This window comes from Aptenodytes patagonicus, chromosome 12, assembly GCF_965638725.1.
Source record: "Aptenodytes patagonicus chromosome 12, bAptPat1.pri.cur, whole genome shotgun sequence".
NCBI lineage: Eukaryota > Metazoa > Chordata > Aves > Sphenisciformes > Spheniscidae > Aptenodytes > Aptenodytes patagonicus.
The window spans coordinates 4,617,108-4,761,286 of NC_134960.1; the positions used below are offsets into that span (position 1 = coordinate 4,617,108).

The 144,179-nt window shown below is 41.7% G+C and overlaps 1 protein-coding gene across 2 annotated transcripts; it reads right to left on the reverse strand.

The window, feature by feature from the left end:
• Nucleotides 1-35,989: 35,989 nt before the first annotated feature.
• TRPC7 (transient receptor potential cation channel subfamily C member 7) lies at nucleotides 35,990-108,229 on the reverse strand. 2 transcript variants are annotated; one of them, XM_076349831.1, is made up of 12 exons: nucleotides 107,459-108,229; nucleotides 84,675-84,857; nucleotides 68,143-68,307; nucleotides 61,986-62,202; nucleotides 56,282-56,515; nucleotides 54,088-54,352; nucleotides 47,562-47,757; nucleotides 44,475-44,696; nucleotides 41,510-41,590; nucleotides 38,290-38,343; nucleotides 36,876-36,951; nucleotides 35,990-36,132 (listed from the first exon to the last, which is right to left on the reverse strand). In XM_076349831.1, exons 1-12 carry the CDS (start codon nucleotides 108,209-108,211, stop codon nucleotides 35,990-35,992), a joined length of 2,589 nt encoding a protein of 862 aa, XP_076205946.1. In that variant the 5' UTR covers nucleotides 108,212-108,229. The 2 variants fall into 2 exon arrangements, with proteins under 2 accessions (XP_076205946.1, XP_076205947.1); XM_076349832.1 differs by lacking the exon at nucleotides 38,290-38,343.
• Nucleotides 108,230-144,179: the final 35,950 nt, after the last annotated feature.

Genomic DNA, 144,179 nt, shown 5'->3' on the forward strand with positions numbered 1-144,179 from the left:
AGGGACCTCAAGGATTGTGTTTCCTCAACAATAAACTCCCAAGCAGCGTTTGACAGTTGAAATCGCGTGGCTGCTGTAGATGAGTGGAAAGCAGATTCACAGCAATTCCTCATGATGTCACCAATTCACAGGAACAGGGAAGTGCGTTGAGTGACCGGTATTTGTATCTGACTTTCCCCTTGCAGCAGCTGAGAGGTTTAATAGACCATTAACTGTGCGTGGTGTCAGTGGCAGGCACGGCAGAACTGGCCCCTCCGATGGAGGAGGTTGGACCCCGGGTCTGCCCGGCTCCTTCCCGAGGGCTGTACCTGCCTCTCCAGCAGCATCCCAGCCCCTACGCGTGCCTTCAGGCCTCCCCCGCAGCTGGTCTGACTCCCAGCAGATGACAGGCAGAGCGGGTATCTCCTTCAGTACTCGTAAGACATGAAACAGCCCTTACTCCAGCTGAGCCCACTGCTGGCTGCAGCCTTTGGTGTCAGGGCAGAGGGAGGGGAGCTCGTAAATTCATTCGGATGTGCTGCTAATTTTCACGCCAAGAGCGTGTATCATTTCCTAATCCTTCGCCTGAATGGCATATTTCCATGACTTGTTAATGGAGCTAATTCCAGAAGAATGTAAAGAGGTCTCGGACTGAGTGAGCTATCATAATTCACTGGGATGAGACTCAGCAACGTACATGGAGGCAAAGAAAACTGAAGTAAATCCTCTTTCTCTCAGTTACAGGTATCTTCTCTTGAGTCTGGAATTTTCTTAACGAGAAGAAGCTGCAAGAGATACTCCCTCCCTCTCAGCATTGCTGCTGAGTAAGAAATAAACTTTGGCAAAACTGTTATTTAAATGAAGGAACCATTTTATGCGTGCAGCTCCAGAGGTCATGTGGGAGCTGTCGTGCTTTTCTTACCTTAATTTCAGTGTTGTTATTTGGATTGTGGTTAACGTACTTAACTCCAAGCAAGTTACTGTTATCTATTTACCGTATATTCTTGCTAAATTCCTTATCTTCAACTTCTTAAGAAACTAAGGGCTTCCTTACTGCAAAGCTCTTACCAAAGACACTCCTGAGGAGTCAGTTCAGGTAACACACTCTTGATTTTTTGCTTTGGTGTTTTTACAGCCAAATACGTTCCCCCACATGCCTGCTGGCACAAGAGTCCATGTGAGCTCTCCCTGACCAGTGTGAAACATGGACCCTCCAGGATCTCCCATCGCTCCTGTCCCCTCCCAGCCCCTGCTTCAGGTAAACTATGTGCAGTGTTGAACAGAGCCTTCGTCTAACCTTCGTCTAACCCTTTTTAGAAACATTTCTCATAAGGCTGATGAGATGTTAGCCTGGATCATGCTGGCTTTGTTTACCATCTCTAACACCCCCCTGGCCTACGGTTCATTTGGAGAGTGGCCACTTTGGCAGGTTGTACCTGGAGGTATGCAGCCCTCCAGGTATGGCAGAGATGCGATTTATCAAGGACACTTGGACAAACAGAAAAAAATACTTCTGTGCACAGCTGTTTCATCCCTGCTGCAAAGTCAGGACAAGTAACCCCCCGGCTATGGATTAGGCTATATTTCTTCAGCTCCTTTGGAAATACCCACAGGTACGGTGGGATCCTTGAGTACAATAATTATCTGCCTCCCTTGATGTAATAAGAAAGTTGCTTTGTATTGTGCCTTTCTTCCTTGCGAAGGTGTCAGCGCCGTCCCTCCCGCCCCTGTACTGTTCAAAGATGCATTTTTACCTTCAGGCAGAAAGCTTGTTAAACATAAAGGTCCCTATACTGCAGTCTCTATCACTGGTCCACCCTCACCACGCTAGTTTGTATACACCAAGAGCCGGAGAAACATCTCAGTTATCTGAATTTTGATCCCTCCTCGAGGGCATCTCTTCTCCTCTTCAGCCCTCTCGTCCCATATACCCACCTGTGCCCCTTGCTGAAAGCCCAGCAGCCCTGCGGTGCCTGCAGCTTGGCTCCTCCAGCAGGAACAGCAGAGCTAAGCAGCAACCAAAGCATTTTTTATTTACCCCTGGGCCCTCCTCATTTTGCTAATCTGTTCGTTGAATTAGTAACTGATAAATTGAGGCCATTTCCTTTCTTCCCTTTCCACCTGCATCCTTCCTTTCCCTTAAGGGCTGCGTCATTGTTCCTGCATCACCAGTCACAGAAATTGCTCTGCTCCTACTGCTGGTCTCTGCGATCGGTTTTTCTGCATTTCTGAAGCGGAGTTTTGAGAGGGATTACCTAAATCTGGAGAAACACCACCATGAATCAGACCCATTAGCTCCCTGATGTTTTATTCTTTTGTTCAACTTCTCTTTCAATATATTTGGTGGGAAGTGACATGGTGAGACAGATCCAAAAAAGTCAATATCGAAACTTCCCCAGCTAAAAAAGCCCTGGTGCAGCCCATGAATTACATACGCACTAGGAAACAGGCTCCCTTCTGCCCCTCTGCTCCTTGCTGCTGGCAATTTTAAGTCTGCCAGGAGTGAAAGCAAGGCAGGAACTTGTCCCTGGCCCTGTTACAAAAGTCTCAATACAAAAATTCATGGTTTTGTCCTGGGTGGGCTCCAAGCACGTGGCAATCGGCAGGAACTGCTGGCAGCAGGTGGATGGCAGCTCTCGGGCTTTGGAGAGCTACATTACATGTTGCTTTGTTTTTGAACTTCAGGAAAGCAAGAGAACAGCCGCCCAACTTCTGCTTTTGCAGTGAAAATGATCAGAAGCTCCTGGCAGCAGTGCCAGGATGTTTCTAAATTGACTCTTCCTCCCTCTGCCTTTTAAATCTTATGAGAAAGAAATTGCTCTAATATGTTTGTGACTTAACATAAGGTGGCTATAGAGATATGAAAGGTCTTTGCCAGGCTTAGTCCATTTACAGCTTGTGAGCAAATAATTTAATTAGTGGGAAACATTTATACTAATTCCACGCAAAGACTGTTAGCTAGGATCTTATTCCAGGCTCTGTGGCAGCCCTGGAGAGCCCAGCTTGGGCTGATATGGGATGAAGGGCCATGGTGGGCGATGGGTCAGATCCTTCCTCAGATACATTCACTCCTGCTCCCTAATCTGGTGTTTGGTATGTCTGACATAGCTCCGGATTTCAAAGGTCAAGGTGAAAAGTGATTTTTATCAGTCTTTATGGCAACATCTGCACTGCTTTACAGGAATGACCTGAAAGGCTGGGCTAATGGCCAAATTGCACGTTTTGGCTTGTCCAAGGATGACCGAAGTCGGTCGAGGGGTGGCCCTGACTGGAGTGCAGGGGGGCTCTGCGGTTTGGGCTGGCCTCCTTGGCTCCAGCCAGCCAGTCTGGTTTCACAGGGGCCACTTGCATGCGACTCACCCGGCGCCACGGGAGCTCGGGTCATGCTGGGCTGCCGGGGGGGCGGTGGGCGCTTGGTGCCCTGGGACCCCCCCATCTCCCAGCCTCACCTGATCCCCTCCTGCCTCTTGGCCGTGTCCGAGGCAGGACGCAGAGGGGATGTGGTAGGAAGGACCTGAAAGCAGCAAAGCAGCTCTTCCGTAGCCCATTTCAGGTAGTGATTTTTCTTTCCTCTATAAAGGACCCAAACACCCCAGAAGTTTTAGGAAAAATAGAGCTGATCGCAGTATTCACATGCCTCTTTGGTAAACTGAGAAAAATGGGAAAAAACCCCAGCTCTTGGGGGTTTTTTGTTTTTCAATCTCTGTATCTGGCTTTATTTATACAATCCATCAAGAGGTATCTCACCAACAACATTATTTAAGCTGAAATAGGAGACTCATTATTAGTCTTGAAAATTCATAGGATAAACAGATTTTGACATTTAATTTGTTGTAGACAGTGGAAGAATAAATTGCTGAGCAAACACTGGGCAGAAAATATTTAAACAAAGGAGAAATCAATATTCTTTGTATGGGATCTAATACCAGGACCATATATTTTGCATGTTCTCTTTATTTTTCTATTGGGTAAAATGAAGCGTGCAGTTTGTATTGTTTGCTTAGGGAATAATTTAAACATAGCTAAGGATGGAGTATCTGTCAAACAACTCTTCAGTCGGTAAACAGTATAAGATATATTTTTATTAAACATACCCCAACTCTTTTCCTTTGCATTCCCGCTGCTGAGAACAGTAGGCACATGAATTATCTTCAGCAGAAGGCACCGGGCTTAGCTGTGCAGAAAGGAATGGCTGCTTTGTTTCAGAGCTACGCATGCGTCTAAATGATTTGCACTGTGAGAAAAGAGATGAGGGGTAGAGCTAAAGCAGCTGGGCTCCAGAAAAAATAATGAATGTCAAATAAGTGAATGCCTGAGGTACCATCCTCCAAAAGAGAGCAGAAGTGGGATTGGGCTGGTGGATAATAGGTTTTCCATTAGTGTCCCCAGGCCCACCGTTCCACTGAGCTGGTGTTGGCAGACCAACGATGTTGGTACAAAAAGGGCTAACGCGTCTCCTTGAGAGATGTGCCGTGCACCGCTATCTGCTGAAAGCCAGGAATGGTTTCATTCATTCAGAATTCATTCAATTCAGCAGATGCCATGCAAGACAAGGTATTCCCCAAGGGGGCACATGTGGAAGAAACTCGGGAAAAACAGCTGGGTCTGGTATAAAAGGGCAGTTTTGGGCTGTTGGGACTTCACCCTCTGCATCTGACAGTGCTCAGAGCTGCCTGTCCCCAGCCCTGCCTTCACCTGCCCTGGCCTCCAGCACTAGTTGTTATTGTGCCAGAAAACACCCTGGCCCCAGTAGCTGTGATAGAGCAAACACTGTGGTTATGATTTTAAAAATCTCTTCTTTAAAATCTACTAACTGCTGAGAAATTCTGTTTAAAGAAGTAGGTAAGCTTGGTAGAGGTGAACATACTGCTTCTGATTTTTTTTTTTTTTTTATTTTAATAGCTTCTGTTAGAAAACCACACTCATATGAGTGTAATTCAAGTGAACACATGGTATAGACCATGGAGAAGTTTTGCCTGTCTTTCCCTGTTTTCTCTCCCTTCCCTCCATTTATTTGTCTGCAGCTCTCACCTACTTCTGACCTTAGTGATGAGATCCTAGGGTGAGCTGGGGCTTCTAGCTACTGCTACCACGCAAATAGTGAGTGAGAAGACATAGTCAAAAGATATTTACACATACAGCATAGCTATTTTGATTATTCTAATGATGCATGTGGAACTCTCAAGTTTGGGTACCAACTAATTAATTACGCTCTTCATTTGGTCTAATGGGAACCGTGGTACAAACAAGGGAGATGAGGCTGGGACTGAGCAGCCCTTGCTGGGAACCAAATATGGAACAGCAGATGCTAGAGAATTTGCTGAGAGATTGGATTCGATTAACTCTTCTGCGTTGTGAGTGCTACAAATTTGGGAGCTGGGTGGGCCAGACTGAAGAATAGAGGTGGCAGATGGGACGAGGGGAAGATGATTAATAGAAATATAAGCAAGCAGCTTTGTATTAGCTCCTGCTGCGTGTTTTGAAATGTGCGGACTGAAGATGGAAGCAGCAGGAGGTGGCGCAGATGGGAAGAGGACTGAGAGCGGTGCGAGCTAAAAGCTGAGACGACAATCTCGGGATGTGAAAGTCCTCAGCCCCTTCGCTGTCAGGTCTGGTGGGAGGCAGGTCTGTCTCAAAGGCATTAGCCTGAGGGCGCAAGTCAGAGCAAAGCTGCCTTCTCATTTTGTGTGTTTCGGTCTGGAAGGGGTATTGCAAATGGAGCCTAAGTAGATGCTAACGAGAGTTGAGGAAGAGTTGGCAGTGATGTGCTCTGAAAAGTGTTTGGGTTTAGTTTCTTAAACAGTGGAGGAAGCAGAAGGGGTGTTGCGAGGATCATCTTTGGTCTTGGGGCCAATCTGCCTCTCTGCGGTTGCATGTCACGTGTTGGCCTTCAGAAGCGCTTGACTGTCCACTTTGCTTACAAAGTTGGGAAGTGAAGCAGCAAAGGAAATAGTGGGGGGGAAAAAAAAAAGAGAGAAAAGGAAAAAAAGGGATAAACAGGAATGCAGTCCCCAACTCCCTGGAGCAGGCTGAGAAAGAGGGACAGGAAAAGAGGAGCTGCAGCAGAAAAGCGTTAAATAGGCACTCAGACAGGCATAATGATAGAGACAAACTTTTAAATCAGTAAGAAACTGTGAGGACAAGCCTGTTCAATAAAAAGCTGATGATGGGGAACCACAGGGATACTATGCGCTAAATGACACCACTTACCACTCTGCTTGTTATCACTCATTATACTGCGTTATGCTGTAGATCCTATTATATGCTTCTTAATGCAAATCTGGCCCCTGCTGTGTCAGGCACAACACACAAAAAGAGGAAAAAAATCATTCCTTGCCCCAAAGAATTCATGATAGAGACTAAGCAGTATTTCTATGAAAAATTGCATCATCAGTTCTGTGTTGGAGGCTGTGGAAGATAGTGACAGGTGGACAGCGTGTTTCTTGGGAGTTCACAGTTTTGTAAAAAAGGTAATTATATAGAGAGAGTAGAAATGACTGTTGGCTGAGTAGATTACAAAGAGAACCTTGGGAGGTATAGTGGTTTCAATCTGTTGAGGGGGAATGATTCATTTTAGTTGTATAGAATGGCTGGAGATTTCATTTGATCTTAGATTTTAGTAGGCTACAAATCTTCACCCATTCTAACTCAAAAAAGCCAAAACCTACGTGGTTTGGTGGTATTCGTGGCTTTCATTTGAAACTCAACAAGCCTTGGCAACTGCTTTTGCTTTGACATGCTGGCTTCTTCTGATGCAGAACCCAAAAATTCAGCAGATGATAAATGCCAGAGAAGAGGAGGATTCAGGTAAAGTCTTGTGACCCAAAATGATCTCTTTTTAAACAGCTCTGGGAAGTCTGTATAACATAACGGCAGCCTGAGATTAAGGGAGGAGCAGAAGCCAGCAAGAAGCAATGGCAGGGAGGAGGCTGCGGTCAACCGAGCCCAGCCCAGGGGTATCCACTGGTGGCACTTGTGGATTCCTCTAAATAGGGAACCAGGAAGGACCCATTTAATGTAACAGGGTAAACAGCCAGTGTCCCTGGTCTCAGCAAAGAATTTCAGCAAAGAATAGAGAATGTACAAGAACCTAGCCACAGAGAGGTTAACTGAATTTGGGATAAATAAGAAGCATTTGTAGCCCTCGGTAGGAGGAAGTTTGAACACATGGAGTTGGTTTTAAGCAAAAATTGTTTGGTTTGGCTGGCAGGGAGCATCATTTGCTAGTTGTCAATAGGGAGGTATTTGATGACAGCAGGCAAGTGAATTCTCCGTGAAGGAATGATTGCTACCAGGAGCTGGCTCATAGCTACAGAAGGATTCATCCCAAGCCTGAGGTGCCCTTAACTACCCCAAACAACTCTGTAAAGCACAAAATTATCCTGAGACCCAAGAGAGAGGAAGCTTCTTCTAAATTCATCTACTGTGGTAAGTGGGGTTTAACCACTCTTTGCAAGAATGGCAGGATAAGATATGAAGCTCAACAAATTTCAGGGTATAAATGTATGCTAAAATACATGTTGGAGTCAAGCACTGAATGGGTGTGAAAACAGTGGAAACATTTCAGAGTAAAGGACTTCGACTGAAAATCCATGCCAGCCCCCCAGGGCCTGGTCCAAAGAAAATACCCACCCAGGAGACAGAGGCTGAGGCCAGACTAAAACCCAGCGCTTGGTTCAGTCACAAGGAAATTGCTCTGTCTCAGTTTCCTCAACTTAGTCAGGGTTAATTTGCTTTATTTTGAAGAATGGGCCTTATTCTATAGAACTTGCCATATTCCATTTATTTCCATAAAGTCCCCATCAGCTGGAGAAGTTTCTTCCTTTGTTTCATTGCATTTGACAATGGAAGAGAATTCTCCTCTCTCAACTGGCAGATTAACCATTATAGTTAGTGAAAAATACTGTCCAGCAGGGTTAAGTCATTCCACTTAGATAGCTTTGACTTTTCTATGCCAATTATGAATTTTCATGAATTTCAAAATATGTTTTATGCTGATAAAGCTTCTTAAAGCGTTTCCTCTAAAGCTGTATTGAAGAAAGTGGCGCTTACATAAGTCCTTTGGAATACCTAATGTGCTTTGGCTTTTGCTATAAATATTTGCCAGTTCATTACTTTCGCTAAACTTCACAAGTGGGCAGGTATTGATTATTTTACCAGTTACAATAGAAAAATCTTGGACACTTGCATACAGTCTGAATAAGCCTGCAAAGCAATCTGCTGCTTTCACTCTGGCCAAGTGGACAATTATTTTCCTAGATTTCCTACCTTGAGTTTTCATATTTTTCTGCTTTTACGTTGGAAATTAATTTGCTGCCTGTAAAAGGCACTTGACTGACAGGATTGACCCAGAAAACTCTCTCCCCCCAAGTCCAGAAAGGTTTTTCACACCGGGGAAGAACTTGAAAAAATGTGAGATTTGGGGGGTAACGTGGCTCCTGGCAGCTGGGTGAGGATCGAGCTGCCCCACAGCAAATCCCTCCTTGGCGGGACAGACCAGATTTAATGGCTCCATCTGCATGATAGAGAAACTTCTTGCAAAATTTGCCCAAATTGTCCTTGTTTAATTTCGTCTCTGACTCCTCACTTAAAACGCCTGCAGCCTCAGGGTGACGAAACGCTGGTCGAGCCTCTGCAGTGGACTCAGCGTTGCTTTGGGGTGTTTGTCCACACAGTTACCTACAACTTAAATATTCTGACTGCTAATTGATTCCCTGCTACTGTCTCTAACAGGCCCAATAAAGCAACCGAAGAGCTGTCAGTCTGGCATGTTTTAGGCACCTTGGAGCAAATGTAGCATGCCCAGCTGCTAATGAAGCTGCTGTCAGCTGAAGGACATCGTGCGTGCTGCACTGGTGACATGCCATCAGCTCTGGGGCAATTTTGTTTGCTGCTTTGCTTTTCCCTGTCATTTTTTACACATAAATAATTTCCAGGGTCTCATGTTCTGTTATAAAAGTATATAAAGTCATCTTTCTCTGACAAAAAAAAAAAAGACCCAACACGATGCATGGTCTTCTCACCTCCTCCATGGTTCAGGAGGTTCAAAGTTAATCCTGAAGTTTCAGAGTGGAATATTTCCCTTATTTCTGAATATCAGAAGTGAGTTTGCTAATTAGGGAAAAACCAAGGTCTATCGCTATGGGGACTATTTTAAGAAATCAGAAAAGTGTCTTCCTTCTATGAAAAATGACACTTAATGATAAAATAATGTGTAATAGCAGCAGAGGTTATTTGCTGCTGGTGTTGCAAAAGTCTGGAGCTTCAAAGGACTAGAAAAGCTTGATCTGCATTTTCAGCTTCATAAGGGAAAAAGGGGAAAAAGAGGAAAAAGTAAAACGTGATTCATTACTTAAAATAAGAGAGTGGGTAGGAAGTGAGGGAAGATGACTCTCCTACCTTCAAATGGAAATATGTCCAATGACCCATCTGGAACGTCTGAAAGAGCAGGCAGAGACGATGCTGCTGAGTTGCAGCTTTTTGCACTGATTTCCACCACACCACCTTCGCTCCTCTCTGAAATTACCTCCGTGTTGCTGAGCTCAGTTGAGTTTGGGAACTGGCTTAGGCTGAACCAGGAGAAATTAATTTTAGTGGGGAGCAGGAGGACTTGATGTGAATGCTTGTGGCACTGACGATTCACATCCTGGATGTTTTGCACTGATTTCTCAGGGGACACAAGCCCTGGGGATCTGACTTTGATTATCTGAATCAGGCAGCTCCAGATTACCTTAATGTTGTGCTGACTTCATCTGGGCCACTCGTGCCGGCAGGGTGCATTAACCACGCAGCCGAGCGTGGCCGAAGGCAGCCGAGATCGGATCAGATCCAGGTGCTTGGTGAAACCCTGGGAAATTGCCTAGTCTGGTATGAAACTGTGCCAGAGGAGACTGGAACGGCAGCATTTGCTCATGATGGATGAGCCCTAATTTATTTCAGCTGTAAGAGGTTTTGGAGACAAGGTTACCCTATAAATAATGTTTAAATTGTAATTTTGTTAAATACCCTTCTCCTGTAGGAAAAAATAAATTGCCGCCTTCTTTCATTATTCCAGGTAATCAGTAATACATCCTCAGGTCCAATACTGTCATTTCTTTTATACAATATATCTGTATTTTTGTATCAGGCATGTATGTCTCTATGTATGGGTGTGTATGTGTTTGTGTGTGTGTGTATGTAGGTTTATCAGGAGGAAGATAATCCATGGAGTGATGCCTGATCCAGCTAAGATCTTCGCAGGTCCGTCAGAGCCAAGGCCAGCCGTCACAGCTGTACCCGCTCCAAGGTGACACATGGCACCATCCCTGTTGTGTGTGTGGCATCTTCGGGAACGTGTCATCACAGCATTTGCTTCTGAGAGGATTTCCTCTGGCTCATAAGAAATGAAGAGATGCTCTCTTCCTGATAAGCGACGGACAAAAAGTGACTGAAATCAGACATCAGAGACACCAGCTTGGAGAGGGAAGGGGACAGCCCTGGATGTGTGTCCCTGCTTCCAGGGCAAGGTGGCAGCTCAGCCACCTTGCTAGTGGAAGTAACAGTGTCAGTGTGGCGTTAGCAGCACGTGAGGCTGCGTGCTCCGTGTTTGATGTGGCACACGAAGCGAGTGAATTCCAGTCTGAACCTCTTCCTAGAAAGCCTCAAATGTGGTTTTGGTCTGATATTAAGCAGAAGAAACATGGACAGATGGATTCCCATCCTGACTCCCTGATTTATTCTGATTCTCTTCACTGGAGGCACAGGGCAAATTAAACGTAGGGGCCATTGCTGACAGATACTGTGGCATGTGCAGCGCAGGGACTGCTATTTCCCAGAACTGCCTGTCATTTGTATTCTCTTTGTGCCGTTGATGTATATGGCTTCATTACTAAGTGGCTGACCTTTACCGAGCAGCTTGTCAGAAGCAGAGGTTTCAGCTTGACGGTTGCTGGCTCTTAAATGTTACCTGGTGACTGGCTGGGAGACAGGCAAGCTGCAAACGCAGCCCTTGGAAATCCTCCTCCTTATTCTGGGGGCAGAGTGGCTACAAACTTCTCTGTTGATGCTTGAGAAGGATAAATGGTGGCTGTTTCTTTTGAATGTGCAATTATTGATGCACTGGCTGGCTGTTAGGTTTCCCCAGCAAATGGATGGGACGTTTTTGGGGTTTGTTTTAAAGGTTTAATTCTTTTAATAGAAATTTGGCACTTGATGCCATCATATTGATTTTGAGAACAGCCCATCATGACAAACCTGCATGTATTTTAAAATAATTATTCTACTAAAGACCCTTGCTCTCCTTCTGTAACCTCATTACTCAGATGTAATTCATGAACAGCAAACAAAACAATATCTGCTATTGTGTGACAGTAGAAATTTAGCAAGTGAGCCTGTCTCAGTCCATAGGGATGTGTCAGCCAGCAAAAGGCTGACTGATGTCTCAGATCTAGGCTACTTCTCTTAAAAAAGGAGAAATATTAACCTTGAATCAGGAGACAAGGAGTTTGTCATTTAAAAGAAACTTAGAACAAAAAATAAAAGAGGTATTTGTTTAAGTCTGCCTTCAACAGATTAGTAGACAGGTTAGAAAGTTTTCTACCTATGAGCAGATTTGCTGGAGCACGATGCGAGCTTGCAGCAGCCCTACCAAAAGCAGCATCACCTGTTTTACGAGTGGGCACGTTGCAAACACGGTCTGGAAAAACTGTTCTGAGGGGTATCATTTGGAGGTGTTTTGGCCAGGATGACTACCTGGGGTAACGTGGTGCAGGTTTAGCGATGAATCACAAAGCAACTCGGCTCGTTTGCTGGGTTCATCCCAGAGGTGGCTGCAAGGAACAGACGAGCCCCTGCTGCCCGGGGCGGGTTGGCCCTGTTACCAGCGCTCACCCCAGCACCTCCCCAGGACTGGGCTGTGCCAAGCTTTGAGGTAAGTCTCCAGGGGCCATCTCCCCTGGGGGATTTTGGCAGCTGCAGCACATGGTGCCTTGCAGCGAAGCGAGTCTATCTGCTTTCCCAAGCTCAGGGCTGTGTCTCCTCTTGGATCAGATGCAGTCAATGAATACTGTTTCCCCCATCCCCTCAGAGACAGAGACGTTGAAGGGCTGGATGGATATCTCCTGATGATCACGAGGAACTTGCTCAGTGCCTCTCCTGGAAGCCTTCCCACTGCTAGGAGGACACAAAGGCACAGGTAACGTGACATGGCAAAGGTCAACAATGCTGCATGGTGATGGTAAAAATCCCCTCCCAAACAATCTAAAAACCTTCATAGGGAAACCAAGGAATTACTGATACTAAGAGAAGATGCTTGCAAAGATGAAACAAGTGAGTTGTCCTGCCCCCAGGGAGTCAGAGAAACTTCAGGTTGGGTCATATTTGATTTTTGTCCATTGAGGAAGTCTGAGATGGACCCTGCCATAGAGATTGGGGAAGGACTTCCATAAGTCCCAGCGATGTGCCTGCACACAGGGCTGGGGGGTCAAGCTCCCTGCTTCACTGCAGTTGTCTGATGGGAAGACGAACGTGATGGGTGGGAAGTTACCTTAACTGCCAGTTCATTTGGCTTAAAAGTGCATTCCTGCCTCTCTGGAGTGCTGCTGCAGACGAATCAGTCTCGCTGAGGAGCAAAGTACGGAAGTTTTGGTTCAGCAGGTCCCATTATTGCCAGGTTAGAAGCCTGGAAAATCATGGGATGCAGAAGCAGACTGGCTTAACCTTAACTACAGATGTGCTGCCATAATTACGGGTGCCGTTTACGTGCAGAGCCAAGTCTTGTGTGACTTTTTTTCTTGTCTGGAATTAATGAAAGAATCCAGCAGCCCTGTTGACCGAGCGAATCAGCAGTCAGTTAACTGCATCCTGTCGGCAGAAGGTGATTTTAATACTAGGCTAGTGGTCTCTCACTAATTAAAATAAACATTTATTATTTGGTTTTGGGATTCTTTCCAAGAAGGAAAATACAGTTCGGAAAGGCTTTCAGAGCTGATTGCCTTCCACAGCCTGGTCTGTGTTTGAGACCGACATGAGGAGGAGGGGGAAGGAAGTGAAGGATGAGGAGAAACAAAAGGTGTTGAAAAGCTCAGATGAGTCTCAAAGCTGGAAGAGAAACAAATCAATGTCAGGAATTAGAGAAAGAACAAGCAGGGAGAGAACAGAAAAGGGAGCTGAACAAAACCGAAGACAACAGACAAATCATGATTGATTGGGAGGGAGGGTGCCAAAAGACAGCTGAGTGACTGGTGGGGGTAACAGCATAGATATGAACCCGGGGAAGTGGGTCTGGAGACATTGTCACTGGGATCTCTAAGGGTAGGCTGGAGAAGCATTTGCCAGGAGTGACGTTGGTGTGGTTGTTGCTCTTTGGGGTGGAGATGGGGGAGATGACCCCTCGTGGTCTCCTCCAGCTCTGGTTGTGGTCAGGCATCCCATGGTCCCCACTGTCTGCCTGCATCCCGCAGCAGCGTTCACCCCAGAAGGACCGCAGGTAGAGACTTTATAGGTAAGATCTCCTCCCGGCTCTCTTGCCAGTCAACACAGGAGGTAGCCAGCTGAGGTACAGGCTTGGAGACTTCTGCCTGGCCAGCAAACTGGCCAACAGCATGTACATACTAAGCACATGCGCAGAGCCCAGGGCCAGCCGCAGCACGTGCTGCTCTTGTCCCACTGTGTTTGTCTGGCAGCAGATATCGGGTAAACACATCTTTCCTCTGGGAACTGGGAGGAACTCCTCAGTACCTCCATGGAGAATACAGTTAACAGTAAAACAGCTGTCCATAAAACATCTGTGTGCGGGGGACATCAGGGGAGTGCTCTGACCCCAAACCCACAGCCCTCGGGGGCTTCCCTTGCCAAGCAGAAGAGCTTTTGTGGTGGTTGTTTGTCCTGCAGGGACCTTGTGTCTTCTCCCATGGCTGCAGGAGAGGCAAGCCTGCAGTTAGCCATAGTTTCTGCTCTCTGTTTAGTTCCCATCAGGATAAAGAGTGGCTGCTTTATTATGGGAGGCATCAGGCAGATCTGAGGGCAGAGGGAGGAAGATGTAATAACTTTTCACACCATCTCTATAGAGTGAAAAATAAAAAGCAACTTAGTAAAATCACAGCTTTTCTTACTGCTTGATGCTACACCTACAGAAATCAGAGGAGAATCTACCATTCAAACCAGATTAGGTGCTGATATAATCATTTTTTATTTTATATTGTCCAATAACCTGTCAAGTGTCATCAAGACTGGACCATATTCAGGCAGTGCAAGGTCTGTAGGTAGAGATAAAATCTTCTTTTTCAGATGATCTGGTATTACTGGAAAATTAGGAGGGCTTTTCAGCACCCAAGTGCTTGTGAATAGGAACAGCACCCTTCAAAACTAAATAGGAGTTGAGAACAGTTGTTAAGAGCTTAACTGGATGCATGTCCCTTAGCCCATGATGGGAGGAAAAGTAGCAGGTATAGTACTCGTGAGCAGTTAGAGAGACAACCTCTCTTCGTTGAAGTCCCCATGCCTCCTGTGTTTTTCTGGATGTGTCTCAGACTCCTGCAACCTTTGTGCCTGCTGCTGGCTGGGAGGGCCAGTCAAGGAGTGGGGCATGATCCTTGACCTCCTCTGAACCTCGGCTGCCACCGGGCAGCTGGGCTAACCCAGAGCAGGATATTTCAGTTCATCAGACAGGCACAGGACCGTGCATTGTACGACCTAGTGGGTGCAGGCGGTGGCTGCCATCCTGAGGCAGTGTGGGCAGCTGCCTCCTCCCTTGGAGGTGGGCAGAAGATGCGCTGGGAGAGCGTGGGGCTCGGCACGCTCAGGTGGTTGGATGGCTGGAGGTCCTGAAACCGGGTGCAGATTTGGGTTTGGGACCCGCAGCCCCGAAATGGCAGGATATTTCACGCCTTCCATCTTCCACCTGCTCATTCTTGTTCCTGTAACCCCTGGGACCTTTGTGCCCAGGGAATCCTGTGTTGTGAATGCATCCATGTCACAACTGAATGAGTTTCCGTAATTTTCCACTGCTGCAGAAAAACCCTCAGGGATCCCTTGGGATTCCCAGGTGAGTATGAACGCAGGGAGAGCCTGAGCTGTGTGGTCCACGTGCCATTTGATAAATGCTTAGATAAATTCCTTAATACTATTTAACTCCCATGGGGTTTCTACTCTTTGGTGTTGAAGCTAATGGCCAACAGTAGTAAAGATTGACCATGATATGTTCAAATGTGAAATTAAAGGTGTGACATTGCTTGTGTGCTGCAAACTGGTGACTATTCTCATATTAGAGCATTTGCTGTTGATGGGGGAATGTTTTCCTCCTTCCTGTAACTATTTCACACTATAGGGAAATCAAAATCTGCTTTTGAAACAGCTACAGACACTGCTCGTTTTTAATAGGGCATTTATGGAAAGATGCTCAGCACATCCTATGTGGTTCTGCTCTCATTGAGCAGTCAGCACCATGCAGGATGAAGCTCTGTGTTGGCATCAGTTACCGAGGAAACTGCCTCTATAGAAATGGAGCATCTGTTTCTATTAGCAACAGCAGCTTCTGCATTTAAGTTCCTTATTATTGAATTGTCTTTGTTTGTGGGCTTTTGCAAGTTTGGGGGCTGCACAGTGAGAAAGGAGTTGCCACAGGAGAGCAGGTTACTATCAGTGGGACAGACGGTGGGGGAGGCAGGAGAGGGGAGAGCACAATTCCTACGTTCACCCGTGTCAGAGCTGGGCATTGTCTCTGAAGTCTCACGCACACCCCCTATAAAACACGGTGGTTTGAAAGCCAGAGATGTGCCTGGAGATCTGCAACGAGCAGAAGTAAGCGTGGCTAAGCGCTGTGCCCCACTGCCTCCAGGAAAGGCCAGGGCCCTTCTGTATGTCCAGAATGCTTCTCCCAGCCAGCAAGGACAGACGGATGCTTTGGATAGCAAAGGAGTGAGGTAACATGGGAAAGCTCTTGTGGGGCAGTTCTCTCAGAAACAACAGGATGCTGCCCATATGTTCCTGTAGCTATTCCCGGTAGGTACACGGAGACGGAAATGATTTCTGCCGCGATGAGTAAGGCAGTGCGTGAAGAGCCGTTGTCTTTACCTTTCACTGTCAAAAGTGCTGGGCTCAAAGTCTGCAGGCGAGTTGCAGTGGAATTGAAGCCAAGCCGCTCATTCACTCTGGTGGGCTGGGGGGTGAAGCGCTGCATCTGCTCTGCGTTCCCGGGTATCCGCACGTCTGCCGCCTTCCATCCATAGCAGGGAAATACACACTAAGGAGAGGCTGCATGTGGGAGGGTGAAATGCTGCAAAGCAAGAGCAATTTCACTGAAGAGCTGCTCTGTGCTTTTGTCCACAATGCAAACAGACCAGCAAAAGGGAAAGGCACAGCTGTCACTGGAGAGCAGCCACAAAGCAGTTGTGAAAGATTTTTCCTATTTACATGGAGGAATTTTGTTGCCTGTCTCAAGGAGACTTTTACATTTCCTTTGGAAAATAGGCGGCAATCGCCAGGAGAAATGGTGTGTGAAAAGACTAGGGTGGGAATCACCAGTGAGATGAACATCCGAAGTGAGCCACAGACTATATGAGCATGTTTAATTAAAGATGTGAACGTTTTGCTCTGCTGCGAAAAAGCTTGTGTCTATAAAGTATCAGTGTTTTCTCTTTAAAGAAAAGGAACCTATGTAGCTCAGAGGGTGCATGAGGTGAAAATAGTGAGGTTCGTCTCAGGTTCTGACTTTTCCTTGCATACAAGCATTACTCTTGCGAAGCAGAACTATCATTTTCTGCAACAGAAAAACTAAATTCTTCTGACTCAAAAAGTTGTGCTGGAATGACTAAAACTAATCAGGCAGGATTGTTTGGTAGCTTATAGCAAGTCTTAAAAGCTGAGCCAAGCTTATAGCAATTCGGCTAAGTAGATTAACGTGTATGAATCTTCAAAGCTGTCAATGCCTTGTAGGCACTTTTGGACACTTCTGGCGCATCCTTCTAGAGCTGATATTGCTTGCTCACCACCAGAGTCACTGAGCCTGCAAACTTTTCTTTTCTTCTTGTGTTTTTGTATTTCGGTTTGTTTTCCTGAGAAGGAGGAAAGGAAACACATTTGCGTATTGCCATGGTTGCAAAATCTGGCATTCCAACGGCAAATCGACTCCCTTTGTATGTTATTGGGTCAGCTGTGATGAAGTGAGGGGCAAAGAATGTGTCTGAGCCCTTCAGCTTTTGAATGTTCAATAAGACAAACATTTAAAGGGCATAGCCAGGAGGCCTCCTTGCTGAACTGGCTGCAGAAACCATCTCCACTTGATGCTTGCTACAACTTCTCAGCTGATGATAACCGCTGTCATAGCCAAAGCTGTCAAAACTACATAAGGGCTACTATTTCTGCACGAAATCAGCTGGCTTATTTTAACAACCTTCATTGGTACAATTAGTGACTGATACCTGGTGAGCTGGGCTAGCACGGAGGGCAGGGGAGGCGGGCTGGTGGTGTCTGCATCTCCAGGTGACAGCAAACAGCCATGGCTGCCATGGGAGGAGGGGGTGCAAATAACTTCTTAAATTTCTCCAAGCAAGTCTCCTGTGGAGAAGTCTGATGAAACGTGGGTGCTTTTAAGGTGTTTGAGCCACCATTTAAAAATGGCACGCTACTGCAATTCCTAAAGAGAGCGGTACGTGATGCTGTTTGGGAAGTAGATGGCAGTTGACTCCTGTGGGTTTCCTGGTGCTGGTGAGTGTCTCATATTTGCTCAGCAGGCAGCTTAGGGAATAGTTTCTGGTAGGGTTGCTGAAAGATCTTACTTTTGCATGATGTTACAAAGCAGTTGAGAAAAATAGGAAATGCTGCTGAGACTGCTCATTGCGCTTTTCACACACTCTTGCCTTGCTGTTGCTGTTCAAAACTGAGTATTTGCTGGTTTTCTCTTCCAGTGCTAATATTATGCCTTAGTGCTGCCATGTACATGATTTTTACCAACAGCCCCTCCAACGGATGTCGTTGATGCTCTGCCCAATACAGCAGATGGTAGCTAGGAAAATACACTCCTGTGGGCCGCTGCTCCAGAAAAATACATCGCGGGGCTGTACGAGTCCCCAAGGTCAGTAGTGGAGGGGCTGCCCTCTGTGCTGGCTGTCTTCAATGTTCAATGAGGTTGGAAGAAGATGGATCAGGCTGGGAGTATGACTGGGAACATTCCTCCCAGGTGTCCATCTCTAATCACCCTCGCCTTCTGCAGTGAGAAGGCACTATTGTTGAAACCTACCTTCCTGGAAATGAGCTTTTCCTGAGCAGCCTAATGCTCTGCCTCCTAGGTGAATTATGATAAATGTGTCTATAACTATTTACCTAATGGCAAGTGCCTTCACAAATGATTTTGCTAGCGCTTAATGGGAAAAAAGTAACATCTGAAGTTCTAGTAATGGAAATATAACGCAATATGATAGCATGATAGCAACACTAACAAGACTGATCTGAGTGGACTAGTGTCTCAAGATCTCAGGTGTAGGTGGGTAGTTAGGACAGATAGGAGCTTACCGTGCAAGGAGCTGCTCTAAAGAGTGTGAACTGGCAAGGGGCACAGGGAGAAGGAAGATCGTAGGGACATAGTAAAAAAGAGGAGAATGCAGGGCACCAGCAGATAAGGACCCTTTTTTAGAAGCATGGTCAGTCCAGGGGTCATGAACACAGTCAGAAAGGAACTACAAGTGGGTATTAGTTTTCACTGGACAATTTTTCTTTATTACTTTTTTGTTGGTTTTTTTTGTGTGTGTGGTTTTGGGTTTTTTTTAGTGACAGGTGCTTTGAATAAGACATCCTGTTTTTTCTTTGTCTTTTTATTCTGCAATGACGTGAGAATTGCAGAGTAGTTATTTCTGAATAAAGACAGTTTCAGTCTAGAATATAGAGTCCTTAGAGGGGAGTTATATGGAGAAGGTACAGGAGAAATAGGTATTCAGCATCACTGTTGCAAAGCAAAGCCCTTTGCAGGTAAGGCAGGAGGCTTATCCTTTGCAGGATGAATTCAGAGGCATGGTGGAAGGTGCAGAGGTGACTTTAACCAGGCAATAAGGACACTTGGCCTCCGGCTGAGAGTACTTTTGTTTATAAACTCAGCATCCACTTCCCAGGAAAATATTTTTGATGTTGACTTCAGACATCCTCTCTTCGAGAACGGCCCAGCCTCCTGGCTTGTCCAAGAGACAATAGAAGGAAAACAGGCACAATAGGTGCATGTGCTAAACACTTTAATGAGCACTTCCACACCATTCTCCTGTATTTCCCCACATCCCCATGAGTCAATAAGCACCTCATGCAGCTTTCTAGATAGCGCGTAATAAACTGGTACAGCTGTGGACTAGCCCAAACACTCATTCACTGAATAACTGGTAGAAATGTGAACTTACTTTGTTCCGTGTATATTGTCTCAGTATAATATTCCTAGTAATTTTTTTGCCTGTGTAAACTTTCTATAATGAGATTATGCTTAAAATATTTTAGATACAGTTATACAAGTTTGTGCAAAAGGCACTATGACAAATTTTGCACGTGCACAAATACACAGTTGATTTATCTGCACCTGCAAACAGAAAAAGGCCCTTGAATTTGTTGCCCTGTGGCTCTGGAGGATGTGTATCTCTCAGTTGTCTCCGGTTCATTTTGAATAGCGAGTTAATGACAGTCAGTACGCAAATCGCCAGTGATTATGCTTCGGTTTCCATTGTCACCCAACATAATGTCGTCCTCCAGTAGCACTTTGTGATGTTGCTCTGTGATGCACAGAGCATTCAGTAACAAGCGCTGTAAGTTCTGCATCAGAAATTCAGCATTTATAGTAGTTACTTGGGACAATTTTATCTCCTGGAGACAGGGCTTTTAAATGATGACCGATACTTTGCATTGTATCTGGGAGTCTTTCACCTCCACCTCTCCCTCAGATATTTGGTCCAGATAGACTTACATTATTCCCAAACCACCCAGTCTTTGTCTTCCAATTCACGCAAGAGAAATTTTTATTATTTATGTAAAAGGCAAATTATCAGGCTTCAGAAAATTTATTTGTTTTTTAATATTGTTTACACACACTGAGGAACCAGTAACAGGACCTGGAGCAAGAGGTGTGGATCGCAAAGCCCTGCAAAGAGAAAAGGGATGTGAGTAGAGAAGACTTAAGTCCCATTCTTTTAGATGTTGATAAATAAGAAATGTGCTCTTTTAGGATGAATTTCTACCTCCGTGTCCAATGATGTACATCAGCTGAGGCCAGCTATTTCAGTAAAGTTGGTCTGGCATCAGCTTAGGAACTGTTCTGATCATTTCTGCCCCTCTGCTGACTCTCTGATAGTTTATCGACAGCTTTGCAATTATCTGAGCCTGGGAAAAGCTCATATTTCAATATATAAGAATCAGATTTCACCTAATATTTTCCATTGTGCTTTAGGTTATACTAAATGCCCATTATCTTTGCATGCTTTGGAAGTGAGCGACTTCAAATATAATTTAGTGTGAGAATTCAGAAATAGAGATTGTTGGGAATTTTTCAACAGAATAGCTTTGCAGAAGAAAAATGCCATTTTCTTAAGGTGGGAGTGCACCACTAGAAGCAACATTTCTACTGGGCAAGGTGATTGCTCAGGGTGTGGGAGACTGGGATACATTTTTCACGCTGCCTTTTCCTCCCTCCAGTGAACACCGTAACACTGCTTTTGCTAATCTGGGCTTAGTTTCTCGCTCAGCTGAACCTGTTAGAACAATTTTCTTATTGGAGCAGGGACTTGATCCTGAACCTCTCAGTCTGTGTCCATGCTATTAAAATCAGCAATGCTTCCCAGCTCTGGGCACCCCACCTCAGCAATGTCCTGTCTCCTCCCCTCCGGGTATTGGTTTTCTTGCAAAGGCCGTGAGGCGGGAGCTGTGACAGCATTATTCTGATCTCGGTGTGTGCTGTGACGTATCTGGTGCACTTCTAAGCCATGTCCCACAGCCTGCTGGCCCGGCCCTGCCGCTCGTGACACAGGAGCCTTCTTTTCATTTCTGTTTAGGAAAAAGGAAAAACATTTTTAGGAAGTTCTTCACTTCATCCCTCTGCCAAACCAGACTTTTCTGAGTGTTTTTGATGGCCAGAAGACTTTGGCAGAATGGGACTGTTCCCCATTGCCATTTATAGCTTTAATCATAGTTTTCCCTGTTGTTTGTATGATAAACTCCAAACTGTAGCTTGGTTGGCAGCTCAGTATCTCTTTAAATCACTACTGGTTTCTCCTGTGTCATTAATATTTTATTTATGTTGTATTACATTTCGCATCAGTCTCCATGCCAACAGTTCATGCCAGGAGCAATGTCTGACAGAATAATTATTTCCTCAGAGATATGAGCACTTTATTTTTGGATAGTGTCATTAAGTCAGACTCGTTTTGTCCTTTGTTTTGCAGTGTCAGAGAGCCAAGGCTGGACGTGTTCCTCCTCTGCCCCATGCCTGCACCAGCGTCCAACAAGGACACCTCTTCACGTAGCAAGAGTTGAGGACTGACACTCACTTAAGCCGGCATCAAGTGTCATCTATGACTGACACCAAACCCGTAAGGAAAGGCAGAGCCTTTCGCTAGACCAGATGATGATTCTGGGGAAACAAAAGGTTTTGAGTAGAAAGTCCCTTCCTCAGGACACTTACAAACTCTTGCTTGTGGAGTTGCACCATCCTGGCTACACCACCGTTACTGCTCTCATTCCCGTGTAAGTGCAATCCATGTAATGATTTTATTGTTTCCCTGTTTATATTGTTTACCTGAACTGTAGGTTCCTATCTGCTTCTGCTACTGTCAAGCAAATCCCTCTGATGCTGGACTGGAGAAGAAGCCACTGAGAGGGAAGACAGAAGTCAGCTTAGCTCCCTCTTAACCACACACAGGATGGTCACAATTCTGATTTATGCTGCAGATTTGCTGGGATCCATGTAAAGTGCCTTTTAGGAGATTTATTTGATGTCTGCTGCTGAATGTCCGTTTGTTCTTGGAAGTTGTCTTTCTTCCCTTTTATCCTGCAGTGCTAATAGTCAGCTCTCAGCACATGAAGTCCTGCGGAGTACAAACAGCAAAATGATTTCTGCAAGGAATATACTAACACTGTGCTCGTTGCGCTCCTGTGTTTTCCAGAAAAAGGTGTGATAACTCACTGCTGAGGGGCACACGGCTGGGGTAGGGTGAGCTGATGGGTTCTGGCCCGTGGCTGAGCTGCACTGGGATTTGCTGACTTGGCATTCCTCTGCGCACATCTCCTACCAGCCTCACTGCTCCAGCTGTTTTCTGAACATGTGTTACACGTCAGCATGATTGAGGGTCACATTTGTTCTTTCAGCATTTAATAGACGTCCAATAAAGAGCAAGGAATGGTACTCGATCCCACGGGTCCTGCAAGAGGGGACAACGCTGCTGGGACTGCATGACTTCCATCCTGCCCTCTCTGGGATGCCCACACCAGCACCAGAGAAATGCAAAGACCAGTAAAAAACAAGTGAAAAGGTGAGTAGAAATAAAGAAGAAAAGTAAACTATTCAGGTTTAAATAAGAGAAGAATAAGCAGGAGGGCACAGCCAAAAAGGGATGGAGTGTCAAGGGAAAGAGCAGAAAAAAAGCAGGAGTGTGTTTCTCTGTGTTTAACAAAAAATGGATACAAGGGACCCCTAAAGGATTGTTATTTGAAATGCAAAGTCTGGACAAAATAATGTATCAATGAGGATAATCTAATGCCACACAGGAAAGATGTGGCACTCAAAATACTTTAGACTCCTGGGGCCTGATAAATTCAAGTTTTCTCCCACCATATTCTTAAAATTCTAAGTCTGTAAGTCTGTAAGACTCAGGGAATGGTATTAATCACAGGTGTAGCCAAAGACAGAGATCCAGGAATCACAACTGCCTTCATAAGCCTTGGCACCAGAGGGGATTAAAGAAAAATGAGTTTACTGGAGGTACTGTGGAGTTAGCACATATCATCCCAAGAAGCAATTTGTCAGTATACAACACCTCTGTGCAAGCAAAGGGGAAGGAAAAGAAAGACCTAGGCAACAACCTCGACTTATATACATGGCTGCATTGATTTTCCATGCCAATTAATGCCAGCTAAGAATACATCCCTGGAGACCGCACAGTGAGCACTATAGGCAAAATTTCCTCGCTTGAGATTACAGATGCCTTTGCGGACTCATGGTATCAGCCTTCCTTATTTGCTTCTGTTTCTTTTATTAAAAATCCACAGTGGGAAAGAAGCTGGTGCGTCTTCCTGACGCTTGCAGCGTAGTTGAGGGAATATCCGTCTGTTTCAGCAAGCCAAATCTATCCTCTATCTTGTTACTTTTTTGTTTTGTTCTTTGCGAAATATAATGGGTGGCCTTGCTTATTTTTCCCAACTAGCAATTCCTTTACAGATCAAATTGCAAGCAGCCCTGTAACTTTCTGACATGGCAGGATTGTGAAAGACCTGCAGAAGTGTCATGCAGTCTCTGCTGTGAAATCTGACAATTTAAGAGGTTCCATCCTGGTCCTGACAATGATGATTTTTGTTACCTTTTTAAAATGCACTTCTTTTTCTGCTCTGGCAGGTATTGGAGAAATAAATGAAATCTGCAATGCTTTGTGCAGATGGGAGGGCATTAGATGATTCACTGGTTTTCAGAGTGCTAACAGACATCCTTTACACATCTTGTGTTGGTTTAATGGGTAGTTTGCAGCTGTGGGATCATTGCTATATTTTGTAGTTTTGTTCTATTATTAGCTATTAAAGGAACATGAGACCACAGATAGCGTTGTATTAAACTACCAGTTCCTGTATTTATTGGCACCACCTGGGGATTAAAACAGATGCTGTCACTCTGCAGAGTTATATTCAAAGCAGGGGAGATATAATGAATACGTAAGAAAAGCACCCTCGCTTCGTCCCATTGTACAGTAATTACAGATGGAAACGTTTTCTAAACAGGCAGCGTTGGCTCGGGGGAAACGAGCAGCACGGAGGCTTTGCCCCACATGGTAGGAACTGACGGGGGAAAGCAAAGCCAGTCCCCGAAGCCTTCAGTGGTTCAGAGATGGGAAACGCTCCACAGTCACGATGGCTTCTTCCAAGGAGAAAGCCACTGCAGGAGGGTCCAGCAGTTCCCTCCGGGGCATGTAAATACCCTGTGGTTACGCTCTGGGCATGTAAATACCCTGTGGTTAACAAGACAGCTGCTTATTCACAGTGACCAGAACCATGTTTATAACAAAAACTCTTTCAGTGACCTTTTGTGATAATTTCAGCTCATTCTGTCATGGCTGCTGGGTGTGTTGCTGTCCCTCCAGAGGTTGATTGGGACCTTTTCACCCAAGGGGACCTCTGCACCCAAGGGAAAACACATTTATCTTGAAAATAGCACGGTAATCTGTCCTTTGGAGGAAAATTGGAAGAAATCATTGGAGCTAGGATGATGTACGAAATCTGTGGCAGAGCCACTAGCTCACATTCCTTGCATGTGTGGGCAAAAGGGACACAGTAAATAATGCAGCAAATGCACAGTAAGTCATTTACGTACCGTGAGGCTTGGCTGAGATACAGAAGAACTAAATTTACAGTGCCTCTCCCTTTTTGCATTGCAGGAGGCCTGCAGCCTCTCAGACCTATGTGGGTGGCATCCTGAGCCTGTCCCCTGTCTGATCATCTTTCCTGACTGGGGTAAGGCAGCCACACAAGACCAGCACAACCCTTCTCAGTGCTCCACCTAACAGGCTTTGAGCTCAGCTGAATCAGGGCCAGCTTTCGCTGAAATATCTGGGTTGCATCCATCAGTGGCAACATTTTCAACGTCAAGTGATGTCTTCCAGCCACCTCAGGTCCTGAGCTGCTAGTGCAGGGTCTCAGAGACTGCCCTCGAATGCTAACGAATGCCGTCCCCTTTCTCCTCCTGCTATTGCCAGGCATGGCTCCAGCCGCAGCAAGTGGTACACCGAAAGGCAACACTTCCAGAAAAGGTCAGAGTGAGTCATTTGAACATTAATTGGCATTCATGTTAAGCACAGTTCTGTTATCTGGCTGCAGCCCAGTGCAGGTTGACATGTGCTGGTGGTGTGTAAGCGGCTACTCTCAGTTGGTGGGTTTATGGTGAGTCATCTCTGGAGCCAGGTGGCTTTTATGGTGTTGCTGTTCAAAGTCTGATGATGAGAGCATGTTGTGCTTAATGATAAATGTTGTCTTCCTCCTTCAAAAAACGTGGGAACTGCTAAGGGAAACCTGAAGCTGGAGGCTAGTGAGAGAAAGACAAGACGTGTCCAGGAGCTGGACCCCTGCAGCCCTCGTGTTCTCGTGGAGCCCTTGTAATAATTATGAATAAAGCACTGTTCTTCCAAATCAGTTTCTAAAATAAACCATCCAGATGGCTGTAAGCGAAGACCTAGTCATCAAGCTGAGTAATGCTTATTTTGAGTACATTAACCAAGAAATGTATACAATTGTGCTGAATTATGCACAATGCAACTCAAACAGATGCACGTGTGGAAGCAGGAATATCACAAGTGTCAGACAGCAATGGTTTGCACTGACATTCTGGTCCTTTTCTATGGGACAGTCCTGAGAGCTATTTAAGGGTGTCTAATGTGATGTGTAAAGAGGAAAAATGTTTTTTCTCTTCAACAGCTTTATAGGTACTGGAATCACTCAAAAATATATAACAGGAGATACTCAGTGCTAAGTGAAGATTAATGTTCTATCTTTTTGAGAGAAGGTGGAGAGGACAGAGAGATTTTCTTATAGTCTGTGAGAACAAGGTTATTTGGCTTTTCAGGCAATACTGGGGTTCTTTCCCCTCCTTTCCCCCAGGATGTCTGATTCAAACTTGGAGAAAATGAAATCTGAAAAGCCACACTATCAGAGGAAGGCAAACCCCAGGTGCTCTGCTAGGGCTGCCGATGCCCATAGTGTAGTAGAGTAAAATATAAATTCACAGAGATGTTTTCCAGCCCGCTCTGCCCAACCTAACCCGCTCGTTTAGCACTCGTACTGAAGTGCCTGGCAAGCGCAGAGAGGTGCGCTTGATTGCTTTTAATGGGCACGCTCAGTGGGATGGCTTTCAGCGGCATTTACTGCCTGAGCGGCAAGGCATCGTCACAAGATCTGTCCAGCTGAGGAACGGTCTTGTTGGCTACCGCCACTGCTTTATGTTTCCTGAGCTCACTCCTCAAACCTCGAGCAAAAAGCTTTCCGCAGGGAACCCCCCCTCCACAGTGCGCAGCGTTATGGAGGCTGCTGCAAAGTGCCCCCGCAGCGCCAGCACAGACGGGAGGGCTGTGCCTCCGCGCTGCCCCGCTGTGTGTCTTGCACCGGGCCCACCTGCACATCGCAGAAGCTTCAACTGAGAAAAATATCACCTGAAATTCAGTTTGTCCACTACACGCCAATTTACATAACTAAACTTTGTGCTAAAGTACAGCCTGAGTAATAACAATTGCTTTATTTATTTTTTTTCCTGAATGCAATTTTTATTAGCTGTGAAATCAAGCCCTCTCCCTAGCTGGAAGTATGTGGGCAACCTTCATGTATAGGAAGATTACAATGATAGAGCAGAAAAATAAAACCATTAGAAGCTCTTGAGGAATAAATTCAAACCCTCATTAATCTCTGTGGGCTGCATCTCAAATCTGAATTTTTATAGAACGTGGGTGGTATTTTCAAAGCGAGTTGCTGGAATTGGTTGGCTTAGAGGGTTGACTTAGATGATAACAATATGTTTCTGAACCGCAGTCCTCTGCCTGAACAAGATGCAGGCTGTGGTTTATGCTGTGTACGTTCCCTGATACAGAGTTGTGCCCGTGGCGTGGGGGTGGCTCCAGGTCCCTGCAGTTCTAGTGCTGGAGAGCAGAAGGGCTGTGGGGAGCGTGTGAAGCAGTGGGACTGACACACACAGAGCTGTTGATAGACTAGTTTGTTTTTTTCCTGATGTTCACTAATTCAGTTACAGCATGCATTTTATACGTCTTTGCTTTATTCTATTTTTCAAGAAACAGTTGAACTTCTTTATTAAAAACTCAGCTTTTTTACTGTGAAACCCCAATTAAAATTGAAGAGTGTGGTGGATGTGTCATCCCAATAATTCTGTATCCCTCCTGTCTTTCACCCAGCCCTCAGAGGAGTCCCTTATTACTGACAGTGCGTCTTGGCATCACTGCAGACCTAAATGTCAGGAATGAGGTTACGCTGGCTTTGGCACAGGAGAGGTGCGCTTGGCTCTTGAGCTTTTGCCTGTCTCTTAATTGCATCTGGGGGCATCAAATTCGTTGGTTTAAGCTGTCATAACGCAAAGATTTCTGACTCACCACTGCAAGAAGAATAACAAGAAATAAACTACTGTACTTCTGGAAGTTTAGGTTAGGACTGAAGTGCTATCTTTCATCAAGGACAGACTTTGTGCCTAGAAAGAGTAAAGGCTAGATTCCAGCTCCAAGAAGGATGCATGCTGAAGGGATTCCCTATTAGAATTTGAAAAGAGCTGTCACTCACTTTGCTATCACAAGTGTTTTGGTACCTCAGCTCTGGGAATTTTCCACATTTTGTTAATAATACTACTAAAATTTGAAGGATGGATGAAGAAAACCCTGCTTATTATGTGAGACGATAGCAGAAACATGATTTTGTTTTCAAGTTTAAAGCAGCTTGGTTTTGACTTAGGTAGGTACGGATTGGAGGAGAACCTAAACTTCATATTTTTTAAATAAGTATAAATAGCTGAATCTCCACTTTGGGGAAGCAGCAGGTGGCGGTTTGGCCACAGTAGGTCCTAAACACAAAATTCAGCTGAAGGGAAAATTTTGCTTATGGAGCTTTTTAATCTTTATTTTGTGCAGGTGTGAATGAGTGCGAGATACTGAAAAATGTGGTCCCCTGGGAGCAAGGTAGACATTTACCAAAAAAAAGTAAGACAGTACCAAGAAGAAAACCTATCTGAGTGCATCAGAGTCAGCTGAAGAAATATTTGTCTTTCCTTCTAACAAGAAAGCAGCAGTTCAACATTTCTTTGGTTTAATAATACAGTTTAATAAGAGCCAGATTCTTGTGGCTTTATGCGTTGTTAAAGCATGTAGGCAGCTTGCTATAATGAGCTGAAGAAAAACCCTGCAGAAAGAGGATTATATTTTTTTTTTTTCCTCCTGTAGCTTTGGTTTTACTTTAGAGCATCACAGAGGCAGAGCTGCGGATTACTTGTTCATGAGCACAGCCTGCCGGCTCCGACCGCAACCAGCAGCGACAGGCACGAGTCCTCCTCCCTCCTCCGTCATCCACATGAGTTTGTGTTTGAGTTTGGGAATGCTTTGGTTTGTGTTTTCCCCTTGGGAATGGACATGCCCACTGAAATCCCTATGAGATACCCATGGCCTTTACTCCATAGCATGAAGAATATATAGGGAAACACCTTGCAGCTCTCTGCAGGGACAAGAGGTTTGAACTTTTACAGATAAAAGCCAGAAAAAACCCCTTCTGAAACAATGGAAAATAGTTCCTCTCCTCTCAGACCACCAGGCTACTTGGGGGTATTAGGGGTTGTGGGGCTATTGCAGGCTGTGGCATCAATTGACATTACCAGGCACAATTATTCCTTTTACCTTATGATGCTTTCCCTGGGCTGTACCCAGCATCTAGGTTCAGGGCTGGCTTTTAGCAGACTCTGTAGGTATGTCTATGCCATGTTTAAACCCCTGAGTTAGCTCTGAGATAGCTAGTATGTCTGCACAGCTTGGGGGAAAGGTGTTCAGAGACAGCAGTTCGTGCTGTGCGGTTGTAACTCCAGTCGAGGAAGGGCTATTATTTTAACTTAAGCCTGCTGACACCCATCTGTAACACTTTTTCCTCTCATTTCATTGTACTTTTAGTTGCACCTTTCCCTCCTCATCATTATCACCTTAGGAAGGCTGCAGAACACGAACCCCACAAATCTTTTCCTAAAGGTTAAAAAAAAAAAAAAAAAAAGAAAGGTAAAACCCGGAGCGCATGGGCTGTAATTTATGCAAAAGGGCGATCAGGCCCAGCCAGGTGATGTACACTGCAGTCTCCGTGCTACAGCTCAGCTGCCGTGGGTGCAAATCTCCTGCCCTCGTTCCCCTGGCTCTTCTGCCTGCAGACGCCTGCTCCCACGCTCTTCTGCTCTGAAGGCAAAACCTGCTGGAGGTTTGTGGTTCAGGTCTGTAACATCACCTCCTCCATCCTCCCCTTTAGGAAAGCGGTAGCTGGTTGTCTCCAGGACCCCATTCCTCTCTGCAGCTTGTGTGCCTGTGATGGGCTACCTCTGCCGTCATGCACCCGCACTGGATTTCCCATGACGATACCGCAGCAGAAATGGTGACTGTGGAGCATCATGAAAAATGTGTCCTGGTGTAATGGCTAGGTGGTAGCAGGGATAAGTCAGGTGTTATTAGGTACACAACACATAGTTGAGTGTTTAATAAGCACAGAAGTCTCCCTCAAGTTGTGTCTTCTTACTCTGCAGTGGATATTGCTTCTGATGAGGTATCTGTTATTCGCTCACTGTCGTACTTTAATCTCAATGACATTGCTTTGCAGAAATCAGATAATGCCAGAAAGCTGCAAGCTGGAGTAACTACTCCTAGATGTGCTTAGTGACTGCCCCTCAAACAAAATTGGTGACCTCTCTTTAGCTAAAGGCTTGCCTAAGTGTTACTTTGACAGGCTTCAGGTTTGATGGCCCTAAGAGCTGTGACACGGATATGGTGTCACTGTGGACTTCAGGGGAAAGACCACCAAAACAAAAGCCACTGAGCTGTGAGCTCACTTGGCTGGCTGCAAAAGCAGAGCTGGGAAGATGAGTGTGGTCTTCTGAGTAGCTTGCTGAAGGACTGTCTGTCTGTCTGTCCTGGCTGGTTGCAAGTATGACTGATAAAATCAGTCAGTGTTGTTTCTAAATGCATGTGCACAACAACCTTCTCTAAAGGCTGAATGCACTTTTGTTATTTGTGTTTGGGAATCATCTTGCAAATTTGGCCCAAAGCACATTTTTGTACAGAAAACACTTTTGCATGAAATCAGCTTTTTAAGTTGGTGGAAGCTCTCATTTTCAAATGAAAACCTTGGAGTGAGTTATCACAATCCCTGTTCCACAATCCTTGCAATCAGAAGTGATGCTGGGTACCAGTACGACGAGACTGGGAGACCTGGTCCGAGGGGAGAGTACGGCTGCAGTGCACGATGCTGTCAGCTGCTGGGGTACAGGTAGAGTTTTCCTTTTGGGATTTGCTTGCTTATTTTCAAAAGCAACTTGCTATAGAGTCTGTGTGCCACCTATTTGGATGTACAAGAGAACAACCTTCATCCTAAGGAGGATCTCAGCCATCAGTCTCCTGCTTCCTCAACGCCCGTGCACGCTGTGACACTTAAAGCTGTGCCCACCACAGGGGTAGAAAGAGCCCAGAGTCGGGACCAGCGACTCCAGCACAGAAATTCATCTCGGCACCAGATCCCCCTGCACTCCTGCTGTGTAAGCCCTAATTAAACCCTTGGAGCAGAATAATTAATCATTAGTAAGGGAATTAAATATTAGTCTGTATTATAGTAAACATTAGTTATATATTAACAAGCTCGTTAGCTATTCATTAACCTTTTAAGCCCTTCCAAATCCCTTTTATCACACGGCAGGTTTGTGTTAAATATCTGTCTCAAATTACCTTAAGCAAGTGTCCTTTTGCTTGCTATTAAAGGCATTACAAATTCCAGAACAAGTTTAGTTGGTTTGCCCCTTTGGTTATTATCTCCCTTTCTATTTGGCTTTATTTAAATTCAACTATAGTGAAGACTTATCTCATTATTGATATGGAGCCATTAAAACCCCCCAGAGATTGAGGGAATCACTTCCCAAAATGATATATGGTAACTGAGGCAATGATTTTTTTTTTTCCCCCATTGTTTGCTCTTGTGCTGCTTGCACCAGGCATTGGCAGATCTTACCCCGGAGTACATGTCCTACAAAGATGGAGGACAGAGAGCAAGAAAGGGTGAAGCTAATGGGCATATATAGCCCCAAATAAGATTCAGAGCCACAGATCCATTTTTGGTCCCTGACTTCCAGCTCATTAAGGCAAATCCCTGAATTTCTCTGTGCCTCCCTTCCCTCACTGGAGGCTAGGGCAATTTCTCCTGCTCCCTCTCTATCCTTTTTTGCTAAAAATGTAAGTAAGTAAGTTCTTTAAGGCTGCAGTTTGTGCAGGCTGGTGTCCAGCAGCAGGTCTCCCACCCATAGGGTTTACAGCCCCGTCACTGGCAAGGTAAAACGATGGGCATGAACCAAGTGGGTGAAGAAGGGAGCAATGGGACCTGCTGACATTAGCATCTCTAACTCCATAGTGGTGAGAGTTTTCTGGCCAAAGCAAGGGCAGAGCTGCTTTTAGGGATCAGGCTGGGTCACAAGGAAAGTATATATGATGTCTGGATAGAGGAAACATCTATCCTCCCCATCTGAAAGCCATCTTGCAGGACAGTCCTGGTAGCCTTGGCTATGAAGCCACGGCTTTCATTTCCCTGCCTGTTGGTTAGTGAGGGAGGCAAATGCAGACCAAATTAGGAATGAAAGATCTGTTTGCCAGGTTCCTGCTTGGGGCATGAGAGGCAGCAGAGGTGCCCTGTGTCACGGTGCTGCCCACAATGCAGGACTGATGCTTCCTCCTCCCTCCCCACCTGCAGCTCAGGGCTGCAGCACGGACCTGGCCATGGACCAGAGCTCCGCTGTCAGCTGGTGATGCATTTGAAACCCTGTCCACCCTGCTCGGGTCTCCTGCGTTTGTGGTGATGGACGGTGTCCTGGCTTGTCCTTGCTGAGTGATCCCTAATCTCTTACATCTTTTAATTAGGGCAATTTCTTTTGTCCTGCTGGAAATGCTTTTCTCATGTAGATTAATTAAAAATAAAGCCAACTCTGACAAGTTAATGTGCTGTGAGCTCTGGTCAGGATGCAGGCAGCTTTCTAAGCCATTATTGATGACACTGTTCTTGCTTCTTATTTACTTCTAAACCGTGTTTTGTGGGAACTGGGGACAGCAGTTATTCTCTGTAAAGTTACAGGCAGAATTAGTCCAGCTGTGAGGGCAAAGCTGTGTATGAAACATCACCTGAAGCCCTGTGGGCTTCAAAGCCCATCCCATGCTGCTGAAAGCAGTAGCATGATGCCAGATGCCCTTGGGCAGCTCCTTTGTTTCAGGATTTGCACCTCTGGTCAGCAGGGGTTCCTGGCTTAAAACCTTGCAGTTCAGCTATTTAAAGGCATGTTAATGGTTTCTGCTGTTTGCTCCCTTTCTGTTGGAGGCAGCTGACTGGTTTGGTCTTTGCAAAGCGTGAAACAGTTGTCTGAAGACTTGGGCGGTCAACAAATCAATATTGTCTAGTTAATGGCTTTGTTCTGATCTTCCTCAGGGTGTCTATTTAAGTTCTAGTTTGACTGGCCTGCAGGATTTGCAGAATTAAGACGATCTCTTGGAGAGTGTTCACCCTTGTGTGGATGACTTCATCTTTCTCTAACATATTTCCCATAAAAAGTCATAATTTTGTATCTACAAAGAGTTGGGGCAAAGTTCCATTCCTTCGCAGTATGAATTTGTCCAAGGAATATTAAATCCTGTATTTCAAAGCCAAAAGTAAGAGCTGTTACAGATGGGATCAAATCTAACCCAGCAGGTGGGTTGATGTGACACTGGCCTGCCATGGGGTCCCACCGGTGTTGGGAGGGGACCTGCACATTTCAGGTCTAATCCGATCTGGGACCCACCTACGTTGATTTTTCCTCTTCAAACTCTCCAAGTTCTCTCAGGGATCTTTTAGTAAGGTTTCTTAATTTTAATTTCTTATAAACAGAGCTTGGAGAATAAACCATGAACTTAATATTGTTTCTGCTGATAGCACATTAATACATAGTGTGCAGCTTCCTTGGGTGTGTTCCTGGGACCAGATGAGAAAAGCACTCTGATGAAGTGGGGTTTTGCTTGTCATGAATATTTATATAAGAAGTCTCAGTGCCTTGACAGTTCCGCGAATGTAAATGCAAAAGGGAAGGAGCAGATTTTTTTTAACAGTGGTTTTTTTTATACATATTTTAATCTACTTTCAAAGTCCTAGAAAATATTATGCTCCTTTATAGCGAATTCCTGAATGCAGAGCAGCATGCTAACTAGCTGTGGCAGGGCTGCACTGCTTCACTTATACAGCTGCTATAAGGACAGCAGGCAGTAGCTGATGGGGCACGGTTGTACCTCCGCCTAGGCCCACGTAGCTCAGCAAAGCTGTTCTCAGTACGGTGTTACTTGTGCTGACCAGAACATGCATTGCCTGCAATATTCAGCCGTACGAGAACATTCCTGTTGGCATTGCTGGACTTTAAGACAGGTGTTTTGTTGAGTTGCATTTAAATGTACAAAATGTAAGTGCATCATAATGTTTCCACTTAACTTTCTCGTGCGACTTGGCATGCGATATCATCAGAAACGGAAACTATGGTGGTTATTGTATGTTCTACCTAGAATAATTCTGCTTAAATTCCTAGGGGATGCTAAAACACTGAATGGGAAGGGTAAAGCAATGCTTTGATCAGGAGCCAGATGTAGAGCTGTAATGAAATTAATTTTTAAGACAGTGCTGTGGCAACAGGGCAGATTTTCCAAAACTCAAAAAGGTTTTACACAGTGGCTGGAAATGGGGGGGGGGGGAAGCAGTATCACCATGAAAGATATTCCTTCTTCTTATGGGGAAAAATGAATATTTGCAGTCAGCAACATTTTCTGGTTTAAGTAGCGGAAGACAGCCCCAAATGATGAATTATCATTCTTGCAAATATTATTACTTGCAGTGTCTGTCTTCTTACGCTGGCATCTGATACTCTCTGCTGCACGTTGACATTTAGGTGTTTCATCATGACACTACATTGCAAGAGCTGTCATGCAAAAGCAACAGATTTCCCACATTTGCAAACAACGGCTATGGGAAACGCTACCCTGTGCTGGAGCGCTGTAAAGTACCACTTACCCAGGTGGGGTAATCCAGGGGCAAACACCGTTTCAGTTGTCTTGCCAGCTAAAGCCTGTAAACTTCAATGTTACCCATTTGACTTTTGGTTGCACACTCAGTACCAGCACTATGCTTGTCTGAAGCCAGCCGAGCTGAATTTCTTAGAAGGCAATTTTACAAGCACATTAATAGGGATACAATAATTCCAAATTAAGCACCACAAACAAGGAGTCATTTTTGCAGACTATAGTTGGTCACAGAACCTTTAATTTCTTAGTTTTATTCCTTTTAAACATATTGTAGTTTAAGTTTTGCTTTTTGACTCTTTGGGGCTTCAGAATTCCTATGGCAAAATTGCTTTATATAATGATTTCGTTGTTCACACATCGCAGAAAAGCAAAAAAATGTCCATGTATTGGATAGTCAAAAGATCAGGCAAATATTTCACTCAATGTACAACAAAATATTATGAGGTAATTTTATTTTTTTCCCATTTTTAGGTAAAAATATTACAGTATACAAGATAATCTTATTAAAGGTAAAAATACAGTATTTTGCTTTTTCTCTAAACAGATCTACGTACAGTACACTTTTTTATTTTGTTTTCTTTTTTTTTTTTTTTTTACAAATATAACTATTATTCTATTAGGCTATCTGTGTTCTCATCTGGCACTTAAGAACTGATCACAGGTCACCTTCTGGTTCTGCTTGTTTTGTCTTAGCTGATACCTAAATGTAATGTTCATCTTATAGATGTCTCTTGTAAACAAACAGTTCAGTTCAGTGGTTCCCAAGTAGTAAGGTGTGCTTTGAGTAGTTGAAGTCATGTAGCTAAACGTAAAAACCCAAGCAATCCCAGTTTGCAGTTGTGTTGCGCAGACTCCTCACTTTCCAGTCGTAAAAGTGCAATCCAAGTACTTGTATTACTGCAGCCTTTGAAACAGTTTTAATCCCTTCCTCATCCTCTGTAAGAGCCAAACACATAAACCAATAATTTCTACAATGATTTTTCCTTTTTTTGTCAGAATGTTCTTAGCGGAATTGAAGCCTTTTTGTATTGATTTAAAGGTTTGAAACTACTGGGCTATGTTCTTCATGATTTATCTTGCCCTATGGCTTGCTGTTTGACCTCTGGAATCCGAAAGCTGAGCTCAGTTGCATCACTGTCGCTGGATTAATGTTGTTCCTTGAACTGAACACATTAGCACAATACATGTTATTTCTGGGTATTCCTGGGAAGTGAGTTTCACACCATTATGAATATTTCAGTACACTGCTGTTGAAGCTGGGATCATCTAAGGATAAAAGAGAGTCTAGGTGTGTACAAAGAGATCATATCCATTAGTGGACTAGCTAATATAGCTGGAAAAGGCAGGGAGGAGTTTTTGGCCAGGAATCCCTTTATCAGGTTGCGGCAGAGGAGTGAAAGGAGGCTTTACCCAACAAGCTTGGTCCATTTTTTTCCAACGCTGTCATCCAGTCTAAAAAGCAGATGACCTCTACCTGCCATACTTTACCTCGGTGATTTCAGCAGATTTCTCATTTGCTTTCCATTAACCACAGTGCTGTTCAAAGTTATCGTCATGGATGCCCATGTAAACATAAAAGGAGAGTACACATCCAAGGATAGGAATTTTTAAAATTTTTCAAGGAATATGCTTGGCACATTTTTTCTTCAGACTTCACCCAATTCTGATTAGTACAGTCTCAGTTGGTATAAATGAGCACAGTTGCATTGTCTTCACTAGAGTCAGATGGGTGAAGATCGGGCATTTTTGCCTTTAACTAGATGTGCCTTCCCTATGGTGCATCGATTTCTGATGTCAAAGGGCATATATTTTTACCAGTAAGTCACTTTTGTATCATAAAAGATTTAACTGGTAACTCATCAAGCACAGGAGTAATGCAAAGTGCTCCTACCAATACTTGCTAATGAGCAAAAGTTGAGTGTGCAGTACCCATCTTTTGCATGGTTTTTGCCCTCCTAAGATGCTGGTTGAGACTGAGTAATGTTTAGAAAACCAGTTGCCTTTCTCTGTGTTCACCATCAAATGTCCTTATTTAAGTTCTTCCCAAATTTGTCGCTCAGCTGCTGTATTAGTCTTGCCAGCTCGCCAGTAGCCTGTGACTTTTCCTCTAGGAGTTCATAGCGGAGACTAGAAATATCTTGCTTAATCTCTTTAAGTTCTCCTAAAAGGAGGAAAATGTTCTTGTTAGCAATATTGAACCAAATAAGTAATCCCTATGGTTTTTAAGACCTGAGAAAGCATTAACTTCAGTGTGCTTGGTCATGAATGCGTATGGAGCTCCATACGATGTCCCTGCATTTATGTATTTAATACTTGACTTACACGAAATAACCTGTACTTGTGGTAGTGGTACTGACAGCAATAGCAAGTATGTGTGGCAAGTTCATCTTTTTTCTCAAGTCTATTCTCTCTCCCCATGTTGCTCTCCAGCTACATAGGGCATTTGCAGGAGGGTAGCAGTTAAGAGGTGTTAGAAGAAGGTTCTTTACCGTCTGCATACAAATCCTACATGACACCGTGGCCATAAATATCCTTATCCAGTTCAAAACAAGTCCTTGGGGCAGGCATGGGCAGTACAGTCAGAAATTCCTTTACTTAGACCCCAAGACAAGGTTAGGTGTTGGCAATATCGTGGGTGTTGTAAAGCAAGGAGAGGTAGAGCTATGGGGCAGAGCAGGACTATGTAAAGGCAGAGCCTATGATATGTCTTCTGCTAAGGAAAATTAAGGACCCAGGATTTCAAGAGCATAAAGGTGGCTCAGAGTCACCACTGCTCACCTCAGTGCGAGCATGAGCGTGCTCTCTCTACAGAGGATGTTATCTAAGCTCAACCCTCTTACTGGCCATATCAATAGCAATAACATTACATGCTCTAATCTGTGTCAACTATAAAAATCCACTTGCCTTCATTGACCTCATCATTTTCTCGGTCAACCTGAGCCTTCAGTACATATCGCTTAATCAGACGTTTCATTATTTTCTGAAAAGAGAACAGAAACGCTTATTTTAACATGAGCTTATCCACGTTGCCTTAATTCTAGACTTATTATGAGCAATTCAAACACCTGATTTCACTATGGATAAAACCTGACTTCAGAGGATGCAAAAAGAATTTTTTAAATTGATTTCCCATTTATTTTATACTTTATATTATGAGCTTTGTACTACAATAGTTGATTGACAGCCATTCCATAATGAGGCCACATACGAGGCACTTCAGGGTATTTAGTGGGATGCACATGAACGTAGAGTATGTCCCACAGACAGGAATAAAACACAGATGATCCAATAGCAAGCTCAGAAATGGGATCCAGAGCCTTCCTTTGGCATGTTGCTGCTTAACGTATCAATAAAAAATACTTTCCAGGAGAAATAAGTAAGTGGTTAATTAATGATGTTGGCAAACTCACTCGTGATGATGAACTAAATATCTGACCCCAGGTTAATAGAAAGTCTCGGTTTGCTTTGGAATTGGGGTTTTAGGAGAGAAATAAATTTAGTGAAGGATAGAGAAAAGAAAGTTTGAACAGAAGTGGTGAACTTGGCTTAAGTGAGAGAATTTTCTTAGGGAAATGGCAGATTTTAAGGGACATGTACAGGGAAAAAATAGAGCCATGTAGACTTATAAAATGGGAGATGATTGTTAGTAAGGAACAGCATACATAGAAATAGTAGGAGATGATTATGGATACAAGCTTGCAATGTGATATTGTTCCAAAAATGCATAAGTTAGTTACATTTATCTAGAAGGAAAGTAACTTTGGCAGTCTTGGGCTACACATTGGGTTACAGCTGAAGGCCTGCCTCATTGCCAGTTCTTCACTACAGAGAAGATACTCATCAATGGGGAAAAAAAATCTCAACTCTGATTGATAAACATAAGAAGGATTGCTCTATCAGAGACAACGATGTAGGTGCATCCTCTGCAAAGAGAGGAGAGCTCATTGAGCATCCAAGAAGAGAGCCACAAATGTCTTTCATTGACAAAATGGCCACTGTTAAGGGAAAAGCCTCTCCCGGCATGGGCTCACCTATTCACAGAGCAGTCACACGTCTCTGCTTTGAACATCACTGAAAAAGGCTGCAAAGCGTGTGAAGTATGAATTAAGACATCAGTACACCTGCTCTTTTTTCTTAGTAGCCAAATATGGATTATAGCAGTGCAAAAGGCATGTGAACATCAAAGAAGGATCCAGTCATTTGTATATGTCATGCAGTCATGGAATATGGGATGTCTAAGATTGTCCTTGTATCAAAGAGGCATCTGGCTAACCGGGTGAGTCATTAAGGCAACAGAGATGAGGCACAGCGCACGTACGGTGTGTTGAAGATGGCCAAGGTAGTAGAATCCAGAGGGAGGTAGGGTTGTCACCTGAGAAAACATAAATGAAGTAATGTTTGGGGAAAGTAGGGAAATCCTGGACCCAAAAAGAAATTATTTTCTCAGAACAGACGACAGAGGAAATTTAGACTAAAACAAGGAATCGGCACACAGTGAATGCTCTTATTACCTGGAAAAAATATAACACAACATCTGTCTACTTCAGTTTCCATACAGCTTGTATTTTTGATGGCTACTACTCAAGTGCTATCCTATATTAACCATTACGTGCGATAGAAGTCACAAGCTTAAGGCTGCCTAGTCTATCAAATACATGTTGTAGTCAGATTTGTCCGCAGAAACTAAACATTAGAAATGTGACCACTTTTTAACAAGAGTCTACTTGGTCACTTAGTAGATATTTCTGCCAGTAGCTTTAGGAAAATAATTCATTTTTGTGTCAATATTGCACTGTGGCTTCTAAGTCTTGCTTCTCCCCTTCTCCCCAGCACTGCTCCTTTTAGCTACAATGAGTGAAACAGCCTCTTGGCAGAATAACCCTGGTTACTGCAGGGGAACGCCGAACAAAACTTCCAGACAGCCTCTTGGTAATGAATGCTAAACTGGAAACAATTCAAATATGTCTGATTTCTATAAAGTACTGTTCCCCCATTCTCTAAAAGTTAATTGAAGTTCTTCAGGTCTTAGAGATCTTTTATACTATGCAACACTCAACTACTGAGTGTTGGTCTTAAGATGGTCTTAAGAGAATAGGCTCTAGGAACAGGTCAGCCATTTGTAAAGTATAACTCTGCACTGAATTCAATCTTTTTTATGTATTTATTGGCACAACCTTCAAGCTCTGCATTTGCCATCAGCTACCTGAACACCTTCTATACCTTCTAGTACAGAGGGAAACGAGAAGAAAAGGACAGATTTGTGGCCAAGGCACTGCAACAGGACTCATGAGATTTGGGGCTCAGTTTCTGGTTCATCCATAGGCCTTCTGGGTCTAATAAGCCCTGCTGGACCTCAGTTCCCTGTCTTTAATGTGGAGGCCATGATGTCTTCCCACTTCACTATTTATAGTGTTTTATTCTGGACTTATATGTGCTGTTGAAGATCACGTTGTTACAGACCTTAATACTGCTATTTAATTCACAGATTTCTTCTTGGTGCTGTGTTTGCGGACACTGCAGACGTCATTTGGCATGAGCGTGGGAGGTCCCAGGGCAACACTAATGGGAGGAAATGCTTTGCACCCTCACGCCCCTGGTCCAAATCGGTCACAAGTCAACAGTGATCAGAGGGGACAACTACTCACTGGGGCATCAGATCTCAAACCTGGTGCTTTCAAATTTATCAAGTTATCAGTTAGGCAGCAGAAGAGCTCGAGAGTGAAGTGAGCAAAGGAATTTGCTCATTTCTCACCTCTTTGCTATTTTGTCTCTCCAAATAGTAAAGAAATGTACTTCTGAGCCTTTTAAAGTGCAAACTATTCCTTTTATTGTTTTCCTGACAAATCCCTTCCTGAGTTTTGTACATGAAGACATTGATGATAGCATGACAGGCTGCAGTGCTGAAAGTGGGAAAAACTTGTGAGCTTAGCACAGCATTTTAGCAGTGCTCCATCTTAAAGTCTCAGCTCAAGAGGGTTTGATAAAGGCATCATTTTGCCTGGACTAGTTTATTCCTGGATCACGGCAGCTGTGTGTTGACTTGTTCTTCCTACTTTTCAAATTATTGCATGTTTAGGTTCCGTATATTTTTGTTATCCCTCAAGAGCACTGTCTGTAAGTACATACCCTCCAAGTACACAGACTGCAGATATGTCACTTGATAAATACCACTGAAGAAAACAGTTCAGCAAGAAGCTGCTGCTTCAAAGGTTTTCCCAGTTGTAGAAGGAAACTTGCTGGCCAGATTATCGAACTATTTGTTCTTCTTTATATTTAGATAATCAAGACTATTACAGTCTCCTTATATTATTCGAGCAATTTCTTCCTGCAGCAAATGAAACTTTCTGAGATCATTTGAAGACAAACCTAGTAGGAGCATTATTAAAGCAAAATAACAGGTAGTTATCTTTTTCTACCTACTTTTCACAGCTGCCTTTGGCTTTTTCAACCTTGGAAATATTTGGTCTACTTTACCACAAACATTAGGTGGTCTCATTTAGAAATAATAGCTACAGGAAGAGAACATGTCCAGCAGAGGCTGACACATTTTTCCATTACCTGTGGGTTTGAACGAATGGGAAAATATCAGAAATGCTGAAATGCCATTTTGAGCGGGACACAATCATCTCTTCCCTTTGCCTTTGATGGTATCAAGCCAACTAACTCCAGATGCCAGAGTGAATGTATCCCATTTCTAACTTAGATTTTCAGACACACCTTCTATCCTGGCACAAAAGCCTGGAAAACTTTTAAAACCAGTAAAAAATTTATTACTGGCCCTGCTGTACAGCCTAGGAGCCCATTGTGCTGGATGCTGTACCAACACAAGACAAACCAATTCTAGAATTGCCATTGCGCATTTTATCCAATTTAACTATTACTTTCCTCAACTGTCTTTAGTGTCAGTTCCTTCAGACATATCACTTGCCATCAGATTCCTTTTCACTTTACGTTAAAAAATAAGGAAAAAATCCTGCGGGGCACATTTTGCGTATTGTGTTACCCTACTACACGTTTGCACAAGAAATAATACATCTGCTGGCATGAACACTCCAGCTGAGACAGACAGTCACGTTAGTTCCTGCGATGGCTGGGGTACCCCGTGCCGCTACTGCAGCCACACGTATTTTTGAACCGTACCACATTGCAGGTTTAGCTTGGTAGGACAAGTCACTGCCAGAGAAAGCACATGCAAATGTTAATGCAAAGGCTGGAAAGATGACTCTATGTCATGACACATGAAATGTTGTCAATGCAAGACTGGAGGATTAAAGCTTGAATGATATTTCTTGTATTAAATTAAATACCCTTGAGTGGAATTAATTAGCATCACAAACGCTAACACCATGTGTATTTCCATGGGTGATAGGCTGCGTTTGTCTCCGAAGTGCCCCAGCCCGGTCCCGTGCCCGTGCTAAGCCACAGCCTGGCACATCACAGGATGGCATCGACTGGAAGAAAGCAGACATGACCCTTGCAGGTAAGAGCTGTTGACTGACAGATCTCTTCCCTGGCTCCTGCTTTCGTGCCGTGATTACCTGATATCTTGTGGGCTTGTTATAAGCATTCTTCCCAGAAAAAATTTCTGTATTTCGAGTGCTAGAGTGAAAACGAACTTTCTGAAATTATAAAAGATCATGATATAATTAAATCAGTGATAGCTTCTCATACCCATACAGTCCCAAACTAAATAGAGCTTTATAAAAACAGTAGGAAATGGTTCAATGTATGAGTAGAATAAAAGTCAGCACATTCAGGTCTAAAAAAGTAAACTTTTGAAACATGGAAAAGGGTCAAAACCCACAAATTACTGAAAAAAGTTGGATCTTAAATTGTCTAGACAAAAATGGTATTCTCACACAGGTTTTAGACAAGGTGTTAAGAGGCACAAAATATATTAATTTTAATTAGATTGGTGATTATCAATTTAGAACACAATTCAAGAAAGGAAGAAAAATATTTACTTGTGTTTAAAGAGAACAAATCAATGTGGTATGAAAACAAATTCTGAAACAGAATTGATTTTATTCAGTCCTTTTAAAACAGTAGTACCATTTGCTACTTCTTTAGCTCAACAAAAATATACATTTTTTTTTAGATAGAGCAGTATTTTTTATCAGCAGACATCATAGCTACTAATTTTGTACTCTAGAAGCTTTGAAGGAGACTTTTCTGAAGACTACTCAAAATATTTGTAAGATTTGACTGTTTTCCAGCTCTGAAATTTTTGGTCCAAGTTCTAATGAAAAAGAAATCACTTATTCAAAGGAATTAATTCATATCATAGACCCAGAGGAGCCAATACATATCACAGACCCCTGCACCTATATGCAAGTGTATGTACAGGGAAGGCCCTGGGTAAGGGTTTTTCTTCCCTGACTGGACCAGAGATCCTGAGAAATAGGTGATTTTTTTTTCATTATTTTTTTTTTTTTTTAAATCAGGATGCTGATAATGATTGGAGTAAAAGTCTGAAGTAATCATGTAATTTTTTTTTTTTATTTCTCACTCATCAGGTGTGCCATGGTCTTACAGAGGCTGTTTTGAAGATTATCTGTGAACAAAATTAACAGGCAAGCAAGAAATGACGGATACTCTTAATTGGTTATGCCAAAGCCATGGAAACCATGAATTTTGCATAAGTTCCATGAAAAAGGGCAAGCCAGACACTTTCACTCATGTGGCTTGGGGAAGGAGATGCTTAGAGAAAATTTTATTACTTTGGTTTATGCTTTGAAGCAGAAATTAAATTTCAAACAAAGCGAGCTTCATGTGGTTAGATTCAAATAACGTGGTAAAAATATTATCTTTTTTAATCATTATTTGATCTTTGTTAAAGGACAAACATTTCTTTCATTTCAAGACTCCACTGTTCTAGTGAGTCTTTCAGTAATCAATAGTAGTGTTAAATGAATTTATAGAGTAAAATGCCCCCAAATGCTTGTCTATCTTGGCAATGCTCACCATGTTGGGTAGATTAATTGATAACATGGAGGAGACCCCATGGATATACTTCTCCCTCCAATTTAGACTCTGGCAGAGACTGAATGAACATCAGACCTGAGCAGCTCTCTTAAATTCATGGGAGCATGATCTCCTCCAAGGCCGTGGGCTTTGCCTGGAGCCGGACAGCTCACCATGAGTTGTTGTATTGCTCAGCTGTTTGCTCCTTCAAGGAGAGCCAAGAGGTCCAGACAAAGCCCAAAAGCAGGCTGCACGTTACAAAGGCAAAGTCTGCAAAGCCTCCTCCAACTTTCCTTCCCTTCTCCTCGGTGGCTCTTAGTACACCTCTTCCCTTCCACCAGCTTAAAACTGGGGGGTAGGCTGCCCACACCTCAGCTGCCCTAGAAAGGCTGGCCAAGCCTGCCAAGGAGCCACATCAGCCTCCCACGTGCAGTGACTGTAAGAAATAATAGACAACACATTTCAGAGGGCTTTTCTTTTCCCCCAGGAACGGGTTCCCAGTGTTGTTCTCTTGTTTCAAACCCAGCTTGAGATGAGAAAAATTAAATGAAGTCCAGGACACTTTTAAGCAAAGCTGCCTCCTCGCATCTTTGAATCCACTGAATTTAATGACAGCAGCCAAGCAGCTGTGGTTGAGTTCCTGTGAATGTTTTGGGCATTTTCTTCTCCAGTGTAAAGCAGGTGGACTTGCCCTGTGAGTGGGATTGTGTTTGTTATAAAGGTATGTGCTGGGAATGCTTCATCCCAGTGACGCTCTGCACAGTGTTGCAGATAATAATGTCCACGGGCAACATGAGTTTCTCTATTTTTTCTGGCATTTTCCCATGGGGGAGCAAAGCTAATTCTGTTGGGAAGGGTCTGGATGCTAACCATGTTCTTGCACCTCTCTTGCTTTGTCATGTGGACACTCACTAGTGCTGAGAAAAGCGTGTTGCTGCGTAGCCAGTATTTCTAAAGCAAATTTCTATTTCAAATGGCTAAAGGGGTGGTGGCTGAGGCAAGATCTACCCACTAGTGGCTACACATCACTAAGCATATGTAAGGCTGTTAATTATACCTTTAGGTATTTAGGAGGTGTTATTAAGCCCTGCTTGGAAACTTGTTCCCAAACCTGGAATGGCAGAAAATGTTGTAATGGCAGTAAAATTAATTAATCGCTTAAAGGAAGGTGGATGTTTTGAAGAGGCATAAAGGCCTGCTGGGTAGATGAGGAGCCAGACAAGCTGGGATCCTATCTGTGCCTCTGCTTCTGCCCTTGGTCTTTGACCTTGCTGATATGGCCTTGGGAAACTCCCTTGTAAAAGTGCCTGCTTTTATAAAAGTTGCTCTTTTCCCCGTGTCCTGACAGTGCCTAGTACAATGAGGCCACAAGTCTGGGAGGACCCTCTAGGTGCAATGTAATACAACTCATACGCAATGATGAGGCTGAGTAAGAGGCTGTGCTGTCCCTGATCACCGGTGTACCATGCAACCCCCTCCAGAAGGTCCCTGGCATGAATCTTTTCTACAAAGAATGTAAAAAGTGAAGATACAACATACCCGTTGTTTGGAATTCAGCATCCCCATCTCAAGATCATTTTCACAGTTTTTGGCCTTAGATTTGCAGAGTTTTATGAGGCACATTTTTATTCTCAGTATGAGATAATAAAATGATTTAGGGCTTGGCACTAGATTAAAAGGAGCAGGTAAAGTCCTTCCTTCGTCAAAGTAGGATAGCCAGAGCTTGGCACGTGCAAACTTCCACTCCACATCTGCATCCTCCTTGGGAAGGGAAGAGGAAAAAAAAACCAACACCCGAATGCATAATTAGTAAATAGGAAGGCATTTACCTATGACAAGGACAAACATACATGTAGGGTTTAACTAGGATCAGATTTCTATTTGCCAAACCAAGACCCCTGCACACCACGTGTCTTTGTAGGCTTCTCTGTGGTGACCTCAAAATAAGGAAAATTTGAACAAAGCAGTAGATAAACAGAGAGTATAAGTCCTCCAAATACTAGACTATTTCCTATTTCCTTGGATGTCAAAGGGGTTGCCTTTCAGTAACAATCTGGTGCTTGTGCTATGCTGATAAATGAATGTGTCAGAACATATAGAGAGTCATGGAAAGCAGAAGAAATTTTTATGTGCACAACAACAACAAAGACACTCTCTGATTAACTGCAGTGCTATCTAACTGCCAGCTAACTGTTATCACTGCATTTGCCAGGAATCCCCCATAGAAGAGGGTGGGTTGCCAATTTCTTCTATTATTAGATGATTTCCTCATTGATCTTGTTTGCATTCACCATCACGTATCCCTAGATCAATACACCTTAATTCTCTTACTATTCACCTGCCACTGATGAAGGTGGAGAAAAAGTCCATCACTCAGTGCCTATGAATCTCCTTTATGAACTATCAAGGTGGGCCATGATCACTTCCAAGGACAAGGGCAAGGTTAGCGCATACTTTATAGATCTGCTTGGCATTTATATAGGACGACGGTCAGGGCCATGTATCAGGACCATTTATCAGGCAAAAGAAAGGATGAGATGCGGCTGCTCTACAGCTGTTTTCATTGTGGTTTATATGGAGGCCAGCAGCATCAATAGAAGTGTGGGTCTGCCAACACCCCATACTCATGAACATCTGTGTTCTGCTGAAATTAATAACCTCTGATTACCCCATACCTCTGAAACCCTGTCAAAACCTGGCATAACACAACTGAGATTAATTCTGTCACAGTTACAGCAATATGTCTTTGCCAATGGAGCGGCATTCGCTTCTGCCGTTTGGCCTTCTCATTGCTTGGGGTTGCACCTCACAGAAGCCTTAAGCTGAATTACAGTGGAAATCACTTTTGAACTCCTTCTAATGATTTTCTGTTAAGCAGCTAAGGAGCTACTGGAGGAAGTAGCTTGGGTTTCTGGCTGGCAAAAGGATTTTTTCTTTCCATAAATGCAAAGTTGGCAGGAAGCACTAATACTTGAGGCATAAACAGAATAAAAACAGAAGTAGCTGAAGAGAGATGTTCAATGGAAAGCATGAGAATATGGTCTTGTCACTCCAGCTAACAATAAAACATGTCCACACTGACCATAATGGAATTTAATTCCTAAGTAATGACCATCCTCTGCTGTTGTAGACATTGCTGTCATCAGATAAGCACATTGGCAAAAGGGACTTTCTCTGCAGTCAGTAGCATGACTCTGTCTTTAATCTCCCTGTGACTGAGGATTGAAAGGAACTAGTATGAGATTTACTAGTTTATCCCAGTCCTCCAGTAGGAGGATCTGGGTCAAATAGCTTACACTTCTTTTGCTTGCTGATAGTTACTAGTCTTTAACAAAGTTTTGAAAATTTCCATACAATCAAGAAGGATGATAAAGCATTTTTCCAGGAAAATGGTCATCACAAAGTTTAGACTAGAAAGTTAATATAGGTCACCGATTCAGGTATTTTTAGATATTTTTCTTTGGAAAGTTTCAAGAGCATCTCTACCTACTGCAATAAACTAGAAAATGGAGTAAGAGGCTGAGACCCCTTCAGAAGTAAATCTTGTTTCAGTAGAAGAGGATTCAGGAAGATGCTTGATATTAAGTGATTAGAAACCTTTGGGGAAATGACTGCCTTTTGCATGCAGGAAAGCTTCTGGGGCAGAGAACATATGTAAGGTCTCTCTGACATTTAAACTTAGTTACAGCAAGCACAAGATAGAGTTATATTTGCACTGCAGTACATGGATGAATCAGACATTACAGTGAGAAAATATTTTCAGCTCTGGCCTTTTGCAGTGTCAGGTTCTGAGGGGAGATTGGAACAAATAATTAATACAAACCCAACTACAGAAACTTGACATTTAACAAATCAGAAGAAAGAGGTGGCTCAGCATTAACATTATCCAAATTTTTTTTTTCTGCCTTTATTTACATTAGCAGGGAGTTGTTTATGTCCAAAGCATTTAGCAAATCCAGTCTGCTAATAGCAATACTACTGAACAAGGTTGGGTAAACCCTGCAAACACCTTTCTGCAGAAACCTATTCATATTCCTTGAGGGCTGTGTTCATATCCTTCAAAAGCTGCTTTTTGTGAATGTTCACGCAGTTATGTTTTGCAGACATAGACACTCCTCAAAAAAATCTATATCAAGCTTGTATACCTGGTATTTGGAAAATATGGTATTTTTAAATATGCATACATGAGTTTCAGACCTAGATGGGCTTGGGCTTTTACGCAGTAAAGAACAGGGCAAAAAGCCAGGTGAAATATTACTCCATCTATCATAAGCAAACAACGCAGCTAAGGTAACACATGTGGATAAATTATCATAACCAACATAGTAAAAAATATCACAAACTGCTTTCATTAAATACATGTACAGGAAATTAGGTTTACTCACAGACAGTCACTAAAAACAAGGAAGTTGAAGTCCTAGAAATTATTAATTGTTAATTATTAATTCAATCCTAATTTGGGGAGGACAGACACAGCCTTAACTCTTACACAGCTTAAGGTCTGTGTTTCAACAGCACTCTAATCTTGCATATGGAATAAGCTACAGCTTCCTTGTCTTTTTTTAACATTTTCATTATCAGTCATAACTAAGTACATTGAGTTTGTAATCTAATTTCTTATCTTACCTCAATTTCCTGATAGGAGTTGTTGATCATGGCTATTAGCATATTAAGCAGCACCACCACCATAGTCACGTTATATACTCCATAGAGTACATATCCAATATTCTCAATGAATTTATGATCGTACTTCAGCACCACAGATATCACTTCAGATAAGCCAAATATTGACCAGAATAAGGTTTTAAAACTTTCTTCTACCCTAAAAATAAAGCAAACAATCACTTTATAGAGTTGACACCAGGTTAGCCAGGCCAAATGTTAACAATAAAAGTGGCAATCCACCAATATAAATATGATGCCTTGGCCCAGTCATTGTAAACCATTATCCGTCACCCAGGGATGTGCTAAATCATATTTCCTGATTTGATAGAGAAATATGATTTCTGATTGATAGTATAAAGTTACAGTGTCCCCTTATTTGCTCCATCTGTTCTTCGCAGGTGTTTTATTTGTCTCTTGGATTTTATGTCCCTGTTAAGGACTTCTTCACGGGCAACTTGCAGTTTGAAACTTTTTGTGTAGGGCTTTTTACTTCTTCTCACTCAGCCTTTTCTCATCCAGAGAAGACAGGCAGAGATTATCTGGGAAAGGGAAGAAGGAACCTCGTTTGACCTCCTTATATGCAGTTTCCAGGGCAGAAGAGAAGCATTACTTTTTACCCTGGAGGAGTGACTAAAAAGTTCTGATTAGTGGCATTAATATAATGAGCACACAGTGCAAATATAGTCAGCTCATAGTCTGATTTTCTTCCCATCCTGCTTTGGGACTGCAAACAAGTCAGACGCCCAAGCATTTGTAGCAAAAATGTGAAATTAAGGATTGGTGGAAGATGTTGCAGAGAGGCATTGTGATTTGATTATTACCCTTGCTTGAAAGTAGAAAGGAACCAGAGGAAAATAAAAAGATTGAAAGATAAGAAAAAAAGAGGGGCATAAGCCAATGACAAAGATAAGTGGGGCTGGAAAGGATGCAGCTGGACTGACAGGTCAAAAGGAGAATCTGATTTAGAGCAGTCAAAGCCATAACAGGCAGAAGGGGAGCAGCCACAGCTGAAAAGGAAGGAAGGAAGGAGCAGGAGGGATGCTGGTACATTTTGGAAGCTGTTTGCTTAATTTTTAATTTAGAAGCAATTTTGCCTTCACTGAACAATCCTTAGCATGTTAACCGTTAATTACCTCCTCTCTCCCCCTGCCTTCCAGGAGGTAAGCGCCTTCTAAGAAAACAATGCCATTGACAAATTATTTTGACGAAATGTTTTTTACTAGGGTGGCAGCCTAATCCTGCTAAATCTGTTTATAAAAACAGATTATAGACACAAACTATGACATATCCTAAGGGAACAACAAGCTTCACATCAACTCCAGTATCAATTACACCATGCATAAAAGCAAGACAAATTAATTTCAACCCTTTGAAGGGCTAGTGCAGAGCATTGGGCAGTTCTTTTCTGCCAAAGCAAACTGGTATTTATCTCCCATCATAACTTATGGTATTCCATATTCCATTTACAAGTAGCAGTAAGACTGCAGTAAATATTTAAGTATCATTCTCAGCCAGTATAACTGCATTGACTTGTGGGGAGTAACCTTGAGTGGTGTTTCAAATAGATGGTGCACAACTTCATTTAAAATGTGGCTCTGTCTTCAGTCTCCATGATACTCAAGAGTCACTGACATCGTGTTCACTCCCCCTTGACTGCTTTGCACGAGGCTGGGACACCATGCAAAGATACACTTGTGGGATGAGCTATGACTGTGCTGCAAACGAGTGCCATCACTTTTCCACTTGCTGGACATTTCCTCTCCTGTAACACTCTGCCCTTGTCTCCTGCCCTCATCTGCAGCAAAGGGCAGCTGGCATTAACGTGTCAGATATACCCTTCACTTTTATGGTAGCAAGCTGGCCAGTGCTTATTCTATAAATGTACTTTCCAATTAAAAAACACAGATAACACCAAAAATCTCTGGCTTTGAAACCCACCACCTAAGTCACTTATCAAACTAATAAAAACCATAACCCCCAGCCTTGATCGCAGCTGCACCCTACTATCAACCTTCCTTTTTTAATTTGGAAAGGTTCCCTTAGTTTTCCACCCTGCCGGCAGATTTTAATACAACGCGGCAACTCTGCTCCTCTTCCGCAGCTTAAGCATTAACCTTTGTTCTGGAGTGGTGCCAGATTCTCCCTGAAAAGTTAATTAAGGACTGCGAGAGGCCTTGACCGCCCTGAGTACTGCAGAGGAGGCAGGCAAGGGCCAGGGCGCCAGGCTCCAGTGCAAATGTCCGTAGTCCTTATCCCCAGTGTCAGGTAAGGGACCAGTGCCCACGGTGGTGGGACTGGGAAGGTGGTGTGAGAGGTGGACATAACCTGTAGCACTCCAAAACAGTGCTTGGCAATGCCCCCAGGTCTCCCTCTTGTAGTACTAGTCCATCCCTACCCTCCAAAAAGGCTGGATGGTTCTTTCCTTCTCCCTTTTAGATCACTGACAAATTGCACGAGATTTGGCACAGGTCACAGGGAACATCAGTTGGGGTTTTTTTTGAGAGCATCTCGCTAAAACATGAGACGAGGATGTTTGGAGCTAAGTTGTCAAAGATTCCAAGATACTGATGTGTCTCATCGTTGCCAGCTAAGCAATTTACCCCCCTTCCTGCAAGGTCAGCGGGTGCTTTGTCCTTCTCAAAGGCAGACAAATGAAGGAATGGAGGAAGTCAGGAGTCCTGCCCAGACTGACAGCTCCTGGCAGCAGGAAGATCTGGCAGTGGCAGATTGGCTGATGCTCCTTGTGGAGATGGGTACACTGCAATCTCTCTCTCCACTGTGGTAGAGCCAACTGTTGCAGTGGGGAGAGGGCAGAGAGATTTTTTTGTTTCAATACACACAGGCCTGTAAAAGTTTAACAAAGATTTTGCATCAAGGAAGAAAACAGACAATAGGCAATCATCTAGTTGCAGATTTTCCTCGCTTTTGTAAACAGCAGTGTGCTGTTGATCAAAATAAATCGCGGCAAGGTTATGATTTCTTGTCAATCTTGTGTCCTCCTCTTTAAGAAAGCTTAAGGCATCCTTTCAGACTTATTTTCTTAAATTGATTGGTTGAGATTTAACACTGTCAAAAAACCAATGCAGTCAATATAATCTACAAAAATATCACATTTTGACAAAGCAAAACGAGAAGAAAAAAGCCTTCAAGCCTCGAAGTAACATTGGCACTGAACAGTGAGTCACATTTCCCTTAGGAGACAGAAAACCTCGTGTTGTAGCCTTCAGCCTGATTTGTGATGCGGAAAGCAAGATGAATGCAATCAGTCTTGCCTCCATTTCGATTTTGTTTGCATAGCATGTTCTTAATTACAGGCTGTTTCAAGAGCTGTGTTCTGTACACAGCATACAATAAACAGATAAACATAGCTGGGGTCGATTGCAACCGTCGTGGAAATGGTCTACTTTTCAGCATTGAAGAACTTCAAAAAAATTTTGAAAGTATACCATGATTAGTTCAATAATCTCTGTATTTAACTGTGTGAAGTGAAGTCCACTGCATCTTTATTTACTTTGCATCCAGAACATTAAAATGGAAGAAATGACAGAAATTTTGCATGGTAACTCGGTTCAGAGGCCACTGGGGTGCTACGTGCTTGCTCTGTAGATGGCAACACAAGTGAAACGGAGCACATGATTTCAAAAGTGCAATAGCAAGGGAAGGTGAAAGCTAAGTTACACCAAATATTCACTGATAATTATCATTAGAACTAAGCAAACAATTCCCTCTGAATGTTATCTGGACAAATGTACACTCTTTTTTCTGCCTACGTACTGTCCTGGGAAGCTGTGTTTTTCTTAAATGTGTAATTCGAAGTTATTTCAGTGAGCAGCTGTTTGTCTAAGGTTTCTCACTGAGGCTATCCAGTGGGCTGTCAATTCAATGCCCTTTGAAACTGGCCACGGTCAATTAGCGCACAAATCCAATGGGTCTTTTTCTGTTATGACTAGCCAAGTGATCTCTGAGAATCAGGTCCCATAGTCGAATAGTCACATTTCTGAGTATAAAACTTGTTTTCTGTAAAATTTCACCCACCCTCATTAGAATTCACAAACACGCCTGCCAGGAAATGCACTCAGTGACGTCTCTGAAGTCACAGAATGGTTACGAGGACACCAAAGTAAGCGTTATTCTTCTTTGTCCCAGTAAATTTTCAGTGAATGAACGAACAGTTGAGTTCCTTATTCAGCTCTAATACTGACATCTTTCTTCTTTTCATGAATAAGTTAATGGCAGCAGGAGCCCGCCACCTTCAGCAAGGCCCACAGGCAGCTCACAAAAAATAGAGAAGGAAACGTTGCTAGAGCTGGTAGCTGCCCATCTGCCAGTTTAACCTTGTCATTAGCTTATTAAAATTGTTTGAGAATGTATACCTCAGGGTTTCTAGCTTGTTGAATGAGACATCTGAGGATTTTTGGGATGAATGTTAATCGACTCTCTTTGTTTCATATGATGAAAGGGCTCATTTTCACTGATCATCATTTGGCACTCCTGTGTGTTTAAATAACCAGAAGAAAGTAAGTCTATTTTAACTCTCTTCCAAATTCTTAAAAGGAAAATTTATGCTCATGGACAATTTGCTTCATAACAACATGAAGGCCCTCCAGGATAAGTAGTTACCAGCCTGAAGTTAAGGAGGAAGAGCACTGCCTTTTGACAAGACTCTCCCCAATCCAAACATCCCTCGGGCATTTAAGCAATCTTTACTCCAGGAAGCAGTCATCATTTTAGTCAATGTTTGCTCATTATTTCCATCAAAAGATAGTAACTACTGGAATATCCACTTAGGTAATGAGTGCTAATGAGAGAGTTGCTGCACAGCATTGCATCAGAGACTGGAATTTGTCAGTGATGTGCTCTAGCGACGTGCCTGGGAGATACCATAACTGAGGGTTACTGTGCCATCAGGCAATCAAGGATGGTATCGACTCAACTTCTCATTAAGTCTTGTGCTTCAAGGGCATCTCCTTCTCTTCAAATAAGAAGAAAGTCACATCCCACACATTCAATTTTCTTCTACCTTACTACTGAGCACAGATAAATGTAATTGCATCTGGCCTCATAAATCCTTCCATTAAAATGTATCCTGAGGTTACAGGAGAGGTCTGGAAGGCATATTTGGTTCAATTAGAGAAAGTAAACATTATGTTACAAGACACATGTTGTGCAAGAGGGTGGTGTGGTAAAACTGGCTCCTGTGCATTTGGAAAGAAACAGCCACTCGCAGGTCAGAAATGATGCTGAAAAGGTAATTTCTCCTACAGGAGCTATGAGCTGAGCCCCCAGCTCGCTGTGTGACACATTAGAGAAATGACACATCAAATGCCAGCTGCTGTCTGCTCTGCATCTGGTAAACGCCGTGGGGTCAGGCATTACAAGCGTGGTTGCCTGGAAGTCAGATCACAGCAAGGGGAAAACATTATGCCAAGCTTTCCTCTTCCTCACAGATGGGTGTGTGGGAAGGAAAGTCCCCAACATGTCCCTGAGGCAAGTCATGGTGGTTTTGTGAGACACAAAGCTGACTGCCACGGTTCTATGCTGGTGCCACATCGCTGTGCAAGGGAGGAGGCTTTCCTGTGGATGCATGGGACACATCCCTTAGACACAGCAGGGCACCAGGATGTCCCCTCCTCTGAAAGCTCCTTCAAGACCTCAGCTGTCCCCACCAGGGCTGGAGTTTGGGTTCCCGGGGTCCCAGAGAATAAAGGTTGCATTTTGTGCTACCTCCGAAGGGTTGTAGGCTTTCCCTTTTCAAAAGCAGCCTCAGTCTGAACCTCGTTCCAGAAGCATTTGCCAACCTCTTTCTCTTCCTGACATCCCTGACAAGGTGGAGACAGGGCCTCTGGCACAGCCACCTCCGCAGGGCTGTGTGGCCACCCAGCGAGCGCTGGCAGGTGAGCGTCACCCAGGCAGACCCACTGCCCTGCGTGGCCGGTAACCTGGCATGATGCTCTGTGCAGCATTCACATGGCCTCTGCTGAAAAGTACCCAGCCAGGATTTAATCACAGCCTAGGCATCCTGGTTTGTTTTGCTATTTTGAGCATCACAACTAGCAGCTGGCTCTGCAGATGTGCACCTAATAATCACAGCTGCGCTCAGGTGGTATCCTAAAACAGACCTCACATAAGCAAAATCCTCCCTTATTTTACACACATTTTGGCTTGCAGTTTTAAGAACAATAATCTTAGGTCTAACCTCTTCTCCACTGCTTCTCTGGGCTCATTAAACTGAACATCTCACAAAACATTTGCCTGGTCTGTTATTTTGATTTCCAGAAATAACCATTTCTGAACTACATGTCTCCCTACGTTCAGGCCTTGAGCTGGCTACCAGGGCTGGAGCCTGTGGTACAAGTTTCCCAGGCAAAATCTGGATGTTACTTCCCCACGCGGCTGGAGTAGAAACTATCTGAGCAGACCTTGCAGCAGCAATGGACCAGAATGGATTGAGCCCTGCAAGAGCAGGCGCTTTTCCATAGGTACTCACGTTGTAAACGCGGGGTTGTATTTTGCACCAAGGTAGTAAGAGTAAAGGTTGAACATTCCAATCATGAAGGCCAGGAACACCATGATGAAGATGACCATGAACTTGAAGATATCCTTCACAGTCCTCCCCAAAGAGATCTGCAGGGGGCCGAAGCTTTCGTTGGCTGGAAGAATGTAAGCAATGCGGGAGAAGCTGAGTACCACAGCTATTGCATACAGTCCTTCTGAAATGATCTGAGGATCCGAGGGAAGCCACTTGTTCCTGGCTAAAACAATACATGTACACTAGGTATTAGTAACAAAAAGTGTTAGATGGAAGTTATGATGATAAATGACCCATTTTCAAGACTGAATCTTGGTTTTGGCCAGGAGTTAAAGAAAAAAAAAAAAAAGGTTTGGAACAACTGGTCACTGAAGTCCTCAGCATGCTATACAAATATGGGTGAGAAGAATTAGTTGTATTTATCACATGGTAAAGATGAGAAATAAGCAAGTCACTGGGATTTACCAGAGTCACACAGCAAATAAATAGCATGGCTTTAAACAAATTTGGTATTTTCTGTTTCCTAGTTGAACATCAGCTGTGTTGCGCCTGTTCCATTATAAGCCCTTGAGATGGAGAACCAAAACCACAACACAGTGGAGTTTGGCTATAGATTTGGATACATGGCACTGTGTCGATATTTGGAAAGGAAGCATGAGGGAGACTGACATCTCTATCCCTACCATTAGATAAGAAAGTTAGGATTTGTTCGGATAAAGCAGATATAACCATCAAGTGTATCACCTTCATGTTATCTTTAAATTAAAACAAATTCTTGCAGTCTAGTCACTCTAACATTTTTACTTTAAAAAGCTTCTTGTTGATACCAGATATGCATCATTTATTTAATCTACTGAAAATTTGAACATTTATATTAACATAGCTTATAAGTGTCCTTGCATCAACTGAGCTTCTTGATGAAAAGATTGTGACTCAGAGCTAAAACATGTGACAACTTAAGGACACAGCAGTAAACTTAGGCATTATTTTCAGTAATCTGACCCAAAGGAAAAGCAGCAGATGGAGGAATTCACAGGATCTGGTTGTGACATTCTGTTCCAGACCCTTTGCACCTTTTTAGCATGAACTCACTTTAAATGAGTCAGCGCAAACCAGAGAGAGGAAAACCACAACATCACCTCAGAGGCCTCTTGCTTGCCTGGGCAGGGAGAGGGAAGCTTACTTTCAGAGGCGACGCACCAAGCCAGAGGCTGAGCTGGTGTGACCAGCTCATGGACCTGCCAGCGAGCCTGTGCCTGTGCACCCTGGTGTGGGCTCAGGGAACGTGTCTCTGGTGCCACATGGCGCACGTCTACAGTGGCTGAAGTCCGCTGCCTCAGATTTTCCTCCCCAGCCCAAGCACATTGCTAGAATAACTACCTTACAACCCTAGGGAGCAAATGGCCCTCCTTTGTGCCCAGCTCTCTAGCTCCTGCAGTCCCTCTGTGAGTAAAAATGCCCATGGATTTTGCTCAGGGTTACATCTAAAGCTTGCAGAAGCATGCAATGAATCCAGTCCCCACACTGGGGTGCAAACCTCTATTCCTTTGTGAATATCAAAGAAAAAACATTTCAGCCATCAAAAATAATGTTGTCAAGGCTCTGCTACTGCTTGCATTTCCAAATGTTAACATTTATAGATGATACAGGCTCTCAAAAAATAAAGTCTTTCTCTTGGAGGAGCAGCAGCTTATGGGTGTAATTGGTGTTTGTATTTCCATTATACAGGTGTTGGATGTAACAGAGGTGCAGAGTGCACCAGCAGTTAGAAATGCAACTCCAGATCCTGTGTTTGTTCACACATCTCCCCCTTCTCACATTTGGAAAACCAAGCAGGTTCATTCATCTGTAATTTAAATTATATTCTGCTCACTCCCAGTTCCTGACTGTTGCTCAAGCTATTTTGTCCGCATGTTATTGACCTGAATGTAGCCTTAGCACAAGACCAGAGACTGAATGAGGCTCAGATCTCAATTCCTTTCTGACTGTTTAGGAAGATGGCTGGAATGGGTAGATCTGAGAAGAATAATATGGTTTAATTAGAAAAAAACTACATAAATATCACAAAAAGAAAGCTGCTTTCAGCACTGCCACACATTAGCCTGAAAGAACAGGAAGCATTAGACAGCGAAGATAGCAAAAAGCATCTTACCATAAGTAAAGTAAGCAACTTCAGGGGGAAGGGTGACGTTATTGAGGTCATCATCTTGAACGTACTGGTCTACGTACTGTTGTGCTTCAGTCGCTTTGAGAAAAGCCATGAACCTGGCGGTGAATGATGCCACGAAGATGGACAGCATCCCAAAGTCCAGCAGGTTCCAGAGATGCACCACGTATTCGCGTGGCCCCTCTTCCCAGATCTCCTTGCACTCTGACCATATCATGCCTGCGGAAAGGCCAGAGCACGTTTAACCACCAAACACAGAAGGTGATTTTTGCATTCAGACAGACCCGTTTCCTGGCTAACAGTAGCTTCTAAGATCAAAATAAATAACTCTTCAATTAAACTGAATTTCTTGAGAATGGTTTGTGTCATCTTTCCTTAAAAATTATTAAAAACTTTAAGCTTATATGTCCTTTTGTGCATATGAGGTTGAAATTTCAAAATTTCACTATATGAGTCAACGGTAAAGTAGATTTCTGGTGATGTCAGACAAAGCACAGTTCAGAAATACTGAAGACATTAGAAAATTCTACTACTGATCTATTTGGAAAAAATGTAGATTTCCTCTCTTGTCCCCAAAATCTCCTTGCTAAACCTTGCCACTGCAGATGGTATCGCTTGCTCTGCTGATGTTTTCCTCCTTCCCTAAAACAGTGGGTGGGTCTGTTTTGAGAATGGAAACAGATCTTTGCGAGAGAAAATCTGATCCAGGAGTAAATACAGTATGATCAGAGAAAAAGTAAGACAGAAGCTCTGCCCTTGCAGTACTTTTCATAAAGTTTTATATATTAAATAACAATGAATTTCCATAAAGTCTGATCTATCACTTTGAAAACCCTGAGTTTAGCCTGAATTTAGGATCCTTCTGACAACAGACTTACAGATAAACCTAAATGCCAAGCCCTGAAAATTCAAACGTTTTGACATCCATGTTCTACTGGGGAGTGCTGGGGAGGACAGGTGAATTCAATGGGCAAACTGGAGCCAAGAGCTCAGGACAAATTCACCAACTTGCCCAACCTTCAATCACAGCAGGGCTCCAGGCCCAAAATCTTGCTTCTGAATAGCTAAAATATTGGAATATTTAACCCGCTGATAAATATTTCCTGCGCTCTACCCAATCCTGTTTCCATAGCAGCAGCAAAATTCACATTTAATCAAGCAGGAGCAGTGCCTGCCAATTTCCATGTGGCCTCCTGCAACCTTGTCCTTTTTGTGAACTCTTCTTCATCCTCTTTGCTGGAAGCTCTCGTGGTGTGGCATGTCAATGCTTTTGCTCAGCTACTTCAGAGACTCCTGGAAGCACATGGTGTCCCAAAAGGCGCAGTCGAAAGCTGGGTTATAGGGAAGGAAACAAGTCAGTGTGAATTTAGCCAGAGGCTGGAGCAATGAGGAACTGCCGCTGTCAGTCCTTGTGCACGGGGAAGGATTTGAGAGAAAAAGGAAAGCTAAGCTCTCGGTACCACTGGTGGCCAAGGCACAGCTAGCCTGTGACCTCCATAGCCCTGGAATCTCCAGGCAGGTCCTTGGAGCTGTACCCTGATGTAGGTTATGCCCCATGCAGATCTGTCTTGGGAGAGAGCCTGAGGTCTGCTGAATGCTTAGCAGAGCCAGAGGGAGGGCAGGAGAGGAGCCTCCCAGCTCTTCTCCTCGAGTCCGCAGGTGCTTGCCTGAGTAAAAGCAGGAACTTCATCCCAAGCCGTCATTCACCACGAGTAAGATTTAATAATAAATAGTCTAAGGGAGAAGGTGGAAGAATTGGTTTCTCAGGAACTGTCCAGGAGTGAGGATGAAATATTAAAGAAACATTTCTCACCAAAAAAAAAGTATCCCAGCAGTGATAGATAGGAGACATTAGCCCTACGCATTACGCATGTGTGTCGTATAAAGGTACTAAAGCACTTCAGGAAATATCACATGCATGGTAACGTTGCTGACCAGGGTACTTGTTCACTGACACCCAGAAATGTCTTTTCTGGTTTAAATATTAACTCTCCCATCCAAATTTATTTCTGATCTTCATCACTTAATATACCTAAGTCGCAGATTAATGAAGTAAGGAATGTCTAAAACTGAGTAGACTGACTAAAATTAGACTCATCCTGTGAAAATACCACACTATTGGCCTATAATTTACGTCATTTTTTTTTTGCCAACTGTGTGGCAATCATTTTTTATCCATACATATGGAAAAATATCTATTCAGGACAAGTAGAAAAGTTACAGTAATTATTCGGTCAGTACTGCTGGGTAATTGTATATACATTGTGAGGGAGTAATTCAAAGATTCTCCTCAAGTAAAAATAATGAGAAGAGAAAAAGCAGCTAAAATTCAGGGGATAGGACGTAAGATGGGATGTGAGAACAGAAATAAGGGAAGGCAACTAAGCAAAGGAGATTTGCCAGGATGTGATTGCATTTCAATATGGTGTTTCTGAGGCCCCCAATGGCTTTGGGAGAGGTTGTTTCCCTGAGTTTGATGTACAGAGAGGTGGGATATAAGCAGCTTCTGCAGATTTCTTGTGCCTGTTCTCCCACAGCAGGGATAATCAGAAATGTCACCTTGATGGGCATTTCTGGTTTCAGCAGGGAAAGGAGAGACAAGCTACAGGCACAGCCCATCTGGGAGAAAAATGGAAGTGTGCAAGAAGTGCTGTTCACCACCTGCGCACAAAAAGGAACAGTTTGTCAGATTTTTATATCCACTGGCCTGGTATATAAATCACGAGCAGCTGATGTTGGAGAGCCGCCTTTGAGCCTTCCTGGATCTGCCAAAGGCTGTTGGATTAAGAGAGAGAGTTGTGCTCGGATTGCGTCTACCCAGAGCTTAACTGCTACCCTGGCTGCTTTTGCAGTGGGGATTTTGTCTCCCTGAATGAAACCTCCCTGCTTCCAGTGCACACTTTTGTCCGTATTGCTCACGAGGAAAATCCCAGCCTTCCTCATCCGAAGGCAAGAGATGGGAAGACCCGGCCGCAGAGGGAGAAGTAGCCAAGGCATACAATGAGCCACAGGCACATGAGCTGAAATTGCCGTGCCCCATGTACGAAGGGGCAAGTTCTCCTTTCAGAGCATTGCGGAATTTCTCTGTGCTGACAGGTTTATCATCTGCAGCCCTTGGATGCTCGTTCATAACAAAAAGAAGTGAGACCAAAAAGGCGTTTCCCCACCTAAAATGCTATTGTTTATCTGGCTGTTCATGGGGATGTTAAATGGGCTTCCAACACTATCTGGCTGCTCCAGCGATGGTCTACAGCCATTTCAGAGGTGCAGGCTAGTGGAAAGTAAAGCCTCTGATATGGATTTTTGGAGCAGGATGAAGTGCTTGCCTGGCTGAAAGTCATTGCCGCTGCTCGGTTTACTCTATTACTCACCTGCATTACAAATAGTTGGGAGCAGGAGATGGCAATGGTATCTTTTTGCATAACTCCAGTCTGAAATTCTCCTGCTGGTAGTTTTCTCTTAAAATATATACACGTGGGTCAATTTTCATGTATCTAGCAAGATTAATTGCAGGGAGTGCTACTACAGGTTGTGCTCACTCATGGCCATACTATGCTATGCTGATGTAGCACATTATCCTCGAATAATGCTATTCTGAACATGCATCATAATTTTATGGTTGACAGCCAGATAACTCAGACAGCCAATTTTCTCCCCAAAAAAGAACCATGCTCAGGGACCTGTAAACTAATTTCTCAAAAATGGTCTGCTATGGTTGGAACAAGTAATGTGTCATCAGCATTCATCATTGCTGCCACAGAATGAAGGAGAAAAGAGAAAGAACAGAAACAGAAGGAAGGGATTTACAAGCTGAGAATAAATAAAATTACACTTTTTGATTGTACTATGAATCGAAATGTAGGTAGCACACCCACACTGTTGAGTCTGAAGACAGCAACTGCAGGTGTTGCCAAGTAGGATTAAATATAGCTATGTACATTTAGTACACAAGAGTTAGATTTATTATACTGCAACATATACTTATTGTCTACTTACATTTGCCTCTTCAGAAAAGCATGTCTTGGCAACTTTACCTGTGATATTTATCTATAGCGTTTACTGTTATTTAATTATATTTCTACTTACATATACATATTTATAATACCTATAAAATTTTTGTGCCAAAAGGCTGGGCAGTCCGCCACCTTTAGTGCTTTTACAGTCCTTAAAGTTCAGGGTCACATACGGGGCTCAGCAAGTGCCCAAGCCCCCGTGCCAGTTGGCTGCAGGCCTTGTGCACCAAACTTTCACCTTAGCATTGCTGAAACATTATTTGAAGCTTTATGTAGGCAGACAGCTAAAATGGCCAGAGAAGACTGTCAGAGCTGATGTAGGCAGTCATTAGAAAATCTCATTATATTCAGAAGTCTGTCCAATGAATCACCTTTCTTCTCCCAGAAAAGTGAAAACCTTTAAATGAAATGTTTTCTTCTTCATCTCTCAGGAACTCACCAGGCAGACAGAGACCTAGTGCCTATAAGAAAAGAACACCTAGTCTAAAATCTAATCATCTTCTCCAACTGCTTTAATACCATTTCAAAAATACATCTTACAGACTTACTCTATCCAGTCTGGCATCTATTCAGTATCTTCTAGCCTAATATCCTATATGGGATTTTGGTTATTGCGGGGACAGGGAACAAAGAAATGGTGGCCAGGAAGTTACCAGGTAGAGCAGCCCTATCCTATTTTTCAGGGGGGCTTAATGCCATCAGTACTTATGGAACAGTGGAATTATTTGCTGCAAGAAAAGAATCAAAATCATGGTGGTGAGTAAAACCAGACACAGAAGAGGTAGACAAAGATTCTGCAGAGTTGATAAGCTCAGTTTCCCAATAAATCCTTCTGAGCTTGTTTAGATAGTGGTTCAAGGTAGCTGACCTGCCAGGAATAAATTGTGCCTATAGGAAAAGTAATACATCTGAATTTTCCTAAAACTCCCTGGATGTTTAACTTGTGCACATGACATACTTTTGCACTTGGAGGGTTCATCCACATGAATCCCTACTTTATGATTGCTGGATAACTTAATTTCTTTTAAAAGATTTGAGTGCTGTGCTGTTCTCTCACCAGTAACAATTTCATACTATGGATATCACAAAATCCACCTCTTACTTACCTAGCAGTTTTCATCACTAGATCTCAGAGTGCATTACCAAAAAAATAAATAACAATATACCCATTTTGCAGATGAAGAAACTGAGGTTCAGTGACTTATAATAGGATCTCATGGCAGGGTAATAAAACACCCACGTCCCAATGGACACAATTCTTTCTGCTCACTTTAGATAGAACAATGTCCTGTAGTGAAGCTATAGGTTTCTACGACTATATTACCTTCTTTAAGATGCAATGATTAAACAACAGAGGCAAACAGACGACATCTATAGCATTCACCATGGAAAGTGGAAAATCAGGAAAGCGAGAATTTGCCAAGCATCACTCAATATTTTCAAAAGCAGTGACCAAGACCAAAGTCTTCTTTGATCCTGTTTTAATCAAAATACTGCCATCAACCTCTAATTTAGCCTCATGATGTTTTTCTTGTTTTTGAGGTTTGGGTTTTGTTGGGTTTTTTTTTGTTTGGTTTGGGTTTTTTTTTTTCCTTTGTCTTGTCACTGTCTATCATGCTATTTCTAGTCATGTTGAATTTCCCTGGAGGACTTGTAGACATTTTGGTTTTGCTTACCCAATACCCACTCCATGATCAGCAATTCTGTCCATGAGAACTGAGTTGTTTTGACTCTAAATATTTGTTTTGGATGATCCGTGATGGTCTCGTTGGGGAGATTTTTTACTCCTTCAAACCGATCTGAAGCATTCACTACTAACAGTCCAAGGAAGATTGTGAAAGAAACTGCATGTGCCACAAACTTCATGAAAGGACTTCGGAGGGTCCGTCCCAACTGCAATGAAACATACACAAGACATAAGATTTTTTTTCCCTCATCAACCTTCTAGAAGTTTTTTTCCTATAAAAGTTTGAACCATTTGCCCAAGGTGAAAAGGATTCAGAAATGAATTCTAGATCATGAACTAAAGGGGGTTTAGATTTGTTCAAGTTGTTCTTTGCTGTTACTAGACATTATGCATTGCAGTTCAAATTATGCCCTTTGCATAATTTTCTATGCATGGCAGTATCTTATATTGCTCCTTTATACCCACATAGAATGTCTAATTGTCCTGGCCACATGGTAAGCGGAAAATGAAGAGACAGGACATTTATATGAGAGACATGTTTGTGTGTATACGTGTTATATGAATGTACTCATGTGTGTCAATACAAATCCTAATGATGGGCCCACTTCTCATCCTTACATCATTGTTATATATTAGAACCTTTTATTAATGCTCAATTCTTGGTTCATTAATGATGTGTAGGAAATAGTCTTCTGTTTAAAGATCCTTTAGCAATGCTTTTAATATGTTTTGGTATGATAGTCTTCTCTCATAATTACTGCAAAAGCTGGAGATTCACTCCCCAGAACACAAGGATTTATTACAATACAATAAGCCATGAATCGGAGCAGCAGATCTGTTCACTAGAGTTAATTTTTGTCCCATTCTTCTTGAAAAGCTTTGTTTGCTAATTAATATAAATAACACTCTCTTCATTTTACATTTTCTGTGATCTAAGAAAACATCACCCCAGAAAGATGTCAGAGTAGAAACATTTTTGGGAGCGCAAGGACCAATGCCTGTGGTGTTGGACACAATAGACAGCAATGAAAGTGCCATCCTGCATGTGCCCTTTCCAAAACCCCCTCAAGGCAAATGGGATTTTTTCTGCAGTATATTACTCACAGATTAACTTCCTTTGATGACAAGATATCCTCAAAATTTTCTTAACATCTACTGACTTGATCATAAAACTTCATAAGAATTATGAAAAAGGAGTGAAAAAGGAAATTCCTTGTTTTCCCGCTTATCTCCAATAGCAGCTTTGTTCAAAGAAGCCCAGGTCTCTGGTTATTGCAGGGCAGGAAATATTTTAAAAGCAGGGTTCTTTAGGTCTAGTGGAAATTTAAAGGAAGACTTATGATTCTGGTTCTTATTTCTTTTTCTTCTCTGAAGTTTTAAAATAAATCTTTTATGAAGATGACAGAATAGAAAATCATATTGGAAAATTTGCATGTTTCTAAATACCAGAAAGACTTTCCGATAAAGAAAATGAAAAAATCTGCCCTATCCCCGAGCCCTTATTAACATGCATTTTTTTTTCTGAGGTCAATATGGATGTGTTTAAGCGGGTAGGTATTGCACTGAATCAAACTCCCAGTTTCCTTAATCTTGTCTAGGAATATTATGGCAGATGTAGGAGTAAATGAAGCGTGTTAAAAGCAATCCCAACACTTGTGATGCTGGTTCGCTCCTCTGCTGTAAACCTTGGTGTAGTGTTAGTTCTCAACAGCTTTTTATGGCTGGCATTGGGCAGAGTTCCATTTTGTAGCAGAATTTATATTTCCAGTACAGAGCTGATGGATTGATGGGATATGTTTGAACAATGCCCCATACAGTAATAATCTCAGATGTTTTCCTCATATGACCTGTCCGAGAGAGCTCAAAGAGCAAGAGCAAACAACTATGGGCATATGGGGCCTTACCAACAAAGTTTTAAGAAAGTACATTTGCAGTCTGTACAAGACTCATTTCTACCCTGAACTCACTAAAAGAGAAAAAGCACTTTCTATTGAATCATGAATTCTCTCCAAATAATTAGACGACTTCTGCTGTCTATAGAAACTTAAAAAAGAGAGACCTGAGATTAAAGTAGCACAGCCTTGGTTATCAGAGAAATAATTCCATGTATTACAGAACCAAATGAATTCTCTGGGTAATTTCACTTAGTTCTCTACTGATTTAACAAAAGTCTGCATTTAGTCAGTGTTACATCAGCATTTTATCCCCTTTCTTACTGTGGAAAGCTTACATTTTTTTTCTTGAGCTGATGCTTTTCATATCTTCTCAGAAACCTGATTTTTAGCTAAGAGCTACAGGAGGTGAAAGTGTTGACTAGAATATTCTGTAAAAAATTAATGAAGCGTCAATTCCTCCAGTCAGCCTAATGCTTTATGACAGTAAGATATATTTTTCAAGCAACATGATACAGTTAAACTCAAGGTGTGTAACTATTTGGATGTATCAATTTCTCAATTACTTTTTAAAATCAAAATATCATCTTTCTTCAAATTGAGATTGCAGGGAAGTACCTGGCTGTCACTGTTAAGACAAAAACACTGACAGTGTGTGAATATAAAGGTTCATTCTTAAGAGAATAGCTCATTTCATGACTTAGTATCCTATCCGTATTATAGGAAAATAACGAAGCATGCAGACATGTCAAAAAGAAAATATACAAAATGTGTTAGTGAAACAAAGTTTTCCAAATGCAAATTATCTCTACTCCAAGAGACAGGAACAAATAAAGATAGAAATATCATAAAGAAAAAAGCCATTACTATTTTCAGTACTATGCTCATAGCAGAAGCATGAAGAATATTGTTGTAGAAATTTTATGTAGCTTAACTGGGGAGGAAAATACCCAGAGTAAAAAGGTACAGGTACAGCTTTAGGTGGAGTGATCCGTTAAAGTACCAGTGCTTAAACGATGCTGAGTCTGTCCCAGCGGGATCTATGGTCCATAAATCCTCAGCATGGCTACATGAAAGCCAGAGAACAACCCAGGCAATGAGAGCTGTGTATAAATGATCTCTATTAGTGTTGTAATATCTGAATGTGCGCTTCAACCGACCAGAGAAGAAAGAAAATACTTCTTGAAGTTCTGCAGACAGTCCAAAGAGTCCCGCTTGCTCTTGTCATTACATTTTTGGGCAGCAGACTGTGCAATTTTTCCATTCTCTCTCTTATCTTCTCTTTTGATCTCCAGTGAAACAAGTTTTGGACACCAACATATAAAGCAACAGTTCATTTCAGAGTCACAGCCTCCATGAGACGGATGAGTCAACACAGATATTTCAGGATCGGATAGGCTTACACTTCGCGGGTCTTGTCAACAGTTTGTGCATCCAGAGGTGAATGAACAACCAACACAAAAATTGGTTTTAATAAAGACAGTTCTGTGCAACTGAATGCAAAAGAAGACTTAAGAGTTCAGTTGCAAACTCCAGTCAATACTATTTACTAAATTTTCAAGGGTGATATTTGGCATGGTATATTCTAACCCCACAGAGCTTTATTAAAGAAAATTTTCTGTTAGGGATTAAAGGCCTGAAAACATATTCCCTGCTAAGATACATGTGATCATATTACATAAGATTATAATTCCTCAGTGAAGGAATTATTCTGAGATAATAATTGCTCTATTACTGTATGTGAAACTGCAGAATTTGACCAATACATCTTAAGAATGTGATACACAATAATATTCGTCAGGACAGCTCCTATAAGCAGTATTCCACATTACAGAAATTTCCTTCATTTTTCTCACTGTCTTAGCCCAGAAATGAGTCCCTGACTCATGCCTGGTCATCCATGTGTCCTTTAAGTCAGGCCTGATTTGATTTAAGTCAAATATCTCAGCTGATTGTTACTATGGAAAAATTATTTCATTACTCAGTTGTGTAACATCAAAATTGTTTCCATGACTTAAAACCAAACAAAACACTTGTAAAATTGGCCAGGACAAAATTAGGCTGTTCAGAGCATCACATGCAAATCTTTTGTTAATATCACCATCCTTGCAGCAGATACGCTGCCTATGTAAAATTGTCTGCAATAACACTGTGAGAGGGTACAAGGCTCATGCATCAACCCTCAGCCCTTGAACTTAATAATGACCATTTTGGGTGAGGTACCAATTCATGGGGGGAAAATGCATTCATTATTCATTTATTTCTATCACAGGCCCCGACCAAAAATCAAGACTACATTGTTCTAATCAATGCAAAGCCATGCATTAAAAGACAGTTCCTGCCTGGAAGAACTTTCAATTTGATTTTCTGACAGAAGGTTCCGTATGGTTTTCCACAGTCTGAAGTGGTGTGAAAAGAAAGGGACGTTGAAAAATGAGAATGCACAAAAGGTTTAGTGTAATGAAATCACAGTCAATGAAAAGTTAAGTCCCCTTCCCTCCATTTTTTTAAATTTTAATACACCTACCTCAATAAATTAAAACCAAATAACTTTCTCAATCATTTCTTACTTCTGCTGTAAAACTGATTTATTTTGAATTTTTTGGCTCAGTTTTTTTTCCTTAGTTTTTATGCTTTTCATTTAAATTCTCCACTTATTTCTAGTCTAATTGTTCTCCCCACCTATTGCTGTATTCAAATGCAACCTCTGTAATTCTGAGAATACACCACAAATGTTGCCGTTGGCTGGTGTGCCAACTCCCAGCACATTCAACAGAGGCGAAGGAAATTAAACAGCTTCATAAATCCCCGCTGGACTGAGTTCTGACATAACAGAATTCCACACGTGAATTCCCTCTACGACCTAACCAAAACCACCCACCACACAGCCCAGCTTTCACATGCACTTCTCTGGGTGAAACTCTGGAGTCCCATCCAGTATTCATAAAAGCTGTGGGGTTTTGTGTTGGTACAAACCTTGAGAAAATGAAGTTACATTCTCAATTACTCTAAGAGAAAGTACTTTTCTTGGAATTTTTTTGGAGGACACCAAGCCTTAACATGTTTTATTATCTCAGATGTTCTGGAAGACTGTTTTCAAAAGGTTTGTCTGATTGCACCAACATAAATCTTTTCAAATTATAGTTTTTCCTCAATACCCATCCATGGATCTATAATTTCCTGGGCTTGACAAATTTAGAAAGGATTCCTCACTGGCTTTTAAAGGAAATGGGAGAAGGTGCTTTCAAGACTGAATAAACTGCCAGTGCCAGGGGTCACTTTATCAAATTTAAGTACCTCTGATAAGCCTCCTGCTGAAGACCTCTACCTTGTAATGGATGATGTTGTTGGCTATTACTCAATGTGAAATGATCTTCTTCCCTGCCACCCCTTTCTCCTGTGGCAAGAGTAGTGAAAAAGCTTTTTATCACTCAGCCACACACCTATTTAACCCCACTTGCCTGAGCAGACTCTTTCAGGATGGAAACCTCACTACAGATTTCATACCACAGACAATTCAAGCTTTTACCTAAGCTAATGGTTGGCTCTGGTCCTTTGACATCTAGGTCTTGGCAAAACTCTCCTGCTCCATTTGATGCTGTAAGACATAGCCCAGCCCTATTTAGGTATATGGCAGTTTTCCAAGTTTCATCATCTTTTCCCTCAAAACCATAAAGATTGTATGATTAAGTCTAGTCTTCTCTGCAGCACTAAGCAGTCCCCTGGGGCTTGCCAGAGTTTCAGGCACATGTGCTGTAATAATGCTCCACTAGCGAAAAATGCAAAATCAGAAATAGGAAGGAAAGGGAAGAGAGGAGCCCTGAAGTTGAGCCCTGCAACAAAAAGTACATAAAAGGAACGAGAGTTTAAACATCAGAGTTAACTAAAAGGGCAACAAAGATCTTCCTTTTTAGTTATTCCCCATTTTGGTGGTTCTTCTATTCTTTCTTCACCCCACTCCCATATTGTTATCTCCTATCCATTTCTTGTTGCTATTCTCTTCTTGTCACCCACTGTCTCAATGTTTCCTTCCCCCATCACTCCACCTTTATTACCTGTAAAGATGAACCTCAAACCATGCCGAATAGCTCCATTTGTGTATATCAAGCAACACCTCACGTTTGCTCTCCTCCGGGGCAATCTTAGAGGACAGCATGAATCGTTTCCCAATGGCGTTACAGAAACATATGTGACTTCATTCCAGGCCCTGGATAGAAATGACCATAAAAGCCATGCACCTTAATGAGTTTGTACCTTGCTGCAGGGAGCGATCCAGTAGGCTATGGCAAGGAAGGGCAGGCCAATGGAGACCCCGAAGACAGCCAAGAACTTCACAGCTATAGATTGCTGCCGTAAGCCTGAGAGGTTTTCATACCACATGGTGAGCAGTTGCTGCTGGCAGTTGGGGTGAGCAACAAACTGTAAGAGAAACAGAAATAGAAGTATCAGTAGCATTGTCTGAAGAGGATGAGATTTCGGAGAATGACCTGCTGAACACGCCAGTGGAACAAGACGGGGCACGTCTCTGTTGTCCCACATAGCTTATGGTGTCACAAACAGAAAACTGCAAACCAGGCACCCAAAATCCCCAGGTACTGGCAGAACGTGTTTCACTTCTGCTTCTTGTCTTCTCTAGATAAAACTTTTGTTAGACAGCAGACTTGTCTCGGCCAAAACCCAACATCCATCAGTGGCCAGCACTGACAAAGTGCCTCTGTGGGGTCAGCATTTACATCTGAGACAGTCTACATCGAGATTCAGAAAAGACACAGAGAGGCACTTTGGTGTCAAGCTGAAAAAATCCTCTGATAACTTGCTAAAGACATAGGCCATTGCAATAGTAGCTCTACACAGCACTAGTATTACATTGTTCTATTCACTGCATACGGACCCAAAGTGGACCATTCTGCACGGTTCTCCCTCTCCTGTAAACAGTAAGAGGCCTAGTTGGTATTTTGCTACTTTAAATGCTTTATCTCAGATTACCTTTCAAAAGATGACAGCTCATTCTTTGCTGATCGGACAAAAAGACAAATGTAAAAGGAGAAGGAAAAGCTGTGCTGCTCTGGTACAGAAAGTACGTGTTTTGTATCCTGTAACTGAGACTCTTCTTCAGTTTATTGTTCAGGGGAAAAAGAAAAGGCGAGCAGCAGACAACCGAAAAGGGCAATTTCTTAATGATAAAATTACAATATCACGGGATCCCACGGAAGAGTTTTATAATAAAAGATTAAACTTCTTTATTTCATATTGTCCTTCAGGATGATTGAATTTAGAATGTGACTATCTTTAATCACAAAGAAGATAATTAAAAGACAAAATAACTGAAAGAAAAGATGAAAAATAAATATGTTGCTAATGGAGTTGATTGCATTAGCAGAACTGAGTGTTGCATTTATGAGTTTTGTGGGTGAATAAATGTTCTTAGGAGGGAAATGTAAAACCTTCCACTATTTCAAAAAGCAGAACTTTCTGGAGGTGAGGGGGAGGACGAAGGGGGTAGAGAGAGAAAGAGAGGAGGAAAGCAGAGGCTACTAGGGGGCCTCGTGGCCGCTGTTGCCCCTGCCTGGCAGGGTGGACATGGACCATGTCTGGCAGCTGCCCCGTTGCCCTGCTTCAGCCCTTTCAGCCGCAGCCAGCTGGGGGGATTTCAGGTGTAGTCTGTAGTTTCATTGGGATGGAAAAGTAGAGAAAATTCTAACCGTGCTTTCATCTTCACTATCTATGAAATGATGATCAAATCAGGGATTTAATGGACTCTTTTCTAGATGTTTGCATAATAACAAAACCGTTACTGTGAGTTTAAATGATCGGTTTATTGCTAGTGCAGAATGAAATGCAGTTGCACAGTAATTAGGATTGCTGTAGAATAGTGCATTTCTTTCTTTAACAGCACATTACCAGCTATTTAAAATGTGCTTCCTCAGATGAATTAGTCTTTGGGGCCTGTATTTCTCAAAAAGAAAAAAGTAGAAAATAAGACTTTACCCCTTCCACTGAATAAATCAATCAGAGTGAAGAAATTTGATAGGTACTTTTAACCTCTTTGTCTTTAGAATTTTTTTCCTGGAAATATTAACATTTTAATACGCTTTCTTTTAAACTGCTTTCAAAAAAAGAAAGCTTTCAAAAACGATAATCTATAAATCATCAGTCCTAGTCATGCTGAGCATTTAAAGGTTAAGGTGATGACAGCAATATTGCAAGGAGGCATTTCCTAATGCTCAGTGTTTATGTTTGTGCTAATGCTGTTAGGGCTTTTTACCGTTCTGGCAAATGGACAGAAAGACGAAGTGGAAGGAAGCTAGACAGAGAATTGATTCCCTTTGTAAATTTTATTTTCAGATATGATGAATTCAATAGCAATTGTAGCAGCTCGTGGAAAGGAAAATTACACTGGTAGATGTGCAGACTTCTGAGATGAAGGGCCAAAGAAACAGCCAGGCTTCCTCCTGCTCTTGTAATTGTTCACCGCATTATGAGAATTGATTCAGACAAAGAAATTCAGTTGTCTTTGGCAATGAGACAGTCAAAGACTTTTGCTGGTTGGCATTTCAGAGAATTTGTCAGACATTTTAATCTGTTCATTGTTTCACTCTGTCTGGGAACAGCTACAATAAAAATACAAATATAGGAAAATTGAGAAGGAATTGAATAAAACCCAGTTCATTGGAACAATTTATTTTGTACAAGGCAATAAAGATTGGCAGCATGCCATAGAGCCTTGATGGTGTTCATCTTACTCTGATTATTACAAAAATGAGGGAAAAATAAGATCAGGATAAGAAAGATAAGAGCATGAACAAGTTTTGATCTGTTGTTTGCTTACAGCAAGCAGTACAGTTTTTCATTATGTTTGCTCCAGCAGGTATTAAAGAAATACCCAGTGACCCTTGGACAGTGCCAGTCCTCTCCCTATCAAAATTTCAGAAATTGATCTTAGATCTCATCAAAGACATTACAGAGGCATTTAACTTTCTCTCTTCTCTGGGAATGGGCACTGACACCAAGTTAAAGATTACAGTAATGCTTTGTTAGTGTCATAGACACAGAAAAGAACAGAGACAAAAGCTTCAAGGCAGAATGCTTCAAAGCGTAATGAAAAATGGTGATGCGGTATATTGAATTTCAGAGGCCTAAATGCTGCAATGCTTTTTCAAAGTTCCCATTAAATGCTATTTCCCTTTCTTCAGTACTGGAAAATGAGGCTAGGAGGCTTTTAGGGGCAAACTGTGGCTGCTCCTGTGCTGCATCCCAGAAGAAGAGAAAGGCAGAAAGCGTTGCAACAAGACCGGTGTGGCCGGGGCTGTAAGGAAGGGCAAGATATCGCTGATTGAAATGGAAGCACTGGCAGTGGAGGGGATTGCATGGGTCCAAAAAGAGCCATTTAAAAGCATTAAGTGCTTTATCTCATGGGCAGAGTGAGTCCCTTCCAAGCCAATAAAGGTAATGCATCAGGATCTGGGAGCTCAAGCAAAATGTTTTCCGATGCTTCTGCATTCAGAAACCGGCGTGGGAGCTTTTCTGGTCCCATGGCACAGGGACCCCAGTAGATGGCAGTGGTTTTTCCTTATACAGTGCATACCTCTCTGATTTTGGGAAGAAAACTGTACTTCCCTCCAGCCTATCAGTTACACATTTTTTTAAGTTAAAAAAAGGCTGGGGGGGGGGGGGGAAATCACACATCAATCTGAAGAACTAGCTCAAATAATGAAGCTGCCAGAGTGGCATTTTTGAGAGCCACTGGAAGACACAGGAAAGTATTCACACCTCCAAAAGCCACTGCTCTGTGCTACAGGGGATTAGATGAGTGAGATGAATATTTGTCTAGAATATGGAAAAAATCTCTCAAAGCCTTCAGTGGGAATTGAAAGGGCCCGAAGGAACTGTTTTACACATAGAAATAAAGAGAATGTTTTAGAGACCACTGTGGATACCACATTGAACGGTAACTTTTCCACATTGCTATCTAATTTGGTGTATGACGGCTCTTTCTCATAGCTTATCATGTATATGCATTGTGGAAAAGCACATGACAGCTCTCATGACAGAGTGGGATTTTTTTCCTCAGCATACTTGTTCAAAAATGCATGAGTTTCACTACACAGACAGTAAAGTACCTTTATATCTCTATAACTGTATAGGAAGTTACTTCTGACAGAAAACACTGTAATACAGAGACTTTCTTTTTTAAAATTTTCTATTATATTGGACAGAGAAAGAGTCTGTGATGAGGACCCCGGTCACTGCTGTTGTTCGGTATTAGCACTGCAGCTGCCTAAGCTGTCAGTGGTTAGGCACTGTTTAAACCCCCTATCCAAAACACCCCACAGTCCCTACCTGAAAGGCATCTCTCTCATCCTGTGGCACATAACAGATAAGATACAGCCAGGTGACAAAAACCCAGGAAATTCTTGAGAGTGTGAGACAATGCTCACACATCAAACGGGGGAAAAAAAAAAAAGATAAAGATACCTATCTTGGACAGAAAAATACTGTCAACAGAAATAAGGAAACATGGCAAGACAGGTAAAAGGCAGAGGTCAGCCTCAGATGATTGGAATTAATCATGCAGAAAAAAACCAGTATCCCTTTTATTACTGAAATAATTCTAATTCCCTTACGAGTGCAGAAATCCACCACTGAGGCAAAAGAATTAACCACTCAGACAGGATCATCTTGCTTTGCTAGTGCACCCTACACTAAATAGCCAGGGGCTGAGGTAGGAAAGAACAACTCACCAGTAAACCAGCGAAAACACTTTAAAAACCTGCACGTCAGAACTAACAACGCAAACTTGTGACTTTAACGTCCTGCTTTCACAGAGATACTCCTGTCGCGTCCTCTCCGGCTCGCCCCTTCACTGTCAGCCTTATAACAAACACTGGCAAACCTCAGCAAACAAAAGCTGCAATTCAGGTGGGCAGCGGTGTGTTTAATCAGTGAGCGAGAGCTAGAAAAGGAGCTGCACAGACAGGTCTTCAGGAGAACACTGGTAATATCAAGAGACACTGGCAGGGGCAGGTACAAGCCATTTTTCTTTCCATCATGTAGCTGCATTCATGTCCTTCGAACAACCTTTCTGGGTTCATTATTAAACATGTCTTTCGATGTAGGTCATCGCTTCTGCAAGCCTACATTGATTAACACGTTTTAGGCTGCAGCACCTGCTCACAGGAACCCCTGGTTGGGCGCGTAATGCTTCAAACGCCGGAGATCCTAGCCAAAATGCCGAAACCGTTTTGATGACTCATTTGAGTCAATCGTCACCCTGTGCCTCTGAATTACAAGGGAAAACGAGGGGAGCATCAAGCGGATTGTATACATGGCTTTTCCCATTTTGCTGGGGATGTCACCAGGGAGCACAGGAGCAGCGCTCCTGCAGGGATCCACACGTTGGAGAAACGAGGTGGGATCTGAACCACACACATTGTGTGCTCGGAAAAGATGCAAGTGCGCAAGTGTTATTAAGACGACTTCATGACACACCTCACAGACAAACACAGCCTGAGCTGAGCTTGCCGCGCTGGTGTTCCCAGCAGGACCGAAGCCAGTCCTGGTCTGGAAGGTGAGTTGGCATTTGCTCGGCAGCGGTGCCGTGCCTGAGCAAAACCAGAGGCAGGGAGGGATGGAAAGCTGGGCTTGCCCATCTCCGCTTCTGTGTAGGCGATGTCGTGTTTCTCCCAGAGAAACCTTCATCAAAGGAGATACGAGATCATCTTTTTTTTCAGTGGGTTGCTGAAGATGCTGTGGGAGTATCAGCAAACATCGGCAGGGGTGGAAGAAACTCAGGGAAAGGTCGAAGCAGGATATTACTGCTCATCCCCTGAAGGGTAAAAAATATACTGCCGTTTCAGCAAAGAGGATCAGATGAATTAAGGGGTAAACATATGCCCACATGCACGTGACAGAAAAAAAAGGCAAAGGAAATATTAAAACAAAACATAATTTCTTTGCTTTTAAACCACTTCTTACTTTTGAAGATTCATTTGATATTCTAAGCATTTTTAAGACTCGAAGCCTAAATAAAGAGCCTGGATTTATACTGAATGAAATACTTTTCTTGAACTGAAACACACTTTTTTTGAAAAAAAAAACAAACCTTGAAAAAAAAAGGAAAACATGTCAGAACAGTTTTTTGACCCGGTAAAAGACCCACCTACTTGCAGAGTCATTTCACCCGATGCAGAGCAGGAGACGACAGAGCTTAGTGGAAATTACTGAAGCTTGCTAGGAAATGCACAGTACAGGAAAAGGCCAACATATGCATATGCCTTTTCTTATCTTCACCTTGTACTCTGTTCTGTGAACCTCCAAGTGAACAAAGAGCCCTTTGTTTTGAAGAAACTGTTCTCGGACACCTTAACAGAAGCAGATGGGATATAATATATTTATTTCATGATCTGGAGTGCGGAAAAAAATCTGCCTTTAGCAAGTGCTTGTGCTATTAAACTATGACAAATGAGGTTGTCAGAGGGTAACTATGGCTGGAACTTGGCTCACTGTTTGCTCTTGTGCCTGATAAGAGGTGCAAGTAAAACTGTAGAAAGTTTAAGAAAGAAATAGAAAACTACTTGCCCTATTATTTATGAATTAAAAATAATAAGTACGGTTCCAATCCAAATACCCATGCTGTGAGACTGTGACCTTTTCACAAAAAAGACCTGCTGTAATTATAGTTAAATTCTATCCATGGCCACAGGCCCCTATTTTAAAGCGCTTTGCGCCAGAATAACCTTACAAGGGAGAGTAAATCAGCAGGTCCAAATTCCCTCATCCAGACGCAAAAAAGAATTTCATGGAACCCTGTTCAACTTGGGTGAAAGAACATTCAACTGATCAAGACTCATTTCAACGTGATCTGACCATTGCATAAAAATAAACACTACCTGAGAAAAGGTCCTCTGAGATGTTGCAGTTGCTGCAGACGCGCAGAGAACATGAAGCAAGGAAACGTCCCTGCCCTGAGGATTTCTGCAGCTTTCCCTCTGTCCCTGGGGTTCATTTGACTGTCTAATGGCATCACACAAATATTCATGAGGTTCTTGCTCATCCTGTAGATGAGCTTTATGACAGTCTTGGTGAATATTCAGACCTGGTATCTGGAGCCTAACATCAGCGTTTATAAACCTCGTAGCAAAGGGAAAAGGTTTATATTTGTAGGCAGAGCCCAGACGAGCTGGAATTATCAGGGGAAAAAAACCCAAAAAACAAACCCACAACAAATTGTGCAACCTCAGTCTCTGAGTTACTTTTAAGGCATAAACCCAGAAGTATTTATTATCATTTTACTAATAAATTACACCTTCCATAAAACCTTTCACATGCACCTTTCTGAACCAAAATAGCTTTCTTATTAGAGCCATTTGGCAGTGGGGAAAGACTTGCTTGCATCAAATCCAAAGACACTCACATATTCCCCAGTTTTATGGAAATCCAATATCAGGATCCACTTGTTGGTTGGCCTGAGTTATCTAATCCAAAATTCTGATTTTGAACACTTAAAACCTTAGCATAGCTACAGTTTACAACCACATCTCTTTCCTGTGACTCAGTCTGCTCTGTAAAAGCAAGCGTGTTGTTTTGGGTAGATCATCTGCTCTCTGCTAAATCAGGGAGTACGTTAACAGGATCAGGATCTCACTTTGCAAAGGTGACAAGAAGGCAGGACCAAGGCAGTGAAAGTCATCCCAACATCCCAGTGCTTGTGTAACTGCCCAAAACCACCCCTGTGGCGCAGCTCTGTAAAGGAGACAGCGTGGTCCCATTAGAATGAGCAACGTGGATGGAAACAGGATTTGACCAGGCACCAGAATGGTAAACAGGCACAAAATAAAACCCAATAAAAACAGATTAGTCTAATAGGAAACAAAAATAATGGGGTAAATAAAACTGCCAGGACCATTTCAATTGCGATTCACCCATTGACAGAAATGCTCTCCAGTGCTGAGTGAAAACACAAAATTAATAATCCTCTTAGTCGTGGAAGGAATGGAGGGGGATTTTTTTGTTGCTCTGTTACATTTTCAATTCATGGGATATAAAATTAAGCCTGATATATTTGAGGTGTATAACTAGAAAATGTAGAGTTTACACAAATTATTTAATTGTTTCAGTTTAAACCTTGTTCCACCTAAAGTTTCTTTATAATTTCACTTCCCTGAGACAAGGATAGAGGCTCTTTTTTGGGCTAAGCATTATTCTATAGGGTAGCGAATAAGGTGGTTGGCTCCTGAGAAAACTTCAGTTTCATATTCTAGTGGGCTGCATGTTTTCTGAAGAGATTTATTGCTAATGTCTGGTTTCTCCTCTTTTTATATGTATGAATAAATCTTATCACCGAATTATTTATCTGAAAACAAGCAAACGAATTGGAAGTCCCAGACTTTAATATTCCAGGGTTTTCATATCTGTGCAGAATCAAAACCACTTGGAAATCCTTATTATTTAATTATTCATCTGAAAACATGCCACAATAGAAAGCCACCAAACAACAAGCTCCCTTTGGTATCTAAAATACCAACCACAGTGGGCACAGAAGGAGAAATTTAAAATGCTATAGCCTCTTCCTCCCCGAGGAGAGTCAGTAAACTATTTTCCCTTGGCTACGTGGTGAGGAAAGGCTGGGCTGGTGCTCAAACTCAGATGCCTCCAGTGTGGATGGCTTCACTCCCAGCAGAGCTGACGGAGAGAAAGATTCACTTATAGGATGAGACCCCTCTCACCATGGGGTATAGAGTCGCAAAAACGTACTCAAATGTAGACATCTACAGGTGTGTGACAAGAGTCTCATGTAGGAGAGCCACACCCTGGGTCAGTACCCATGCAGACATCCGAATTTGAACACCTCTTGGGAAAATTCCCTCAGTAACTTAAAATACCGAATCTTACTATTTTTTTTGAGGGGTTGTACTTATCCCCATCTGACTTCCCATCCAAAATGCACATTAATAGGTCTACTGCCTATGGGGAGATAAATGAAGCCAAAATTAGGGGCAACTAAGGTCAGGTTTATAGCAGACCATATTAATTGCTTTTTTCTAAGAGAATTTTATTATTAATAAAGGTAATTTTAAGTCCTTTCATCTGTGATGGACATCCATGCAATGGGTTTGATGTGTTCCCGTGCTCTCTTGTCAATGTCTTGATGGACATCTAAGACCCCGTGGCACTTCACAAATGAAAATAATTAAGTCTGCATATTACAGTAAATTGGGAATATTGCAAACACCACTCAGGATGGAGAAATGATTCATTCAAGCCTTGAGAGGATGGATGTATGGGCAGGAAATAAGAAAATGAGATTCATCTTGGAAAAGAAAAGAAATTAAAACATCTGGGCAAAAGGAAATCATCAGAACCACAGATTTTAGTGGGAGGAAGGAACCTTGCTAATGAAATACTCAGAGACATAGAAACACTTTCTGTGAGGAAGGGAAGTAACTCCTTCCCTTTCCAATCTCTGACAAAATGTCTGTAATATGCAATTAAAAATGTAAAAAGAAAAATTACATGGATAAACTTAAGAGTCCAGAATGACCACAGTGTTTCTACCGTTCACATAGATATTAAATTATATTTGTACAGTATCAACTGGTTCTCCAGTGATGGAAACGAGACACTTTTCTTCCCACCACTACAGTCCAAGCCATCAATGACTCCACAAGACCTCAGTTAAATATTCCTGAAACTAAAGAGGGGAAAAAAATTAACCAGGGATTACTGAAACAAAAGCAAAAAGCCAACTTCCTGAAAGTCTTTTTTCTTGAGGAGTTCTCTTCCTTGAGGGTTCACATTTAGATGGTAAAACATAACCCTGTCCTGCTTCAAGCCGTATCTGTGCATGTTACAACCATTGGGGTACCGAAAGATCAATGTTTGTCCCATGGGAAATTCCTAAAATTAGTTTTGTTCCAAAGAAGGACAAACAGCTGCAAGAGAGATTTTCTGTGACCTCCACAGCTCTGAAAGCTGTGGAGCTGAAACATTTCATTTGGGTTACCGAAATGTAGCTTTCCATTTGTGTTAAGGCTAATGCACAGGCTGTGTGTGAGGCGGTGGGTGGCGTGCCCCGGTGTGTCCTCTCCGCCTTTTCCCTGCAGCGGTCCCTCCCCAGGCCATGGCATTGCAGGAATTTGCAGGATAACTGCAAATTGAGAGCATATGGAGCTCGCAGAGCCATAGCTACCCACCATGGCACGTGGCACAGATATACTTCTTGCTCTCCAAAGGGAGGAGTTTCAGAACTTCTTGTCATCCCTGGGCTTCTCCTGCCCTCTGCTCTCCAGCTTATTTTCTTGTGCTTTCCTTGCAAACACCAAGCTTTTCCAGTTAACCTTCCTAAGGATGTGCTAGCTGGGCTCTGCCCCAGCCTGTGTTTGGGGCAGTGTCTGTTACTGCACGTTTTGAGGGGCAGAGCTGTCTGCTCAGCAGGAGCAGGGATGGTTCTTTTGCCCATTCAGAGACCTTCTCTAGCTCCCGTGCGGGGTGGAAATGCTGCAGGTGGGGCCCCAGTCAATGGTGAGAAGGACCCTGGAAGGCATTTCGCGCACAAGATATTGTGCAGGGTAAAACCGCATCCTCTGAGCAAATGAATGGGGAGCACAGGTTGTTGCAGCAGTTGACGAGAGCTGGGACTTCTCATGCCCTTGAGTATCTGAGTCGCATGACCAATGCAGTGAAAAATTGTATCTAATGCAGCCATGAATATTCTGTTCGGAGCATCCTCCATATGTTAATTATTAATAATACAGTTATGAGAAAAGTTCCTGTTCCAGCTCTCTATTAAATAGGATTTACACAGCCATCTGGTGTTCTGTTTAATTCTTATTAATTTTATTTTTCAAACCCAATTTGTGTGTCTTGCTGTTAATTAAATTAAAACTCGTGAAAGAGAAAGGTGCTCTGGCTTTGTGATGGCTATGAACTGAGCTGCTGAGAAAACAGAGGTGAGCACTCAACATTTGCAATTAAAAGAATACAGCAACTGTAATTCTGACATTGGGAAAGAAGGAGAATGAATGTCACCTCCTACAGAGAAGCAACAGCTTTAGGTCTAAAGGTAAATGTCGACATATAAGCCCCCTGCCAACATTAAAGGATGACAGGAAAGGAGCATAGCAGTACAGACAAAAATGAGAACAGAAAATATGAAGTGCTCTGTGAAGCTGATACACACCAGTAAAATGGTTTTGTTGCGGTACATCAAAAACTGCATATTATCACTATTGGCTGTCCAAGAGAAGAGTCCAAAACAGAGTTGTCCGCGTCTCTGTACCTATGCCTCTCACAGGTAGAAATCACACCCTGGCTTAATTAGCAATGAGTTGACACACAGGGAAGACCTGTGCTACCCTTACATTTCAAGTATCTGATTGAAAATCAAATTGTTTAATTGTTTCAAGAAAAGAAAAAACATTATTCTGCAATTTTCAGTCAAGAACATGAAGTAAACTCTCACTTAGATGTTGTAAGCCTGCATGAAGAACAGCTGAGAGTATCCTTGGCTCAAGAAGCTCAATATCAGTCTTATTTTCTTTCCTTGGGACCAGAACTCCAATTTAGCAACTCAAGCCACTTTTGGTTATAATCCACCAGAAACACCCAACCTAAATAATTCCTGTTTCACCTTAATGCTGCTTCTAATTTTGCCGTTTCCATGAGTAGCTGCTGGACTCCGCCACAGTCTTTGCTCTCACGCTGCGACGGTTCCCCAGCCCTTTCCTACAATATCCAAAGAAACCACCTGAACAGCCTTGCTACAGCATCGGCAGGGTGCTCTACTGCTCCTCCTGCCCCCAACCTTTCTCCTCCCTTTGCCCGAGGCCCTGTACAGCTGGAGGAAGAAGAAATCAGTTCTTGACTGGAGTATGCAAGTGCGAAGCATAGCTAAATAATATCAGGAGAGACAATAGTAAATTTGCAACAATCCCATAACATGGGCTAAAAGTCCGTTTCTTGGAAAGAATCCAGGACTCAGTAAATGCTCAAATGTTTGCAAATTGTTTGTTTTGCTCTTGACAAACTGTTCCCATTGTAATAATTTTTTGAGCAATCATGAATCATTAAGACAGATAATTTGAAGGGAGAAATGACTGACAAAGTTGAACAGAGGACAACTGCATGCAGTTTTCCAAGAATCTTAGGGTACAGAGTGATTATTTAGTTCTTTCAGGAAGGGTAGAGAATTAGAGTAATGCAGCATTTTTAAAGGCCACTTTGTAAACTACTGTAATTTTAGCTTTCTCCTTGCTGCGAAATACGTAAAAGCAGAGTTTCTTAATTCTTCAATGACCTTCTATATAAAGTCCTTCAACTATATTAGAGGCTTAAACTTGCTTTCTTGCCTGCATCTCATATGTGCCAGTAGCATGCTTTGCAGAAAAAAAAAAAGAAAAAAAGAGAGAGAGAAGTGAAGCCTGGAACTTTTGATGCTTTCTTGAATGACTTTCCAAGATTCATCTCCAACTTTGTAAATTAAGAAAAAAAGATAATGATCAATAAAACTGTGTCCTTTCAGTTGAATGGAGAACTGCTTTTTTGGAGTAGCAAAGGGGCAAGGTAACAGGGAACTCTAATGGGAAGCACAAAGGAAAAAGTGCAGAGAAAGGCCATTTAGGGCATGGACAAAGACCTGTTGTAGGTACCAGTTGCAGTTTACTGAGTAGAGGAGGTAAGAAGGCTTCAGTCCCCTTTTTAGCCCTGATGTGCACACAGGTTTTCCTGCACTGACAGAATGTGATCAGTGAAGAAGTCTGTGAACATTCAGCTCAAGGGCAGGTTGCCCCCAGACTTGGGGATTTTCAAGCAGGGATTTGCCCTTCAAAACTAGAGGCACAAGAAGCACAGCGCTTTGGGCTAAAAGCTCCCACAAGGTTGATGGCTGAGCTCCCTGCTGCGCAGGCACGACGTGCACTGCACACGCAAGGGAGGTGCAGCCTCTACCTCCAACCAAGTGTGACTTATTGGGGAACACAATTGCCGAATTCAGGATCAAGAAGATACTGTGTAGGAACCAAAATTAGGAATTAAAATTTAAACTGTATATATAGCATCAATTCCATCCCTAAAATTTTCAGGTGGGCACATAGGAAGAAAAAGAGAAAAGGTGGCAGAGTCGATTTAAATCCATAAAATGCAACGTGATGGCTCTCAGTTTCAAAATTCTGCTCTCTGCCTCCTCCTGGCCTCCGTGGCCATTGGCCTTTGAGAGGGAGGACAACTCCATGAGGCCTGTGAGCTGGGCAGGGGGTGGGAGAAGCTGGTAGACCAGCTGCTACTATTAAAGAAAAATACCATTCTTAGACACTGTGTCTGTGGTGACTGCGCTGTATGAGGATGACGAAGTAACAGAGAAATTTAAAAGAACAAGGAAGATTTTAAAAGTTTGTGCAAAGGCCTGATGAATCTCTACAGATGCAATTGCTCTCCTTCCTGAGGATGGGAGCCCTTGACGTCTTTCCCAGACTCTGGAAATAAAAGTGTGATAAAATGCAAACTGCATCAGCAGCTGTAAAAGTAAAATCATGGATATTAAATAATAATTTTCAATATATATTGTTCTCTGCAAATTTTCGTCAAAGAAAGCCTACTGTAGGCACTTAGAGTACTAATATGGAAATGTGAATTAAGAAGCTAATGGTAGAAATAGTTTTTTTTAAACATCAAATATTTCTTAAAATTTCAGATGCGAATGCAAATATTTAGTCTGGGTACTAACTTAATGAAAAAAAAAACCATAACAGCTAACACCTCTTTTATTTTATTTTCTCAGATCATTCTGAAGTCCCTAAAGTCCTCTTGTCTAAGATTATTCTTGCTGTTCATGGGAAAGAATGAATATAAAATACTTCAGGGGCTCTATACTCATTTAAGTAAGAACATCTTCATTTCTCTGGCTCATCTAGAGCTTGTTGAGCTGGAGAATGTAAAACTGACCATCTGAATGTTGATGCTAATGGTAGAGGTGGGGAGCAGGGGTGGCAGGCACAGCTGTAGTCCTTTCATTAGTCCTACCCTGCCAACTAAACTTCCAGGACAAAAAAAATGGCAAACACACACAACTATTTCTGTATCATTCCAGTCCCAGTGTGCAGTTCAAAAACTGGAAAGGTCTCCACGTCCCTGGGACTGTTTCTGGGTGAGTTACATCCACCCACGTCTCAGCACCCGGACTTGGCCTGGGCAGGCAGCACTGTCAGACCAAGAGATGGGGCTTGGGGGTTTGGGCGCTGTGGGTGGGAAGTCACTTGGTGTGCCTGCCTCGCTCTGCCTTTCACACTTGGCAGGCCACATGCGATCTCGCTTACGCCTATGAGTGATTGCATTTAGCTTTGAAAAAGTGACTTGAAATTTACAGAATCTGTCCAAGAACTGATTTATTAAATATGTTTAATAATTCACCCTCCATCTCACCCCTCTCTATGATAGGATCTTCTTAAAATGAAAATAGATTTCAAAGCACAGGGTTGGTATACATAAGCCTAAATATCTCTCAACTGGGTAAAAAACTTGTACCTGAAATGTACTGCCTCTTAAGGAAACCATTACTGTGTTACCATAACACGATCTCTTTGTTCAGCAAGTGTGATAAATATTGGACTATTATCATAAGTCACTGCCAATAACCAAAGCCATTTATCTGAATGTGTCTCTGCCTCCCACAAATGGAACTATCTTACTTCCAAGTTAGCAGTTAAATGCTCATCTTACACGTAGGCCTATACTGCCTGCTGGAAAGAATATTCTGAAAAGTGCTAACCTGAGAGTCAACACGAGGTTGATGAATGCTCATGTTTATGTTCTGTAATTAGTTTAACAGTTATTACTGGTGAGCATCAAGTTGCTGTGATCCAGAAAGGATGCTCAGCTTTCCTGGGCATAGGAAGATATTTATACATAAAAAGATCAACTGTATATGACCTACCACGGATGCTTCAGGTCAGTGTTCATGCATTATGAAAAGGTGCACATACATACAATGTAAGAAAGGGGGGAAATGTTCCTCTGAAACCAAGCTAGGATGAGTGTGCTCAGAGCAACACAATAACCAACAGCAATTTAGCTCCGGCTAATGGTCTTGATATCTAAAGGATGACACAAATATTTAGAAGAATAAACAAGCAAAATAGTGCAGAAGACTTCACGCATTGAAAAGGCTTGAGGCTCTGACCAACTTCACGATAATTCTCAGACCATAGGTCACTGGGGACTGTTCCTTGATGAGGTGCTATCAGTGTCTTTTAGATGAGTTCATTTTCTGAAAGAGCACCAGGGCAAGTTTGGCCTCCTGTTACCAAAGCAACAGCTTCAATAACTAAACTTGACCCAGCTTGTTGAAAGTCATCTAACTAAGAGTGAACCGAGATGGTATGCTCAGTTTTGGTGATGGAACGATGCAGAGACACAACATCCTGGAGGAAATATTTGGCTCCGTAGCATGTGCTCCTGCATGAAAGCAATTCATTTCAAATAAGAGTTTTAAGATTCTCTTTAATTAATGGCTTTCATAACAGGAAAAGACCTTCTCTGGCCAGCACAGCAACACAGTCAAGAGGCAAACTGAAGCAGGTGGTGGGTTTGGGAGGGGAAAGAGAGACCAGATGTTAGCTTGAAAATTTGGAACGCTCTCCAAGTCCCGTAGCAGGAGCCCAGTTTCCATCAATGCATATTGTAGGAGCAATTAATTGGCACCACCCTGGCCTAGGATTTGCCAGAAACAAATTTTCCATTCACAGAACCTACTTCCGTAAAGCTGAATGTCTGTTTAAAATACTTCTAAGAGTCATTCAGCCTTTATGTTTTTCCTTCAAATATACATTTGCCTTCTGTTTTGTAGATTTGGTGGAAATCTGAACTCTTAGAATATGGATCTGGAGCTTTAGAAGGATGGAAGCTGGGAATCTATCACTTTTTATCAATGTTTATCTACTTTCACACGCTTTCAAAAAAAAAAAATTCTGAGTTAATTGGAAATTGATTTTTGAGGTTTTGATCTAATTCTGAATAAAAATTACTAAACTTCTTTTTTAAAAAATTAAATTCCACTTTCCATTGCACTGCAGTAAAGGGTCTTGACTATGACAAAATTGCTACTTCTTGTGTATGTTCTTTCTGCAACATTATAGAAAAGGTAAGAGTTTTGATGGTTACAAGTGGCTTTGGATACTAAAACGAGATGTGAATCAGAGCTGAGTGGTCAGGGAGCATTTGAGAGCAGGCAGGTGGGACTGGAGATTTGGTGTGCTGACTTCAATCAGGCTGCAGAGCCCAGCTATTTCCTCAGTCTAAGCAGAAGATCTAGTCTGACGGAAAGACAGATGGTCAGGGAATGGTGAGGAGCTGGATTAAATTCTCTGCTTTTATAATTTGTGGCCAAAGATGCCACAGCATCTGCTAGGTTTATCCCTTACCTTAATGCAAATCACAGTGAAGGAAGGAAAACCTTCAGTTTGGTATGGTAACAACTTTTGGTCCCTGCTGAAGTCTTCGCAGATTCATAGTCATGACCTGCATAAGAAGCACTGTGCGCTATGGGCAGACCCTTGTGCCATCTATACATTCCTGTCTATCACTTGCAAATAAATGCCATACCTGCTGTAATGCGTCCCTTGCAAATATCCTTATCCACACTAAAGTATGTGAGAAAATGCAAATCATGCCATAAAACGCTACGATTCCTGGTCCCACTGAAATCTATCTTCCGTTTATTATTTTCCAGGTGACATCAAGGAAACATAATTTAGATGTGAAGATGTATCCACCAGGGACCCAAAGAAACAACTTACCTTTTTGACCTCGTATTTAATAGCAAGTTTAATCCTGCTCAGACTTGGCCGGTGGTGCTCAGGGCACAGATGTATGTTCACATCTCCGTTGAGAATCGCCTCTACTTCTTCGGTGTCTCTGCACAGGTCCAGCACCCCCACGACAAAGTCCTTGCATTGCATAGATAGCTTCCTATAGTCGTTCTAAGGGAAAACAGAGAAACACGAGCTATTTAATTGTGCACTTGAAAGCACACCTCAAAAAAAACAAACAAAAAAAGCAAGAGAGAGCAATTGTGAGCAAGGTTACTTCTGTAAAACTGCTGGCTGGAGTAGTAAGAAAGCACCTGATTTCACCCAGGACGTAGCTAGCTTTTCACAAATATACATTAACTACTCTAGAATTAATTAGCAATGTTTAATCAGCAACATGGTTTACATTACAATAGAACATACTTTACAGAACAACAAGTAAATAATTTTTAGGGAAATTCTCATTTTAAGCAATCGCTTGGCCTCTCCTCTTGTGTGGCATATCTTCTAGGAACGTGAAAAGATGGCCAAACAAAGGTCCTGCTAACAGGCTAGAATTTACAGCAAATTTTACAATTTAGATTCTTCATTAGTAATTCTTTCTTTAGTAACTTTCAAGGAGTTTCAGTCTGGTATGACAAGCTGTAGCATCACACCCAGATGTGTTCAAATGAATTATATACTTTTAATACCAATTTCAGTTTCAAATTTATTACATAACAATTTGGTTAAACAGTCCCAAAAGAGCATCCAGAGGATAATTTTTCTCATAACACTTCTCCAGGAAATGGGACTTCAGAAACTCAACATGATTTCCTCTGAAATAATTTCACCTTGCAAACACAGATTACACTTACGGGAAAAGAGATAGTATGTAGCTGACTTTATGAGGGCAAAAAGAGCAATTTCACTGCCTTAAGTTAAATTGTGATTGATTTTCACATGCTGACACTTAAAAAATGAGGAAAATGCCACCATCCAAGCAAATGCAGTAAATTAGAACACAATTAAGGCTACCATTAATACCCTAACAAAATGGTGATATTAAAGACTCAATGCAACAAATAGAAATAATAAGCATAAGACAAGCTCTTACTGACTTGAGAGATCTTTTCAAATTAGGTTTGATGAGTTAATTAAATTCAGCAGCTTATCTAATTAAGCAAGCAGCCAAAAAAAGAAGATTGTTAAACCTGGCTTTGATGAAAAGGTAAGAGTAACCTGGCTTTGTACTCCTATATTTTCTGTTATTAATTCTAACATTTACACATAGCAACATATTAGCCTTCCTTGTTAGGCAAAGATCTCAAAGCACTGTGCAAACATTCATTCATTAGGTAGAACAGCACTGCCTAAAATACAGTGTTATTAGAGATGGCTAAATTTCTTTGGGCAGTTTTTCCCCTTCAGAACTGAGATGCTCTTGATAATGAATATTTTTAAAATAAATTGGTTTAATGACTTTGACATAGGTTTGAGGTTGCTTCTAATGTGTGTGTGTGTCTCAACTTTGCTTACCGTGGTGTCCTGCGTGCTGAGGGCTGTGAAGAGCTGTTTCACTCATCACAGGAAAATTCAATAGTCGCAGGGAACCAGAAAGCCCTTCAGGGCTGGGATTAGAGCATTCTCGCAGAAACGGGGAGATGCCATTTCTGACAGGTGTTTAGAAGAAGGGGCTGAGGAGGAGAGCTGGGGAATAGCCTGTATTTTAGTGGTGAGACCTTCTGCAGGGTGCAGCTTGTACGTTTACATCCTCTTATCTATCAAAAATGTTGAAATCTGAGTTTCCCTTTTCCTCCTTGAGTGCTGTAATCAGACCGCATGTTCTAGCTGGGGTGTTCATAAATGGAGATCAGCAAGAACTACAAATGTTCATTAAAAGGAGACATAATATTACAACAAGCAGGTGTTTATCTCTGGTAGAGCAGGTGCATGCCCCATTGCAGAAACTGCGGCACTTCCATAAAAGTGCCAATTTGGTGCACTAAGATTTAAGATGTCCTCAAGGTTCAGGCAGAAGATGATTGTACATTTGCATCTAAATCTAGTATCTAAGTAATTTGTGGAGATAGGGTTTGTAGAGTGAATGTTATCAAATATGGGGTGAAGTAGGGTCTGAAATGTAAATGAAAGACAGATTGTACTTTATGGATTCAAAGCACTCCTCTCTAATCAATTCCGTGCTTTATTCTTCACCATACCGCGATGAATTTCAATAAATAGAAAGGTTGTCTGTTCACTGAGAGAATAGATGCCCAAACAAAAGTATCAGCCTGGAAATAACCGCAGGAATTGTGAAGGACAGCAAATATAGATAGATCTGAAAATAGACGTAGGCTGGGAATGAAATACTTAGCTGCCACAGGTAATGGAGACACATAATTAGCCCAGCAAGTTTAAAAAAAACAAGGATAAGAACTGTGCTAAGCTTTAGTACCATTCTCTAAGTATTGTTTGCAAATTTCACAAGCTTATCTCTTAGCCAGCACATTTTAGGTAATTCTCATAACCATTTCCACATCATCTGAACAACTAGTACGTATTAGCTCAGATTATTTTTCCTCTTCTGCTTTCTGTAAGGAAAGCAGTTTAGTTAGCAACTAGGAAAGTGCTTCTGAAGCAACTGTAAATGGCAGGCTCCCAGCTGGCAAACTCCATCAAGACCCAACTTTATTCACATCTCCAAGCCTAATGTTTTTACTGGTTCTGTACATTTGCAGAGACTATGAATGATTTTTCTGTTCAAAATTATTTACTCCAATTTTTAAGCAGACACAAGCAGCCACACAATCTACCCAAGATACAGGCTGTATAAAGAATAAAATAAAATAAAATAAAATAAAATAAAATGTGCCTTCCAGCCAATCCACAGCCAGGCAGGAGAGCAGCTTACTGCTCTCAGAAGACATTGCTCATGTGTTAAGACAAGCCTCAATGATCACTGAACCTGCTGTGTCTTCTGACGATCCCTTTTACAAAAGCATTTGTCATCCTTGTTCTGGCCTCCTTAATGCTCACAGTCAGCATAGAAAATCCTGTTCAGTCTGACGGTGAGAACACAGCCACTCAGTGACTCTCCTAATGTCAGCGTCTTTCCCTTTGCAAGCACAGGTTATTGGAGGTATCTTTGCTAAAAACTGAGATTAGCAGGAGACTGACAGCCAAGCTTCTCCTGACCCTGGCTTGCACGGTGTAGCTTTGATGACGCATGCAGGAATGACCTACCTGCATATAAAATACTGAATTGCAAGTCATGACGCACGGTAAAAAACTCAAGGAAGCAAAGAAGATTTACAAGCGGCATGTAAGCTATATTGGTGTATGTGCCAGTGCTGTACAACTTGCCTGTATTTCACACATTTGGAAGCATCTGAGATCCTGCATACCCTGTACAAAGGAGTGCTGTGACAGTGGTGGGGATCCCTTTTGTGTAGGACAGAAGGCTGCAGTCCCAGGGCAAGGGTTAGCGAGAGGTGGAAGACTCAGGAGGAAGAGGTGAAGGAGCAGCAGAACGCATTCCCAGTTATTTTTTGTTACACTGAGGTTTTTGAAGATCAGAGCCCTGAGGACTCCTGGTGACTCTGCCAGGAGACAGAGGGGCAGGTGGCCACTGTGTCTTGGGGTGCAAAGCCCCAGTCCCCACTTCACCACTGCCTCTGCCAGCGGGGTTCGACCCCCAAACCAGGCACATCATGGCCGTCCCGGTCTAAATACGTTTCTGGGGGGAACCATCCTGGTTGCAAGCCTGGCTAGGCGGTGGGCTGCAAGTGGGAGTCCTCCCTCCCACCGCAACAAGAAACTCACAGCTGGAGACATAAAATCCAGCTCAGTCCTCTTGGCAGCGTTGCAAAAACAGACACAGGCAATGACAATAACCCAAACCTTCCTGAGACCGCCGATTAGCTACCACATTATAGAAGTCTGAGGAGTACGAGTTTCATAACACAGATGGATCTTTACAGTAATGAAAACCACAAATCATACATGAGGGATGCTGGGGCCTCATCCTGACAAGCTGAGCCCTGTCAAGCCTCAGGGAGGAAGATGAAGGATACAACTAAGTACACAAGAGAGCCAGTCTGCTTCAAATAACACATGGAACAGTATTTTATTTCCTATAGAGACAGCAAGCAGAGAAGGATCAGGATAATTCTTGAGAATGTTACAGTATCATTTTTTAAAAATTAGAACATAATAAAAGTCATTTCCTGCTCCTTCTAACACTGTTGTGCATGTGGAGTTAAAAATGTCTAATTTTGCTGTTTTGAAAAGGCTGATGGTACTTGTCATTCACTGCAATTTCTCTGAGTACCCTATTATTATCTGTTGATTATGTTCTAAATGAATTCTGTCATGTCTCCACATCTGTTCAAAACCGCCCAGATTTCTTCAGAAAAGAGCTGGTTTGGGTCAGAGGGATACAGTCTGAGTAAAAAGTTAAATGAAATGAGAAAAAGTAAGACCAGCAACCTACCTTGGCTAGTTAATGAAAAAAATAACTTTCAAAAGCAATCACAGTCAAGGATTGAAAGGGAAATTCTTCATCCATGGGAGCCTACCTCTGAAATGCCAGCATTGCAGGTGCGTTTTGGATGGCACATGGAGAAGTCTGGCCTCGATGCTGCAACATACAGTGAGCAGGTCTGAGATTTGCTGAACTCCTCAGTGCAGATGAGCTTTCACCAGAAACTGAAGTGGGGCCAATGGTTCAGAAACTAAGAGGATCAAACCACTTTATACGCAATTACAGACATCCTCCAGCTCCCTCAAAACTACTTCTGAGCCTTCTGCCTTCCCAGTCCCAGATGCAGGAGCACACTTGGGTTTATGTTTAAGTCCCGCCGATGCCATTAAAATATTTACAAGCATGTGTTTCAGTGCACTGAAACAATCTTTTGGGCTTCAGGAATTTCAAAGTGGGATGAGTTTGTCAGTCAGCTTGCAGGTTTTTTGGCTGTAATTGTTGTAGGTTATTCACTGCACAGTGTTACTGGAAATGGGGCCACAGACCCACAGGATGGTGCATGACACACAAATACAGAAGAACCTGTACAAGTGCACTATTCATGAAAATCACTCCATATGTCACCATTTAGGATATTTAATTAAATTCACTCTAATAATTTCTTCCGAATAACATCCGTAAAGGGCAGGACAGGAACCACAACCCATCAATAGATACTCTAAGCAGAGATAATGCCAAGTTTCACAGTTTTTACTGCTATCCTGTATACAACTAATTGTTCTGTTAGCCTATACTAAAACTCCAGGGTCAGACTTCTGATTGGAAAAGCTAGTATCACAGATGAGTTTCCCTTTGAATATATAACCACATATCTAGCTCAGAATGATTTAATCTACAGACCTTTTTTTAGGAAAAAAAGCAACCTAATGTTGCTTATTAATACACTTTTTTTTTTTTGCGCCAAATAAAAGGAGGAAAAGGGGAGCAGACACGGGATGACGGCTATATATTAAAGCCACCATTTCTCAAGGGCTCTGTCCATGGTATATAGTCTGTCTTCTAAATCCGCTCCGCTGGAATTTGAGGGTTTCCACACAAATCCAAGACTTCTGGAACTAATGGACATGAACGTCCAGCATCTGTGCCTGGGGCTATCATAGCACCAGAAAGCCTCTGCGTACTCTGTGTGTTCACAGAGGAACTGCGTGGCACAAATCTGCTGAACCCAACCTCCCGTCTGTGAGCAATGCAGGAGCTCTGTACTCAGCAGTAAATCTGGCATTTCTGGGTAGCATTAAATTTGCTGCGCAAACGAAAGCTGTAGGCACGCTGCACAGAGCCTCTCTTTATTTTTCCTTGAAGCTCTCGGCTCTTTGTATTTAATCTACATCACACATATACATATATCATGGAGAGAAATACTGCATTGCTTAGATTATCGTTTTGAGGAGAAGCAGCAGAAAAGAAATAAAACAGAGAAGTGATTCTGTAAGAATGAACAGAAAACTCCCCCAAATAAAAATGCTTGTAGAAAGAAAACAAGGGTGAGAGAAGGGAGGGGGGCAGAAAGCCAGTAATATTACATGCTAGATTTGAAATGAAATTTTTAAATAAACCATCATATCAAATATTCAAAGTGCTTATAAATATTTACCAATTAGATTTCACATGAAATACGCACAAGCCAGTTTAGAAGCTGTTGGACAAATTTCCTTCTAGGTATTTACACTGTCAGTGACTGGCCATATGTTTAGGAAAGAAAAAAAGCACAAGGCCTGTGGGAGGGAAGGCGATGAGAAGAGAGGCTAAGAAAGGGCCCTGCACTGCTCCTGCTCATGTAACCACATTATCGTCTGAAGCGCACTGAACACCCCTTCCAAAGAGCTCTGTCGACTGTGCACATAACTGCTGACACGTTTGAATACAGCTGAGTGCATTTCTATTGTTTCCAGACTAAATGCCTACATGCATAGACTATGCCACGGCTGTACAGTTAATTTCCCAGAAAGCACAACATCAAGTTGGTTTATGTTCTCTTGCTTCTTAAGTGGCAGCACATCAGTGATTTTTTGGAGCTTTGGGTGTACTGTGTCATATTCAGTGGGCATATCTCTGACAATAAAGCCAAGTGTTCATTTAAAACATTTCACTACTCAGATGCCCGTTGCTAAGTTTGTCTGGAGGTAGCAACAGATGCCTCTGGTTCATTTTTTCAATGATCCAGACCTTGACTTCTTCACCTCCAGCAAGCATAATATAATAAGCAATCTGTTCAAATACAAGAGTTTGACATTTCAAAAGCGTGTCTCTGTTGCTTTCCAAGCAATTTGGACCTTTCTAAACGGAGCCAAGATAAACATGGCAACTGTTTGCTCTCTGAAGAGTGCCAGGCTGCAGCATGGAGGAGCAGAGCGGCAGTGCCTCCAGGCAAAGGGTGATTTTAAATCCTGTGAGGGAGTGTCAGGACACACCAAGAGATGTCTCCAATGAAAGAGCCCAAGGACAAAACAGACAGTGCTGTCTGTGTTGACATCATTTTTGGCCAAAGAAGTCCAGAAAACAACAGTATGTTTTGATTGAGGACCAAAAATTGCGTGGCTTCCAATGAGCCGTGAAAATAACATCCCTTGCATAATTACAAGGATTTCAATGGCAGTTGCATTGATGGGTCTACCACAAGAAATTTTTTTTTGTGCCGCTTTTTTCCCCTCGATAGGTTAGGCTTTCTAGCTGCAATTCATCTCTTCATATGCACTGCAGAAGCTGATCTCTGAGACAGCGTATCCCTTCGCCAAGGGGATAGAGCAGCAAGAAATCAATCAAACCACTGTCTTTGGATTTCACTTTATACCTATTGACCGGTAGATATATCAAATCCTTAAAGAAGCTAGCCAAGTCGGTGTTAATGATTTCTGTGGTGGAGTTAGAAAATCCCTTAGAATTTCTTACTGTGCTTTTACAGCATCCTTCACCGGTCCAGGCATATGTGTAACCTTCAACAATAACATTCTAAGATCTTTAAAGTGGGAACTGTCAAAAGCAGCAGTAAGGATAGGTTTGCACCTCCCTGTTTTGTTTCTACTCTTCTGCGCTCTAGCTGTTATGTGTCTACCTACTCTACCGTAATTGCTTCTGGGAAATTGTTTGGTTTTGTGATAAACACTGCTTCTGTGGGACCAAAACCAATGAATAAATTTAGCAAGCTCTTTCCATCAATAAAAACATTGGAAAATGTAAAATACTTCACTTTGATATCCCCTTGAAACATTTAAAAAAAAAAAAAATCTCTAAAAGTTTTTTTTTTCTTTTTTAATCTAAAATTAATGGATGGGTTATTTGGGGAAGTAAAGCCAGGAATCCATTCACATAATCTTAGGAGAAAGCTAAGGACTGAGACAGAACACAGTTCCTGACTCTTTAGCCAAAGTTTTAGATTCCCTGGCATAAGAAATGTCAGAATCAGTCCATTCTCAACTTTTTTAATTACTTATATTGAATTTTTTACTATTTAAAATTTAAAATAAGTTTCCTGTACATGTGAACTCTCTCTACACTGAAATTAGTGGATTACTTGACTTACTTAAAGTTCTCACCCTGAACAGAGTACAATCTTTTTTTTAATATGCATCTAAGAAGTTACCATAAGGACACCTCCATCTCCTCCACTCCTTTCCCACTTTTTTTAACAGGCATCTAAGAAGTTGCCTTCTTCCTGACAAGTACCATTACGGAGCATTTCTGTAGCATGCATGTGTGCAGAAACATCAGCGCTATTCAGCGTAGAACTAGCACCCTATTCTAAGTCTCTGAAGATACTTAAATACACTTAGAACCAAAATTATGTTGGCTGACAAATTTTTGAAATTAGAGTATTTAAATATCTCAAGGTTGGCACAGCAGCTTTTCAGCATAAAATGGCATTTGAGGTTTGATGTACTTCTCTTTCATATCATCTCAGCTGGTTTTCAAACCCACGTCACAAATGAGCCACATGCTTTTGATTCCTCAACTAATTAAAAGGGTTTTTTTTACCTTCTTGCAGATTTTCCCAAGCTCATTTGAATGTTTATGCTGAAATACCTGTTTTCAGAAGATAAACTATCGAGTCCCTGGATGTCACATAAACAGGACAGGCAATACGGAGGTATTAACTAAATGTTTTGGCGTGCAAAATGCAGGGAATACACACATCCAGTGAAGGAGAGGGTCTGTCTCCCTGTGTCCTGTCAACAGCTTCTCTTTATTAAATACAAACTACACATTTCAAAATAATACTCTGCTAATTCTCTTGGTGAAGAACAGTTTAGGATCTTTGTGATAAACACTGCTTCTGTGGGACCAAAACCAATGAATAAATTTTGCAAGCTCTTCCCATCAATAAAAACATTGGAAAATGCAAAATACTTCACTTTGATATCCCCTTGAAACATTTAAAAAAAAAAAAAAAACAACCAAAATCTCTAAAAGCTATTTTTTTTTCTTTTTTAATCTAAAATTAATGGATGGGTTTGCCACTAATGTTAGTGGCAAAAATCAAGCTCACGATGATGCAGTGCAAGACTCCCAATCCCTCTCCATTATTTCCAAATATTTGCTTGCTCCTTGAGTGGGAACACGACACTGAGAAATGGCTTTTCGTATTTTTAAAAACACAAATGCCCCTTGCATTAGAGGAACCTTTATCTCAACCTACTTACATCATGCAGAAAGAAGTCCTCTTTTACCTCCAGATGCATTGCACAAGGGCAGGAGTCCAATGCAGTGTTGGGGTTAACTTCTTTTTTTTTGGTCACCTATTCTGCTTTCAACAGAGCACTTACACACAAGACGACAGACAGCAAATCTGCAGCTCTGATGTGATAGATGTATCAAAGCCCAAAAGTTACCTCTGGGCCAAGCTCCTCACTTCACATGCCATCCATACTTTTTCTTTCTGGCATTTTCCCATGTTTATTACATTCCTGATCTGCCTGTTACAAGCTCCACTGGGGAAGATCCACATTTCCTATACAATTTGAGACTGAATAGAGAATTTCCTTGTGCTAAGTGCATTATCTGCTCTCCTTCAACTGTGTTGCTCTTCTCAGCTCAGCTGCTCGAACCCCCTACATTTCCTGAAAACTAGATGGGAAAAACAGGGAGAAAATAATGGATTTAAATTTAAAGCAATTGTTTCCTTAACACAGAAATGTTTATCCCCTAAGCTGAGCTAAATTTGGCACTTTTAGCTTGCGTAAGGAATGTACTTATTTGTTCAAAGGCGCTATGAGTCCCATCTCTCATGGGAATTTTGGCTACAAACTGTACCTGCATATGAGGAGAAAAACTCCTCTTAAATCCAGCTTGCAAGTGAATGCTGGCTTAACTGAGAGCCATGATGCAACTTACATCGATAACTAAAATAACCATGTCTGCCAGATCTCAAACAGCCACTACCACAGTTCCCAATGTCCAGCAACAACAGCTCCTTGGAAAACTAGTCACAAGCATCAGAGTGGATGAAATTCTGGTCCCCACAGCACCTAAGCAGCAACCGAGCACTTCAGAAAAATGTGATCCCAGCTGCAGAGTCCTGGCACAGAGCACTCTTGACCATATGGACATCATCCTCTCTCTAAGAAAAGCAGACTTAGAAGTGATGCTGCAGCACTTTCTTAAGCAGAAATATGAATATAAAAAGTGTATAATTACATTTCTCTGTTCTGAAATGAGTCCAAATCCTGAGGCTTGGATAGTGACAATGAAATGACACACTTGGCAATGAGCAATTTCCACGCTGCACTGGTGTAGAGTTCTCTGCAACAAATTATATTCCAGAAAATTGCCATTTTTGATCATGTAAATGCCAAAAAACCATAAACACTGAAGTACCTAGCACCATTTTGTGGCAATGTAAAATTGTTTGTATACCATTCCTGTTTATCCACAATCCAGTGAGTAGTCTGCCTAGACGCAGTGAGGATGAGTTCATTATAATTATCCACAATAACAACAATTAACAACACAATGAGGGATAAACTAAATCACTTCCCATCTGCATCCTCTTTAATGTTGGACGTGAGATCTTCAGAATGTGTTACTTCGTTTACATTCATTAATACAATATTAATTCCCTACAGTGCCTTGGATAAATGTACCTGACTCCGTTCTCCCATCTGCTGATCTAGTATTATTATTCTATTCAGAGAAATAGTCCTAATTATGCTCATTTGTAGTTCCAGTATATGTCCTTGCCCAACGTGAATAATGAGCAGCAGTCTTTGGAAACCAGTCATCTTGCTCATAATAAACCGCCCGGCTCCTAACTATTCCCTAAAATCCAATGCTGGTATTAGCTGAATGCTTGGGCATTTGGTGTTAGTAATTAGACACAAAGCTTACCAATGTTGTATTGGACTGATATTGCAACAGTGCATCATTTTCCGTCTGTTTTCCTCACCAATAATTTGATTTCATCTTTCTGAAAAATGTCTTCGTCTTTGGCGCTCTAGAGCGTACCACCCGCTCTTGGTACCAGTTCTTGTCGAGGGGAGGAGGCAGGGTGATTGTATTACTATGTAATTTTATATCAGCAAGTGCTCTGAGAGAACTCTCTAAGATGAACGGTGAGCGTGCTAGTAAGGGCAAGCTCAAAGTCATACAAGCTCTGTACTCATTGCAGAGGATCCAGTGACTAGGATGGAAAGGGCCAACACGTCTTTCCTTTCAAAACAGCCAGCTGCAGGTGGCAGGAGCCCTCTCTGCATTACCATCGAGTAGGTGCACCAGTTTGAATACCAGGACTCATTTTGTCTTGCACGTTCAGTGGGTAAGAAAGGAAAACACTCTGTCACTGTTAACTAAACACAGGCAACTGGCCAAATCATTCCCCTATTTATCACAGTGCTACTAGCAGCTGGCAGCAAACCTGGCAGAGAAACGCGAGCTGCCTCTCTTCAGAGCGGCAGCGAGGGCTGTGGCTGAGCACAGTCCCGGGTGGTTCGGCTCCACCACAGCAGCCTCCATCTGCTTGCACAAGCAGAAAGTCCCCTGGCACCCGGGCTGGGACACCGGCAGAACAGCGAGAGGCAGCACGGAGGAGTTTGTCTCCCCTTAATTGCTTAGAGACTGGAGAGACAAAGGTAAATTTCTGTGGGATAGCCCAGATGATTGGGAAAGGTTGTGGTAGAGCATAAAACCTACCTACTGACACAACTGCCGTGATGGATCTCTTAATCCAAGATGCCATCTGTTATTTCTCATTTGTACAAAGAGAAGAATCCACGAGCAGTGGCCAGCCTCGGATCAGACCCACCAGCTAGTCCACCAGCTTCACTTTACAAAGTCCTTTCAAAGGGTGAGGATGAAACCATGGTTTCAACAAACCCGAAGAGGATACGATGGTCAAATAAGCCATGATTTTGCCAGCTACTGGGGCTTTTCTCCCGTGTTAAAGCTGTTATAAAATACAAAATGTGAAAGTAATAACATTGTGGCAAGCTGAAGTTTTTATGTTTAAATAAATTTTGAAAGTATTTCTAAACTATTTGTTGCCTGTCTGCTGGGTTTGTGACAGTCATTATAACTGTTAGATTCATCCTTCCAAGCATCTGTACTCAAAAAGCTGTTGTAGAGGAGTAGTGCTTGCACACAAAAGACTAACACAATGCAGGCAAATCATCTTCATCCCTAAAATCAGTCATCTCTAAAACCAAACAATTTTCTTAACTCCTTGTCTCTGAGAAGCAGAAACAGAGTGAGGAACAGGTATCACAGCACCACTTTCGCTAAAAGAGCTCTGAAAAGCCAGTTAAATACCACTTAAATCTTCACACCAGCTAGCTACTGACCTTTACTCAGCTATATGTGGTGTATATGATTCCACAACACACATGGGCACTATATTCATTTAATTTAACCTTAGTGCACTTGCTTTTATATCACAGTAACTTTAACTTAATATAATCCTGTATTTAACCTTGCCTTCATACAAATCCCTTCCACGCACAACAAATTATCTCAAAATGTCAGCTGTTTTTTTCCTTCTACTTAGTCAAAACACTTTACATTCCTGATTAACACGTTACAAGCTTTATTATGCTTCACCCTGACTACAAAATATTCAGAGATTGTCTGTATTAAAGGTAAATGACTTTCCCCTCATATTCACTATCAAAAGTTCAGGTTCAAAAAGGATGAAAAAGAGATCTCTCAACTCCAAAACCCTTTCTTCTAAATATGTTCAATATGCTCCAAGTTACTCTATGTAAGATGTCACACACACAAATATATTTCCTGAAAATCATGGCTCAGTAAAATGAGTTGCCACTAGGCCTTGGCAGTTCAGAATGATTTGTAAAAGTCACCTTACATAACGAAAATTAATTTCTAAATTCCTCATCATACCCAGGGTTTAAGAACTCTGTGGAAAATCCGACTTAATATAATCACTACAGCAGGCTACAAGAGGAAGAAAAATAAAAGTCACCAGCCAAGAGATGTCACCATGCAGAGAGAAAGCACACTGACAGCCCCGGTGCAACCTATTTACTGGAGTGTTGAAGCTTCAGATTCAGAAATTTAGTATCAGACGTTTCTGGCAGGCAGGAACAAACACATTAATATCGCTGGGTTTTCCCCTCTTTTGCTACAGATTCCTCCCAGGATTATTTATGTGTAAGGGAGTTAACTCTGCTCACCACCCTTACCAACTCCTGCCCTTCAGGTCCCTTAAAAACATGTCCATTAATAGGGATTTTGCAACTTGACAGCAGTGCACTCTTGATGAAGGATGGGCTGCTTATTTGTGAGGAAACACTGAAATCCCAGGAGCAAGATGACCTTAAAGCAACTGAAACATGCTCAATTCCAATTGGTTCCAGATTTTGCACTTATCTCACTACCTGGCTAAAATGTCACATTGTTTGGCTTAAAACTTACCTACAGGAAAATGCTTCTGAAATGCTTGACAGTGGCGAGGCAGCTGCTGCGCTGCTTTGTTATGTGAACCATTTCCGTTGCTCTCCTCTTCCCACCCAGCTCATGAATCCACCTGTTGTCTCCCATTAATGATTATAAGGGGATTCCATGTTATTTTATGTATTTATGATCATGGCTGTTGCTCACCAAAACCGGGATCCTGCTCTAGTGTTAGGGCTGCTACGTGCAATCAAACTGGAAGCAGTAAGCTGCAAGTGCCGCAGTTGCAATGCTGTTCATCCTTAACTGAGTAGGACTAGAAATTACTTCCCAAGGAGCTGTAAAGGGTAATAAACATTGCACTGATGGTGTGCAAACTGGCATTGCCAGAAGTCTCACTTGCAGTAGCATCACGGGAAACAGAAGTATCCCAGCTGTACTCTCCGGGAGATTCAAATATTTCCAGGGTTGCTTCTGCCTTGCCATCTCCAAATGCCAAAAATTTCCTCCAAACAATTTTTTGAGGGGAACAAAACCCTTAAGGTATTAATTAAAATACTAGATTTTCTTACACTGACGTATTGTCTCTGATTCAATGTGTTGAAAGAATCTTTTTTTCCCCCTTCCACCCTTTCAAAAGAGAGACATGGGCTTGTTCCTCTGGGAAAGCGAAGAGAACACTTTCTTGCAGAAAGTATTTTGTCAACTTTTAAAGAGGTTTTCTTTTTCTTTTTTGACCAAAGTTAGCTGGGAGATTTTAACAACAATGTCACTCAATCATCCATAAAGTAGGTTAAATGACCTCGTAGGCAGTGGCCAGGATCCAATTTTATGTGACTGCTCAGCGGCTAGTGCTGTTGCCGGAGTTCCAGCTTTCATGAATAATGGTCTTATTTTTTCCAGCTGCAGATGTGGGTTGTAGATGGCTGAGTTATACCTTTCACTATGAATCACAGCATCTACTACTCTGCTTTACTGTGAATAGACACAGACAGATGTTAACATACCTTCACATTCGCAGACACAAATATATTTTTTTTCAAGGCAGCTCCAGGCATCACAGCTTTGGCATCAGTTCTAAACCGCTCTGAAAAGCTTTGGAGATTTTCTTCTCATGCAACATTTTAAGACCATTTTGCTTGGGCAACGTGCCAGGCAGAAAAATGATTTAATCACAGAACAGGCATAGAAAGAGCACTTGCAATAACAGCTCTCAAAATATAGAGGATACTTCTTAATTTAAAAATATTTAAAGAGAACAATACGAGAGTCACAAATTTGTTTGTTTTTTTTTTTTTTTTTTAAGGTCAGGAGGGTTCTCTACATTTTCCACAGTCTCTGCTACACATCCATATAAAAACATATCTGCAATTAATTAATTTGGCTCTCAAGACAAATCCAATGTAGCATCTATTATTAGTGGATTTGTCTCTGAAAAAGAACAGCATGGAGAATGAGTTCCTCATGTGCAGAGTGAGCTCCACTCAGTGAGCCAAACACAAATTTCACTACAAGGCTTAAATATATTCTCATTCTCCCAAGCTATTTCCATGATCGTTTTTAATTTCCTCTCTTATTTTAATACATCATTTGTTCCAACAATAAGTTAAAATTTTTAAAAAATGGGAAATGTGTTTCCTGCTTTACTGGGACTTGATTCTTTCCTGTATTATGAGTTGGGTAATTGGTTGTACCTGCTTATGCATTTGCTTTGTTAGAGTGAAAAATGAAAAAAAGAATCGTAGCTTCTAAACACGCATGTTTTCAAGGCAATAGAGAAAATTGTCGTTTAGGTGACGGGAAAAAAAAGAAAAAGCAGTTCTTTTTTAAGGCTAAAAACCCACCAAACCACATCCCTGACCCTGTCTCTAAGAAGAAATAATGTTCTCCTTAAAGACTGACCTGGAAAAGTTCATATCCAAAAAACTTCAAAAAAATATTATCGTTTGCTAGCCTTTAGAGATAGCAGTTTTCATCATTTCTACGGAAGCATAAAACTCTTTTGACTTCGCACTAGCAGCTAGCTAAATGCTACATGCATTTAGCAATGTATACATTTTTGTCCTTTCTCAGGGATCATGCATATTTAGATAAAAAAAAACAAAAAGTGAGTCATCCTTTTGACTTTGAGTACCAGGATGGCTTCAAAGGCAGCAGGGATTTCCCTTAGAGAAGCCAAAGGTACTGAAGTAGCACAGAGCCAACAGGAGAAGCAGAGAAGCTAATTAGAACATAAATTGCAACACAAGAAAGGGTCTGAAAGGAATGTTCTGGCCCAGCCACATCAAAGCCCAGTGTCATCAGGCATTAATTTGGGATGAAGCTGAATAACCCAGTGGCCTGCTCTCTCAATTAGAAATTTAGCAATGAGAGTCACAAGAGGTAGCAGAGGAAAGGGATGCAATGGGAAGAGGTGGTTTTCACTCCTAAGCGGCTTCTTTTTTGGAGTGGTTGTCAGAAAACTCACAGGAGGAGAAATAGCAGTTGCTTCACAGCTGTGTACAGGACCCGGTGCGAGAGACAGTCACTTGGGAATAGCGACCATTCATATACTCAAAAGTACTCATAATGGTGATGCTTAATTTTCAAAACAGGAACTAGGTAAGACTGATGATACTTGTGCAGGAGAAAATAAAAACAGTAGTAAAAGGGAGTGAATTTTTTCTGCCTAGCAGGCTAGATTTCTGAAATTCCCTTCTGTCTTCTCTTCCTAAAGCCCAGCAAAGTGAAACAGCAGAAAAAAAGGAAGTTGCACAAGTAAAAAGATATCTTTTTAAAAAGTACGAGTCCTGTCTGGAAGAAAAAAATAGAAAAGAACAGAAAATCTGGAAAATTAAATGAGGACCTAAAGTAAGGACAGATAAAATCACTAAAGCCTCAAAGAACATCTTGCTGAAATAATAAATATGACTAATAAAAGATGTTCCCAAACATATCAGAAGCAAGATGTCTGCCAGAGAGTATGTTGAGGTGAGAGATTATGAAGGGATAAAAGGATCGCTCAAGGAAGAGTGGGTCAGAGCAGAAAAATAAAGTGACTGATTTACAAGAGTGTTCATGAGGCTAATTAGGGAGGTTCCCACGACAATCTCTTTTTTTTAATGGAAGGTGAGTTTCAGGGGCTGTTTCCAATCAGTCAGTCCTGAGAGCAAAAAAGTAAGAGTTTGTTCAGTTTGGGTAGGAAGCAGAGTTTCTAAGTACAGCCTTACTGGTTTACAGCCTGATGGTTTTCAAGAATTTTTCTCTTTCCAAGTTCACCGCTATCCTCCATTCTCACGAAATATTTCCCCTTCCTACCGTTTTGCTTCCCAATGTTTTCTGCCCTTTCCTATTTTTTTATCACTCATTTCAAAAAGCAATAGGCTAATAATGATTTTTTTAACTCCACGCAGCATGTGTTTTTCATGCCAAAATATTTCCCATTCGGGACCGCAGAGTTCAACTTTTGCCGTCAGCTCTTCTTTCCAAGTTTTCTTAGGCCTTCACTTGATTTTTATATCTTATGTTCTCTATATTTATTACTCTTATTTTCTTACAAATTTTAAAAAACAAAACTATTTATTTTGTATTTGAAGAGTTAGACTTCTTTCATTAAATAAAATTTCACCAAATTTAGCAATCAATATGGGGAAAGGAAGCAGTTTACCATCTCCGACGTATTTATCCTCAGCAACGCCTGCGATTTGCAGATGGCCTGAGAAATGAAGAGGTCAGAAGGTCTTCAATACCGCAGAGCCACAAACCCTAAAAAGCTGCAGCTTCTCAGCAAGATATAACCAGATATGCCAGTGCTTATTACTTTGCAAGAGCAGTACAGTGTCATCCTCGAAGTGCAGGATCTGGTCCCCATTTCTCATTTGCAGAGAGAAAGCCAGAAATACTGAGAAAATTTACAAGGCCATTTCTCTTAAGAAGTTTGGGCCAAGCACATCCTGTGAAGTTAACAATTTATATTTCGGTAGAGAAAAGGTGGGGCTGACTTACTGGAGCAAGAGCTGTGCTGCAGGAATGCCAGATCATCCCTAAAAGATACAAGTCATTGAGTTTCCAGGGCAGTTTTGCCACTCTTTCAGCACCATGAGAATTCAGGGATTTGAGCCTCAGCTGTTTACATTACTGCAGCCCCAACTCAACAACAAGCAGTTCCTAGCAGGCATATCTTCGTAGGCAACTACACGCTTGACTTGCTGCCACACAAGCCATCGCTCCCCACAAACAGCGTAGCAGCCAGTTGCAGTCCATCAGCCAGCTGAGCCTGGACGCAATGCTCACCCGCACGCAAAAGCGGGCTCACAGCTAGGGTCTGCTTTTGGATCCAGATGTTTTTTTTAAAGAATCGATAACGGTTAGAAGAAAAGTGACAGCAAGAGACATATAATTTAGAAACAAGAAATGTTACGCTGTAGTAAATGGACTGACAATGTTGGTAGGATTGTTAAACAAAGACCACGCACCATATGTCTTCCAGGTGGTGGTTTTGAGCATGCCTTCAGTAACATTTTAATCAACAGGAGCCGAGATCTTATTTACCACTTATGGTTGGTGAGCTCTTTTCATAGCCTCCTTTGCGATTCTATAATTTAATTTGTCTGGCTTGCTAAATGGAATGAATTGACTGACTGTGTTCATCACGAGGATGTTTCCTGACGTACGCAAGCATGTCGTCTAATTTGAGAGCGTGCAAGGCTGTAAAACAGACCTGGGTGCAGAGTGGGATCTCACCAGAAACAGGAATGCACAGTCGCAGCTTTAAAAAAGAGTAAACAGAGCTATTATTCTGCATTTTACTCACTGTTTCCAGGACTTGTATTGTAATATTAAGCCTAATGCTCCTGTTGAAGACAGTTGCAAGGGCATTTCCTGCAGACTGTTTGCTAGAAATGTAATCTCTTAAGGGGTTCGATGGACATATAAAAACGATTCTGTTGACTCTGCTTTTAATATTCCAGTCTTAGAAATGAGCCACCTGGCTGAGGACAGCTGGTAACTGTGAAGACGTCTGCATACGGTTTCACACCAAGGTGACATGAGGAAGGTCGATTTCTCTGGACCAAAGAGGAGAGCAACTCTCATCAGCCTGGCTCACGGGTGATGACTTGTTCATATGGACAAATCCTGGCTATGTTATTCACACTGGAAGTGACATCAATCTTACTTGCATGAGCGAAACAAACAGAATGTACTGGTAGACGAGAGAAGGATTATTTGCTTTATGACTCAGGCCCAGGGTCTGCCAACTTTGGAAGAAATGGGATGGTACACAGATTTTTTTCAATTTGAGTGAAAGCCCAGCATGGCCCAGTAGCTTCAGATGCTTAACGTCCCCTTTTATAGTCAGCTGTGTTTAACACTCAGCTCTACTTTGAAGCTGTAAAATATCTTAACACAATATGACATATATACAAACTGATTGGGAGGTATTAAGCTATAATTTGCCTAAATTCCAAGATGGCATTTCATTAGTGTCAGTGACCATGTTTCTGCAGACTGTAGGCACAAGTGGGTGGGAAACTGAGGCGTTTATTTCAATTAAAAATCAAAAGAAAAATTAAAACAGAAATATAGGACAAAATTAATGTGCTTGGTAGTTTTCCATGAAGGGTGGAAAACAGGCATTAGGCCAGTGATTAAAATATGAAGCTGTTTTGAGGGAGAAAACAAATAACTTCAGCCTAGCAAAGCTAGGATCCCTCTAGTCCCCAAAGGGAGGAAGGCTCCTCTCTCTTTCCAAGGGCCATACAGACCAAGGGCCTAATCCAGTGGACTAAACCAGGCCCCTGATATGTGTTGCCCTTGCTCCAGTGGATGTTGATTTATCTTTTGTTTTAAACACAAAATGAAAACTGGAAAGAATGAGAAAGTCATGAACCGGTTCTTAATTTTGAGCTTTCAAGTGGGATATACAAAAATGGCAAAGCACTGAGTTAAGGTTGTTTTTTCAACTTGGGCTTCCTCTGTTATGGAAGGCTGTCGTTGCATAAAGACCTGCAAACATGCACAGTGACTCTGACACATACTTCTCTTCCAAAATTTCAAGAATCCACCTCTAAGGAGTTTCCTACCCATCCCGTTTCTAGGCTAATTGCCAGGACATTTAATGCAATCACACTGCTAGCATTTTCAGTAGAAACAATCAGTTCAATATTTTTCGTCTTATTTTGGGGAAGGGGGATTTTTTGGGTTGGATTATTTATTTTTAGACTCCTGCACTACATCTTTCAAAGTAATTTGTTTTCTCCCATTAATAAGAAAACTTTTTTGCAAGACTTTGGCACTAGAGAATTTAAGGGAAAAAAAAGAAATTATTTCTATGTGAATGTAACATTATTGTACTCCCCCCTCCCCCCCCAACAATAAACACTGTAAAAGCTGACATTTGCTTGAAATAATGGCACGGCAACATCGATCCAAACTCAAAAAGCGCTGGTTTACCCCAATAGAGTATCTGCTCCAGTAAAACCATCAGCACCATCGGCTCTGACAGCTTCCCTCTTTCTTCCAGCTCCAAGCCTCCACTCTTACTATTCTCTTCAGCATGCGGGAAGCCACATAGCAGCTGACTGTCTTGACCTTGCTTTTGAGCCAAAATCAACACATCAAGAAAGGAGTTCAATAAGGCAGTATATCCACTCCAGACTGATAGCCAGAACATCTACTCTTGCTATTAAAGACCTATTGATCGGTCAACAGAAAGGCTGCTAAAGGCCAGCAGTGGGATCTAGCATATGTCCAGACTCCCATTTTCACCTTCATAACACTCCCATACTACTTTGAGATGTGTGATGCTTATGCAAAGACACTTCATAAGAACCGCAATGTATGACTGAATCTTAGCAATTTAGGGTGAGAACAATCTCTTCAGCTTCTTCCGCTGTAAAAAAGAATGGATAAAATGAGTTTCACCTAATAGTTTTCATTGGAGTCTCTCTCAAACTGTTGCCAACCACAGCTAATGCAACTTCTCTCCTTTAAAGTGGTTCACGCCGCTGTTTGTTTCACCTTTCATATCTGTACGAAGAGGCAACTCACCTAAAAATATTCCATGTTCTCTAAAAACCATAGTGCATGTACTGGCTTCTCGGTCTGATGTGCTGAAGAGTGCTATTGCATAAGAGATTTAGGGCAGCAAGCAGCAGGAGAGTGGCACTGCATTTATATTTTAATTAGCTCTTGCTAGGAGTTCCTTCAGAGGTAGGTTATCTAACCCTTAATTACTATTTGTCCACCTACATTATTAAAATCTTACCCATGTCCTTCCATTTGAAGGGCTTCTTGTACCTCCTGAAAACGGTATTGTTAAGATTGCATATAAATAACTATTCTGAAATAATCCCAAGTAATAATTTTATAAATCTGTTAAGCACCAATGGTAATTACAGAACTTTAGCAATAAAAAGTAAAAAAGTTGGGGAAAGTGTTATTTTAAGGCACAAATAAAGTCCTCTGGAGCCTGTCTGATTTCATAAATTTTCATTATTTGTGGAGTCCTTAAATATATTTTCAGCAATTGCATTCTTTTCTAGAAATGAATTCTCAAAATGTCATGTTCTGTGAAAAAACCCTACTGTTTTATTAATACCCTATTCCACATCACACTGATTATGTTAATAAGAATAAATATTTTTGCATAAATACATACATCTGATTTTTTCCTACAGTGAGAATACATTATAATCTTGAGATGTTTCTTATTTCTGGAAGTATTAATATACCAAAGGAACATGACAACTTTGAAGTAAACTAGCGCTATGTGTACTTCTGAGGTACTTCACTAACATACGTAGATGTATCTGGCACAGAACCTTCCAATACGGCAATGAAATTGGAAAGCCTTCCTGGAAATACAATAATTTGGCAAAGGGTTTCTAATGATTTTACTCGCATCCCTTTGCCAATGCTGGGGAGATAAAACCACCATGAGACTATTTAACATTTGATTGCTTGTTTGCTCCTGGAGGGTTCACGTACCTGCCAGTGCCAGTCTACACCACGCTGGCAGCTCTACGAACAAAAGGAGGGATTCTGGTAGAAATAGATTTTTATCAGAACTGACAGGCATGCAATACTGAGGCTGCTCATGCTTCACACAGTATATATTTTTCTACTGAAAAGAAGCTGGAACATTAATGAGATAGTAACGTTGTTAACTGTGGCTGTGAGCCCACAGCGCTTTCACACTGGAGTAACCCTCACTCAAGCAGCCAGACTCACTGAACCCAATGAGGTTGCTTCACTAGGACTGAATGCCACGCAAGTAAAAACTCCCTTTTAAATTATTGTGTCCTTGCAATTCTGATTCACATGGGTAAAAAGAGTTTGCAAGATTTTGCCCTAATTTTATTGCCAAAGAAGAGCTCAGTGGTTTGGGTATTTTTTCCTGTTAGAGACTTACTACAGAGTTTCAAAGGCAATAGCCTGAGAATGTGCTTTCTTCTCACTTTTAAATTGGAGAGCATATAGCTACAAATCCTGAATTGGATGCTTTAACACTTGAATAGTTTTCTAAATTAAAAATAATGGATTCCTGGCAGGCATCCTACCCCAGTTTACTCACAACATAGATTTTGTTACCCCAGTGTCACTGATAGTGATTGTAGCTGCACAATGGTCATAAGTCAGAAAACAGTCTTTTGATGATGACTGAGCCACTGAAAATGATCTTTTTTCATAACTAATTTATTTTAGAAAGAGAGGCAATGCTATTTATGTCATGCAAATGACTTAGAGAAATAATGCAAATGACATTGGACATTAACAAGCTCATTATGATAATGGCAATCTTGAATAACTTGTAAGAGAGTTCTGCAAGTTCCACTGTTATGTTTGGCATGATGATAAACTTCATAAAAATCTCGTGATCATTTCTCTCCTCCTTTTCGTGAAATTCATCATATACAGATGCCGTACCAAACCATTAAGATGCAATGCAATTTAGATTATTTCACAGAGAACCAAAATTGCTTAATTTATACCTTTTATCGTTGTAACAGAACTAGATGTACTGGATTCTTAAGCCATTAAACCCACCTCTAGAGCTCTGCCTCTAAAATAGATTGCTCAATTAAAAAGACTTACCTTTCTTACAAAAAATAAGTCTCCATTTTTGTAATAATATCTGATTTTCATTCTTGCTGCAAACTAGAGATTCTAAGCAATCACAGTGTGCAACATAAAAACTCTAAGTAAGGATGGCTCCGCTATAATATGCAATATTCAGTTCCAAACTTTTATTAACTGGAGAATGCACAGTGATCTGAATCTGTGTGTAGTTAACACATCTGGCAGTTTCTGTAGCTTCTGTTTCCTCCCCCACCCCCTCAAATGGCAAACCAAGACTTGATCAAACACGCAAAACATACGGTACCCTGAACACACTCAGCCCAAGGAAAAAGGCATAGCGGTAAATTACCTTAAATTCAGTTTCAATGTTGGCTAGTCTGGCCAATTCATTGCTTAGCTCTAAAGCAGTAAGGACAGGGTCTTCACTGGAAAGAGACAAATAAGCAGCACTGGCTAATCCTTTGTAGGCATTCATTCTCGATCGAGAGTGACTAAAGGAATCTTTCCTCTGCTTCTCAACACATTCATTGCACTTGCAAAAATAGTCATGTGGCCTTTCAATCCGCGCGCCTTTGAGAAGTAAGATGTGGACAATTTCATACTCCTGGCAGTGGGCAGCAAGTATGATAGGGGTAATGTCGTGGGAGAATCGAGTTCCATCTTCATCGTAGGCATAAAAATCATCATCTCTCAGTTCCTGCTCAAGGGGGCTGAGTGTGAGACGCTGTCCTTGGGCAAAGGCTGGATGGTTCAATATTGCTTCTACAATGCGCACGTATCCTTTACTGATGGCTAACAAAAGTGCATCTCCAACTCGAGCGAGATTCTCCTTTTTGAGGAGGAGCTCCGTCACTTCCAGATGCTCATTCCCTACAGCTAACTGTAGGGCGTTTTGTCCCATATAATCGACGCAATTAAAGTTCAAGGTTTTGGATTCCTCCAGCATTTTTCGCACAACAGGAATGTTGCCATATTCTGCAGAATCGAGAAAGCGTTCCTCTTCTGCAGTCAGGCTGGTGCCTTTCTCATTGAACATGTAGGCCGGGCCCCGGATGGCCTGCCTCCGGCCCTTCTCCCGAAGGGTTGTGTGCCTTCGATGCATGTTTTTATAATTGCTGTTTCTCAACCTGCAGAAAACCGGAAAGGAAGGTTGGTTATATTCTCGGAGAATCATAATCTCACATAACCTGAAATAAAGTTAGAAAGGTCTCATTATGATCCGATCTTGCTAGCTTTTTATGATTTGGGCCAGTTTAAAATCATTTAGGATACATGTGGAATGAAGATTAGTTTTCTGAACAACAGACAAGTTCTCTTCTGACTTGTACACCCTTCTGGATTTCAACAAGGATACGCAGAACATTCTTAACTTGAGAAATAACCAAAAAAAGTGTGAACACATTGTTTTCCATTTTTATTGTTTAGAACTTCATTACACAGTATTTAGGAATGATATCCACAACATAATGATTCTCCTAATTACTCTTCTTGAGTTTTATCCTTGAGGGCACAAAGCAAGCTAAAGAAAGTTAGCAGAACTCCCCATGCCCATATTCCTTCTAATTTTAAACACACAAGGATAAATATATGGCATATTCTGCTAAGAATCAGCTGGTACAAGCAAGCCACCTATTTATTCACTACTTTTTTCATGCTACATAATACCATTTTTCTGTTTCCTGATCTAGAGCAGTTTAATGAATGACTGCCTAATTTTCTCACTGAAATACAGTTGACAGCTACTCTAAATACAAGTACCCAAATCCAGGGGCCAGGCTTGTAAAACACAGGGATAACTCCTGATTTAGAGTCACATCGCTCCCCAGTAAGCATCTTTCAGACAGCTACTGCAGAACGACAAGAACACAGGTATCTGACCAAAACAGAAGGCAGATCAGAACGGGTCATTGGTTTCCCCACTGATTATGTGGCTGAAATGCCTTCACCTGGAGTTGGTGGGATGGAGAAAAACTATCTTATTCTACCTTCTCTGGAATAAACACCCAGTTGTATGAAATTAACTGAAATCCTAAAACGATCTATCTTCTAGAAACATTCATACTTTGCATTCAGTCCCATCTCAGTGTTGCTCTTCTTTTTTCATTTTATTGCAGTAGCATCTCAACAAAATCATAGTCCCTCTTTCAGAGTCTAACCACGGGGAGTTAATTGCCATCCCAAGCCCACAGAAGGTGCAGCCTGAGTAAATAGGTAAACACAACACCTCTCACAAAAAAGCATTTGCACCCAATCCAATAGCAAGTCCTAAATCACTTGGGTAAAATTTTCAGGATTCTCTAAGCTGCAGTGGGCAGATGTAACAAATAAGCAGGTGTTAATGCTCAGTGGGCGGCAAAGGTTCATCTTTCCACGCTCCATCTGTTCTCCAAGTCAGTTTTGACCTTCAGTCAATGAAAAGTTCATGTGTTGCTCTGAAAAAGATACTACTGGAGTTTGAAAGTGCTGTCGTGAATGACGAGAGGGAAAGGTGCCAGGAGACAAAGTGAAGTAGATACATTGCCTTGAATAACATGTTCCTCAGGAGAAGAAAAGAGTAAAGCAATCAAGCAAAAACCCAGGAAAACAGAGGGTATCAGAAACGCCCAAAATACCTGAAGTGCCAGGACACAGAAAGTCTCAAGGCAGCTGTTCTCATGGAACTAACATGTACATACGCATCTATCATTTTAATTCATCACTTTTTTACTGATCTAGAACAGAAACTCCGTACTGAAGTTTCAAACAAATTTTACAGCAAGTTTTTAGCAGCTACATTAAAATTTAAACACATCCTAAGAAAGCGATTTTGTGACCATACAAAGTTGAAAGCGAGTTTCATAATTAAGAACCTCTCCCCCTAAGCTTTAATGCATCAGTATAACAATTTAATAAAAGCTGGTAGAAACTGAACATATCACCCCATGCTCCACTGAGAGATGAAGTGCTGTATGAATCTTAAAACTAATCCTTTCCAGCATGGCTGAAAGTTGAAGAAGAACACAGAGATGAGGGACATAAGAATAATGAAAGAGGTATGGTTAAGTAAATTAATTCCCAAGATTGCATCAAGTTTTCTGCAAGAGAAAACAATAACAGCTAAAAAAATATACCATTAACGTATCTAACACTGACAGGGAGACAGAGGTCTCTAAAGCAGCAAAATGCCTTGGGTAAAATTGGGGCCCCTTTGAAGTCAACCGTACAAGTTCCATTGATTTCGGTGGAGTCCAAATTTTGCAAACGCATATGCGTGCACACGCACACACACACAATGCTCCCAGCAATTATCTTTCATCTCAGAAGCAGTCCTAATGAGGCCAAGAGGACTCACATGTGCTTAAAATGAAATATTTAACCATATGCAAAAGTGCTTATCTGAACTGGAGCCCATGTCCTTAGCTATTCAGGACAGCATTTAAGTTTTAAACCTGCACTGAAGTCCTACTGAGTTCAAGTAAGGACTATACGTACAAATAAACACTTGTGAACCCTGACTTTGTTAAACGGGGACTTACAGTACCAGAAAGCACTTTACACATTTGCAGTCTTGGGATTTCCTAGATGTTAAATTAAACCTCTTAAAATATTAAACAACTCAAAAGGATGAGCTGGTGATGGCTTAAGCAACTGTTACCGAGATCAAGTGGAAAATGATCCCCCTCCAGTAGCTGCTCAGTAATGACCCATGAGCGTGGCAGGATTGCACATGCCTCAATATTTTAGGGCAGTTAATTGCAATAGCTGCTTCAAGCTGGAGGAGTTCCACTGGGCTTTGCTGATGTTCAAAAACCATACATTTTTATGTTCTAAAAATGCTGTATGGTGAAATGTTTGGCAACCTTATATTTGTTGTCATATTTAATAGTCAGTACTGGAAGCAGCTCAGAAATACAGAGCATTTCCAGTAGTGAGGAATCTAATAGATACTTTGCCTGATGCCCAAGTATCTTTGTTCTTTTTTCTTAGAAACCTTTTCTCTCCTGATATGTTATTACCTCTAAATGAGAACACAGATAGGCGGGACAGATAACCTTACAGTTACACCCAAAGTAAACCTAAAACTACATAAACTATTACCACTGGCCCAGTTCTAAGATTTTTTTTACCTGAGAAAGGAGGTTAGAGTTTGGCCTAGAGCTAATTCACGCCAGTTTGTTGTATATGTAATAACATGCCAAAAAAAGGACCTTCATTTCACTTTCTTCAATTCAGAGAGCGCTGGTTTCATACACTGTTTCTGGCAACATCAATTGCATCAGAAAAAGAGGAAACAGAAAAGCATGCCTGCCCTCCAAAAAGATAATTAATATACAACATTTATCTTACAATAAATGTTCTGCAGGGATGTCCCTGCAGCACAGAATTGATCTCCACTGCCTGCAGGTAAGGGCGAGAGCACCATAATTCAGAGGGCTTTACCTCAGATGAATTATGACCTCCAGTCTTGCTCCTGAGCAGGGAAGATCAATATCTCAGCTATTGCACTTTATCATCTTTATAGACAACAGGAGATGAATGAAAAAAAAATATACTTTTAACTTTGAATAATTTCACGAGAAATGCTCAGCTATCACCAACTCCGGTTCCGAAAAGAAAGTTATAATTGTGTTTGACCTGAGCACTGAATCGTGATAGAGAAGTGGTAGTGCAAAGAGTAATATATGCAGCAGCTGAAGATCTTGGAAGCTGAACCCTACTGTAATGTCGTGACTGTACTCGGCACCTTTTTCTATTCCGCTTTTCAGTTATGTGCAGGCACGTTTAGAACTAATCTTGTTTACTGAGCGTGGGTAATGTGGCCTCTTAAAAAAAATAATTGTAACTTGATTACATTTATTTTAGCATTTTTGTTTAAAGGTGCTTTGCATTGAAATGACTCTATATTTGCATATTTTATTGAGACAGCTAGTGATCAAACTCATCAGGCACTGCAATTAAATATTGTGTTTTTCTAGGAAAAAATGCCAATGTATGCAGTGCTGTTGGAGAGAAAATGTTCTGGGAAAAGGAAACCAAAAATTTCAGGGCCTAAGTGTTGTTTGTAGCAAAGTGCATCCAGCTTTACACAGCTGAGGGAGCCATAAGATGTCTGGACTCCTGTCATAAGTGGAGAAGAACAGCAATTTCTGAAAGGTGATTTAGCTCTTAACAAATCATCCTCTGGGAGCATCTCGGCTTATAATTAACGTGGCTTAGAGTAGGTCCCTGCAACTTGCACTGATGGTACTAGGCGCTGAGACACTCAACATCTGAAAAGGGAACGTGGCGTAACATGAGATTTGTTCTTAATGTGGTGTCACCGAAAACACTGTTGAAGCTGAAACTCTCCTTTTTTGCAACCATTCTCTCGTGACTGGTCTGAGTGCCAGACCCCCAGGACAAGGGAGACAATGGAAGGAAACTGGGCTGCTTCACATCGAGCCTACCCGAGTCATTTCTCCTTGATCCTCCTTTCCACAGTGCTCCAGACTATGCCACGCAGGACCTTCTGCTGCCTCTCTAGTCCCACACAAGAACCTATGGGGGGGCAGGGCTACCACCCAGAGCTAAGGCTTGGATGTTCAAAGGCCTAAACGTCTTAAGAGGCTAAATTGGAGTTTTTACACATGGCTTTGAACCAGAACTTTAAAAGCGTGTAGGATGGGCTGAATAGTATCTGCTTGAGTTTTTAAAACTTCTGAATAGGTATTGAAATCAATGAGTATTAGGTACTGTGGCAATTCTGGAATTCTCAGGTGATGTCAACCTTTACTTGTCTTAAAGCCTAAAAATTGAGCAGGGCATTTACAAAGGCAGCTTTAGGAACTTATGGTCTCTGCCTACACTTTGGGTTTGCTTTCACTCAGTGGAGAGAGGTTGGCAGGAGTCTTCCTGTGCCTTTTCAATGGCCCCTTTTGTCCAGAAACTACAGAAGAAACTTAGGATAAATAACCATTACTATGCCCCATGTTGGGTAAAGCAACCATCGGAGTAGGCTTTGATGAGACATTGACTCTGTCTTGTTGAAAAGGAAATTTAAGTTTCTGAAAGCCATTTTGACAGCATAACCCTTGGTTCCTGCAGAGCCTTAGAAACTGTCAGACTGACACTTTACTTACTATTTTTCTTTCTACTTACACCAATATTTCTAAGAAGAATCAGGGCACATAAAGGCTGCAGACTCCCTGAGGCCTCTTTGGAATTGCTACAGCTCTTATACATCAAATGGAGCATTTTCCTCTATTAAACCTTCCTTCCACACAGAAAACCAGATCGTCCAAGACATGCCATAAATGCGAACAAAATTTAAGGAAATTAAGTTCTACAAGCAGACACAAGTTGATACGGAAGTGACTCCATTTAAAAGAGTAAGTCAAATTGTTCAGAGCAAAAATAGTAGGATGTTGCATCTTTTAGTTAAAAAATTTGCAACATATTTTGTAGCAGACTCCAGACTTCAGGTCAGGAGCGCAGACTGAACACAAACTGAACACAAACTGCACACATTTATTACCCCATACGCAATAGGCTACTCTGGAGTTCCAAATGCTGTGTAGGGGTGTCCAAAACGCTAATTCAGTACTGTTAGCAACATGGTCCTTCTCCTACATGAAAAGTTGCATACATATCTAGGGACAATTAATAGAATTTTTTAGCTCTATTCGGGCAGATATTCATTCACTTGAAAAGTAGTTCCACAAAGCAGTTGCAGGAAGTAATATCCCCTCCCCACCATCCCCACTGCTCATACAGATAAAAGAAAATGATATTTCAAGGTCAAAGTTTGAAAAGAGCCCTCTCTCCTTGTGGAAGTGCGGGTGCAGTCAGCCAAACCACGCCTTTTCAAATCCCTTTAAGAAATGGCAGTGTGAGATACATTCAGGAAGACAGACCAGGCCTCTCATGTCATTAAAGGATGCTGATGAATGATACACACTGACACTCCCATCGTCTTCTTGTCATGAAGCATAAGGTCTGAGGCCAATAACCTAGAGATATTGAGGACAGATCACCAAATCTTTACCAGCATCTAAATTTTCATGTCCTCCCTGATCTCTGTTCGAAAGGAGGCAGCTCTGCCCTGGGGTTTGAAAAAAGGGAAATAGAACTTGGCTTTCTACCAGCTATCTTTCACAAAAACCCAGCCGCTGCTTCTCAGTAGTCTCACCCTCCCCTTCTTATAAACTAAGCATCAGCATTTTCTTTCCCATTCCAAAGCAATATCATGCACCAATACAAGACTTTTACAGCAGGAGAGACTGTAAAATAAATGCCTTGGTTCTTGTATTCAATTTCTTCTCATTTTATAATATAAGTACTGGGTTTTTTTCCCTTTCTTCGTTCCTTCCTTGCTTCCCCTTAACATATGGTTGTGAAGATTATTACAAAGGAATCATAGAACACATGTGAGATATACATACCAAAATCAAGACTATTTTTACATTCTCTCCCATTGTCTATTCATTAACATGTTTGGCCACTAAATGAACTTCCATGACAAGAATGAGTCCTGCTTTTTCTTTTTTTTAATCTGGCTTTGGGAACTAGGAATAATTCACCCTCACTGTTGAAGCACTTCAAAACTCAGGCTCAAATCATACCGAGAACACAACAGAGGAATACCTGTTCATTCATAAATTCTTACTACTGACGAGAGCAACGAAAAATATTTCTAATTGTGCAAGCAGGGGGCAGTGTAACGCTGATTTTCAACAAACAGTTCTATTAAAAAGAGAAAGAAAAAGCTTTGAAAAGAACTGGTAATCTCGGTTCTGGCTGTATTTCATGTTCCCTTATTGCTGCACCCTTTTCATTGCTCGCTTCACAGTTATTTCAAGACAAGAAAAAACGTGGAGAGAAGGACTCCTGACAACCGTTAGACCCAGCAAGCTGCAACAGGCATGATACAGTTTCCCATATTTACACCGGTCATTTTTCCTCATTCCACCTCGACCACGCTGTTTCCAGGAAAAAACAAACCCTTAAAAAATTCACCCAGCTGCAAGAGAAGACAACAGCATGGCTCCAAACCATGTGGCCGGTAACAAACAACAAGCCCTTTGAGGTACACCGAGATCAGGTATGTTTGCACAAATTCAAACGGTAGAAAGACAAACCAATTTCACACGCAGCCACCCAACCTCACTCACGCCAGCCCATACTCAGGCTCGTAGGAGACCGAGCCCCACCCAGACACCTCTAACCCCCACAAAACTTCCCAGTGCGTAACTGGGGACCGGCGTTAGAGCCAGGGCACTTCTCAGAGGAGCTGGAAGGAGAGCCGGCTCTGGAAGAGGCAGAGCCCCGCGGCTGCCCGCCGCTCCCCGCAGGGGCAGCACCTTACATGTGCGCGTCGGGGCCGGGTCCGCTTCGCTCTAGGGGCGCGGGGCGCGGGGCGGCGCGGGGCGGGCGCGGCCCCCCATGGCGCTGCCGCCGGCGCCGTCCGCCGTGCCGAGGCGTCGCTGTCCCTGGTGCCGAAGCGCCGCTCAGCGCCGCCGGACGGGGCGGGCGCTGTCCGCGGTGCTGCAGCCGCCGGCGGCGCGGTCGAGGCGGCGCGTCCTCCTCATCCCCTCGGCGCCGCTGGGGCAGAGCTCCCCGGGAGCGCCGGGGATTCGCTTCCTGGAGGAAGAGCCTGCTGCGAGGTTGGCATGTGAGTTGCGTTGTCCTCCCCGTCTTCCCTCCCCCTCTTCCCGCGCCGTTGTCCTCCTGTAGGTGTGGATTTGATGGGTTTTTTTCCGGCGCTCCCCCTTCTCGGCCGGAGCTGGGCGAGTGCCCCTGCGCCCTCCCAGGGGCTGTCCCAGGGCAGGCGTGGCGAGAGAGCCTTCCCGGAGACGGCAGGGCTGCCTGCAGGCTGCCCAGCGGGGCGGGGGGGCTCCGTCGGGGGCTCTCCCCCTCACACGCCTCCCGTCTGCCTCATCCGGCTGTGCCGCCCCTCTGCTGGGAGTGGTTAATGCCGCTTCTCCCCGTCTGCCGTGCCCAGGTTGAGATCGTTTTCTGCCTTCCCTAGGAGATCTCGTCTCTTAGGGGGTGGCCGAGGAGGGGTGTGTATATGTGTGTAGCGGGAGTGGAGGGGGGAAGTGAAACAAACGTGCAAAATAATCAGTCAATACAATCCCCTCTCTTGCTTGGCAGAGGAAAGCCGCCAGAACAACAACTTCAAACTGCACCCGGGAGCACCGGTGCACCCTTCTGCACTCTATCCTGAGCGTTAAGAGCAGGTGTTCTTCCCAGGCCCCCCCCCCCAGGATGCTCTCACCGCCTCTCCAAGCCTATGACCTTTCCCTGTCCTTCCCCATCTGTGCAACTCCCCTGCCCACCCACCCCTTCTTACCTGGACATGGCGATCCCCACCTCATCATGCACCCCATCGCAATTACCAAATGATGCCAGCCCGCCTCACCTGGCGTGTCTCCGGGATTTGAAACCTGGTGGAAACCCTCTGCTTGGAGAGGTGATGGTGGGAGGCAGCACAGGGCTCTCTGAGCAGCACACGCAAGAGGGTGGCAGGATGTTGATTTGCCGCCAAGTTCTCCCTCTCCCACCCCCTCACAGCACTGGGTGAAGCGAGGGCACTGATTAAGAGGAGATTTTTCACCAACTTGCAGTCTCAAATCTGTGTAATCAATTCGGCTGAAGACGTTATTTGATGGAAACACCTGAGGGAAATGATGGACGCAGGCACTGACCATTTTAGCAGGGGCCACTGAGAGCTTGGTGTGGCTTCTGTAGCAGCACTATAAGAGCATCCCAGACCATGCCTTTCAGAAACCCTTAAAGACAGCTGGTGCAGGGCTTTCATCCCACATCCCCAGGCAGCTAAGTTACCTTCACCAGCCTGAGCTGTACTCACAATTGTGAGGAGGGTGAGCCTTTTCCTACTAAGAGGTTTTACGGCTTGAATAATGGGGAGAGTGTATTAACCTCTAACTATTGTGGGAGGCACCCATACCTGCAGGATTCACTGCACTCAGTTTTGACACTGTCTTCCTCTGCTGATACCTCCTGCCCTCGAAAATGCACTGGCTGCTTTGTTCTTGCCCCCACATTTATGGCTTCTGGGAGTTCACTGAGAAAGTCAGGAGGGTGCAGATGGGTAAACATATGAGAAGGATGTGGTTGTTACCAGGCTCAGGGGAGAAAAGCATCTGTGGGGAAAGACGTCCTGCGAAAAGAAAAGGAAAAAAAAAAAAAAAAAAAAAAAAGAGACTCCACAGCTATATACTCATTTATGCTGCTGAAATAAACTTGAAACGATATATTGCTGCACAGACACGAATCTCTGCTTCAGGTCGCTAACACAGCTTAGTGGTAAGAGCAACCCCTCTCTTTTGCTTTTGGACAACTCTTTCTCTAAGCAAAACAATAGCCCTCCAAGTATCTTGGTATTTGTCCGGCCCCTCCCCCTTCAGGGTTTTATTTTCTGCTGTTCAATACTTGTCCGTCACCATAACAAACTAATCAAGAATCAAATATGTTTACAGGCTCTTGCATTAAAAGTATTTATTTACATTTCCTTTCTAAGGCTTGGCAATACTTGCAAAAGGTCCATTTATTCACTTTTTTTTTTAATTGGGTAAATGGGAAGTGGAGATTAGACAAACCCAGCAATTTTTCGTTTATTTTATTCATAGAGAGTATTGCCAGGTTATCTGAAAAATACTCATTTTAGGGTTGAACACGTGATTGATTTGACTAAATGTAGGTAATCTTTCTCCCATATATATCCTGAAAAAAAATCAGGTATGGAGTTGATGTACTGAGTTATTGCTCCATGTGTCTGTACAGCAGCAATTCTGTCTCCTGACCCTTCTCAGTTCTAACTCCACTGGAAAATATTCACCACTTATATTTGCATGCACATCTTTTTTTCTAAAAAAAATACTCAAGCCCCAGCAATGTCTAGCACTCAGTTATGAGGATTATCTTAATAATTAACAGCTTACCCACTCCATAAATCCACAGCTGATAAAATACTGACAGTACTCCAAATTGCAATTAATTATGTCAGATTAACAGATGTGAAGTGAAAAAGTAGGAGGGGAAAAGGGGACTGAGGAAGTCTATAGTCTGTTATTATCAACGCACATTAAAAAAAATATTCAAACTGGTAAGACATGTCTCAAAATTAGTGGAAACCCAAAGCTACAGAACCAAGAAATCTTACACCTGGCTCTCCTAAAAGGCATTTATCACAAGGTTCTGAACTTCTACAAGTTGCCTTTCATCTTGATTAGCTTTGCATTTTGCTATTGCGACAGTTTCACATGAAAAGAGTGTGCTGAGAAATCCATTTCTAATATTATACAAACCCCTTCTGACTAAAACCTTACTGACTGAAGAATTACAGAAAACTTGCTTTTTTCCCTGCACATAGAATCACAGAATCATAGAATCATTGAGGTTGGAAAAGACCTCTAAGATCATCGAGTCCAACCATCAACCCAACACCACCACGTCCACTAAACCATGTCCCTCAGCGCCTCATCTACTCGTCTTTTAAATACCTCCAGGGATGGAGACTCAACCACTTCCCTGGGCAGCCTCTTCCAATGTTTCACCACTCTTTCAGTAAAGACATTTTTCCTCACGTCCAATCTAAACCTCCCCTGGCGCAACTTGAGGCTGTTTCCTCTCGTCCTATCGCTTGTTACTTGGGAGAAGAGACCGACACCCACCTCGCTACAACCTCCTTTCAGGTAGTTGTAGAGAGCGATGAGGTCTCCCCTCAGCCTCCTTTTCTCCAGGCTAAACAACCCCAGTTCCCTCAGCCGCTCCTCATCAGACTTGTTCTCCAGACCCCTCACCAGCCTCGTTGCCCTTCTCTGGACACGCTCCAGCACCTCAACGTCCTTCTTGTAGTGAGGGGCCCAAAACTGAACACAGTGTTCGAGGTGCGGCCTCACCAGTGCCGAGTACAGGGGCACGATCACTTCCCTACTCCTGCTGGCCACACTATTGCTGATACATCATCAGCTGTTTGCGTTGCTGTACACTGTCCCAAAAGTGTCCTTACCTCACTGGGGGCAAGAACAACTCTTGTATGAAAGAATCGAGTTGTTATTTGCTTCATCTCACCTGTATCTTTAAAACTAAAGAAAACACACAGTAAATGTTGCATCCTACCAAAACCAAGCAAGCACACAATTCTCTGCAGGAACAAAAATGTGGAAACAATTAAGCAATTTTGGAAGTCGTAGTATAGTTATGTCATGACATTGAATGAATGAAATATGGAGACTTCAAATTCCTCTCAAGGCTTGTAATTTTGAAAGCTTTTGAGTTTTTATTGAGCTCAATATTCTTTATCCTCAAATATTAGTATATTCCCAGACATATTGCAGAAAGAGAATTGCATTAAAATGAATGTAAAGTTCTACTTTTGTTTGCTTAGGTCTGATGTTTCAGACAGTTATCCATATGCCACCAAAAAAGACTGAAAGAAGATTTTTTTTTTTTTTTTTTTAGGGGGAAAAGCTTAAATGAAATGGAACAAAAAGTCTCAGAAATCATGGTATTAAACTTCCGATTCATTTTCAGAGTAGTTCATTCTCCAGTTACTCAGCAGAGTCCTCTCTGCTGTCTCTTCATCATTTCCACTGTTCAACCCCTTTACTGCTGTCACAACCAGAACAAACCAGAACACAAGTGGAAGTTCAGCAATGATTTGTGAGAAGAATTTCTGCTTCTATTGATAAAAGTTTTTTCATTACAAAACCTTTTTGTCCAGAGCCTCCTGTTTCGTTTAGTCACTGATAACTTTGACTTGATCCTTCCTTCAAACACACGCATGCGTTAAGCGCCAACTTTTCAAACTAACCATCTCAGCTAAAATATAAACAATAAAGCAAAAGCATTAGCAGTACAAGCAAGCTTGGTAGGGTTCCATCTTTTTGTCCTTTTTGCACTGCTCCCTGCTCCCGTTCCCCAGACCTGAAATGACAACCAAAGGATCAGGAAAAAAGAAGCGGAGTTTGTGCTTTTGGAGAAGCCAACGCGAGAAAGGCGGGGAAGGAGAAAGGGCTGAAACCGGCCAGCACTTACAACTTGTGAGAGACGTGGGCAACCAAAAGCATGTATCATTTCCTACCAAGCCTGCGTAGAATTAGCTGTACCGGTGTCCTACTGCTCGTAACTAGATATTAGCACATAGGCCTATCTTGCATAATCTTTAAAAATTCAAGAAGATAATTACAACATATATAGCACGTATTTCTAATTATTTCTGGAACGGTACCCACCTGAACCAGCTTTGACCCAGGTACAAAAGGCAACATTTTGCTTTACATCTTTGTATTACTTTTACCATCTCATGAACTTTCCATTCTCCAGAGCTATTGGTGGTGATGACTGGCAGCTTACAAGGGTATCTGAGTATTAACCCCGTGGCTGTACAATCTCATCTAATATCCTTCCGTATGAAAAAAGTGGAATAAATGCCAAAGTTTCCTCCTATTAGAAAACATAAGTGGAATATATTTATGATTACTCACTCTCTGTCTAGCTGTGAACCATTACATTTAAGATGGTTTTGTTCACTTCAGTGACATTTTTTGCTCTATTAACTACTTCTCTTACTGACCTAACTACTTTAGGATAACTTTACTAAGACTAGCAGCAATCTACCCCCAACAAAGATCAATTTGACCATAAGTAAGTGATATCCCTCAGGTAAGAGAAGCAGCAGGGGAACAAAAGTGATGGGTTGATTTAAGGTACTACCAGCAATGGGTTTGGTCTGACAAGTGCCTATTTCTTCTAACCCATTTTATTTCAAGAACAATTTATATGATAATCAGATCTGGTGCATTTTTTCCCATTAAAAGTAAGCGATCCTTACATGTCAAAAAAGAAGTTTTCTGTTAATAAGTTGGACAGTTAACATTTGAATCAGAAGAAACTGTGGAATACAAATAAATATGTTTAATTTCTTATAGAACCTCATCCCCATTATAGATTAAAGTTTTACATATGGAAAAACATATCTATTTACAAGTTCAAAAGCTAGGGAAATTTAAGCTGGGAAGATAAAAATTCTATTTCTTTCTTTTAATAAACATAACCTATGTCCTTCCTTATATTAAACTCATTTCCTTCTAGAAGTTATGACTAGGTTTTGTCAAGGTCATATCAGACAGTGATATTTCCATACATATCTCGGTAGATATGGCTGCAGAGAGCATTGTACCTATATTTTTTGATGTTTATTTTAACAGCAGTGACTGTTCTTTATTTTCTGTGTGAAACATTACCTGCTGTATATCCTTTGCTGCTTATAGAAATGCGTGTGCACATATTTGAGTTTTTGCTGCTGTTTGCCACCAAAGAGTATGGTGCCGAACCTCTGCAAACCTCAGACATGACTACAAAAAAAAAGTTTCAATTTTCTATGTTTGCTTAGACTCTCATTCAACACAACAACTGAATGGATGCTGAACTTTAAGCGCCTGCTCAAACCCATCCTCATCCACTATACCACTCTGAGCTCACGTTCAAAGCCACACAGATGCATGCACGTGACTACCACAAATATGAAGAACAGAGCTTTCCTCTGTACTGACACCAATTCTTTACACTCTGAATTCCTGGTGATTCTACAGGTCAGGATCATCTCGGGGTCTGGAAACAACAGTGTACAACACCCTTTCCTTCTTTTATTTTTTTTTTTTCCCCTCTCTCCATACAACAGCAGTTGGAGAGATTGCCCTGCAGCTTTGCTAAAGATTTCGGGACAGAGGTCTGTGAAAGACTACATGCTTATCAACCCTTACCCTGTACAACAGCCTTTCTGTTCTCCTTCAGTTTCATTGCTTCTTCCCAAACGTTACCAAAGCTTTCTAGAACCTTTCTAATTTTATTTATCCTATTTCTATTTGTTAAGTGTTTGATTATTTTCGCTCGCCTTTTCTGCATCTAAACCATTACTTCCTTTCTCTTGAGGGTACAGGTTAGGGATGAGTTGCCAGATGGCCACTCTTACACTTGGGCATATATTAATTTAGCCTCGAACTCTTCCCATTTCCCTTCTGAATCCCTTCCCTCTGCTGTCTTTTTTAATCAGATTTTATGCAACATTTCCTGCACGCTTCCCAAATATGTTTGGTTAGAAACCCCATGGCCATTTTTCCCCATGATACCTTCTCTTTCTGGATCCCACTCTAATTGCATTTAAATGTCAGAGTATATGTCTTACTCGCACAATGATGTCCCATCTTAACATTTCTACTGATGTGTCCTGAATTACTTATATCTCAATTAAATATTATGCCCTCCAGAAGTATCATATAAAAGGACAAATCTGGAAGGATTTAGTCAAGCAAAGTCTTTCTTGAGGAAGGAAGATATAGAAACTGAGGAGCAATAGGAGAATATCTGTCTCAAAAAAAAAAAAAAAAGACTATTTATTTTGTGTCCAGGTACAGTTAATTATCTGTTTCATTAGTTTATCTCCCTCTCAGACCTTCCCATTTTTTTAATAGCATTCTGTTCATCTTTTTGTTCCTTTGTTCACAGTACTGTAAATTGGCATAATTTCAAGGAAACAGGGTTTTAGTCTAATTACATAGTCAAGAACTTTTATATCTGTTAATGCCAAATCTTCCTCTACTCTGTGACATGAAATAACTACCTATGGGAAAAGAACTGCACAAAGTACAAAATTGCATACAATTGTGTGATTACTACAGAGAGAATTCACAGTAATCATGTGATTTTCCCATATTTTTTATTTCCTTACAAGTATTCCCATGGACAAAAATATTGATAAGACTCTTCTCTAAAACATTGTACATACAGAAAAATCAACATAAGACTTATTGCTACTTCATTTTCATGAGAATTAATACATGCAATGAACAGCTGAAATAAGAGCCTTGAAAAAGAAGAATATGTTTTTTGTTGTTTGGAGTAAAAAAAAAAAATCTCTATATACTGAATATTTGAGAGGGGAAAAAAAATCATAAAATAAAACTAGACATTCCATGTAAGAATTAGAAAATAATGGGAAATTCTCTTTTCAGAAATTGTTTTCTTGCAAAATAAAAATAGAGAATTACAAAATCAAAACTGATTTTTACAGGCCATTAATTATATGTCAAAAGAGACATTTTTGCTTCTATGATAGTAAGATACCTTATGCCTACTTTCACTATCTGATTCTCGAGTGTAATCTGTAAATATGATATCATTTTAAAGTGGAAAAATGCAAAATATCAATGTTATAATACATTTTTAAAACAAATGTTGAAACACATTTTAAAGAAATGACCGCTCCGTGAAAAAATGTCATGTCAACACTAAGTTTTCCATTCTGGTTCAAACATTGAGCACAAAAATGTTCTTTGACCTTTCAACACCCCGGAAATATGCACTGTTCCTAGCCCTTTCAAAACACTGTATTTCTGATGCCTCTTAGGGGATGAACACAAACTCTACCGATGACAGCCCAAACCCTCGGCTGTGCCGTGCTTATCCTGTAGGTATCTGAAACAATCAGAGGTTAAACAGGCATGATATCAAAGCCGGTTTTCTCCTCGCCCGCTTTTCATCAGGGGTGATTTAGAGTAGCTTAGTGCTACTGTACGTATGTAGGGTAATTAAGATTAGCTCTGAACTCCCACAGAAACCATCACCAAGGCCAAAGAGCAAGAGGACACAAGTCCTCCTTATGGCCAGTGAGGTCCTGATGAGCCTCTTGTACAGAGACAAGGTCCTGAGGGCCCGGAGACAGCTACGCTTCACAATTTCTCTATTTCACAGGGGAAATTAGATAACACTTTGGGATAGCTTTTCAATTGCTTCAAGCATTTGAAGAAGCCAAGAAACACAACCAAGATTAACTGCGTTTCTCTAAAAGAAGATTTTCCACCTAAATGTTTGTACGCTGGAAACCATACACAACGTAGGACAGATGATGATCTGCTTCACTCCGTCTTACCCTAATTTAGAAGAGCCTTAGGTAATACCCCAAGCTACAAAATGAAAAAGCTTACCCCTTGAAATCAGGGTTTCCATTAAATTTTCACTTCAGTACTTGCAAACACAGAGGGTTCAGACTATACTGGTGACAGCTAAGTTGGTCTGAATCTGATTTGGTTTTGGCCTTTCTTCCTCTCTGGAACATTATTGTAAACAGTGTTATCACCAGACCAAGCTTGTCTAAAGCACATCCGCTTATGGATGCTGATGTGATGCCAGTGCTCTCAGAGTTATCAGCTAAAGCAAGCTAGCTGAAGGTGAACTTTCCAGCAGTACTTAAAGAACTTTTAATCTTAAAAAAAAAAAAAAAAAAAAAAAAAAAAAATCAGAAATAACCGTTTAAGATATTTCAGAAACAAGAAAGTTGTTAGAAACTTTTCCAGGACTGTCAGTAACTGGTCAAAAGCAGTTACTCTTGGAAATAGCACAGTGTGATCAGCAGTATTTGAGAGCAAGGCCGTACAGTGGCCTTCTTTGGCTTTAAGACAGTGACAGTGGTGAAGGATCAGCTCATACACACATCTGTCTCCCTATGTGAAGGAAACAAGTCTCAAAATAACTAAATTTCATACAGGAGACTAAAGTCCCCCTCAACAGCCTCTAGAGTCAATAGGTAAAAAGATTCAGATCTTGGGTAGGCAGATCCACCACTAAAAGCTGATGACAGAAGGATTTATTAAGCGCACCAAATTTAGCCTGCAGAAATCCCATGCATTTGCCAAAGTGTTTGACATAATATATCTACTCATTGATTGAACAAAAGAGAAAATTAGCAAAGATGCCAGCTCAGGTCACAAAAACAGTAGTAAATTCCTTGTCCATGGTATGCTGAATGAAGTCAACAGGCTCCAGGCAGCGTATTTATTTAATTCATTCCTTCTGCCTTTGATATTTCATCCCAAATGCTTTCATCTCCAATAATTTTTCTTTCCTTAAAATAAAATCTGCAAGAGAAGGGCTATTCCATATAACATCGTATCATGTTCAGCATGCAGCTTAGATTTGTGAACCCCTCATCTTATTCTGCATTTTCAGCACAGAAGAAAAGATGAAGAAAGAAAACATGAAACAACACAGCCCTTCTGGTGAGAGTCTGCCAACGTCCGTCCGCATTGGCTTTGTCAAGTTCACACGTGAACGCTGTGAGAACAGTAAACAAGAAAAGCATCACCAGCCTGCAGTAGCTTCATCAGCTTCCCCCAGAAGTTTGTTTGTCACTGGCATCCTTCTCCGCTTTTGTAGCTCAAAAACAAACCAACAAAAAATCTTTTTTATGTGTGACTTAGCTCCTTTTAGGAAAATCTGTGTTAATGTCATCATTGTTGCACTATGAAATGTGACTGGTGTACTAGAATCTCAAAAAAGCCCAGCTCTCAACCGTATTTTAAGGTGTCCCCCAATTTGATATTTGCATAAAATGAACATAATAATAGTAAACTTCTATGCCAAAGTGGAACCTGCCTGTGGTTGAGTCCCAGCAAAGCTGGGAAATTTCCGGCTCTCGGTAAATACAAAAGGGAAATTTGGGGGAGGGCTTCAAGTCCCCCAAGTATCCTCACTACAAAGAGGGCAATTCATTTTGTCCCCCACACCACGAGCTTGCCCACATATTAGTGCTGAAAAGGAATTAACAGTCTATATGTGGTATTGAGGGCAGAACCTGAAACAAATCCCAGGACAAATTGAGTGAATAAAATATTTTCCAAAACTGGAGAAAATTCATATTAATCTGTGTTATTATGGAGTGAACAAAGAGTGTTTCCTTCTGAAAACCTTCATTCATGAGTCTATCAAGGTGGTGGTGAGAGGGAGGCTGAAGATCTCACTCTTTTTTTTTTAAAAAAAAAGCAATTTCAAAACATCTGAAATACTTAAATAAAATGTGGCAGTGTGAGGAAAGAGTCGGATATGTTGAAGTGTATTTGGGATGACTCAAAGGCTGAGGATTTATTCCATGCGATGGTTATCCTCTAAAGGGTAATTGTTCAGGCATCTTCTTTTGTCAATGGTCAGAAATTATTTGCAGAAAATAGACAATTGCTAGGCCTTCTGAAATACTTTGTTAAAGAATATCCATGTCATAACAGCTAGACTGTGAGCTTCAGATGTGCCTAATGAAGTCCCTACTTTCAGTGATTAAAAATACCAGCCTGAGACACACTTTACATCGATAGATATCTTTCTGGGTGTATTTCCTAATTCAGCAAAGTCTATTTTTCTCCCAAGGACAAGTTTATTTGTCCAGTAAGATAACCTCATATCTGCCTGAAAAACACCCACACGAGGAAGGTATTACATAAACATTAACCTGGAGACTAATTTAAATAGTTATCAATATTAGGTACCTGACACCTGGCTTCCAACATTAAATTTTATTATATGCTGTAAGTGAAATACTACAGATAATAAATTCACGTCAGATCTCTTTTTGAAGGCTAGCAGCCAATTACTGGCCTTTCTTAAGCACCTATTTCTAGCTTGGCTACTGCCTTTGCTTCCTCTGTTTTGGATAAGAGAAACTCGGGAAAGGAATAGAGCTGCTCTTCTTCCTTTACTTCATCTTTTGTACTGTACACCAATACTTAAGTTATATAAGATCTCTCTTATCACTCTCAATGCATTCCCTGCTAAATGAAGTGAGCTCAGAAATAGGAGTTTTAAGCTCACAATGAGTTTCGGTATTTGGATTAAGAAGTTGCAACCTTAATCAGAGCATCTTTCCCCTATCCGTTGCAAACCAGGACTGCACCCAGCAATGCCATGCCCCGGACTACTGATATTACCATCTCTATTTCTCTCTCATCATTCATGGTTTCATCACGGATTCAGTACAGGCAATGCGCAGAATGACCTTGAAGCACACATCCCAATATGCCACAGGACGCTGTCAGAGATGGGAAGCATCAGATTCGGCACAGGGAATTATTTAACTCTACCGTAACATAACAGTTCAGAACCTATGCTGCACACCTCTACTCAGGAATATTAGGTATGAAATTTTATACTCCTAAAAAGTCACGATCGTTAGTAATCCGCCACACATCGGTATCCCTGCCGTTCTGATTTGCAGTGGGTACCAAGCATCTGTTTAGCAACCTGGGGATGAAGGGGTTAAATACTGTGCAAATTCCTTCAACATCAGTTCAACAGGGGAGCAATGTAATCCAACTACTATTGCTAGGCCAGGGCATGCATTGCAGTAAATCAGTGTGTATGCCAATTGACTTCAAATAAGTTTCTATTCCATTGCATTTACTACCCCGATGTACTTTGTTTCCTTCATGTGCCTAGAGCCCATATTTCTTGCTGTTTACTGTTCTGGAAAATGAGCTTTGTGAATGACCCCCTTAGAGCATCTGAAATGCACTTTATTCTAAAGGCAACAGCATTTGAACATCCTTGAACCTGCATACTTTGTTTCATGATAAAAACAAAATGTCTGTACTGTCACCTTTGAGAATCAGGGAAAACGGGTCTTTCATTCCACCATTTCAAGCACAGATGCAATTCACTTAAAGTTATACCTGGCATACTCCTATTCTGCAAGGAAGGATGCAAGAAAATCAGATTTACGAACAATGGAGACTGACCACTCATGCTACATTATTACAAGAAAATGGTAAAAACTTTACATAACTTTCAAACGATGTTGAAAGATTTGGAAATCTCTCTGGCCTTTCACATTCTGGATTTCATGTCATATTTTTTGTGAACTTAATTGGTATGATAAATACTTCATGCTCATACTCTGATTTTTAATCTATGTAATAATCAACTGTGACATTTAAGAATCCTGCATGCGATGACTGAGCTTTGAGTAACTTTGTCTCCACTGTTGATAGGTAAAAAATATGCAAGTATTTTGAGCAAAAGAGGATTGACTATCACACTAAAATTTTTTTGAACATCATTACTAAAGTGTATTCCATGCTGAGTATAAGGCAATATAAAATATTACACACTGAGCCCAGAATGGTAATTCTTTCCAGAACACATCTGTGGTTATTTAATATCTCTGCTACCTATAGCCTTCCCTGCCCTTCAGAAAGGGATCGCACCAGCTAAAGGACATAAGTAGGAGAACATTTTCTTCTTTTTTAACCAGACATTTATTTGGAGAAAAAAATGTGATCATTGAAACAGTGGTGAAAAACAGGTTCTCTGTGTCCCTACTTATTTTCCTTTCTTATGCCATTCAGCTTGGACTAAGAGATCAGATACACTATTTATTCTTCAAACAGTACCAGAACTACACAAGTAGGTTAGCAGACTGATGCATATGTGGTAAGAGCAGGAAAAAATGAAAGACTCCTTTTACTCAAACACAGGTCAGGTAGATGATAGTCTGACAACGCATGCATTGGTTTTCCGGTGCAAACTTATCAAATGGCAATTTTTTAAGTTTCAGCCATTGCTTTTAGCTAGTTCGGTTTATGCTCCTCTAACCTGCATTGTTTTGACTGTGTATGAGCATTCTCATTAGACCCCAGGTTTTAATTTCTCCCCAAATTAAAGCAATGAGCCCAAAGAGTGAGATTTATGGTGTCACACATGCTCCATACTTACATTGCTCTACCCAAACCTGCCTCAGTATGATAGCCTGGGAGCATCCCTATGTTATTTCTTCTTTTAAAAAATCTTCAGATCACATTTTAAGCAGGTTTGGTCTCTTTGCTTTCTACTTACAAACAAATGCTCTCCTGACCAGCCCATTCCTATTCCTTGGGAAGAACAGCCATGGTAAGAATCCCTCTTTCCTCCCCAGCCTGACCCCGCTGCTGGCCATGTTACTGAACAGTTCATGCTCATTAATGTGAACAGGCCACTTACCTGTTAGAGTTTGTGCTGTTTGCCTCTCTCCTCTATTTACCGTTCAAGACAAGCAAGCCAGACAAGCGATGAATGATGAGGTTTAATTAAGCTGCAACTCCATTAACTGAGATCCTCCAGGAATTACCCAGCCAGTCACCCGCAGCAGGTCATCCTTCCTTCTGTCTTTTCCACCTAGTGAAAGGAGCTTCCATTGATCCCTCATAACTCAGTTTGAGCTTTGCATGAGAAGCTTGCTGCTAGAGCAAGTATCTACCTTCTTTCTATGTCTTTTAGGGGAGAGATTGCCTAACTAGCGTTTTACGGAGCAGAGGATGTAATGACAATCTTAGCTGGACATACAGTCTCTCTTTGCAGTCAAAGGAAAGAAACAAGCACTCCTGGGATGGGATATGCTTTGCTTAGATGACTCAAATCTGTTCTCAGCATACCTATTCTCCTGACACGAAACTGATGTAGACAATGATTTCAGGTATAGTTACAGACATCTGAGTCTGAAAGGACAAATCCCACTTTCAGAGACTCAAGCTACTATTTATAAATTATCTAAACCCCTCATAGATGATGCTCAGCCTGAACATTTGCCACAAGATGATTGTCTTGCATGCATCTATCCACCAAAATGTTCCTGAATTTGGAGAGTTAACAATTGCCTAGTATTAATCAGAAGCAAATTTATTCACCAGATGTAGACATGCTCCTCATCTTCCATAACTCCAGAACACAATATTTAAGGGGTTTGGATCATTTCCAAATTTCTTTCAAAAAAAGCACAAGATAATTCACAGTCTACCCATCCTATTGTCTTCTTGACCCAAATCGAGCCTGACAGCTCCTTTTTGCCTTGGCTTTTGTACCAGAACTTCAGATCAGTTTAGAAGCCTTTCCCTGAAATACAGTAATGGTAATCTCACCCTAAATCCTCCTCTGTTCTGATACTGAACTTTAAGCCTCAAACTGCTGTCAGTCCTTCTTGTTAAAACCAAGAGTCAATGACCCATCACTTTTAAGCTCCTATTTCAAGCTGAGCCAGAAAAACTGCTGTCTCAGTGCTAGAAAACCGAGACCCAACTAACTGTATGAGCAGAGAACCTTGTTATTCTAATTCTCCTTTTATCCCAACCAGTGACAAGTCAGTATTTTGCAAAGCAACTGCCTGGCTAGATCTCTTCTTTTTGCTCATAGTGCGAAAGTATTTTCTGAAGAAATTACCCAAATCTAATTACTGTGGATTCTACACCTGAGGTTAGCAATAGACTGTGGGTTTGCATTGCTCAATAAATAACACGACTGCTGCTGGTTTATCTATTATTATGGTTTCATGGTGGTGACCGGAATAAATCCTCTTTCCAACGAACATTTAAACAAACAGGCAGGTCAGATTTTCCTGATCTTTACAAGGATTGTTTGTGCTTTGCTGGAATCAGTAGAAGTTTTGTGACAAAGTCCCCGAGAATCGGTAAAGTTACAAAAAATTAATCTGGCTTCATTTGAATCTTCTCACAAACACAAAACAACGAACATTATGGGGGTGGCACAGATTAATGTGGTGGTATAACACAGCTTTCAGTTTAGCACACCCCAACGCGGCCAGTGTGCAAACAGAGCCAATGCTTTCTGGAGGAAACAAAACGGACCTGTCTGTCTTGCTCTTGAAATCATCCTCATAGACCTGGACCAAACCATCACTTGGAAAACAATGTCAACCACGTCAGCAACATCACTATAAAAAGGCTGATTTCATCAGTGGTGTAATTTGGATGAGGCAACTGGGACTCATCCCCATCTTTAGGTGAGGCTTCATGGTATTAAGACAAAGTCTGTGGCTGAGACTCAAACTATAACATTAAGTAAATCATCTTTCCATGATTAGTTTTATTTGTTTGTATATGTACATCTTAAAGCTGTAGAAAGAATATTCTGTAAATTTTTGCTATATGCAGTCAGTCCACAACCAATTTTGAAAGCCAGATAAAAAGACCTTACCTCCCCAAAACACAGATAGACAGTCCTGTCAATGAGAGATGATTCATGAAAGCCATTTGTCTTTTACTGTTCTTTTGAGAAACTTGGAAAGGCAAGAAGGTGCATCTTAAAAAGATTTATCACGGTGATAATAGGAGAGGAGAGGAATCTTTCTTTTTCAAAGTTTTAATGGATATCTAACATTATTTCCTCCGCCAGTTCAGAATTTTAAGAGAATACTCAAAGGATAACATGTGGGTTTGTCCATCTATTGCAGTACGTACGGTTCATAGGAAGCCCAGGGGACTATTTAGCAGTATCTCTGGCTCAGTGGCACCAGGATATGACCAAAGGTCTAAAATAAACCTAAACCCAGTAGGTAGAAAGACCACGGAGTTTATAGGGCTTCCCTTGAGGCTGATTATCCACGACACCTCAAGACGCTATGAACGATGCTCCTCCTGAAGCTTTCCTGTCCATATTTTTTTCATAAAGATAGATGCTGAGTTGATAACTGGAGACAGATGTATGTATTTTGATTCGCATTTCTGACCAGTGCAAATTTTCTTTTAATGTTTTTTTCATGCTTATTTCGAAAGAGGCTAACCATAGTCAAAGAGTCTAATGCTTCCTCTAAGCCTAAGGCTTCCATGGAAAGCTTTAGAAGGTAGCACTGAGGGTCCTGCTCAGGCTCGCATTGAGGAAATACGCCACCTTTTCAAAGTGGTTTTCTTTCAGGAAGAGGGAGTGTTTTTACCTAAACCAAACCTGAGTAATTTGTACAGACAGAGGTCACTGTGGCAGCTTTATACTTTCACATTTCTTTCAGTATTCAGAAAGCGAGCGTGCTATCTGCTTCTCCAGTCTGCTGCTTTAACTGTGAGAAGGGTGAGAATCTTTTGCCCCTACTCACTTTGAATACTGAATTAAACAAGGAAGATTTCACGGTTTTGTTCAAAGTAAATCCTTCAAACCATTCTGTTTAGGCTGCAGAAAGAAACAACAAAAGAGTAATTTTTCCTTATAAAAAATGCAGAGATTATAAGATTGTCTCAGTATGTCAAAACCAAAAATAAATAGGATTCAAAGGGAAATGTGTTTGCAGCATTAGCAAAGTCCTTGTTGCATCAAATTTGAGTCTATCAGCATAAAGGTAGCTACAAAGCCAGTTCCTGTATCTAAGCAGAAATCCTGAGTAAACATGCAACCTCCCTAGCAGCTTGTCTGCGTACTTCATCTTGTTACGCAGCAAGGGGAATCCAAAACATCACTACTACAACCTCGCTACTTCCTGAGGCCAAAGTCAATGTACCTCAGTACCTGCTGTGTTGGGTATAGAACCAGCTCTTCAACTGTAGGAAGCAAAACGGAGAGTCTACGCCAGTAGACAGGCTGTCCCTGTGGAGATGCTTAGGAAGACAAGGAGGTGGCTTATAGGTACATCTAAAGTTCAGGTCTGCTCTTCCCTGGGGCTGTCCCTATATAGGTAGATAAACAGAGGGATGCAGTTTCCAGATATGGCAACTTGCTGATTTTTTGCTTTAAATTGATTTGCTAAAATGACCAGAAAGCAAATCCAACACTGGAGTATTTTTGGGAGACTGAAGGGAAAGATACAGCTGCAGCCCCTTGTAAGCCTAATGGGAAAATAAATTTCATATGAAATGAGTGGATAATTATGTGTTGCCTAAGAAAAAGAAAACTGTCCCCTCCTAGAGCTTATTTTGTTTTGAACTTAAGTGCTGCTGGTGAATTTCTGTCTATGCAAAATGATTGGAACACAGGAAAGCAGTCAGGAGGAGTTACACAAGAAATCTGCATACAGGAGCAAGCAAATGCTCCAAATAAATTTGGCTTTTTCATACTGAAACATGGGTATTTTGGAGAAGGTGAAGTAGTTATCTAATAAAAGAGAAAGCAGCATGCTTATTAAAAGAGGGATTTAGAGCGTTACATGCAAGTCGATGGATTTCTGTTCCTTAAAGGAAAAAATTAAGTGCTTTAAAGGAAAAAAAAATACAGCCTGCAGTTTCCCAGTCACATTTCTAAAGTTAAATACATCGATCATAGAAGGACACAATGGTTCCTATAAACCAACAGCAGTATCTACACAGGGAGATGAGGCAAAACTGCAGGAGGCTTCTTTGTGGTGCTTGAAATTAAAGAAAAAAAAAACGAAACAGCAAAACAAAATGTCCCTTTTAAAATATCCCTTTGAAAACATGCAGAGATTGGAAGGAATATGAAATTCAGATTCCTCTTAAACTGTGATTACAGTGACAAGAGGACTTTTTCTAGGACGTGCTATCCCGCGGTCTGCTCTGGAGGCAGTCAAAAGTGTACGAGTCAGGCAGAGTTAGTGAGGACAGAAACAAGCTGGCTCCAGGTATGAAAACCCTGAGGTAGCTCAGGGCAAAAATCTCATATAAATAGTTCAGCACCAGCCTGGATGAAAAGCAAAGGAATTTCTTGGCTGAACAAAAAAAATGAGGCAAGACACAAAGACAAGAGAGACTAGTCACAATAACTATGCAATTAGTGAAAGAAATTTTTACAAGGATTGCTTTGTTCATTTTAGGTCACGCTCCTTGAATTCACAGAATCAAAGACTGATGGAAGTTGGAAGGGACCTCTGGAGGTCATATGGTCCAACCTCCTACTCAAGCAGGTCCACCTAGAGCCAGCTGCCCAGGACCACGTCCAGACAGCTTTTCAATATCTCCAAGGATGGAGACTCCACAACCTTTCTGGGCAACCTGTGCCAGTGCTCAGTTGCCCTCACAGTAAAAAAACATTTCCTCATGCATTACCAGCCACTTGTAGATGAAGGTTTGGCATTGCACGTGTCTTTAAATCCAAAGGTGTGAAATACTACCTTCAGTCAACTCGACAAGCATTTTTCTCCCAGAATTTAGTCTTCAAACCTGCAAATCTCAGCAACAACTACCACACACATCTTTAAAATTGGGCAGTGGGTAGGACCTGCTGCTTTTAATTCTCTTTTAACCTTTGCTGAGCTGCTGTTCTTTAAAATGCTGCCATAGCCACTTAATTTCCCTCCCCAGCAACACCAGTTGGTGGGATTTTCTTTTGTTTGTATGTTTTGGCTTTTTTTTTTTTTTCTTTTTAAGGAGTTATTGGGGTTTTTTATTGTCATTTGTTTCTTCTCTTTTGAATTGTGGCAGATAACAGCCATGTCACAGTGATGCAGCACTAATGATGGTAATCAGCCCCGGTGATGTCACAGCTGTGTCACAGCAGGCACAACATTGGCAGTGCCTGTGTCACTGCGGGGCTGGTGACACAGGTGGTTCGGGAGAGATATAAAAAAGGCTGCTAGAACTGCTAATGTCACAAGAGCAGCTGGACCACTCTCTGCTCCAGCAAAAGGAGCTTTCTTACGAGAGACAGACAAATGCAGCACGCTGTGAAGTTGCGTGTGAGGACTTGTGCTTTTACAGATAAGGAACATACTCCATGGCAGCCAGTTGACCTACATTTACAGCTGAAGAGGTACAGCTGACCCACAGGGAGTCGCATCTAACCTACCAACACAGAAGGAGCACTAGTCAAATGGACTGTGCCTTTTAAAATGATAAACTGAGCAGGAGCAGCTGCGTGGGGACAGTTTTTTTTCCTGCTGCCACATGTAAGAAGCAAACGAGTTCAATACTTAATTACCAAGGATTACCTATAATTGACAATACCCATTATGTAAGATGAAGTTAGAGAAGTCCATAACAGTTTCCAGTGCAATACCTGCTTCTTAGTGACTAACAAAGTTTTTTCTTTCCCAATCTCATCTAAGCAGTGCCTGCCCCACTGCTCTCCTGGTTTCCAGCAAATGGATCAGCTGCTCCAAGATACAATGACTGTTCAGAACTAAAAGGGTTTTGCTCTATTTACAATTTTAAGGCAAGTTTATTTTCATAAATACTAGACTTGCCTGTTTAGAGGTTTGACATTTTATTGACAGCCGTACAAGTTAGGTTACTCAGCTGGAACAGATGCTGCCATTTTTAGGTATAATTAGCATTTCATTTCCTTTCAAAAAAGTTCCTTATCATGTTGAGCACCACCAGGGCAACGGGAACGTTCAAAAGAACACTCCACTGCAGTTTTATGCTATTTTAAAAAAAAAAAATAGCAATTTCTGAACTAAGGTTTTTGGTGGTTTGGGGTTTTTTTTGGGTTTTTTTTGGTTTGGTTTTTTTTTTTTGCACAGTGGTGTTTTACCGAGTTAATACCAGGTAGCATATGTAAAGCTTTAGGAAGGGTTGAATTCTACATCTTTTCTGGTGTCATTTAATTTCTCTCACAGACTTAAAAAGTTACCTTATTAAAACTTTTCTTGTGGAAGGGAAGTTTTTAGTGAATAACATGATAGAAAGGAGACCAGGAACCTCCCTGGCTTTTGCACAAATGACTGGGGATGATTTCCCATTGTCCCTGGCTCCTTGCTGCATACATACAGCAGCCCTGATCACAGTCCCGGTGAGCTTCCGAGGACCGTGAAAGGGGAGATGAATCTCCTGTTAGACCTGTGCCAGGCTGCATTGGTATTTGGGTGGGCTGCTGAGGAAAGGGATGAGGACCAGCAGTCCATCAGGTCACAAATCTAACCCCAAGTGTCTGAATCTCTCACACCTTAAGTGGACTATTACAGGCAATTTTTAGCCACGTCTCCTTGCTTTGAGAAACTTTCCAACAAGAGTCACGTCAAAACTGATGCAATTCCATAAGAAGCCTGGGGTTTAGAAAGAGATTTTCTCACTGCTTCCCCATCGACCCCCCCTCTGGGGGCTGAGATCCTCCAGGCTCTGGCTGGATAGCAGACAGAAGAGAACACCTTCATGTCACAAGGCTACATGATCATTGTGGTGCTTTCCTGATTACTGGGGGGCTCTCTGAAGACATTAAAAGTCAAGCAGCCTGATTCCTGCTGAATCCTAGCCCAAAATTCATGATCCACAGGATTTCTCAGCGTGGCAACAGAGACCAACATCTGACATAGTCACTTACAAAGCTTCTCCCTGACAGGATTTAACTACAGTTTGCCACCGACATCAGCCTCTGCTTTAATAGACCTGATGTGTCATTTATGCTATTCTTGCCTCCCACCCATTTTCTGCAAAACATGAGGAATATTCATTTCACCGTTCACTTCAGTGACAGCAGGAGAATGCCGCAAACACAGTGTCTGGCATGTGTCAGTCTAGTCATGGAGATAAATATACCAAGAAAAGCAGCCTGTAGATTTAGAGTCTCTAATAGTGGCATTTAATGCTTGCCAGAGGTACATTGCCATGCAGTGGAACTACAGGATCCTCACGCTCTCACAATAACCAAAATAAGTTACAACGCAAAAACCAGCGGTATTTCCTGCGCTAAAACAAAGTTTCTAGAAAGTCATTGTGTAACCTTGGCTCTCCTTTACAGAGCAACTTATAGAGCAACTACCAAAAAAACCCCACCAAAACACAAATGTTTATGGCCTCTAAGAGTACTATTTTTTCCTTTTAAATGCATTAACCACTCTGCAATTTAGATTTTTCTGGTCATGCTTTCATTAGAATAGAGCTGAGTGGCAGCCGTCCCCTTGCAAATAGAAATGTCCACATCTGATATAACAGGACACTTTTTAATACCCTGTATGTAGTGGGTGAGATTCTGTAAGACATGCTCTATAATTACTGTCACTTAGCACAAAGTTTAAAAGGTTTGTTTGCAGAGCGACCAGTTACTTTCTACTTTAATAATATTATTTACCGATCATTTGCTATTATTCATGTGTTTCTTAACCTGGCTATCAGTGGAAAGAAGATTTAAAGAGACAATTTAATAATACTTAAGGAGCAAGAGTTCATACACCCCAAGTGCATTATTTTAAGTTGAAGAATGAACTGTGAAAGGTTCTAGCAGCAGGGTTTTCATTTTCACCGTAATCGGGTGTACACAATAGTATTTTACTTGTGGAAGAAATTATCTGTAGGATTGCGGTTTCCGTGCTAGATACATGCCTGATACTCATGGAGTCGCCCTTAAGCAAAAGAACAAAAAAAAAAAAAATCAGAAGGCTTTCATGCTTACCTGTCACCTCGAGATAAATAGCAAAATTCAACTAAATTCAAAGGGAGCCTGAACGAGCCTGAAAGAGGCAGCAATAAAATGAGAAGTATTGGGCAACTGTTCATATTTATTGAAAGCGTAAAGAAAGATTAATTTTATGTATAATCTAATCCACAAATAAGCATCCATTTCTACTATTGTGCTCCAATAAAAGTAAATTAAACGGTGTCAGAATTGATGGCTTTTCCTTGTGAGAGAGATAACAGCCACAAATGAAGCTATGGAAATGAATCAAACTGTGAGTGCAGTTCACATTGTTTACAGAGATCAGGAAAAACCAGCGGCCACGTGGGAACAGACTATGCAACAGTAGTTGAAAAAACAGTAAACTTTTCTTCATAACTCTTACACCAAAAAAAAAAAACCCACCACTTTACATTTTCTTCTTCAGTTTTTTCTGAGTCTTAAAAGATTAGAAGTGATAATGTAAGCCAGTGGCACCCAAAGAAAAGAGAAAAAAAAATATATCTCGTGATGGGGAAGTTTCAAACATGGACAAATTTCTGTCAGCTCCACATACGAAAGCATTTTTAATCCAGGCTGTTTCTTTGTGCTGCACTGCCAGATGAGACACTGATAGATGGAGGAGTTTGTAGTGCAGCAGACATGAAAACTGTTTGTTATTATAAACCAATATAGGAAATTGCATACAGAAAAGCTATATTTAAAGACAGACACATAAAGAGTTTAATGAAGCTGTTCCTGCAATCTCACTTCAGCCTCTCCAGGCACAGAGTTTTCTCACTCCTCCCAGCATCACAGACACGCACTGACACAGCCAGCGACAGAAACACCCTTTGGGGGCTCCACTCCCAATCACCGAACCCTGAGAGAAGACTTTTTTGTTTCGTTTGGGTTTTTTTTTTTTTTTTTTTTTTAAACTTTCTGCTTTAATTACTATTCAACCTGTGTATGAAAGGAGACAGGGACCTTGTTTAAAGGTCCCTGTCCAGTACCAGGCTGGATTATAGGGTTTGCACAGAATATGGCACTGCCGTAAGGAGTTTACTAAACGTATTGCTTGACTTTGCAACCCAGTGCTCTCAAATTGGAAGTTAACCATTCTTGCACCAGTTTTTCCAAAGAGAAAAAGACTTAAACTTGTCAGCATGTGTGGCCCAGTCAGCTATTCATTGACTCCATAAAAAGAAATTAAGTCCAAGTTCTAGTCAAGTCAGCAGCAGACTCCCCTTGACTTAATAAACTCAGGCTTCACTTTGGCCTTCAGTTGAAGGTCCATCACTGCAAGAAAGCCAAAGAAGCAGGTGACAGCAAGGATTTGTTGTCTCCCATAAGCACTATCTGCTGCCTAGGGGAGCAGCAGCACACGGGCAGCCAGCAGCTGCTATGGCTCTTGGCCAGAAAGCAGAGGAGTCTGGAGCCCCGTTCCTCTTTGGGATGAGGGCAGTGATGGTGCTCTGCGGAGCTGGCACCACATACCTGCCCAAGTCCTCGTAGCGTGGGAAGAGGGGCACCTGTTTGGGAGCAGGAGCCTGAGGACTTTGGCCAAAGCAATGTACTTGGTTAAGCCTGTGGAAAATTAGGGACTTGTGACTCCAGACCTCAGTAATCCAGAAGATCCTGTTCCAAGCATCTGTCCCTGATATTTTGCTCAGTAAAGTGTCCTGCAAAGTGCTCAGGAGGAGCAGTTGTCAGTGAAAGAGCCAAGGCCTGATGGAAACCCTGGTAGAGGGATGAAAGACAAGAGCTGCTGCTGCCAGCCTGCTGCTGGGACTCCAGGCAGGAAGAGAGAAATAAAATCACTTAAACATCCACATATTTTAAGGTCTTAGAATAAGATAAACAATATCAGTATTATTGCTTTTATTTTCAGAAGGACTTGGCCCCTGTGCAAAGTTAGCTGACCTAATATAAAGCACAGGGCTATGTCTTGTTTTCTGTTATCCTGCTACAGTGCTGGGAATCAGAGGCAGCAAAGGCAACAGGGATCTCTCAAATTCTCTCTAGGTGTCTCAAATGACCTCAGAGATCTGCTACAAGGGTACTGCTTGTATTTTGATAAGATAAGGCTAGTCTGATTACCCTTCTTAGAGAACCTTTAAGCTTTAGAAATACACCAGCGTTCGCTTACCTCTTCCAAGACCGCTAATACAGAAGAAATTCTGACAAGACTGTTCTAGTTGTCATACAAAAGCAACAGCAAGAGCTGAAGCTGAAATTAGGAGCCAAGTAAAAACATAAATATATTTATGCAATGCCAAAATACATGTTTCTCCTTAAATTGTTAATTCTCTCCCTTGCCATATTGGAAGCTAACTCTGAATCCAATAAAGCAAAACATCTCACAGTAAATTACTTCCAAATGAAAGAATCAGATCCCAAGTTTTTTTTCTCCCCAACACAAGTTAATAAATGAAACAGCTACATGAAGTAATAAAGAGAAAATATTTCTAAATTATGCAATGTTACAAAAGCTATATCCATCAAGTTACTCTGGGGAAATGGACTGTAGTAATAGATTCCCTTTAAATATAGCCAAGCAGGAAATTAAAACTGGCTTAAAATAGAAATTGAAACCCCCACTATAACGATGAAAAATAGATTGCTGAATGACTGTGTCCAGATCAAAAAAAAAAAAAAATTTCAGAGTCCCTGTGAGATAAACATAAGCCTGACTCATCCAAAGTATTTCATAAAAGTCTGTTAGAAGAACAGCTCTATATGACAACTGTGAGAACACCACAGTATTACGCAGCCCCCACCCTTAAATGCATTTCTGAATGTTGAAGATGTCACACACATCTCTTTCTTTAAGGAGTAATTAGTGTATTAGTACAACATATCCCCTGAAGTATTTTTGATGCTTGACTAACAGGACAAAGAGACACTCTAAGTCACAACCTGACACTGGCAAAGGTAGAAATAAGAGTCAGACTTTACACATAACCTTCACATTAGCAGAGATTTCCATAGCTAACTGAACTGGTCCTTCTCAAGGACACTAAAGCTTTCAGCTACTGAACATTTTGAAATGCATGACATGAGTTCTCAGCAAGAACTGCTTCACTATACAGATCTGCCCTTGTAGACCTTGCTGCGTGCTAAGGTAGACACAGAAACTCTTCCTTAGATGGAAGCAAAGAGTTCATTGGGGGGGGGGGGGGGGGGGGGCGGGAAGCTGTGAAAAAGTTGCTATCCATTTCTCAATTTTCTCACACCATGACATCCTTGCTGCAAAGCTTGGCGGGTTTTTTTTGGGGACGGACACAAACATTGTTTTACATTAAAAGAAAGAGATATCATTAGAATGGCTAGTAGGCAATAGTGTTATGTCCTAGATAGTTTGAATAGTTCTGCAAAATCTCCTGCATAAGCAGGGAGAGAGAGGACCATGGAATTTAAGAAGAGAGAACAGGAGAATGGGAGAACGAAAGAACAAAAAACCCAGAAGCTAACCATATGTTTGCTTTTTATGTACACAAACTAAAGTCAGCTTCTGTAAATTAAAAATAACAGAAATTTAAAATAACGTTTAGGTTATGTTCCTAAAACAGTGACTAGAAATGTATTTTCCTGATCATCAAGCAAGGCAGCACGCTGTGCATTTGAACTAGCACGCTGGTAGGCAGAAAGTTGATCCAGTACCCAAGAATGGGAAAATGAAGCTAGTTAATTGTTATTTTTCTTTCCTAACATAGCATAGGAAAACTCTGCAGAAGTACCCCGGTCCGGCTATAGTTAGTAGCAATCTGCAAATCAGTGCCTTTCAGAGGGGTTTACTTGTGTCTGACTCTACCTTCTGGGAAACCTTCTGTGGCTTCTTCCAGGAAAGCCAACATAGCTCTACCCTGGTCCCTTTTCTATACCCTGACACCAACAAATCCAGACACCATTTCCTATGTCTATCTCTCCACTCCAAGAATGGCATTTTTCACATGCACCTAAAACCTCATCGTGTCCTTTATGGATTCTTCCCCTGATGGTTTTTTATCCAGTGTTTCAAGCCCAGTATAGCTAAAGCCAGAAGTTTCCATAATCTTCCCAAATCTTCCATTTTTCTATCGCTGTGGACAACAGTCATCCAGTCCTACTTCCCAGGTAACACCTTTAATTGTCCTTCTAGGTCACAGAGATTTTTGTGCATCTCATCTCCAAAAATAAAATTTACCTACTTTTCCTGAGGCTAAAGTGTCTTTTTCAAGTTTTCGTCTCTTTATTACTTTTTTTTTTTCTTTGTCCATTCTGAATTGCGCTGCACAGATTGTTTTCCTTGCGTGGCCTGGTGGCTGAGGCATCTATATTTTCACATGTTATGCCGCCTTCCTCACTTCAAGCTCTGCTAGCATGAGCTCATTGTCCACCCTTTCATGGTCCTTCGTGGGCCAACTCAATCATCCAACCCTAAGCAGTTAACACAGCTCTAAACAGTCCACGAGCCCTCCCTCCATCATCTGTGTGTCAAATTTTAAAAGATACATCACCATTTTGCTTGCCATCCTTCTTCCTTACCCAACTCCCCAATAATTTGCTAGACCACCTCATTGTTTATTCTCAAAACACCTTTTTTCCCTCTTTCGTAAGGCTTTTAAGAAGTCTTGATAGGAGTCGGCCTATTGGCATGTAAAGATCAACCCCTATCATGCTGATAAATATCTTCCTGTTACCTTGTTTACTCTCATCTGTCCGTCAGCATCTATCGTATCCAGCACTCATGTGCTTAGACTGTAACATTTTTCAGTAGATGCTGTCTTTTTCTGCTCAAGAGACCAGTATGTCTGTGAATTTTAGGAGTTCTTTCCCTTCCCAAAAGGGTCAGGCAGGTTCATGGTAGGCCAAGTAAATTGACTTTAGTTGCTCTCATTAGAAAAGGGACCAAAAAGCTCTAATGCAGGATTTTCTTAATTGAGGACTACAGAAACAGGATAAGAAAAATGCAAGAGAAATCGCAAAATAATTTATATTAAATAGGGCTGGATTTAATCATTGGAAAGCAAGATACATTTGCATAGGTTGAAAACAGGAGAGATGGAGGCAGGGAGATTATGGTCTAGTTTAGAGCTGAGGGGCGAGAATTGCTCTCGTACAAGGAGCTCTCATCTCAAACCCATGGGCTGCTTTGTCCGCCCAGTGGTACACACAACTGGGAAATGCAGGTCTTGCATCATCTGCAAAGCTACACTTTCACGCACATACAGGTTCCCTTGATCCTTTTCCTATATTACGCAATTAACATTTCAAATTAGACAGAGCATTATCATTTTGATAAGAAAGCTAGATAAAATGGATAAAATATGTATTTTAATTCTAGGTTTTGTTCAAGTTATGTTTTGATTCATGACTTGTATTTTTTAACTACTTCTGATTGCTGTATCAATAAAACATCATACATCAATCCCTAGTTTACCAGCTGGAAATCTGAGAGTGTACCTTTAAAGGCAAAGAACTGAAATCCACATATCCTGTAGTATGCTATGTTTAAGATTCACAGTAAAGAAAAAACAGTCAAACAAGAACACTGATTGAAAAGAGACAGGCAAATACATGTTCCCAAAAGAATAATAATAAAAAGCTGAACTTCCTGTAGAAATAAAGTCTTAGGAGTCCCTTCCTAAAACCTCCTAGGATTTCCCATCTCTGCAGACTCATAGGATGTTCTTGTCACCGTCAGGTACAGGCTGCAGAGCTAAGCCAGTGCATTGTAGTCGTAGGTAGCACACAAACACACAAAGATGCCAATCCTTTCCAAATCCAATACCTCAGCACATCCAGCTGTGAGACTGAGAAGCCCAGCACCTTAAAAAGTTCAGAATGCTCTTCACATGAAGGTCCAGCAGAGAAAGACTGCTTCAATACTAAATTACTGAAATTGAGTGCTGAAAACGTGGCTTTTTCAGTAGACAAGAATTAAACACAATCACCCAGACAACCTTTAATGCCTATATTTAAACTTTTTGATTCAGGCATACAACTATAAATTTCTCATTAGAGTCCAAGATAAGCCCTTAGTAGTTACAGTCAAAAGTACACACAAAATACTAATCATGGAAATCACTTTAATTTTCCAGCTAGTTATTATTTCCACACTTCGCTATAAGCTGTTTCAAATGATGAATAAGATTTTTGCTTCACCTCCTCAGGTCTAGTTAGTAGATCTGAATCTCTTCACAAGCTCCAGGGACATAATTCATTTCATAAGAAAAGAAGTAATAATACAAGTAATAGAACCATTAGGAGGAAAAAAGGGAACATTATAATTACTGTCAACAGTATAGATGTTCTTCATACGCTGAAGTCCTCTCAACTTCTCTACATACAGAGAGCTATTTTTCATACTTTGCTTTTGAGAAAATATTGAATCTATTACATAAATGTAACGTTCAGGTTTTCCATACGCTTGTTTGGATTTTGAAGAGATGGAAAGAGGAGAAAGGGAGCCGCTCCTGGGAAAAACACAGCTCGAGGCCTGATTTTTCAAATATCTCATCAAAAAGATTATGGTAACAAGGAAAAGCTGGGGGGGGAAGAGGACAGTGGCTAGCAGCAAATGCTGTCCACAAATCCTGGCTTGCTCAAAACTTGCCTGGAATTTTAAGAGATCTTTTAGTGCATTTGGTAAAAACAGGCTTTTCATATGACTTCTCCATCCATCTTACCAGTAGATAGTTTCACTGAATATTGAAGATTTTCTGTGTGCTTATCAATTGAATCTCTTTGCAGCATCATGCTCGATTACTCCTATCGGTGGTCTTCTATCTGTCTCCCACTTCTATATCACGTCTGCCACACAGACATCTCCAAAACAAGCTAGTAAGCGTAACAAAGAAGAACATGATGCCTCTGTATTCATGTATGATTTTGATTGCACACAGTAGAATTTTTAGCTCCAAAGCTTAGGGATTTTTATAATCACCACAGATGTTATATTCAGTGCAGATGGAACTCTTGACTCAAGACCAGAGAGGTCCTGCATGCTGTTATAAAACTGAACTCCTGCAAAGTGTGTGAAGGAAAAAGCATTCAAAACCATTTTTTGTTGCAACTGCTCTCTCACACATCTTTGCCTGCACCCTCTAGAGAAGACAGATCCACTGCAATAGGGCTGCCTTGACAGCTAGCAGTATGCTCCTGCCAGATGAATGAAAATTTAGAAAGGAACCAGTTCATATTCAAACAGCTTCTCCAGATTGCATCTGGAATTATACCATCCAGGCCAAACAACTGCATTGTTCATT

Coding starts and splice junctions, on each gene's coding strand:
- TRPC7 (XM_076349831.1), bottom strand. CDS start 108,211: ATGCATCGAAGGCACACAACCCTTCGGGAGAAGGGCCGGAGGCAGGCC. Junction 62,203..68,142: donor GGATCGCTCCCTGCAGCAAG/GTACAAACTCAT, acceptor GTTTCATTGCAG/TTGGGACGGACCCTCCGAAG. Junction 36,952..38,289: donor TTGGCCATCTTCAACACACC/GTACGTGCGCTG, acceptor TTCTCTTTTCAG/AAAATAATGAAACGTCTGAT.